This window comes from Melopsittacus undulatus, chromosome Z (genome assembly GCF_012275295.1).
Source record: "Melopsittacus undulatus isolate bMelUnd1 chromosome Z, bMelUnd1.mat.Z, whole genome shotgun sequence".
NCBI lineage: Eukaryota > Metazoa > Chordata > Aves > Psittaciformes > Psittaculidae > Melopsittacus > Melopsittacus undulatus.
In genome coordinates, this window is record NC_047557.1 from 84,505,254 (window position 1) to 84,622,054 (window position 116,801).

Consider the following 116,801-nt stretch of genomic DNA (forward strand, 5'->3'; position numbering starts at 1 on the left):
AGTGGAAATAGAACAGTTTAGAGACAAGTTAGCAAGGTTGGACTAGTAGCAACAGAATAGACTTATGAGAATGCAGCCCACCTTGGTCAGAAGCATGGGGACATTCAAGGGGGCCTTTATTGCTTGTAGACCTTTAAAAACATTCCTCCCTTGTAGTTCACATTTTTACTTACTGCTCAACATGTTGTCCTGCTTTTATTTTGGGAGTGCAGCTTTTAGACTACACCTGATGAATCTGCAGTTGTTCTGGTTTATACCAATTTTATGTAGTGGTCTCCGCCTTCTGGCTTGGCTGCAATAGTGTTGTAATTTTGTAAATTGTTTTGTTGTTGCTCTTTGGTTTTAATCTGTTATCAGCAATTAATTTTCTGCTTGCTGAAGTTGGTGAAAAGTTAATGTGCAACTCCTATGGGCTCCGTGTGCATGTAGGTTCTTTTAAAATCACTTAGAATGCTTTAAAATTCATGGGAATTTACCTTTTAAAAAGTGTATTCATATGTAAAAAGCTTATAAAATCTCACTCTGGCAGCTTTGAGAAGAGAAATCTCTAAAAACATGCAAAGGCATGAGAGGTTAAGTGAGGGAAAGGCAGTCTGAGTCTCATCTTGAGTGTAACATTTGTTGCTACAACTTAATCCCATGAATTCTTATTTAAGCATGCTCTGAAAATGTGGGTCTAGTTCCCGTTGGATTAGGTGTGTCTTTCTTTTGTTTGATGCAATGCAGTCCTTGTGCAATCAGGAATTTTACTGTGAAAATCCACACAAACTACATGGAATATTAATGGCAGTAAGAGGATTAATTTAAAATGCCCTTGAGAAGGTCAGGACAACCTCTTTTGAAAAGCAATGCAGAAACTTAAAAATGTAATCAATTTTGCTTGTTTCTTACTGACACTGAAGTAATCTATGCCTGATTAATAGAAGTTGTGAGACTGCTTACAATGCTGTATGCTTTGTATGTGGTATCTACCTCTTAAGTCCTAAAATGGCTTGTCAGAAGTCAAGTATATGACACTTCTGATGACACAGGTTAGATGATGGTCTGCAGGCCATAAGTAGGTACATCCTAAACAAGAGGTAAGAAATTTGAATTATGTCTGTAATTGCTCATGTGTATAATGGGACCATTTCTCTTGCTTATGAGGAGGAAAAGGCTTATAAGGATGCCAGCTTCCATGTTTCCAGTGAAATGTGACTTCTTGTCTCAAAATTTGATTTTTTCACTCAGAAGATACTGGCGATTGAGGGACAGTTGCATATCAATGGTTTTATTACAGTAACCTGATCTTCCTTTGTAAGAAGTACGGCCCAGAAAATGAAGGTTTCTGAATTTTGAGGTTTTGGAGCTGGTTTGGGAAAGAAACTAAATTATAACACCACGGACCCAGTCACTGATAGTGGCATCACAATCAGTGTGCTACAACAGGGGGAATTGTGAATGCACTGAAGGCAATATTGAGGGTTTGTTAGTTTGAGTTTTTTCCTATTCTGTTCACTGGCACCAGATCATCCAGTTCTTTTGGAAATATAACCACTCTGAGGAAATAGCACAGTGGTGTTGTAGTGTAGTAACTCACAACTGAAGTAGGCCTAATGACCTTCCAACTACAGGGCAAGTTCAATTTGGGGTATTTTGGCTTTCAAAGGGTACTTGATAATTACTAGACTGTTCTGGCTAGTGGCGAAGGGATTAACATTGTTCTTCTAAGGATTTAGTAGGTGGTATGATTTTCTGACTTATTGGAAACGAAAAAGCAGGTTGGAAATATGATAAGGAGGCAGTCTGTGTTATTAGCCAGTACTGTGGATAGGATGGGATGAGCTGGATGAGAAGGACATTTCTGCTGGCAGACTGTTCTTGAGGTAATTCTGGACAAGCCAGAAATAGAGCAGTGAAAGTGAGGAGTAAGATCAGTCAAAGCATGTTGCAGATTTAACTAAACCAGTTTTGAGGTAGGTAGCTTTGGAACTGCCATCACAGCAGCCTCAGCAGCACTGACTAGTTTTGTCAAAAAGCTGGACAAGGAGGGATGGAGAACAGAGGTTGTTCTGTTCCTGTTGCCAGTCTCATGAGCTGCTGTGATCATGAGTCACAGCTGATGATAAAATGATGGACTCTAGATTTATTTTCTTTTGTTTTAAAACATTAAAATGAAACAAAGTTCGGGAAAGGTTGCTGAATACAGTTGTAGTACTTGTATGTCTGTCATTGAGCATAAATGAAGGTTTAGCTTTTAGGTATAGAATAGAAAATTGGATTTGAAATCAGAAGGGACAAAGAGCTGCTCTAATGCCATCACCTCAGTTTTCATCCTTGTAAAACAGGCTTATTTAGCCAGAGGGAACATGGCATTTTTATTCATGCCACTGCAGACAGCATTTAACTTTAATTATGGAGCTGGTGATGAAGTAGCACCCTTGAATTTTAGAACCTTTGAATTTGTAACTCTGTCATTTCGAGGCAGAAATTCTTCAGAAAAGCTATTGCTGAATTAGGCTAACTTTTGAATTCTGTTTAGCAAGCATGACACATCTCTTCAGAAATTCTTCTCATTCCTATGTGTTACTGATTTCAGTAATATTCCTTTTCATATCGGGTATAGATATAGTATTTGTGAGGAATACAGGGGTAATCTGTTTGTGTTTAGCAAACTATGCCACTAAAAATTGAACTCTAGAAACTCTTTGTGCAAGAGAACTTGCATTTTTTCCTGAATGCTCAAAACCACTGCCCTCCCCCCACAACTTGAATGTTTTTCTCTATTGTTCAGTGTACCCAGGAAAACTAAGATTCTGTGGTTTATAATTCATTTTTATTTTTTACCCACACAAACCATAGAGTGGTTTTTGCATCTCCTTATTAAAAACACTCTGTTCTTAGTCCCCCAAATCAACAGTGGAACACTGATATCTAAAAGGTTTTTCAGTACCTTTCTTAATGCAAGTAACACACAGTGCTTTGCAGATCCATATTCTTTAGATAGCATGGCTACTCATGGTACTGTGCAGAATGGTAACTGGTATGACAGTCTGCTTCACTGACAGATATAATGTTGGAGAGAATACCAGTTACTTTCCCTTCTCTCGTAAATAGGTTCTGCTGATGTGCTTTAGGAATTGTATAGGAAAGATTCATGCCCTTCAATCACCCAGTTTTGATAGACTTGCAGTAAGATGTTTTTTGTGAATGACAAATAAATTCTAGGATCTGAAACTCAACCTTGCAACTTTTTCACCAGTTGCAAGGTTTGAAAAATAGGCAACCATGAATATTATGGAGAATAATCCAAATTATTCCCTGTTACCATGGTGACTTTGCCGTGCTAAGGGGAGTAAAGCATAGTTTGCTTAGTATGGAAACGGAAGTGGCAATTTATACCACAAGTGACATAATAAAACTATTGTTCAAGGAAAGCTTTTGTCCAGCCTCTTGATGCTCACATGTAGCTTCTCAAATTGTGCTTACAGAATGCCTTGTGGCACAGCCTAGACTGTTTTGGATCAAAGAATCTTACTTTTCTCTGGCCTGTTCTTTGTATATTCCCCCTTCAGAATATACCTGTCCTGGGTTCAGCAGTAGTGGTCATTTTTTCTCCTTCTTAGTAGCTGGTGCAGTGCTGTGATTTTGACTTTTGGCCTGGGAGCAGCGCTGATAACACGGATGTTTTTAGTTACTGCTCAGATGTTTACTCTGACCAAGGACTTTCTGAGCCTCATGCTCTGCAGGGGAAGCCCAGAGGAACCGGCGACAGGATACCTGACCCAAACTAACCAAAGGAGTATTCCATACCACAGCACGTCATGCCCAGGATGTAAACTGGGGGCAGTTACCCAGAGGTGCTAGTTGACTGCAGGGGTTGGGCTGGGTAGTATCAGTGGGTGGGTGGTATTGCATTCTCTTCCCTTGTTATTTCCTTTATCATTATTATTATTGGTGGTAGCAGTAGTGGTTTGTGTTATACCTTAGTTACTAAACAGGTCTTATCTCAACCAGTGGGAGTTAAGTTCTTTCAATTCTCCTTCCCATCCCTCCAGGAGCCGGGGCAAGAAAGGGCTGGGGGACACGTAGACTGCGTGGTTCTGATTTATGGCCTGGGCTTAAACCAGGACAATACCCCACTTTATAACCCCTGTGCAGCAAGCCTTTTTCATCAAGATATCTGCTGTGTGATTTCTTTGGATCTTTCTCTAAATGGGTTGCAGAAGTAGACTAGGAGAGCCATCTGCCCAAAGCAGCAGCCATCATTGCCCAGGTCTCCTCTGATACGCTGTAAATTGAGACTTTGTGAAATATGCTCATCTACTTTTGGTTACATTTAGGTACATTTTAAGCATGATTTTTAATTAGTTTAAAATTACACCTCTCTTTTCCACAGCAGTGGATAGTATCACAGCAGTGAATAAGATTTATAACTTTTTGAGTAAGATTTTTTTTTAAAGATAACCCTCATTGTTCATACTTTCCTTTAGAAGCTCAAAGAAACATTAAAAAAAAAGTTTTCTAGGTGAATACAGTAACTGCAGTCCATTTCAGACCAATAGCCCAACCACACATAACCTTTTGACTTGAATGTATTCAAATATTGAAGATAATGCCCTCTTGATGATGCTTCATGATGAGAAAGTATTCCTGCCTTTCAACAAGTGCCTTTGCATTTATTTTACTGCAACATCTTCTGGAAGATTGCTATGTGGAGCTTTATAAATAATCCTTTCTGCACTGCTGTAAGAGTAGCTTAATCGACATTTCTGGGAGGACAAGCTGATGGAAAGATATTTATAGGAAGCATCAAGGGGTGCCTGACAAATTGAGGTGTGTGGTTTGGCTTTTAAGTGAGGGGTGGGAACAGAGAGGGGTTGTGGTGCTGGTGAACAGTTTGCCGCTGTGCAGTGCGAGCACACTCTGTGCCTACCGTTCTCAGCCCACCCACCATGTTCTGAGAAGGGCTCAGCTCCTCCACTGTTGTAAACATTGCCCAGCTGTGTGAAACCAGTTGAGTGGCTACAGTAGTTGCTGGAAGGCTAACCAAGGCCAGCCTTAATTATTAGACTTTTCAGAGAAAATAACTTGAAAGTTCTCAACATTCAGTAAACAGCAAAGATTTCCTCTTAACCCTGCTATAGCAGAAAATGCTTTTCCTGAAGGGTTTTTTCTTTTCAGAATGGCTTTTCTTCCTGAAAGCTTTCCCTGAATCATCAGTCCTACCTGGCTGTGCCTCTGAACCTAGCCTTTTTTGCCAAGTATTTTCTGTCTTGCAAAGGAAGATCACTCCATGCAAAATTCTGCACTACCTTTAACGTAAATAAGGCTGTAGAGTTTTGGTTTTGTTTCTCAATTTTTTGAGACATGCACTGTGGTGCATTTGGGAATACCAAGAATCTGTTCTGTAAGATTTAACAGTATCATTCACAAATGCATGTTCATGTGTCCTTTCCTTTAGTCGTGCATTGTTTTGTGGAAACCACCAGATGTGTAACGCTACCTTTCAGGGAGTACCTTTTGTGGCAGGGAAAGACTGAAGACTTTCTGTGCAGTTGTTTAGCATGGCTGGTGTTTGAGGCAATTGTTTCTTGTGGTTTGGATGGTTCTGTACTGTTGTAGGAACAAGAGAGGGACATTGAATTAATTCTATATATATAAATTATTGATTAATTTTATATTAATAAAACTCTGAGAATTACATGTTAAAAATTTCTAGGATTCATCAGCCACCATCTGTTACTCAAGTGAATTTGATGTTGGGCATAAATAAAGCATTAGATGAACCTGGCTTTCTTTGAGCAAAAGCAGAATTTTGGAGCTGAAAAGGACTGTAAATGCAAGATAAGAGCAACCAAATGGAGTGAGGTAACACTCTAATAAAAAAGCTCACAGGAGGCATTATTGCCATTGTGGATGTATGTTGCAGGTAATATAAGCGCTTGAATAGTTGTATCATGCCTCTCTCCCCAGGTGTTTGCTGCTTAGCAGCTTGCTTGCTTCATATGAGAACTGGGGACCTATTGTAAGCCCATCACTTGAACTTCTATAATCCTGGCTTTTGAATTTGAGTTCCTAACTGAGAGGGTCACTGGTGGCCCTCTTCTCCTCCAAAGATGAATCTGATATGGTTTCACACAGTTGCATGGAGGGGGAGAAAGCAACTATACTTCCAGCAGCACTTAAAATTTCTTCTGATTTGGGAATGACTTTAAATGGTGACTCTCACAGAGGGTAGGGAGGGAAATAATTAATAAAGCTATAAATGGTTGAAAGTTTGAGCTACAGGAAGGATTGGTGATGGAACAACTGGTGTGGTATGTTGACAAATACTGGGATTAAAAAATGCACATCGTAACTGGTAAGACTCTAAAATGCTTTATGTATGTGACCTGAAATGTCAACAAAAAATGTATATTGAATTCTGGGAACTGGTGATTGCAGTACTTAACAGAGGTTTTATGTTATCTCTGGAACATGGTGGAAAATAACTTGATGGAATTCAAATGAATATTGCTTAAGAAAACATTTACTCTAGTGACCTGCACAAACTTGGACAATTATGTAATACCTATTTGAAACTCATCTGTATTTCAGCTATCACCTGTGATACTTCTTCTTTCTTGACTTCCTGTAATTAATATTAAATACTTGTTGCATTCCAGCTGAGTGGAGGTTGTCTTCTTGGTGACTTTCAGGATTTTTTTTGCATTTGTTTGAAATATGTCATAAGGAAAAGTGGATTAAGCCCAAAATTATAGCACAAATTCTGTGATACAGTGGTACTGAAAAATTAGTAAATCCTGACATCTTTGTCCATTTATCAAAGCTTAATCAGTGCTGTGATGTTCTACTTCCTGAAAGCCTTGGGGTTCAAGTTCACCCAATTGGTTATTGGTAACCAATTGCCTAGCAGATCCTCCAATATGACAAACAGTTAAATGTTTTTTCCTCTCCGACACATGTACTGTCAGCTTTTCCCTGAGACATGTGTGTTGAATTTGGATGGGGCTTTGAGCAAACTGATCTAGAGGAAGATGTCACTGTCCATGGCAGGAGGGTTGGAACTAGATGAGTTTTAAGGTCCCTTCCAAGCCAAACAAGCCTACAGTCTATGTTGATGTTTGTTGTCTTTATCTTTTTCATTTTTTTTTCTTTCAATAAAAGACATAGAAATAAAAAAACCAACCAACCCCATGCTTAGTCTAGTTGCATTTATACTATGTGAGAGCACTCTCCTTTTGAGCAGTAAACAGCTTTGCTCTTTCCCCTTCTGGTAAGAGCTAATTAAGGGTTTAGCCTTTGTGTCTTCCACCTTTTTAGTGAGGCATTTTTACCTTTTACAGCCATTATTCCCTTTTTCCCTTTTAAGTCTTCTAGATGATTTATACCAGTTTAATCTTTCCTGCTGCCTCCCTTGTTCCCGATATTTTTCTTGACAGTTGGACCACTCTTTTAGAATAAAGGCTATTTCCATTTCATATGTATGTAAATGTTTCCACATATAAAGCATTAGTTCTCTTATTAACCGTTCAGGTTTTGCTCAGTGGGGTTTCTCCCCTCCATTTGGTGGATACTGCCCTTTGCAGCAGAAAACAGTTTCACTGGGGCCCTGTATTTCATATCAGTCTACACTGAAGGCCACATGTTGTAGTTATGAATGGCTTTTGCTAGAGCCCAGACACTGCTCACCACTCTAGGGTAGCACACTTTAACCGTTCCTCTTTGTAGGTTTCCTAGCATGTTCTTGTGCTTTCTTCTTCTCAGCCCTGTAATTAGGTATACAAGACTGCCTCATTAGCAGTGGTACCAGAAACTGGGACTTGAAGTTGGAGACTGGTTAGCTGCCATGCCATTAGTCTTTTCTGGGAAAGGCTATTTTTTATCATTGTTTCTATCACTGTGTATGGTCAGAAAAAGGTGTAGGATAGTCCAGCCCTTAGTTAATTAAAAGTAGAAGCAGCAGTGGCTTCACTGGAGCTTGGTACAAAGGGACCCTATAGAAGTGTGAACCTCCTGATTAACTTCGTTTCAGTGCAGGTGAGCTAATTCAATTTTCTCAGTGACCTTACTGTCTGTGAGATTTCATCTCTTCCTACTTACTTATGTTTATTTTGTGGGATTCATGCTGAGAATAAAGTGGTCCAAAATACACAAATGGGGAGAAATAACTCAAAATACCTGTGGTTGCTCTTAGTTACAAATAGAAAGCCAAAGCTGGAGTGATTTCTCACTTTATGCCCAATGTCTGTGCCTTTGGGAAGCTCATGAAGTATAATCTGAATTCAGGTGTGTGTTTTGTGAGCTCTTGTATCTCATTTACTAGACAGAAGAGACTCCAGAGAGGCGTCCTAAAGAGAAAAGTTTCGCTGTGTCTAATTGTGAACCTTTTTCTTACCACTGACTTTTCTTGGGGAAAACTAGAACATCAGGCATAAACATGGGATTTCTGTGTTGATTAAATGATGTAGCAGTCCTGCCCCCACTCCTAAACTGCAGTTTGCCTTCTAAAAATACCCCAAAAGTAATCCTACAAAAGTCAGCTTGCTGTTGAGAGTAGAAAACTTGATTGCATCTATCTGGTTCAGTAGAGTTCCAGCAATACCAAATGAAGATCTGAAGGTGCTTGCTTGATTTGAATGAATTTGAGAGCTTTAGGAATGCTTCCAGAACAGCTGAACAAGCAAGCTCCCCACATCTCAAAAATGACATGTATTATTTTTAACATCACCACTGAGCATTTTTGATGTTGCCTGATATCCAATTCTAATTCTGCTTGCTTGGGTCCATCCAAAACAGATCTCCACAGTCTGCCAAGGGGCCTTCTTTGATGGATAAGCTGCCCAATGTATCTTGGATGAAAAAAACAAGAGTGTAGTTTAAAAACTATCTTAGAATCTTAGTGGAAATAGAATTTAATTGCTATTTTCTTTTTTGTTACTTTGTTTATGAAGGAATCATAGAATGAAGGAATCATAGAATATGGTTAAATATTCATAGAATGGTTAAAGTTGGAAAGGACCTAAAGATCATCTAGCTCCAACCCCCTGCCATGGGCAGGGACACCTCACACTAGACCATGTCGCCCAAGGCTCTGTCCAACCTGGCCTTGAACACTGCCAAGGATGGAGCATTTACCACTTCTTTGGGCAACTTAAATATTTAAAGTCATTCGGTATTGTACTGTATTTAGGATGTGTCTTTCTAACCAAATGGTATGCTTTTGGGTTACAATTGATAGAATTTTATGGGGCTAGTCTGGATGTTGTTTGAACTGCAAAGAGTTAATGTTCTGTTGGAAAAATTCTTGAGCATAGTGTAATATATGTGCAAGTGATTTACAGCAATGAAGGCACAGTCCCTGTAGGGGAATGAGGAGTGAGGGCAAAAATGGCACAGGAAAATTGAACAACAGACACTAGACCACATCCTGTTTAGTCAGTGATATGTTTAACTACTGCTTACCCAAAGGGTGCTTTATACAGCTTAACTGCTATATAAAAAGAATTGTTAAGAACTTTGTGAGAGGTTTTCTGCTTTCTGCTATGAAATAGGAGTTGAGGTTAACCTTTTGTAGTAATGGAAGACTGCAGTTGGAGACAGACCTGCTCAGCAACCAAAATATTCTTTTTTTCTTTTTTCCTTTTTATTCTGTAGGTTTTGTATTCTTTCTAGCTAAGGAAACCTTATTGGCCTCCAGTGTGGTTTCAGCAGCTGTATTAGTTCCAAAGGGTTTAGGCTCAGACAATCAGAATTTAAGACTCACAGTGAAACTCTGCTGACAGCCGCAAAATATATGTCTGTCCCTGTCTCTCCAAACCACGATGTCAGTCAGCCCAGTATTTAGCCAGTGTTTGATTGCTTGTTTCTTTCATTGTTTGTGCAACTTTTCCATTATAATTTCTGTCAGTGGTGAGGTCAGATGGCAATGATGACATTCTTGGCATAGCTTCTTTTTTCATATCCTTAAAAGAAAATAATCCCATAGTAGCACTTAATTCAGTTTCAGTATTGCCTTATTTGTCCTATTGGCTTGATGACTTGTACTGCTTATCCAGCTACTGTGACTACAGCCAGGCAAATGTCACAGGGTGGTATTTGCTGTTACTTGAATAAAGTTTTCCTTGACCTCTCATATTTGCTTTCTGTTCCAGATTTTATAGGCAAATTTTTATTCCTGGTAAGGGAAGAAGTGATGGGAACATGGAATTGCACAGATGTGTGTGTCAGCAAAACAGTAAGTCTGCCAGCTAGTGCAGTAGAGACAGAAACAACTTCTACAAGAACTTGAAATGATCACAAAGCACAGACCTGAATATGAACTGTTGTAACAACAGCAGCTGCCAAGATTGTCTTATGAGTGACCAGTGGACAGAGAGACACTGCATGAAATGCATGCAGTGCATGTTGAATTAATTGCAGTTAAAATGTCAATCTGCACATCTGCTGTGAAGTGAAACTGTTTCTGACTTATACATGATTGCACCTTTATTTTGATGCATTTCTTACAATGCCAGACCTTTAAACTAAATCACAACTCGTTAAATCATATAAAACCAGTGCTTTGGATAAGGTTGTGCAGCCTTTCAAGGCATTTGTTCAAATGACAGAATACTGAAAAAATCTGTTCTTACATCACACTCACAGAATTTCCTACTTGAGAGTAGTGACATACTGACTTCAGAAAGCTTGTCTTGACCTTTTCCAGCACATTGTAAGAACAACTTGGCTCATGGATACACCAGGGAATTAATGGAATATTTACAAACAGATCATTTTATTGTACTGGAGAAAAATTCATCATATGTGTAAGAGAACCAGTAGAAGACACAGCTATTCTGTGTTGCATCTTGCAGTGCTGTTGCCATCTTGGCAGAGAGAGAATCCATCACACCTTTTGTACCAAGCTACATTAAATTTAGGAAGGCAACTCTGACCTTTCATGCCTTGACCTAAGAAGTCCTGGATACCAGGTTAAATCCCAAAAGCTGATGTTGGTATCAAAGCCAGTGCTGTGCTAGCTTTACTCTTCCTGCTTGCAGAATATTTAGCATGTTAAGAAGTTTGGCTTAGGGACTAACATATTTGATACTAGGTGCTACAGTTGTTAACGTGTAGAGGTGCTTATTGTTTTTTGAAGCTACCCGTTTTCTAGAAACATTGGCCTGCCCAACTGTCTACTTGTGTTCTCTGATTTTCATTAAAAGAAGGACTTCCCGAGTCATCAGTTATTTCTCCTTCCCCAGACACGAGAACTTTTAAAAGTAGTTGCTCCCTTTTCCGTCTTATTCCATGTGACACCACTGATTGTCCAACACGTCCTTCCCAAGCAATATTTTCAGGAATGTCGGAGTCCTTTTTCAGTGCATCACTTTCTTTGAAAATTGACAGGATTAAAAATTACAGAAAAAAAAAGCCAATGGTAGTTTTCCTCATAGTATATGAGGTGGGTAGGAAAGAGTGTTGAGTGCGTGACCGGAAGGAAATGCGTTGATCCTAGGAACAAAATCAGAGTTTTTTTACTACAACTGGTGGGGAAAAAAAACAATATACAAACACCCAACAAGCAGCATCTGGGGTTCAAATGCTTGCTGTCAATTATTTGCAATACAAACTGTGAATCAGAGCTACCTTTTGGTGTTGAACTTCTTGATGCAGTGGTCAGACATATTAAAATACTTGATGCAGTGGTCAGGCATATTAAAATACTTTTTCTATTCTATGTTGTTTTCTATGTTAAGAGTACATTCTTAATGGCCTTTCACATACTTTAATCACTACAGCAGTAGCCAGTTCCTGAATATTCTTCTTGTAAATTAATTAAAGCCAAAGGCCAAATAAATAAAAAAGGTGGGGGGACCATTTGGAAAATATCTCAGTCTTCCCTAATTGCCTACTGTAGAACAAGAGCTGTATTTGGAGCATACTGTGACAGAGTAGGCAGCACAGGTAATGCAGCGGAATATTGTAAAGAAATGCTAGCTGCAGTTAAGAGAAGTAAAAAGCCTTGATTTCTACCTGTACTTCCTTCGGGTTTGTGTCTTAAATGAAGAGAAACTTCTGGCTACTCTTCTAAAGGAACTGATGTTCTTCCTCTCTGGTTACCTGAAATTACAAAACAGTGTTCTGCAAGGTAGAAGTGGTTTTTTTTTTACAATGCCTGGAATAAAGCATTGCATCCATGTGTCAATGTGAATGCACAGGGTTAGCCATGCTCTGCTTTAAATGCGCTGGTGTTACTGCACATACTATCATCTCTTCTGTCCCATCAATCTTGGTGAGTCAGCCTTCAGCCTATTTACATCTGAAAGAAGATTTAAACTGACATAAAGTATACGCTGTCAATCCATGAATTATTACTAGTGTTGATACATGCTAATTATATACTGAGTAATCATACTAGAAAACGTGGAACAGCTTGTGCTATTTTTAGTAAAACAGATAAAATTACTTTGTGTTCATTTACTGGCACTGTAGCCACCCCTTTCTGCTGTATTTATAGATAAAAAACATTGGTGAAGGTAATCAGTTGGGATGTGCACTCTAAGAGGCTAAGCCCAAACTGGCCTGTGCTGTCCCTGGGCAATGTGTGTAGATCACTGTGTGATCACAGCTCCTTTTTGTGCTTGGGCGGGTGTGGGTTACCAACCACAGGCCAGAGCTTCTGCTTCACTGCTGAGTTTAGAATACTTGTGTACATTAACATGTACTTCCGCAGAGAAGTAAAAGACCCTGTAAACAGAGCTGCAAGCACGAGATAGATAGACATCTTTTCAGTAGCACTAGTATCATTGAGATGAGAGAGAGCTTTTAAGGCTTGACTCAGCTGCCCCATTCCCAAAGGCATTTCCCTCAGCTCTGCTGGTTCGGCTGAGATTTGGCATATTATGTAGAGTAACAGGAATTTTACATCTATTTCTGACACAATTCAACTGCATCTTCTCTATGGTAATATCTTTCAGGAATGGCAATTACTGTTTATGATGTGCTCTCTGAATAGTGATTTCTGGAGTAATTTCACAGAATAACCTTCTGATCATCTGATTGAAACAATGAAAAATGTGAACAGGAGATCACTAGTTATTGTGCAAACTGGCACACTGTCAGCACTGGTGGTTGTTCATTACATGTGTATGTGCTCACTGCTGCTGGCTCTCAGTTGAGCCTCAAACTCTTCTCATTGCTTTGGAATCACCACTTCTCTAGGGCAAATATTACATGTCCTATGGCACAACTGCGCACAGCAAATGCAGAATTTCTTCCACCCTATGATTGGGTCTGCATTTTAAATAAATGACAATGTATTTGCATTCTTTTTATTTATTCGAACACTATGACTTAAGAGCCTAAATGCGAGTTTTTCCCTTTATTTCTGCAAGTAGCACTGCAATCATAACTTACAAAAATGTTTAAAATACAAAATGTACATGAAATTACAATACAAGGCTCTGTAAACATCTAGAACTTACTTAATCTTTATTGTCCCACATTTTTAAATATAAAACTTTAATTTGAATGATTTCTGAACCTCAAGGAACGACATCCATTATGAATATCAAAAATAGAGTTTCAAAGCTTTGTTTGTATAAGAACAAAACTGCGATGTTATTTTCATTCTTTGGTTTAAAAAGGATGGCAGTTCCCCTGATAACATGTAAGTAAGTTTTACTACAGAAATTCAGATTCGTGGTGATTTCAGAAATCACCCCTTCACCCGCCTGGATGAATATATTACCCCCTTTTTGTTTTTAACATTAACCTTTTACCCTCCTTATAGAAAAGCTACTTCATCATTAAGGCTTTCCTTCAAGATAATCTAAATTATTAAAAACTTTTGAAAAAGTATTCAGGGAGAAGAAAGGACTTAAGGGTAAGGAAGTGGATGCCAACAAAATATCAGCAGTTGTCGGGTTCTGTGGTTTAATTCAATTTGCATAGTCCAATAGAGATTGTGTGCTTTTTATATCACTAAAATTATACAAGATTAACAGTCTTTACCTATGTTATCACACAAGCTAAAATAAAATTAAGACCCTTATACTGAAGCTTTTACAAGGCAAATACAAAACTGCTTTAGTATCCAAAGCTATATTTTTTTTATTTCATTTTTAAATAGGAAAGCATCTCTATGTCTACAGGCATCAAGGTATTTAAAGGCGTCAGAAAATTTAGTGCATAGTAACTCCGGATTGTTTGGGCTCCCATATTTTAGGTACAGCGTGAATTCCAGCTACTTGGAGAACTTGCAATAAGTCTGTACCAGCAGGATTAAGGAGCATAAATCCCATACAGTATGAAAAGTTGTTCAGTTAGAATTCTCCTACAAACAACGGTTAATGCAAAAGACCCAACACACGAATGTAAATTGGAACATGCCTTGCCACCAGCACACAGTCCAAAAACAATTACATTGATTACAGTGTTGTGTGGTTTGTTTTGAAGGTGTTAAAAACATAAGTAGATGTATTTCTAAGCATGTGAATCCTTCTCTAGGATCTTAAACATAAATGAGTAGAGGACAGAGTAAAGCACCACCGCTGAGGGACAACTAAAATATCACACTTTTCAGATTACAACCCTGCCCATTTTTTCTTGCAAATTTAAAGATTTGCACCATTGATCAATATATTCACGAAACAGATGTTCAAGATTCCCAGCACGCACATAGTGGCCTTGCATTAAGTTGTCTGCAATTGCTGTGAAACATTAAGATAGTAGCCTTAGGCTGCACTCTTAAAAGAAAGTATATAATAAAGAGTTATAATTTCACCCACTTAATACATGGTCTTCTAAAAAGTTCATGATTCTGTTTATTAGAAAGATGCAGTTACAGCTACTTTAATGGTATTGCTTGGGTGCTAACTTAAATGTAGGTGTAATGTTGTGCCTGCAAAAGGCTCAATGAAAGTTTCCATGTGACCATCTGCCAAAACGCAACAGCAGTTGAATCCATGTTTGCTCTCACAGGTATTAGAATGCAGTTCTAGTATTCACTTTAAGACCATTTTACTGACATTTTAAGAATCTCTGTGAAATTTTCAACAGAAAGAGTCATCTGCTCCATGTGTTAAACCACTAAAAGGTCCACAATTGTCTGAACTAGTTTCAATGCAAATACACTTTCTATGTTTGGAAGGTTTTGAGTGTGTTTTGTCTTAATTTTCATTAGAGCATCATGGCTCACCCAAATGGGGAACTAGAACTAACACCCTTGGTATTTGGATGTTCAGTGCATTTCTAATCTTACTTTGCCATGATTGCTGTACCCTGTGTGTTCCATGTCAGGAAGCTTAGTAAATGACAGTGGCTTCTGAAGGACAGAAACATCTGTGGGCTGCATGGGCAGTTTCAGATCCTCTCCTAGGTTTCTAATCATAGAGGCCTGAGATTTTTAATAACTATGTAAAAAGATTGTTTCAGGTGCATCAGATTATGCATGTAAGGGAAATGCACCCTTTGAGCACATGACAAAGTTTACTGCTGCTATGAATTTTGTGTATTTCTTTGGTAGCTTCTGCTTTTCACATTCACAATTAAACAAGAGTGAAATTACACTCCGTAATCCCTAATTCACAGTAAATTACTTTTTAGCAAACTGATGTTTATAAACAGCTTAAATTTAAGGAACTGTAACTCTGTCATCTCCTCGGCACTTCCAAGTGGCAGAGTCAGGCATACAGCATATAAAAGATGGAGATGAGATCAAACCATTTATTGCATGGAAAACTTGAATGCCACTGAATTGGTGATTTCAAAACTGCATTTTGCAGGGGTAACAGGAACACCTAGATCCTCAGCAAATATTGAAATTTCTCCTGTATCATGGCTTTGATGTTGCTGTTCTTTAATCTAAAATCCTACTGCTTAAACTTGATTACAAATGTAACTAAGAAAAAGCTATTTCAAGAAGGAGCCTGTGCTAATAAAGAACAGGAAGATTATCCACAAAGTTATAAAAGTTCAATTTTGGAATGTCGTTTCTATCCCAACACTTCCATGATGGAATGGTCTTTTTGCAGCCTATCAAGTAACATTTTCAGTTTATAAACAGTGCAGATCTACATTTGGCTTTGCTTCCTATGAATCTAAGAAAGAAAACACTACAGTATTTGCATACACAATGGCTTCTGTGGCATTGGCTTTAGATGACAGGTATGATTTGCCACTGGAAGATTGTAGTAAAAAAAAATTAAACAATAGAAGCTTTAAAGGCTTTCAAAAATGACAGAAAGGTGTTACAAATCATCAGTTACAAACTATACTACCTCTAAGGGAAAGCAGCACACTGAAGATGTGTATTAAATCTTTGTCCCCATTCAGTACTGTGAATAATATAAGAGCAAACTAACATCCCCACACATCTGAAGCACTTACAATATAAAAGTATTCTATTTAAATGCAAAAAGCAAAGCGCGTTTATAACTTTAAAAGAGTTAAAATATCTGGTGTAGATTCTGTGTGTCCATTTTAAGAAGTCTCTTATACAGCATTTGAGGAACTGTAATTAAAATGCTCTGTCTCTACATCAAAAATGTAACCCACTAAAAGGGTTTTGCAAGGATCCACTGTTCCAGTTCATAAAGGCCACAGAGTTGGAAGCACAGTAAGTCTAAAAAGGAAAAGGACGAAGAAATATCCAGAGAAACTGTAATGTTTTCATGGACGTTTAGTTGCAAGCTTATCCATTACTGGATTCCATCAGTTATTCTTGCCTCCAGAGATCCAGGACATGTACGTGCAGACTGGCTGGCCACTGCTGTTCCATGTGACACTGAGATCTGTGACATATCTCTTCCTATAATCTCATTCACTAGAAAAAAAAAAGGAAAAAAAAATCAACTGTTTTTCTGTTTTCCAAAAGGCAGTATTCATCAGTGTGTCTCTTTTAAAAAGAAATATTTTAGAGCTAAGCCTTGATGCAGTTAAGTAACAGAGGATTAATCATACAATCATAGAATAGTTAGGGCTGGAAAGGACCTTAAGATCATCTAGTTCCAACCCCCCTGCCATAGGCAGGGACATCTCACACTAAACCATATCACCCAAGGCTTCATCCAACCTGGCCTTGAACACTGCCAGGGATGGAGCATTCGCTACCTCCCTGGGCAACCCATTCCAGCACCTCACCACCCTCACAGTAAAGAATTTCTTCCTTATATCCAATCTAAATCTCCCCTGTTTAAGTTTCAACCCATTACCCCTTGTCCTATCACTACAGTCCCTAATGAATAGTTCCTCACCAGCAACCCTGTAGGCCCCCTTCAGATACTGGAAGGCAGCTATGAGGTCTCCACGCAGCCTTCTCTTCTCCAGGCTGAACAGCCCCAACTTTCTCAGCCTGTCTTCATATGGGAGGTGCTCCAGCCCCTGATCATCCTCGTGGCCCCCTCTGGACTTGTTCTAACAGTTCCATGTCCTTTTTGTGTTGAGGACACCAGAACTGCACACAATACTCCAAGTGAGGTCTCACAAGAGCAGAGGGGCAGGATTAATGAGGAACTTAATTTCAGTAACAGTTGAGCAAGAGAGGGGGAGAAAATCCAGTTTTCTCTTAGTATCACACTTTGCACATACCATAATCCATGTTGGAAAATCCCTAAAACACTTGAAAAACATACATAAGCACATACATATTCATGACAATGAGGTAACTGAAAGGCACAGCACAGGTGTCTCCAGACAACTCCTCCTGTTCAAGGGTGTTACAGACACTACAAATAACTCCAGTAATTCTTGGCTCTTTCAAGCTACTTACAGAACCTCCTCAGAACTTGGATTTGGTTTGATAGAATATTCTTTTAATACTAAATACCTACTTAATTAGCAAGATCTCTGGATACTTCAATTTCTGAAACTGCAGTAATAAAATCTTCGTTATCAGTCAACTTTTCTTTAGTGAAGAATTAAGATTGACTAATAGCAGGTCACATCAGGTTATGTGTCTATGTATGTGCGTCAAATTCAGCAGACATCAGTCAAATGTTACTATTTACAAGTGAGGGACAGCTGGTGAATATGACAAAGCAGCTCTTAAGTTATTAACAAAAGGAAATTTTGAAGTGGTATGCTAAAGCCTGGGTAATTGATTGGCATCCAATTGACTTTAGAAGATGACAAAACCAATTACTTTAATGGATATGCAGAAATGGTTTACATGGGTGACATGGTTTAGTGTGAGGTGTTCCATCCCATGGCAGGGGGGTTGGAACTAGATGATCTTAAGGTCCTTTCCAGCCCTAACTGTTCTATGATTCTAAATACAGGGATATAAATATCCATTTTACGAAATGGGCAATGGTAAGTTTAAGAAAAGAGACTAATATTTTAAGTGAAGATGAAAAAAAATCACATTAAATAGTAATGACAAATTTCAGATAAATATTAGATGATAACCAAAATAGAAATTATTTAATAGAAGAGGCAGTCAATCCTGTTGCTTTCCACGACTGTGTGGCAGTAGGTGTACAGTATCTTTTATACAGCAGGACTATGAATTACAGTAATAAAAGAAACACCCTAATACAGTTTGGACCTTCTATAAACAGGCACTTAATGGATCCTTTTGTTGAGTAAAGACTATTCCTTGTAAAATAAGAACTTCTGTTGTGCTAGTAAGCTGCTTCTGTTTAAAATCTTAGCAGAATTTGAACCTAGGCTTTCACTCTTTTGTTCTCCATTGGGTAGCTTTACAGAACAATACTGATATACTTCACCACCCTTCTTAATGCTTCCTTCATTTCCCATAGCAGGATTTAGTTTCCTACTAACCATTTCGGCTTCGTAGAAGCAAAATTAACAGAAATTAATCTAAATTAATTAAACAAGAAATCTAAAATCTAATTAAAATCTAAATCTAATTAAAGTTAATCTAAAGGTAGTAGTGTCAATTGCTCTTAATGTTTATAGAGTATTCAACAGTCTGCGCTTCACCCATTGTTGCAGCACTAGCATAAGTGGGTTTGAAAGAAAATGTAGTAAATACTGTGAATGCTCTGAAGTATGTATAATGTACATAAAATCCAACTCTGGTACCAAGGTTTCTCTATATTCTTTTAAAGCTTTAAAACCACCTTATGTCATACAACTGCATGTAACCATGGAAGAGGTACTTGTTATCTAAAGGTCAATCAATGGCAATGGTGTTATCTTGCATGAGTGGAAGGACAGCTTGTTAAAAATGCACATTATTGCAGCCCAAAGGCTCAGAGGGTTCAGATGAGCTATGCAGTAACCAAATCCCTTGAGCACCACAAGACTTAAAGTCTATTGGGCTTCAAAAAGTCTTTCATTCAATGAACTTAATTGTTACTATGATACTGAAAATTGTGTGACTGCAGATATGATACTCTTTCAAGTATTTTTATTATGCTAACACAAAGCATACACAAACAGCTGTTAAAAACCAGGACTTTTTATTTTTTTAAACAGAATTTAGATATTCACTTACAAGAACTATGTTCCATTGGTTCCTATTGGGCACTCTTATTTTGCTCTAACCACAGGACTTCTCACAGCTATTATCTACTCTGTGTGACCAAACCGTTGCTTTGTGCAAGTTAAATATTGCAGCTGTTCAGTACTACTAAAACTTTGATGAGTGGTACAATAAAAAACAACATTAAATAAAACCACTTTCTATATTTTGTAATTGTATGGTTACTCCCTTTAGGTTTTGATAGGTGAGCATGTATCTGTACTGGCAATGTCAGGGCAAACTGGTCTACACTGTTGTAATGCTTTGTAGTTTCCATAGGCAAGAATGTTTAACTGATCAGCACATAGCCACGTGGTGGTAAACCCTCCTTACATCAGGTTACACTGGGAATACAATAGCTGCTCATGTGCTGTTTTATTTGCCAAAGCTCTGCGTAATCCATTATGGAGAGTATGACATTAAAGTCAGAAGTTAGTCTGTGTCGTGTTGTTTTGTTTTTAAAATAATTGCCGGTTTGTTTGCAAGAAGCTTAGTGCAATGGCTCTGTCCCATTTTTCCTTTTGGAGCTGGAAGAACCTTTTTCAGGCAACATTTTTAGCATGTGGCCAATACAGATTTATCAGGTTTATTTGGATTTATATTAGAAACATTACCACCTGTAAAGGAAATGCAATACCTGGCCTTCTTCCCAACAGAAATTCTAGTGATTTACTTCCCACAGTGATTTTGTAAGGATTGCTCATTTGTAAACCCAACCAGTATTCCAGTGAGAAATTGTTGATTTTATAATTTGAATGGGTATCTCACTGGGTGTTTGTCAGATCACCATACAGGCCTAAATAAAAGGCCACAGTCCTTTTTCTGCTGTGTCTGGCAGAGTTGTTTTTCCACTTTTCACAGACCATAGCTGCCTGCCTAACACACCTCCTTATGGTATACCTTTCAAGTGTGCCCATTTCAGCTGTCTGGAAGTCTGTAAGTAACAAACGGATGAGGGAAGCCTGCAGACTTGGGAAGGCTATACATTGATTTAGATTATGTACAGATAATGATAAAAGGGCTTCAAGAAAGCCCTGCCTTCAGAAGGCAGCAGCTGAGATTAAAGCACTCCAACCTTTGAGAAGCAGCAGCCTGGCTCCTGGGCAGGGCAGTGCTGGGCACTGCAGTGACAGGCTGGGGGCAAGGGCCGGCTGCCCAACAGGCTGTGCCCAACATGTCTGGGAGGTATGGAAGAGATGAGAGAGAACCTATGGAGTCCTAAGCTAGCATGCAGGCTAGCAGATGGAGAACAGGTGTTTAAACCAGGAGAGCAGCTTTTCCAGGGAAAGCTGGTTTTTGCAGCCTGAGAAGACAATTCTAAAGAAGCCATATTTACCAAAATTAAGCAGCCTGGAAGTCCTTTGGAACAGCTCTCTGAAGGGCTGTACAACTTGGCTTTAAGGCAGCAAATCTTGACATGCCTCTATGTATCTAATTGGGAAACATTTAGCTTTATATGAAGGACATCCCATGTTTACCAGCATTGGCATAATTAATTTGTCTTTCTGACTGTGGAGTAGCGTAAATAAAAGAAGTTTAAAATGTAAATCATGTAGTCAGTAAGAAGCGTTTAAATCCTGCATAGCAATGTACAAGACTGAAGATGAAGCCATACCTATCATGTTTTCCTTTTTGTATTCATTTGTGATGGAGAAAAATCATATTTGTTTAAAGACTTAGATAAAAATCCAAAGGTTAGCAATTGAATGTAGGATACATTACTTTCTTCCACAAAGGATCAGTCACAGAAGATTTAGCGGTCTGAGATTAATGCTGAAAACTTATGAGCATAAACACAAGTTTTTATAATGTTGTCTAATAAAATTCAAGGTTTTAGGTGACAAACTGGGAGAGGAAGTCAACTGCAGCAGTCCTGAGCAAGGACAGAGCTCAGGCTATACCAATAATGTGTTAGAAGCAAAAGAAAATTTCTAATCTATACTTCCAGAAGAACATTTATCTCACCTTTTCTATTTTCAGCTGTGGGGTGCCTGGGCTATGCTGTCCTAGAAATAGTTAGAAAGATTTCATATGTCTTTTTGTTTAACCTTAAAAGCCATTCGGTTAGCAACTAGATACTGGGAAACTAAGATGCATGGTGCTTTCAATACCTGCCCCTATTTTTTTATAGCATTTCCTTTCCCTCTTCAGCACAAGTTTCTAGGGGAAGGCTGCAGAGCTTGTTTGGGATTCAGGAACACATACCTCAAGCATGTTGTTAAAGTTCTGTATGGTCTGCCTCCCAGGTTAATTTGTGTTTATTGTGTAATTTATTCTTCTGTTGCCTCTTCAAAGCGAGCTGATCTCATGGGACTTAAGATGGAGGTTAACAGTTAGTTATGTGGGAAGGACTCTGACTCCTTCAGTCTACTGCCTTTTTCCTGCCCCAGATTAAATTAGTGCCTGTTGGGTATGCTTAGTGCTAGGGGGTCTGAGTGCTAACTACATGCACCCTGGAGCTCTGCTGTCAAGAGATGAGGATCCAGAAATATGTTACACACTAAATTTTATACACCTACAATTGTTTTGGATGGTAAGTGTAAAGTGAGTGGACAACATAAAAAATGTTATCAAATGTTTTACATAGTAACAGAGGCCAGGTTGCTAATCTTGAAATAATGACTGGATCACAGCAAGAAACAGAGGGGTGGCACAAACAATATTGCATAGAGTTGTGGCAGATCCCTCCACAAAACTGGTAACTGCACTTCGAGAACCTGTTTGTCAGAAATGGCATGGATCAAACAGCAAACAGCAATACAGGGGTGTTTTACTATTTTACTCATGGGACTGTGAAATGGAAATTATTTTAACAACTTTCTTCTGTCTCTTTAACTGACTTCTCTGGCAGTTATGCCAAATTTGAGATTGTCAGATGTTACTTTATTTGCAATAGGTTTACCATTTTCTTCCCAGTGTTTACACATTGTGTAAGCTGGCTGGCAAATTTATACCAATAGTTAAAAATAGATTGTGCAGAACAGAAATGAACATGGTGAGAGAAAATCTTCTGCTACAGCCAGATTAGATTTGACCTGTCAATACTACTGACACTGCAGTTTTATATTGCAAACAGATTTTCTGTGGTGCTTCTCTTTTGATTTGTTCTTACTCTTCTGTGCTGTACTGAAAAGCCCTGGAGGTCAGCCAGAGGCTGAAGCCCCTATAACCTCTCAGAAAAATGAAGCAGCACATTAACATCAGTACCAGCAGAAGAACAGAGTAAAGATAATCAGCTCCAACTTTTGGACCTGGTGTCAAGCTTGTAAAATAGGAGCAACCACCAATTCTGCTTGACTGGATTGTTCCCACTGTTTTGATTTCACATAGTGTTCTGTTTGCTTTTTACGTCCTCACTGACTGCAGACACCCAGCTGGCAGAGCTTGATAGAAAGCTGGGTCACAGCTCTTTGGAGGCCTCCCCCTCTCTCCTTGTCCTCAAAGCCAGGGGCTTTGCTTCTTGGTCACTGAAAGCTCTCTTGGGGCAGCTGACAGTTACTGTTCCACCTATTTGCTCCATGAACAGCCAGACTGGTCATGAAGATCGCTTAAAACTTGCAATTTGCAATCTAGAGTTTTAAGATAAACTAAAATTAGGTAGAACAGTTCAGACATTTGTGCAATGAGCAACACACAGAGCTAAGAGTAGTGATCTTATCAGCTGTTCTGAGATGCATCCTGTGGGCAATACTGACCAGTGACACCTACAAAAGTTATTCATGTTAGCTGATTCGGACAAAACAAAGCTCTTGTGTTATGAAGCATCACAGTATCATGAAAGCTGGTTCTTTATATAAGAAGTTGCTGAGTGTTTCAGATACATTTAAAAAAACCCAACAAATCTAGAGTAGCAAGTTCTTAAAAGAGGTACTGGTGCTTTGATATGTTTGTAAAATCTATGCTTTTTTCCCACTGGTCAATTCTACAGTGCCACCTGAATTTATTCCCTCAGTGTGAGACCAATCCACAATCTGTTAGTCAACTTGTACACCTGTTCTGTCTCACTGAATATTTTACAGTAGGATAAAAAAACAACAAGATGCAGCGTGATCTCTAAGATAAGTGTTTGAAGTTCTAACATAAAAAATAAAGGCTTTATCTTTTTAAATCCAGTATTTTTAAATACGAGCATACTTCTAAATTGCTCAGTACTTAACTCCCGCTATCTCTAAGGATGCTAAGAGAAAAGTATTTTATACTTTTTTGTACTTCCACAAAGGAAAATATAAGCAACTCCTGAACCTGCAGGCCCTTCTGGGAATGGCAGAAGTAACCTCTTTTCCCTTGCAGGATCTGGTAATCCATAATCAGTATTTATACTTTCTACTGGACATAGGCAGTTATGACGCATTTTAGTTTTTTGTTGGTCAAAATTACTGCCTGAAAACCACCATGGAGAACTACAATAAAACCAGTTCAGACTACAAATCATTAGGTATGTAACTGGCAAGAGTAGACACCTAATGAAAACACATCATGATGTGTCTGGAACTTCTCCAGGTTGTTCCACTAGCCTCCAAAATGTGCTTGTTCTAGGGAATTCCTGAGCTAGACAACAGTATCTTTGGCACAGAATGGATCCAGTCGGATTTTTCTTCCTGGGGTCTTTCAGGTCTGTGCAAAATTATGTCACCTGCAACGTTCTGAGACAGTAAATTCCAAAGTTTAACTAGGGATTGCTGTAGTGATGCTTTGTATGTGTTGAGCTTGCTGCATGATTATGTGGTAGACACTTCTATTATTTTCTTTCCCAAGAAGAACTTTACATTACCTTTTCCCATGCTACCCATTAGCTTTATTATACTTGGCATATTCTCATTCATTTTTCTGGGTGCAGGGTCCTAGTGTGTTCAACATAACTTCTGTACCAAACCTTTGCCTGTGCTAGGTGTCCTTAACTAAAGCACTCCACAGCACAACATGTGTGCATCTAATGCTTTTGCACATCAGGGGCAAGATGCAGGCATATAACACAGCTATATAGTAGCATTTGTTCATTCTCTGCTTCCTAAATATTCCTAGTATTTATTTACCCTTCTGAAACTGCTTTCAACACTACTCAGCAAGCTTTCATAGAATTGTGTGTTTTAAATTCAAGACAGCTTTAAATGAGAACAGTTCACGGAACTCATCACTGCAGGGGTTTTTCCTTCTCTCACCCTAATTTCCACTCCTTTAACTAACCAATTTTCTTTAATCATCAGGTCTTCCTATAGAGGTTTCCAGATAGTTTTTTTTTTCACTTCTTTCAACATCTGAGCAGCAGTAGTGTCACATTTAACAACTTCCAGTCCCTTGGCTTTAAGCAAGAGGTTATACATTACAGTTAATAGGTTTGACTGTTGCTTACTCAGCTGCTGTCTGGCACATCAGCTAGCTGAGAGGAACTGTCACTGTCTGTTGATGTGTTTGTTCTGAAACTTTTTTACTGACACTTAAAGGGTGGCTACAAAGCAGATGAAGATTCCTTTTTCACAAGGAGTCATATGGAAAAGAGTTGGGTAATGGGCACAAGTTACTCCTGAGGACATTCCAATTAGATACAAGAGTAAAATTTTTCACACTGAGAACAACCAGTCACTGGAATAATCTCCCCGAGGAAATGGTGGATTCCTCAACATTGGACATTGAATGTTTGGCTGGACAGGCTGCTGGGACATACAGTCTAAGTGTCTAGGCCATGCTTTGCCTAGTAAGGCTGGACCAGATGATCCCTTAAGTCCCTTCCAACCTGGGATTCTATGACTTCAACTTGACAGATCCTGCAACACGTCCCTTTTTCAAAGGACTTTGGCATGAGCATCTCTAGTTCCTCAACTCTGAACATCAATACAAAAACCTTTCTAAGTTGATCTATCTAATTTTAAGTGAATTACTGATTTGTCATCTATCGGACAGGTTCACCTAGTAATTTTCATGTTTAACCTAGTTATCTTCATATTCTCTTCTGTTCTCTAAATTTGGAAGTAGTTTGTAGTCTCTCCCTGTGCAGAGTAGTTGTACACTTAATCTGAAACCTCATAAATAGTTCTCATACTGCTCACAACTACTTTACCTTTTTGACCACCTGTTTTTTCTTAGGTAAATTTTATTGTTTTCCTACAGTTCCCTTTCTGAAGGGGAAGCTGAAACTGCTACCAAACAAAGGAAGATTTTTATTTTTTAAATTTTTTATTTTTTAAGCAGTTCCTGTATGCTCCTTTGGATTAAATAAAGAGATGTTTCCCCTTGTGGGTTCTTCTCATGACTTAGTGCTCCATGAAGAAGTCATCACACTTACCAGTTCTATAATGGATGACTCAAATATTCCATTAGTGTATTTCCTGTCTCCAGATTGGCTGATCTCTTCTCACACATGATAGTTACAGTTGCTCTCCAGCTCAGCAGTATAATATAGAAGCTATGCTCATCCTAGTTTAAACCTGTAAGCTGAATCTGTAAGCATTCTGTACTAGTTGATACAGTCAGCTTGTCTGTTTGTTGCTAAGCATTCTTCAAGGTACAGAACCATTCTACTAACATTCCCAAGTGAACACATCTCTTGCGTTAGTACCACACTATCTTATTTTTCTTACATAAATATCTAAAATATTTTAATAGTGCCATGTGTCTCAACTGTGTTTCTCAGATACTAGCAGTTATGTGCAAGCACATTTCCCTTTGGGTCTGATCTTTTGTGTGCTCTTTTGAAAAGGGACCTGTGGGTGTAAATTTTCTAACTCTGAATTTGGCGGTTGCCAACCTGTGTGTCACTCTTTAGCTGAGGATGCTGGTATTTGTGGGTTATTTTATTATTAAATTTTCATTTTTCAAGAACAACTGGTCTTCAACAATTATACTCTATCTACCAGATCCTGAGTTGCACAGGACATAGCCTAGAACACTGCTATCTTACTAATTGATTTGCTGTTTCAACATGTAGAAATGTCAGCTAGTTTTGCCATTCTGAATAGTAGCTACTTGCCTTACCAGTAACATTTTGGTATGTAGGGAAAGCAGAACAATGTCACTTTTTTGAAAGGTGTTAAAAGACCAACATGGTGATTTCAGTTTCATGGGCAAACTCCTTTCACTCCTTTCCAAAGATCAGTCTACACACCCCCTGCATGAGAGTTTTATAAAGACTACACACAGAGCTTGGTTACCTTCCTGGTAACAATCCCAAAGACTGTACACTTGCAGGTATTCCTGTTTAAAAATCTATGGGGAAAGTAAATTGTGTTACATTTTCTTACGTATGGTGGGGAGAAAAAGGGTCAGTATAGTTCTTTGGCATTTTAGGCATGTTTGTAATGAAGTGAAAAACACTTAAGAAGAATGAGTATAAACACAAACACGACCAATATACCATGCATCAATTTCTAATATCATTATTTAAGAGTCACATTGCATAATTATCTCGTTTATATGTGAAATGTGAAGCTGAAAGCATCTTAAAATAAACCCAGACAATCCTTCCCATTTAAGCACACATTCAACTAGGAATCTATTTATGAGTCTGTATCCCAGGTGTTTGGATTGGCAGTGCACAACACTGTATTCCATCTACTTAAATTGACACTGCTTCCTCTTCTTGAAAAAGGGGAAGCATTCTGAATTTCTCACAGTTAACTGATCTGACCACTCTACAGCCTTGCACATATCTGGCTTAAGATTTTCATATCCTCTTCTGCAGTTGTACTAGATCCTACAGCACTCAGGAAGTTTTGCTGCAGCTATGTATACTTTTAGTGGGGATTTTTACCGAGTAAGCGTACACCTGGTTCATAGCTTCTGAATTTCCAACTATTTCAGAATACACAGGTGTGTGATTATGGCAATACTTAAGTATTACATAGCAATGGTCACTTGTAGATTTTAAGACCAATAAAACACTTTCCCCTTTCTTTCGTGCTCCAATTTAAAGCATTGAAGCATTTCAGTAAGTAGACTCACCCTCTAGATTTTCCACATACGAGTTGGACATGAGTGCTGAATGTTGAGTCCATTTCTCTGTTGAACCTGATGGCTGGTATTCCAGGTCAGAGATAAAACTGTCTGTGTCAGAGAAGAAGACAGACATAACTACTGACTGGACTAAACCAAGATGTTACAGTTCACTCAACCAGGAAGTGACTTTCAATTTTCTTTTAATAGGACTAACTTTAAATATCCACTTTCATTCACAACTACTACATATGTTGACATAAGTAACTATTTACAAATTATCAGAGTGCCTATTAAAAACAATATAACTTATCTCATATATATAGTTACTTTTCAGTTAGCAGCCAGAGCCATAAATGTAATGGTTAATATTTTCTGGATGTCTGCCTAGCTGTATCATGATGAATTTTATGCTACATAAATTTCATTTTAGTATGTGTGTTAGTTTAGAACATTCCTTCTGCAATTTTCTCAAGCTGTTTTACTTACTGTGGTCAAATTAAAAGTGCTGATGTCCTTTGACAGCACCTCCACTGAACAAGGCAGGCAAAAGAGTACTAGCAAATAACACTTTTATGTTTCCTATCCTTTCACCAGAGGAAACCTGGTTGCTACAAAATGTTAGCTTCCCCCCTACTTGTCAGGCTGTCTGCACATTTTGCCCCAGGTACTGATCTGCAGTCAGGCCGCACAGGCTGAAGTGTTGGAAACCTAAGCATCATCTTGGTAGAGGTAGCTCTGGCAGACCAAGGCAATGTGAGAAACCAGGGAGGAAGTGGAGAACTGTACTGCCTTCCACTGTTTTTCCTGGAGGAAAAATGAATGTAGACTACTGTATTTATTACTTTAACCAAGAGGCTTGTGTTTGTTCAGTTGTGATCAGTGACTACGCAGAGCATGCAACAGTATCCTGGGCTGGGTTTGGGTTTGAATTTTTTCCTTGCTGAAGAGAGAGCTGCACGTTTAGTACAACAGGTTTTAATACAATTAACAAAATTACTCCGAAAGCTGGCTAATTTGTGCTCTCTGGACAGAGCCATACATTTGCTTTGCTGGCATGATTTCTAAGCCCTGCTTACAGGTGACTCCTGACAGAATGAAAGAGTTTATTCTTATTCTTATTTCCTTATGAAATCCAAGTAGTTCAAATTACTTCTTTGGATGACTTATGCTTAATTGTTTAAAGTTACATGTATTTAAACAGGAAGTGGAAAGCATTATCTGGGTTTCAATGCAAATGTCACAGAATCATAGAATAGTTAGGGTTGGAAAGGACTTTAAGATCATCTAGTTTCAAACCCCCTACCATGGTATCCTGAGTTCAGCAGTAGCAGTCATTTTTTCTCCTGCTTAGTAGCTGGCGCAGTGCTGTGGCTTTCACTTTTGGCCTGGGAACAGCACTGATAACACTGATGTTTTTAGTTGCTGCTCAAATGTTTTACTCTGACCAAGGACTTTCTGAGCCTCATGGTCTGCCAGGGAGGAGGAGAAGCCAGGAGGAAGCAGAGACAGAACACCTAACCCAAACTAGCCAAAGAGATATTCCATACCACAGCACATTATGCCCAGGATGTAACTGAGAGCTACCCGGAAGGGCTGGTTCGCTGCTGGTTGGACTAGGTATTGGTTGGTGCTTGGTGGGACGGGGTGGACAAGTTATCGATCGGCGGGTGGTGAGGTGTTGTATTCTCTTCCCTTGTTATTTCCTTTAACATTATTATTATTGATAGTACCAGTAGTGATTTGTGTTATACCTTAGTTACTAAACTGTTCTTATCTCAACCCGTGGGAGCTGCATTCTTTTCGATTCTCCTCTCTGTCTCTCTGGGAGCAGACAGAGGGCAAGAAGGGAAGGGAGGGGGGTAGAGTGAGAGAGAGACTTCGTGGCTGACTTGTTTTAAACCACAGCACATGGGCAGGGAGACCTCACACTAAACCATATCATGCAAGACTCCATCCAACCTGGCCTTGAACACTGCCAGGGATGGAGCATTCACAGCCTCCCTGGGCAACCCATTCCAGCACCTCACCACCCTAACAGTAAAGAATTTCTTCTTTATATCCAATCTAAACTTCCCCTGTTTAAGTTTTAACCCATTACCCCTTGTCCTGTCACCACAGTCCCTAATGAATAGTCCCTCATCAGCACCCCTATAGCATCCCTTCAGATACTGGAAGGCTGCTATGAGATCTCCATGCAGCCTTCTCTTCTCCAGGCTGAACAGCCCCAACTTTCTCAGCCTGTCTTCATGTGGGAGGTGCTGCAGTCCCCTGATCCTCCTTGTGGCCCTCTTCTGGACTTGTTCTAACAGTACCATGTCTGTTTTTATGTTGAGGACACCAGAACTGCACACAAAACTCCAGGCGAGGTCTCGCAAGAGCAGAGTAGAGGGGCAGGATCACTTCCTTTGACCTGCTGGTCATGCTCCTTTTGAATACAGTTGGCTTTCTGGGCTACAAGTGCACACTGCAGCCAGGTCATGCTCATTTTCTCATCGACCAACACCCCCAAGTCCTTCTCCACAGGGCTGCTCTGAATCTCTTCTCTGCCCAAGCTGTAGCTGTGCCTGGGATTGCTCCGACCCAGGTGTAGGACCTTGCACTTGGCATGGTTAAAAACTTAATAAGGTTGGCATCAGCCCACCTCACAAGCGTGTCAAAGTCCCTCTGAATGGCATTCCTTCCCTCTAGCGTAACAACCGAACCACACAGCTTGGTTTCATTGGCAAACTTGCTGAGGGCACACTCAATCCCCCTGTCCATGACACCGACAAAGATGATGAACAAGACCAGTCCCAACACCGATCCCTGAGGGACACCACTCGTTACTGGTCTCCAGCTGGACACCGAGCCGTTGACCACAACTCTTTGAGTGCGGCCATCCAGCCAGTTCTTTATCCACCGAGTGGCCCACCTATCAAATTGATGTCTCTCCAATTTAGAGACAAGGATGTCATGTGGGACAGTGTTGAACACTTTGCATAAGTCCAGGTACATGGTATCCACTGCTCTAGCCCTGTCCATCAGTTCTTGTAGCCCCGTCATCGAAGGCCACCAAATTGTCCAGCCATTTGGAAACAAAGCAGTAGGTAAAGGACAAATTCTTGTCAAATAATAGGAGATTAAGAAAATAATGTTTTTTCCACCAACTATGATACAACCAGCAAGAAAGTGGTATTTAAATGAAGATCTAATGAATCCAGGGAGATGAGCAGAAAACTATCTTGGGATGAAACAAATCAACTTTTACCAGCAATCCTCCTTAAATCTCAGGCTTTCAAAGGAGCAGACAACCAACACTGACAAAAAGCCTCTAGACAGGGCAGTGGAGCTAATTAGCACTTGTAAGCAACAGCCTCTTCACCATAAAGTCTGTATAGCTTAGATGATAAGGATTATCTATTACTTTAGCAGAGAAATATGCTTTGAAACATTTCTTCTGATTGATTTTGTATATAGAAGGACTCTGAGTTTCTTGTAGATCCTAACGAGGCTGCTGACAGCACTGAGGTTTTGCTCTTACAAATCCCTGACAAAATGTATCATGCGTAACACGTCTCCAGCCAGCACCTTCTGCAGTGAAGCATGCACTGGCCTCAGGCACCCAATATTTGTTGTTTGTGAAACACGGTAAATAAAGCAACAGCCTTCTAAAAGCATGCAACATAGCATAAAGATTTTGTTCAACATGCACTGAAGTTACTAGAACTTGAGACACCAGATAAATACAAATTAAAAATACCTTTCTACCTCATCATTTCAGGAACATTTGAGAGATCTTTTTCACTTCCTTAAGCAATACCATAATGTGTTCTGTACCCAAAGAATATAACATTAAAATTAAAGCTACTACATTGAATTGGAAATTGAAAATTGACGTCCTGTAGATCTATTTAATTGGTCAAAAATACATGCTTTTATGAATCACCTCTTTGTCTTGGATTCTCCCTTAAAGAAAGAAAGGTTAAGAAAAAACTTTTATCACTCCATTATCTGCATTAGCTTTGGGTCAAAGCAGTAAGTCTAGTTAAAATTAAGAGTTCTACTATGGACACAGTCAGACCAAAAGGCTACTGCAGTCACACCTTTGGTTTTCAGGATCGGCTCCTACAGGAAACAATTAACTTCTTTTTAGCACTATTTGGATAAAAGCTTAGCTTTTCTATCCTTTACTACTACTGAACTGAAGCAGGATATGTGGGCAATGGGACTTGGCCTAAAAGATGTACTGGTTTTAGAAGAGTAGACTCCAAAATATTCTAGAATGCACAACTGTTTGCAGTGGCACTAGGGTTTTTAAATATGCTTTGCAAAAATAAGTTGGATGTGACTGTATGGCAGTTGATCATACCAACTGTCTAGGTTTCGTAGTATTGCTGCATCCAGCTTGGAGTTTGTGTGGTTTAGAGAACAGGTGAATGAATTGCTTTATTTGCAGGTAATGAGGATCAGTTATCCTCAAAGAACATCATGGCTAGACTGCAGTGCACACTTCCTTGGGGACAGGCCTTTGGTTTGTCAACTCCAGATGCAACTTTATCAGCCGGATTTGTGTGAAGAATCCCTGCAGCTACGTCACAGGCGTTAGTGCAGCATATTTAGCCTGGTTTTGACTCCACATGACCAGCAACTAGTACAGTGTCAACTTTCCCTAAAACAAAAAACCCAACAGGCGCTGCCAGGGTATAATTAACCCTCAGTGTTCTCTGCTGTGGAGCTGCCAGCTCATTCTTTTGGTCTGTGATCAAAACCAGTCATATGGCAGGCTGTGTTTGCAATGGCAAGGTATTGACGATGTGGTGGGCTACCTTGCCAGTTACCATCCCAAGCCACAGGACAGGGTTTCTTTGAGAATTTTCAGATTCAATTCCAGCTTGACCTAAAAGTACCTTTTTTTTTTTAATTGACTGATAAAATAAGTTTGAAAATGAAAATAAGTATGAAATGTTAGGAGAAGTGTAGTTTTCACAGAATCACAGAATCCCAAGGGTTGGAAGGGACCTCAAAAGATCATCTAGTCCAACCCCTCTGCAAGAGCAGGGTAACCTAGAGTACCTCACACAGGAACTTGTCCAGGCAGGCCTTGAATATCTCCAACGTAGGAGATACTTGCTGATATTTTCCTGTACATATTATACATACAGCTACACATACAGGCTGAATGTGCCTGCAGAGTCACAGCACAAGCTGTGCAGGTGTTTGGCTCAGTAACAAATACTCCTCTTCATGTCATCATTATATTGCCACACCCAATTTATGTATCATAGTGAACCACCTCATTTCAGTCATATATTTACTCTTTCTTTCATGCAAGAAGATAGACTACATAGTAATTATAAAGCGTGAACCTTGGAGCTGGAGGACACGTACTGCGCAGTGGAAAGCAGTGTGCAAGCACCCAAGCATACTTTAGCTGGTGTCACCAACAAATGCCTAATGCCTTCCAGTTCTGCTACAACTGCGAGTGTCTGCAACAACATGTAGACATGCCACCTGTGTTCACAGAGTAAGCGTCTACTCTTGTAAGTCTTCCATGGGAATCTTTTTGCAGTGGTGCAACCAGCTGAGCTTACTTTGAATCAGTTATGAGGTGTTCTATGGCTCTCAGAGCAATAGGAAGTTTCATACATTAGATGGTCATTGATGACTGACGAGTTATCTGAAGTTCTTTACCTATCAGCAGTCTCTAACTGGTCTTCTCACCAGGTCCCTTGCTGGCACACATTTTATGAACACAGTGAATAAATCTACTAGAAGATATGATTGTAGGATCCTTTAACCACTGTGAGAGGATAACACCCTCTTCACCTTTTGTTACTGTTTCAAACTTTTCCTTTTAGTCTACTGATAAGTCCGTATTTTTCTCTGGTTCATTCATAATACTCACCCATTTCTAAAAGTAGATTCCCATTCTCTTCCACTATGTTTCAGATTCTGCCTTGTGTTGAGGTTGAGTGAGGTGACCTCATGCTTACAACCTTAGTAAAGAACATATACTAGTGTAATTTTGGGAATGCCTATTCTAAATAGAAATATTCTGAGAGTTCTGTGTACAATTTAGGCTGGAGTTCTTGTCACACAAATCCTTCCAGGCATGCTGCAAGATGCAACATTTTGTTCCATGCTTAAGAAACAGTAAAAACCAAAAACTGGTGCTGCAGGCAAACATCTTAAGCTGGAGCTGTACTGGCAAGAAGACAGGTTTTTGAGCTGCTTTCCTCCATACTAAGCTAGACTTTTGCATTTGGTATTTTTTTTTTGTTTCTGTAGACCTTCAATGCTCTGTTTGGCAGGATGCTGCCTTAATTAAATATTACCTGTTAATGCATAAGTTTAAAATATAGAGAGAAATACAATATACAGTCCTTCTCTACTGCTTTCTTATTAGTTACTACTGTAAATCTGCACAAGCTGAAGCTACAGTAAAAAGCTACCAGAGAAGACACACAAATTTTCTAGCTAAGAGCAGAATAAACTCTGAGCTTCCCAGCAAGAAAATTCATCAAGTGGAGAGTTATCACAGAACTACTAAAATGAATCAATGCAAATGGCTTAGAATTCTACATGGAGTATGTCTGACAAAGCAGACTTACTGCTTTATGTACACAAAACTGTTAGAGGATTTTCTAGTGATGATTTATAGTACATCCATGTACTTCTAATCTTCAGCTTTATGTAATGGAGATGCAATGAATAATAAAATGGAAGAGGATTAGAAGGTCCTCCCAATTGGCTGAACACAGCCTAATGTAATACCTTAAAAATGGTTAAATAACAGTAGTAAATGTTAGAAATCTCATCACCATAGAAAGCCATGAAATCCAAGGTAAACTCATTCCTAAACTGCAAACCACAAGAGATTAAATTTTAGATCAACGGTTACTAGAATAGATTTAAATCTAAAACTTGACAGCAGGATAGATAAACCACCACACAAGGAGCACTACTGAAAAGCAGTGTGGAGAAATCATATAACTAGACTAACTTTGAGTAGCCTTTTTTTTTTTTCAAGTGGGGAAGAAATGGGATCTGTCACAGAATGGTTTGGGTTGGAAAGGACCTTAAGATCATCTAGTTTCACCCCATCTGTCATGGGCAGGGATGTTTCACAGTAGACCATGTCACCCAAGTCTCTGTCCAACCTGGCCTTGAACACTGCCAGGAATCAAGCATTTACCATGCCTTTGGGCATCCTGTTCCAGTGCCTCACCATCTGCACAGTAAAAAAACTTCCTCCTTATATCCAATCTAAACTTCCCTTGTTTAAGCTTTAACCTGTTACCCCCTGTCCTGTCACTACAGTCCCTAATGAAGAGTCCATCCCCAGCATCTCTAGCCCCCTTCAGATACTGGAAGGCTGCTATGAGGTCTCCATGCAGCCTTCTCTTCTCCAGGCTGAACAGCCCCAACTTTCTCAGCCTGTCTTCATACAGGAGGTGCTCCAGTCCCATGATCATTCTTGTGGCCCTCCTCTGGACTTGTTCCAACAGTTCCATGTCCTTTTTATGTTGAGGACACCAGAACTGCACACAAATACTCCACGTGAGGTCTCATGAGAGCAGAGCAGAGTGGCAGGATCATCTCTTTCAACCTGCTGGTCACGCGCCTTTTGATGCAGCCCAGGATACGGTTGCCTCTCTGGGCTGCGAGCTCACACTGCCAGCTCTTGTTAAGCTTTTCATCAACCAACACCTCCAAGTCTTTTTCCTCAGGCTGCTCTGAATTTCGCCTCTGCCCAACCTGTAGCTGTGCCTGGGATTGCCCCTAGCCAGGTGTATATTAGGGGAACATACAACAGAAAGAGCACAGGATGGCTGATGGATCTGGGAAAGAACAGAGATCACCAACTGCCTGTCTCTAGTCATTCCAGCTGCCTTATTTACACCTGTTTGCAGCCCTAAATATGCCCGGTCCATAAAGGGAGCTGTTAGCTCAGGCAGCTGGGCAGAGGGCAGACTTCCTGAAAGATGGGAAAGGGAAAAAAATAAGTCCAGCATGGGGGGGGGGGGGGGGGGGGGGGGGGCAGGGGGAGGAGGAAAAGCGGAGGCAACAAATAAAGAGCAAGAACCTGCTTTTATGTAGTTCCAGTCCAAAAGTTTATCAGCTTGTGCGGACTGACTACTGAAAGACCTAAGCAGAAAAAAGTACTGTGTTACAGAATACCTTTTAAGTAAACATACAGTAGAAATTACTTAGAAATTGTGTTACATTTCAAACGTTTTCCAAAGTATCACTGAAATTTCATATTCAGGTGTCCTCATGCATTTTGATCCCTTGTTTCCTCAAGTGAATTAGAAAGTGCTTCCTACAGGAAGCATACATGGGAAGAGGCAAAGCCAAATGAAATTCCAGGTGGAGATGAGAAAAGCCTTAAGATATCCACAAGATTCTGGTGAAAAACAAGAGAAGAAAGAGCCACATAAACTTCCGCAAAGGAAAAGAAGGTTAAAAGTGTACTTTCAGCAGCTACCCACGCAGAGGATCTGCCTTTAAGTGATGTAAATCTTTTTCACTCCTAATCTCACCAGAGCTCAGCTTGCTCTGATTGATGAAGGGCAAAGAATACAAAAAGTTAGCCCATGCTGTTGATTGGCAAGCATGCCTGGCTCTGCAGAGAGCTGTAAGTGGTGAATCCACATGTCAGGAGATGCTGGATCAAGACTAATCCAGATGCTGTTGCCTTGAACACTGATGTATGAAGCAGCTCTGTAGTTCTGTATTAAGTAGTGGACATGGGGTTTTTGGTGTGTTTTGAAAAAAAAACCAAAACCCTGAGGAGGCAGCAAGATTCACTTTTAGGAGTTTTGCTTAAAGCGATTTAGGTAACTACTATCCAGAATGTGTTGGTTGATTGTTTTCTAAAAAGAATTTTAAATCATACTCCATCAAGCCATACAGCTTTAATTTCAAGTCTAATTTTAGCATGAGGTAGAATGTCCATATTACACTTAAATTTGGTTAAAGTTTCTTAAAATATTTTATTTTCTTAAAAATACAGTATCTAGTATGCTGATTTGGAAACAGTATGTTACTTAAAAGAAAGAAGACTATTTATGCTGGCAAGGGGGGGGGGCTGAGTTTTTTTGTTTACTTTTTTTTTAAGACTACTGACTTAAATATTTAAGATCAGTAATCCAGACACGATTTACACATTTCACAGTTGGCCTTGCCTTAGTATTTTAAGAGGTTTATTACCCTAATTGCTAATTCTTAAAAACCTACTTTCCAACTAAATACAGCTTCAGGTTTGATATATTAGCTGGAAGAACATACTGTATTAACATTCATTTATGCATGCAATTACATTTGTATTTTTTTCCTTAAGTGTTAAACAATTAATGCAGAGTAACTTATTTGTTGTTTGTGTCTACCTCAATCTGTACAGAAACTAAAATCTGATTACACACATAAAAATAATTTTGAAGTTATTTTTTGAAGTGCAGTAATCATTAGAGAAATTAAAAAACGCTCCTGCCCAAACGTGGTTTTTACTTAAAGCTGATTAAGCAGAAGAAGGAGTTACTTATGTTGAGAGAACTAGGCAGCTTGTTTATTGTCACTCTGCCATGTAAAATTTTTTGAATGGCAGGTTTCAGGCTAGCTAGACATCTGATTGGTATTTGTAGATTGGAAATGAAGAAACAGCACCAAACCCAACCCCCTGAGCAGTTATCAAATGGGTGTAATGTGAAACCCAGCTGAATGTAATCTCTACACTTGCAAACATATTGCTGCTGTCATTTGCTAGTTTAGTGTTTAAAACTTTGTTCAGTTTTCCATACAGAAAGTTGACGAAAGTCTCATAACTGCTGATTAAACTATAAATTTCTATAGCAAGAGTTATTTACAAAAAGAAACCATTGAAACTGTGGCCATCTGGCTCAGGTGTATCGATTATACATCTCTAAGCGTGGACATGCTCTAAGTGTGGCTCTTGCAGATTTTTCCATGGTACCATGTCTTTGACAGCATAGAAACAACTTGGTCATTTCACAGTGTTAAGCAATGGGAACGGTTTCTAAAAGCAACTGGTATTTGTGCTATGGGGAAAAAAAAGACGGCTTTCTTTTTACTGTTCACTGATTTTAATTTTTGAACCACTATAAACAAACTGCCAAGATGCTCATAAATGCCAAGCACCTCTACTTATGTTGTGAAAAGTTTAACTACTGCATTTAGTCATATTTTATTTATTTCTACATCTTTCTCTTTTGTGGATGTGGAGGGAGGAAGGATGAAAAAAAGGTAGGTTCTAACATGACACTTCTTGAAACATCTTGAAACACCTTACTCTCTAGCACAGAAGTATAAAATGCTGTTTCTTTTTCCACTGCATTCTGTTTCACAAAGCCTTGCCCATCTCCCCATAGCAAGTCCATGATGGAATCAGTCTCTTTCTTCCTTTCTACATAAAGCTGACTGATAAACAGTGTTTCTAAAATGAGAGTTTTGCTTAATTAGGGTGGCCATTCAACTGAAAGCCCAACTATATTAATTTCTCCAATTTTCTTCCTAGTAAGCTGTTCCTTTAAAAGCATTTCTTACTTAATGTTTCTTTTACTGACTGGAGACAATAATAGCAAAGGTCCATTTAAGCAAGGACTGGGACTGACATTTAACAGATGGCCTATGCTTATGTTTTTACACTACTGTTGATGCAATTTAGTAATTACTAGGGATGATTAAAATAAAAAATAAAAATTCCCCAAACCTAACAAACCACAACAGTTAAAGCCCTCCTAAAGAAGAGGTACTTGTAAGAATCCCATCATCAATACCAAACAGCTTTTACACACCTTTTAAGGCCAGGCCATCTGTTCTTCCAGTCCTATTAAAATGACACACTCTTTAAATTGCTTTGCATCTATGCCTCAGTCTGACGTTTAGGATCTGGATCTCTCTTTGTTTTTCACTTGGTTAGACATGTTCGTAAGTGAACACTGTCCAAGTATTTGAAGTAGAAGACTTTACAGCCTGGCCTTTAGCCCTAGAATGCCATTGTTCTGTTGGTGCTAAGGAAGTGAATTTCTCAGAAGGGTGGCTAGAGTGGTAAGGAGAAAGCAAACAGCTACTGTGAGCAGAGGTGCTGAATGACAACAGTGGATCTACAGAATGCCTGTGAAGAGACTAAGATAGTGCCCAAATACCAGTGACATATTTTCAAAAAAATTGCCTGTCCTTCACAAGTGGGACCCCTCCAACAAACGAGACTCCAAACTACATTTATTGCAACTTAAGATGTATTATTATGACTCTCACTGAAACCTACCAACAATACAATAAAAAAAAAAAGTTCCAAATTAGTTCCTATATATAAGGTGTCAATGTGTAGGGGTTAATCCTCTATCCCTGTTTTATGACAGTCTACAGGCAAATTAGGCTGAAGTACTTACACTGTGTAACTACAAACTTACACCAGTTTCAAATAAATTGTTGCTTTGGACAGAAAAATATAATCCCATATTAATAATACAAACTTACTGCTATGAAGAGGAGTGTGTTGTAAACAAAACAACCCTCCCACACCCACTCTGTACTTTAATGTGGATTATGTCCCAATATTAAAATATTATATCAACTTACCATCATCTAGTGTGATGTCTTGTAGTCCTATTGTTTGAAAATTCAACTCTCGATCTTCAGGTTCCGGTTTAATGTTAATAGCTGCCCCATCTGGCGAGAACGGAGATGAATCGCATGTGGGGTGGTGCACCAGTGACGACGCTGCATTCAGACCACCCAGCACCGGACTGTGTGCTTGAGGAGAGTGCTGTCCTGAGTGACTTACAGCAGCTGGCGGGGGAGACGAGGCAGGTCCTGAGCTAGGAGACTGGTAAGGCATAGGATGGAGCTGGGGTGAAGAAGGTCCAGACAGTGGTGAGTGGACCAAACGGTGGGAAGCTGTTGGGGATGGGGATGAAGTGGATGCTGGATTTGTAGAATGATATGGGACTTGCTGCAGCTGGGGAGAAGACTGCCCAAGGGAACGACTCATTGCAGATGGGATGGAGCCCTGTCCAGCACTTGAACAGTGGTATCCCATCGAAGGCAGGTGAGAAGATGACTGTCCTGAATGAGCTGGGTGTGCTAGTGGGTGTCCTGCTGTACTTGGTGTTGACATAGAAGAACCTGGGCTTGAAGAATGAAACTGCATTGGTGGTAGGGCTTGGCAGCTAAGATTTATCAAATGAGGTACAGCTGGGTCTTGCTGAAATGAAACAGCATTGAATCCTTGGCTGGAAGCAGAGTTCATAGGAAGACCAGACTGTCCATTGTATACATCGTTAGACTGCATAGGCTGGTAAGAAGGCCTCACAGGAGGTGCTGATGTTACCTGAAAAGACGGAACCACAGCAGGAGCCAAAACATGACACTCTTCACTTGGACTAAGGTTTCTGCCTTGCATATGTGGCAGGTGGGATACTGCTGAGGTTACCATGGCTGTGTATGGTGGTTGAACAGGACACACGAGGCTCCTGGGTGACGTAGACAGTAAATTGTCATGAGGATGCCCTTGCTCTGGTGAAGGCAATTGAGTTTGGATAGAATGCAGACCCTGGACACTGCTTGTGTGAGGCAGGGCCAAAGTTGGAACGGCAGACAAATCCACCTCATCCCTGTGCTCTTGCTTCATTATAACTACAAAAAGAAAAACACTGTATTACAAACCCAAACCATTTGTACCCTGTGCTAAATATACAGAAATTGCTAATAGGCTTCAAACTCTCCCCAGCTGCAGAGCAAAACAACTGCTGAGCTTTCGCAACACTAGCCTGAGCTGTGTGTATTGTTTTAATTACAGCAGCTCTTCCAGCATGTCCCTGATTTCAGTGATGGCAACAATTGTTCTTATAAAACAGGTATGAACTGACACACTTTATTACAATGGTGGTAACACTGTAACAAAGGCTCATGAAAAGATACTGATTTTAAGTACAAAGAGCAGAAAAATGCTAACATTCTAAACTCCTAATTACAACTTTATAAAATACACCGTTGAATGAATTGTTATATTTCATTATAGATAAAATAGATTTTAAAACATTTGTGCAATAATAGCTGCAGTTATAATTAAATTTGTTTTTATTTAAACAATGTCATTACTTAAATCCATCATTTAAATAATTTAAATATGTATTTCTCAAACAAAAATACAGTTTTAAGATTATTTTGTAACTGCTGTAGGAACTGATATTCTTAGAATGGTTGAGAAAGACCCCATAAACCTGAGAACATAATTAACCTATACTTAGTGTACCAGATACCTCTCTAACATGCCTGAATTACACGTAAAAGTAGGTAATTTTAGAGCGCAAGTGAGTGAAATTATTTTAAATCATGTAAACTAATGGAAGCTGGCTTTGCCAGCACACACATTAGCTTCAAGAAGTATGTATTAATAGCTGTATCTGTCTTGAAAGACTCCTTCAGATACCTGACTGCAAATCCTTCAAGCAGTACTACAGGGTCTAGCCCCATTACTGGGACCATGTGAACTCTGACTACTCTAACGAGGTATGAATTTCTGAGAAGAAAGTACATCACAGCAAAGGAGCAGGTTTGGTTTGGGTTTTTTTAAATCTTCTTTGTATCTAAACCTGTTTTGGATTGGGGTTTTTTAGACATTTTGTGGGGGGAGGAATGTGTAAAACATTGTTGTTCTATGATCTCACTATCTTCCATGTCATCACTAGGGCTTCTTAAAGAGCAGCTTCTGAGATTCATCAACATTCTTAAAAAGAAGCAGAATGCAAACCGTTCTGTAAAAATCATTAACAAAAAATTACCAGGCTGTGACCACAGCATACTAGTTTATTGCTCTGAATTCAGCTGTTCAATTAGACAAGCTTAAGTAAGTTGTTCTACAAACCATTCAAAACCAGTCTTGTCTACATGTCAAAGGTACAAAACTACCTGAATCATTTATCAAATGTCTACTTTAAAACACAAATTCAAATGCAACTGTTTAATTTTTTCCTTAATACCTGGTGTGTAAGTAAAACGTTGAGATTGGCTTTTTTTCCTCTTGCCATTGCAGAGATAAAACTGCACCTGAACTGCTGCTGTAATGGCTTTGTTATGGTATGGAGGAACTTCAAGTATGATGTTTGCCTGTATGGAAGTTGAAAGAAAAATTATTTACATATAAAATGCAAATGAAACTGCTATTAATTACAGAAAAACTAGAACAATTATTGCAAAACTAGAGCACACATTCTGAAACTGGTAAACTGCAAGCTCATGTTCACTACACAGTAAAACAGTACTATAAATAAACTTTCATCTGGAGACTTTTTTCTTCTTTTAAACACAAGTGTTCTGAAAGTAATAATTTTAATTAAAACAGACACATCATCTAAAGGATACTTTATCTGCCAGAACATAAAAAACTCTAGCAGTCAAAAAAATGCATTTTGGATAATTTAGCTTTGAGAAAAATTTCAGTGCACTGGAAATTATATGTCATGTTAGCAAAATTAGCATCTGTTTTTCTTTTACAATTTCTTTTTTCACTGCATTCACAACAAGGATGCTATTTTCAGTTCCTTCACAGCATCATCTTAATGGCTACTTTATAGTATTAAGCCAATTTGGAAGTCTCCAGTTGTCTGTCTGAAACAGCCAGTGATCTACTTCACTACATGAACTCTAAATTTCAGAACAACAACGAAGATGTCTAGTTTCTCACTTTAAAACAGGAAGCTTTCTAAAGTAAGAAAAATTGTTTCTCACCCCTTGACACTTTTCCCTCATTATTTTCCCTTCCACCTCCCATTGAGGTCGTCCATCTGTTGAGAGAAATGTACAAGCAATTCAAGCAAAAAGCATTTTCTGAAATACTTTAATACTTAACCTTAAAAATACTTCAATAGTTCACACAAAACTTCATTTATTTTTAGTCATCAGGAGGCCGTTAACTGACAGATACTGTAAACAAAGTGTATAGAGATGCTTTAGCAATTTCTACAATGTCCACAAGTTGATTGCTGCACAGGATTCTGCGTTTGAACAGAAGCTGCTGCTTATGTTAAGTTAGAGTCAATTCCAAAGAAGGCAGTGTGCACTGTAAGTGTACAGAGATACTTTTTTATCCCATTTTTCTAAAAACCTTTCTGAAAGGTAGCTAAATTACAGCTAACTCCTGAGATTATCCAACAAACATGCTGATGACTTCTAAGTGAAGTCATCACGTGAGAGATAACACGGACCTATATGCACATACCCACAGGTTATACATGTAAAATAAACAGTCTCCCTTGACCTGAAAGTCCCTGTGGCTCAAACACCAGGCAATCAGTCTGTGTTGTGAGGTGTGAGGGAAATAAACTGCCCAGTGACCGTCCCTCTGGTGTGACTTTGCATAACCGCTCAGCCTGAAGGTAATGTTCGGCACTCTTGTCACTGGTTTTTGAATGAGTTTCAGGCAACTTAGAGCACTACATATTTAACAGGCATTCATGTTGTTTGCTCAAATACATCATTACCTAAACCTCCCAGTTACCTTGTATTCACTAGTTGAAAAAGATCCAGCTCTTTTACTTAAATATTTAAAGAAACAATGCAGAAGAATTAGACACAGTTGCCAACATTTCTTTCTAGTCTTTCATTTTGCTGCTGTTTTCCCAGAAGTTCACATCAAGTAATCAAGTCGCAGCAATGATAATTCAACTTGCTCAGATTTTATCCTCTCTATATTAAAGGGACAATCAAGGAAGAAAAGGAACTATACAAGTTAGGAAAGCTAAGGCCCAATTGGAGCTAAACTTGGCAAGAGATGTTAAAGATAATAGGAAGGGATTTTATAGGTATGTAGCGGCTAAAAGCAGACTAAGGACAATGTAGGCCCCCTCCAGAAGCTTTTGGGAGAACTGGCTATACAGGACTTGGAGAAGGCTGAGGTTCTGAATGGCTTCTTTGCCACGGTCTTCACTGGCAAAGGCTCTGACCACAGCACACGAGTCTTGGAAGGCGGATGCAGGGACTGTGAAAACCTAGACCTTGAGCCCACTGTACATGAGGATCTCGTTCGAGACCATCTTAAGAACCTGAATGTACACAAGTCCATGGGACCTGATGAAATCCATCTATGGGTCCTGAAGGAGCTGGTGAATGAAGTTGCAAAGCCACTGGCCATCATATTTGAAAAATCATGGCAGACAGGTGAAGTTCCTGATGACTGGAAAAAGGGAAATATAACCCCCATTGTCAAGAAGGGGAAAATGGATGACCCAGGGAATTACAGACCAGTCAGTCTCACCTCTGTGCCTGGCAAAATCTGGGAGCAGATTCTCCTGGAAGGCATGCTAAGGCACATGAAAAACAACAAGGCGCTTGGTGACAACCAGCATGGCTTTACTAGGGGAAAATCCTGCCTGACCAATTTGGTGGCCTTCTACGACGGGGCTACAAAAGTGATGGACAGGGGTGGAGCAGTTGACGTCATCTACCTGGACTTGTGCAAAGCGTTTGACACTGTCCCACATGACATCCTTGTCTCAAAATTGGAGTGTCATCAGTTTGATAGGTGGATCACTCAGTGGATAAAGAACTGGCTGGATGGTCGCACTCAAAGAGTTGTGGTCAACGGTTCAATGTCTGGCTGGAGACCAGTAACGAGTGGTGTTCCTCAGGGATCGGTGTTGGGACTGGTCCTGTTTAATATCTTTGTCGCTGACATGGACAATGGGATTGAGTGTGCCCTCAGCAAGTTTGCTGATGACCCCAAGCTGTGTGGTTCTGTTGATACGCTAGAGGGAAGGAATGCCATTCAGAGGGACCTTGACACACTTGTGAGGTGAGCTGATGCCAACCTCATGAAGTTTAACCATGCCAAATGCAAGGTCCTACACCTGGGTCAGAGCAATCCCAGGCACAGCTACAGGTTGGGCAAAAAAGGAAATTCATGGTAGTCCTGTGGAGAAGGACCTGGGGGTGTTAGTCAATGAGAAAATGAACATGAGCCAGCAGTGTGCACTCACAGCCCAGAAAGCCAACCGTATCCTGGGCTGCATCAAGAGGAGTGTGACCAGCAGGTCGAAGGAGGTGATCCTGCCCCCTACTCTGCTCTTGTGAGACCTCACATGGAGTATTGTGTGCAGTTCTGGTGTCCTCAACATAGAAAGGACATGGCACTGTTAGAACAAGTCCAGAGGGGGCCACGAGGATGATCAGGGGACTGGAGCACCTCCCATATGAAGACAGGCTGAGAAAGTTGGGGCTGTTCAGCCTGGAGAAGAGAAGGCTGCGTGGAGACCTCATAGCTGCCTTCCAGTATCTGAAGGGGGCCTACAGGGATGCTGGGGAGGGGCTGTTCATTAGGGACTGTAGTGATAGGACAAGGGGTAACAGGTTGAAACTTAAACAGCAGGGGTTTAGACTGGATATAAGGAAGAAATTCTTTACTGTTAGGGTGGTGAGGTACTGGAATGGGTTGCCCAGGGAGGTGGTAAGTGCTCCATCCTTGGCAGTGTTCAAGGCCAGGCTGGATGAAGTCTTGGGTGATATGGTTTAGTGTGAGGTGTCCCTGCCCATGGCAGGGGGTTGGAACTAGATGATCTTGAGTCCTTTCCAATCCTAACTATTCTATGATTCTATGTTAAGGCAGTTAGTTCTAAGTGTTTGACAATTTTGCATGCATTTTAGTCTAAGTAAGAGATATTAAGATCAAGCTATAACCCAGAAGAACTATAGAACTAGGAAAGAATGCTGAATAACTGAACACCTTTTGAGTAATACGTATGTATGTAGCCAAGTGCGTGTATAATTCAAAACAAAGCTAAGGAAACTTTCAATACATTCATAGAATCATAGAATAGTTAGGGTTGGAAAAGACCTTAAGATCATCTAGTTCCAACCCCCCTGCCATGGGCAGGGACATCTCACACTAAACCATATCACCCAAGGCTTCATCCAACCTGGCCTTAAACACTGCCAGGGATGGAGCATTCGCTACCTCCCTGGGCAACCCATTCCAGCACCTCACCACCCTCACAGTAAAGAATTTCTTCCTTATATCCAATCTAAATCTCCCCTGTTTAAGTTTCAACCCATTACCCCTTGTCCTATCACTACAGTCCCTAATGAACAGCCCCTCCCCAGCAACCCTGTAGGCCCCCTTCAGATACTGGAAGGCAGCTATGAGGTCTCCACGCAGCCTTCTCTTCTCCAGGCTGAACAGCCCCAACTTTCTCAGCCTGTCTTCATATGGGAGGTGCTCCAGCCCCTGATCATCCTCATGGCCCCCTCTGGACTTGTTCTAACAGTTCCATGTCCTTTTTGTGTTGAGGACACCAGAACTGCACACAATACTCCAAGTGAGTTCTCATGAGAGCAGAGCAGAGCAGAGGGGCAGGATCACCTTCGACCTGCTGGTCACACTCCTTTTGATGCAGTGAGGTGTCCCTTCCCATGGCAGGGGGTTGGAACCAGATTATCTTACGGTCCTTTCCATCCCTAACTATTGTATGATTCTATGATTTCTTGGCAATTAAATAATTGATGGGTGTGAAACTCACACGTTTAACATACATACAAGAAGTCACTACTGTTCATACTACTGCTTACTGCCAGCATTTTACCTATATGCACACTTGTCTGTTTGCAAACTGGACACAGACAGAGCTGAAGGATACACTGCACCCCAGATCTGAGCCAAATCTCGAAACTTGTTAATAAATGGAGTCCTGAAGAGTAATAGAAAATCTTATGCAAATATATGGGGGGGGGGGGAATCAGTAGTACTTTCTAACTAATGTTACATTAGTTTAGGAGTAAGTCAGTTCCTGTGCAATAATTAAATCAGATGTAACATATCAATGCCGAACAGCACATCTTTTTATTTTTTTCTTTCTTCCTCTTTTTTTTTAATGAGAAAATGCACAGTAAGATCTGTTAACAGCATCTTTCAAATACACACAATTCCAAGTTAGGTAATCTGTAACTGTCTTCCTGAATCACAAGTACAACTTCATTAATAATTGCCAACCAGCATACAGATCAATGGCCAACCTGAAGTTTCAGATTACTCCTTGTGACTTTTTTTTTTTTTTTTACTTTTAGAATCATCCTTACTTCCTAAAATCAAGTAAGAGTACTTACCTTGTCCTTTTTCAAAAAATATAATTTTGGATTCTGGAAGAAAATTGGATCCTGTCACCACCATTTCATGACCTCCATTTACTGAGCAACTGTTGATGCTGTACTTCTCAATCTGAGGGAGTTCTTGAGCAGAACGCTGAGCTTTAAAAAAAGACAAGTAAGGGAAGAAGTTATTATTCTGAATTTTAATCATAGTGACATGTCTGTTATGATCCTAATTTGAAGAATCAGGCATGAAATCAATCTGACCATCTATTAACATATATAAATAATGTTTTTGTATTATTTATCTTTGTTTTTAAGATTATGTCGATATTATATAAATATAGAAAAGGAACACAAAGAAGCCATGAATCTCAACAGTTTCTAGTGTTACAGCAAATTAAATATTTAGTTTAGGAATACTGGTTTAAAAATTACTTCAGTATTTTATGAAGAAAATTAATTCTAGGAGAAATTCAGGTTCTTAAAGTCACATTTTGTTTCCTCAGTGTCAGCATTAAACAAATGAACTCTTTAGAAGTTCAGCTGTGCGTTAGTTAATACTGTATAAAGACTAGTAATGTTATAGACTCTTTCAAATCAAAGGGTATTAGCTCTTCTTGAAATGAATATTTATTTTATTTGTTATCACCGAGATGTATCAGATGCCTCTGCCCATATTGATGAACCACTGAAGCTGCTGGCTGCATGACTGCAGTATTAGGTTTAAAGCCTGTAACACTGGTTTTCCTTCAAATCTTCCAGCTGCCACTTAGCAAGTCCCATCTTTATAAAAAGCTATATTAATTTTTGGTAATTTAGCTCTTTACACACAATGCTTTTTACACACACTTGTTACATACAATTCTGATAATATTATCAGAATGACAGTACTACTAACACATGCAGAAAATATGAGTATAAATGATGTATAGTTAAAGCAATCTTACAGCATTCAACAGGTATAGAAGCAGTCTGCAGGGATAAGACTTTCCCGCTAGGTTGTGGGATGTGAACACGAAACACAAGCCGCACTCTGGTATTCTTTCTTCCAATATCCGTCTCTCCTTTACGGAGCTCTATATCTGAATTGCGAAGTTTCAAAATACCAGCACAATCGATACTGGAGGTAGGTGAGGATGGATGGAGCAGAAGAACAACAGAAGAAAATTAAACAAACTATTGTCAAAGTACACCCTGTAAGCCTTTCTTTTGTTAAAGAATGAAAAGCATTCTGTTTTACCCCATATTATGCTATTTTAAAAGTTAGTTTAAATGTCTGAGATTAAAAGATCTGCTAGTGTTAAAAACAGCAGCAAGTACTCTGTTGAAACATTTTGTCTTATAAGTAACTAGCTGCTGTTTTTTCAAACATTTGAAAGATTATGTTGTTATTGCACATTGTTTAACCTTTGTAGTAAATCATTTAACATAATGAACATCATCAACAATAGGAGCATGAGAACTATATTTACTTCTGCCTTAGGAAGGACTAGAGAATGACAAAAGCATAGCTGTCGAATCCCAGCTAATATTCCACATAGCTCTTGGTTATTCAGATGACATACACATAGTTTAATCAAGTAACACATATAGACAAACTGGTGAGGAGTGTTCTCTTGCACATCACCATGGCTTCATAGCCTTCAACAGAACTAGCATGAAGTCTGCATCTAGGAAAATGTAAACTGACTTCAGAAGTCTACTAAGGAATAAATGTGCTATAAAAACAAATAATTGTGCTTTGCTTTGTTCACTGACCCTTCAGATAGAATGGAGCCATTTAACTGTTGCTGTAACTTACCATTAAACTATTATTTGGCACATTTGATCCAGAAAAGTCAAGATTAATGCAACTGCTAAAAATAAAACAATCAAAACAAGGAGAAGGCCTACTATGATACCACAAGTTAAAAATCGCCACATTCAGTCAAGGAACATATAGCTAAGTTGTATGTGACAGTATTTTAGTAGAAAAAAAAAAAGTCTTCTGTCTTTGTAAAATCAAACAACCTCCTCTGCCAGTAACCCACATGCAATCTACAAATGTGGTATCAGATGTATGTATGGATTGTACAGGGAAAAATAATCCCAGAAGTGCTCATCTATCTCCCTATCAAACTTACGAGCTTCCGTCTGTCCCCTCCTTTTCTTCTGAGTACCTGAACACTGGCATGTTAAAGAGATGTGTCTATCTCAGTCGTGAGCCATATTTGTGGAAAATATTATATTCTACAAGATTTTTTTTCACCTTGGCTCAAATGAAAAGGCACATACAACTACACAGCTAAGTTATGCTGTGACGTACCTGGCTGACATATTATTTTCAGGAAGAAGTGGTATTTCCAGAACTTTTGTGCTGGCAATTATTATCTCTTGGCTAGCTGTTGCAACTGTTTTTCCAGTGATTCGATGCACCTGGTAGAACGCGTGAGGTCTTAAGTACCGATCATCTGCTGTGCCGATGAACATCTGCAGGTTTACTGGCTTTTCGCTGTAACCCAGGAGCTGGTGAAAATATAGGTGTAGTATTAAAGTATTAATTGACTCTTACTGCACTTGTATGTGCATAACATAAATACACAACTAGTACAAAGACTTAAGAGTCAAGGAGTAACATTTACTTACAAACTTCAATATCTTCAGAGAACTAAACACAGGCATCTGTCTGTCCTCCAGTACAACAAAAATATCAACATTTACCAAAACAAACTAGTATCTAACTATCTTTTTACTTTTACATCTCTCAATTCTTATGTACAGGATTTCTACATCAAAGCTATGCTATGTTATAGGTGTGTTTCTGATACTGTTTTTAATCAAAGCCAAATTACCAATTGTACTAAGATACACCTAGTTTCTAGAAGTACAAAAAATATTTTCAAGTTTAGCTTTTCTATTACAGAATGAAGTAATGAGTTTTATTAAGAGATTTGGTGTATGCAAATGTATCACGTTAGGACACAGAAAATCTAATTCATAAATAGGAGATTATGTATGGTTTATTTCTGATATGTTCTTAAAACATGAAAATGTTCTTAAAACCAAAAGTTGATCAATGCCTGCATATTTCCTTTTCTTAAGTATAAGGCTAACTACCAACTACAACTTTCAAGAAATATTTTTTTTAAATACAAAATGAACATTTTCATATTTTCCATGAGTCTGAATTATTTAAGGAGTTTAGAGAAAATTTGAAAATATGGATTAGTTTAGCACTCACAGCAACCACCTTGTTCCAACTTCTCAACACCAACTCTACCATCCATTTTCCTCAGAGCTAAAATTAAATCTTAATACACTGGAATACATCCTAAATAACATTCATCAAATGTGTTCACTCTAATACTGGGAATTATATAAATGACAAGCCTATTAAGAAAGTTGAATAGCTTCCAAATAGGGTCACTGTGGCAAAGCTTATTTCACATTAAAGATATCTTCCCCTTCCTTAACAATGGATGTGCGCACAATAGTTCTAAGACATACTAGTGATATGGGAGAGAAAAAGAGAGTGAGTGGTAAGGACACTAACAAAACTAGGCTGGTTGTCTGCAGTCAGTGGGGAAGCTGCCTTCTACATGAACCTACACAGAGCAGGAGTTTAATTTTGTGGAGAAAATCTACCCCGTGCCAGAAGTTAAAATGGTATTGCCTATGACACTGTACAGGCATATGCTACATTCAAACTGTGCAAAGTCGTGTCTAATGCAGGTTTTGCTTCCATTTTTCCTTGGTGCTCACCCACATATGCTATGATGGGAGATGTTTAGGGTTTAGTAAATGCAAAGCACAATGGTGGGGAGGAATGAAGTCTTACAAAAAATGCCCACCCCACCGGCAGATAAGTTATGTATCACAAGTGCATTTCCTGTACAATTCTCTGCAATATAAACTCTTGAGCCTATTGACTGTCTCACATCACTGCAGTACATTAGCATACCAGAGTAAAGATGTGAAACTGTGTTAGTACAGTGTCAGAAGAAATAATAACCCCCCCAACAAGACCCTGCACAGTAACACCACCTTTAGTTACCCTCCTTTGGATTATGTATCAAATTAAATCAAAACAAACAAGAAATCCAGCACCCCAAGAAAAAATATAACAGAATACATTTTTATAATAATTTTGAAGAAACCTATGCATGTGATAGTACAGAAGCATATAAATAAGGCATCTCATAATTAAAATTATCAGTGATAACATCAGGACAAAACCCTGATATACGACATTCATATATACTTAAAAATTATAACAGTATAAAGCAGTCTCCAAACAAAAAGGCCATACACCACAGCTTACACCACAGCTTTGTCACAAATGAACTGCTGTAAAGGCTCTGCAATGAAGTCATATTAAAGGTACCATAATATATGGTGTGTATATATATAGCATATTCCAGTACCTACAGATGTATATATTGTATGGTAGATAGAGTAGTAATACGTTGGCAAGGTAGCAGAGACTTCATAAATTTACACTTTGCATTACAGAGGAGTTACTGCATTTATTCAAAGTTTAAAAATAAAAATTTAAAATGCATTCCATTTAAATACAGTTTTGTTCTAGTTAAAAAACACCCACAACTCGTTGATTGCTCATCACTGACCCTGGGTGACACCTACTTATTATCTCATCTGTTTTATGCACAATTCCCTATGCTGAGAAGCCCAAACATTAAAGTCAGAAAAAAATAATTTCTAACTGTTCTTTAACGAAAATACCTACATAATTAACTTGAAAGAACCTAATGAAATAATGGTATCTGTACCTTTAGTTTACCTTTGTAAAGAACACACAGTGTATATAAATAAGAACATAGTGTCTCTGTATATACCATAGGCAGTTAACAGCACTTACAACCTACTGGTAAGTGCTGCAGTATCACCACGAAGCATATGCATTAAAATAACACTGCTGTAGTATCAGTGTGCCCAAGATTCAGTCACGGGTCACTTACAGGAAGACAACTTGAACTACTGGTTGTGCATTATGTATATTTTCAAGTATACCTTCCAGCACTTATTCTATTAATGTGCAATCCTACAACTGCACATTACGAAAAAAGAAAAAAAAGTAAAAAAAAAAAAAAAAAGCAACTCCCCCCCCTTCCAAAAAAAAAAAAAAATCCTTACTAATTTTACTTTAAAAGATAAAAAACTTTCCCAGGAGTAACAAACAGCCTGCTGCAGACAACTACTAAGTTACTGCACACTGTCACTACTGACCTCTAGAAACCTTCCTCTGTAACAGAACACTGATACACCACCCACCGCTCTGCTGAAGAAACTCAGCCAAGTTGTTTTTGTGTTTCTATATCGTTTCCATAGCAAAGGTCAGTGCATGCGTAAGTTAAACTAAAGCTGGAAGGCTAAAGACTGAAGGTCACCACAGGATAAGACAGAAGGGCTTCGTGCCAAACCAGTTCCAGTCGTGTTACTATATTGCATACAGTAAACTCACGCATGCATGTCAATAACTTAGCTTACAAGTTTTACCAAGGAACTACAAAGACAGTAAGCTGGTGAGAGAATTTTTGGATTACCAATAAACTGTATTTTATATTATAAAAACATTCAAAAATTCTTACTGCACATATGGAAAATATTAAAAAAATGTTTAACACTAGAGACTCTATAGAGTAATTCCATCACTAAGACCACAGCATTTAAACCTGGAACTTTGCAGCAGCTGGGAGAACATTTTCATTGCTGAGGAAAGCAAATAGGTCCTACTTGCTAAATGGGAGGCATCAACCTGGAAAAACAGTTAGCATTTTTCCCAATTAGATGAAGATCATGGCTCAGATCTCACCAGTTCCATACTCTGGTCTAAAGGAAAGCTTGCAACACTCCACAAGCTTGTGAGAAGACTTTTTTAGTCTCTAACACTTAGAAGTTTCACCTCCCCCACAGCCCTTTTTTAAAAATTCAGAAGATTCCGTCTGTATTTTCCATTTATTGTTACAGGCCAAGTATCACCAATCTTCATTCAAATGTAAATGCTCCTTATTTACAACTTACCATTTCTTAGGACATGTAACAAGATTTAGGAAAAATACCCAACAGAAAATATACACTTCACAGTAAAGAGGTCCTTAGCAGACAATACAAATATAACTTGAAACAGTCTGTTTTCAAAACCCATACCTAATACCTAATAGCCCAATACCCAATAAGTGTCACTGAAACGAGAAGCAATGTCACGGTTTCACACGCCTACTGTTTCAGCCTAAAAATTAAAGAAAAAAAAATAGAACTCATCTGTGTGTGTTAGGAAAAAACATTTAATTAATTAGTTAAGTTTTATTTTCAGCAATCAAGCAATACTATGATATTAATGATATTCAGACAGAGTCATCATCATCTGACTATTTTTAAAGCATTTTTCCTGCAAAACTTCCCAACTTTTATTAGGAAATTGCTATGCTCAATCAAACTTTCACCAGGCTTTATAAAATACTCATGTCTTATCTTCCATGTGCCTTTTCTTTGCTTGCTAGTTGAAGATGAATAGTCTATCAATGCTTTAGTGCTTCTTCATCTTTGTGCAATTAACTCACTGCTTATGGCATTACTGGATTGGTACAATAGATTGGACTTTTAGTCAGTTAGCTTTTAGTCAGAAAGCTTTTACATACAAGTAGGCCTTCCTAAATATAGGGCAAAATCTTGAAATACAAGATATGTCAAGGGAAAAGTTTGGGATAACTTCAGTGAACAAAAGACTTTATTAACAACAATATCTTCACCAAATACAACAGTACTCATATACAAATCCTCAGTCTTCCATGAAAAACATGGAAGGAAACAGCTATGTTAAGAACTATAAGCACTTACTAAGCAATTACTAGAGATGGGCATTTCCTAGGCTTTTCAATACCTTGATATGAAAAGCATACTGTAACTAGTTATTTCTTCCTTGACAGTCTCACGGCAGCTGGATGCATTTCAGTGACTTTTGTCACTTAGAACACCCCTAAAGTGACACGGCAAGAAGGGCAGGAGAGAATTATGCAGGCCCCTTTACAGGGGGAAAGGAAAGATGAAGCTTTCTCTTGAATTAGGTATTTCCACTTTTACTTTGGAAGACTATGAGTAAGGATATGGTCTAATTCACCACAAAACCTAAGCAATCATAAAAGAACCTGAACTGCTTAAATTTTAGCCCACATTTAAAGTAATATTTTTTAATTTCATTTAAAGTTAAAAAAGGCAAAGCATGCCTTTGAAATGTTTGCCCTCTGAGACAACAAAGATGTGACGCCCAAGCCTGGGATTTTTGTGGACAGCAATAACAGGGTGCATGATTTTGAAGAACTCAACCTATTTTTCAGACACTTCTGCATGAAAATTTAATTTTCAAGTGGTGTGCAGCAACTTTCCTAAAGATCTGTGAAGGATGCTGGTTTAAACCTGAAGGGCTACTCTGCCAAGCTGAACAACACACCCATTAGCAATAACCTGGGAATAAAAGCAATGGATGACAAAGATCCAAGGCATGAAGATGACGCAGTCTGAACCAAAAGACACACCATGACTAACATCAGTGGTACAATTTATCACTAATTTATCAACAGTTGCATTTGGAAAAGCTTGAAACAAACCATATAATAAACCCAAGAAATTATGAGTTCAGGGAAGTTACTGGAGTCAGAGTGACCATAGCCATCCCCTGTGGCTCACAGCTGTACAGGGAGTGCTGACCTATCATCTTCAGTGCACTGTTTAAAAGAAACTGGAGAAATTCATGAAAGAAAACTCCACTCAGACATACTAGGCAACACCCCAACCTCTGGCTCAGAAAGTCCTAACATGGGAATTTTCTTATTCATTCAGATTCTGCAAAGGTTATAATGTTATATAAAGCTAAGAGTCCAATTTCAAAGTTAAATATGTTAACGAAAACATCTACTCTCCCATCCTGAGGGGAAGTACTCTTTTCTGTCACTTAATAATTTCATGTGCTTTTCTGAGTACTGAGAAGGAAAAGCATGCACATCAAAAAAAGCATCTTCCTTCCCCTTTTACTAAATAAATGAGTAGACTGACTTGAAACATTTAAAATAGTACAGACATTTGCAATTTGAAAAAAGTGTCATAAAAGGAACTAACTTTAATAATAAAGGTCATCACAAACGGGTCCTGCAAGCAAAGTAAACAAGCAAGCAACTGCAAATATTAGTGTATTATTGGTCATGATACCATAGGTTTACACAATGAACAGGACAACCTTTTAAGGTTTAAAAACCTGTGACTTCTGCTTCTGAAATCTCACTTCTACATGCTCACTCCCTGCTTGCAGACAGGATTGAAAGTATTTTAAATACTAATTTCAGGCATATTTTGAAGGGTGTTTTAGCTCAGATTCATGTCTCATTCTACACTACCCAAAAAAGGAGATCAATTCATAGCTAAAATAGTGTTAGACTAATACTGCTACTCCACACAGTGCAGAACTACCAGTCACATCTAACTAGCCATCACAAAACACTTGCCAGCTGCTGTTTGTTCTACAGCCTGGAAAAAAAAAGTGCTATTCATGAAACAGCAACAACTCTCAATGCTAAATTATGCTATAACAGGTTTTTAGACAAGCATTTCTGGGATAGAAATAGGAAATACCTTCTCACTACCCCCACACCTCCCCAAGAAAAAAATCCCAAACAAAAAACTCACCATAAATTACTACATTTTGACATTATAATAAAGATAAGACATAAAAACCCCAGATGACTGTGTCCCATCCAGTGTGCCATTTTTAATGTTTTTGGTTGGGTTTTTTTTCATGTGAATTACTGCATTTTCTAGCTTAAGTATTCAAACATACAATAGATGCATCAATATGGCTTTTACTATCTATTTTGGGGATTCTGGAGCAGAAGCTGCCTAAACAGTTATCAAACTGATCTTGAAAGATATGTACTTTTAGAATCTCAACCAAAGGTCAGCGTTTTTCTCAATACAGCCCCCTACACCGTTCACACTGCCTCAGACTTACCTTCTGCCTTCTAGGTTTATTTGGGGGTTGTTCTCACCAAAAACCAGTAGGCAATTAGAGCTGGGATACAGCCTGCCTTCTGGTGATGTACAAAACAGGGAAGAAGTCAAGAGAAAAGTAAAAATTGAAAGATGAAAGGCAAGAAAAATGCGAAGGGTCATGCAACACAAAAAGTGTGCTGTTTACTGGTTTATAGAACAGGAAGAACTTCGATATTATACCTGTTATTCAAGTAGTTACATGAATCAGCCAGACAGAAGACATGGGAAAAGGTGACAGCCTCAGAATTACAGGCCAGGAAACATACATTCATTTAGACAATCCTTCATTAATTTATTTTCATTAGATCATCTCTGAAATTGCTTGGTTAGATCCTCTCTTGTAGGGTACAGTTTCTTCCACCAGAACTCAGGCAGAGCTTGACAGACTTTTTGAGAACACATTCCTGTTTCAGAATTTTCAAAGTGGTTCAAAATTTTACTTCAAAGTTTACTTTAACTTAATTAGTTTACTTTTTCTCCCAGTGCAGCTCTTCAGTCATGGCTTCCAGGCTCTCTGATGTCACCTTAAATAGAGCTGACATTCAGTCCCTCTTCCACAGGTCTCCATAAGACCTCACAAAGGAGGTTACTGTTTGCTTGTCAGTGAGTAGAAGTTCATAACCATTTAAACAAACTTGGTTTTATTTAACATTTCCTTAATTTTTTATCTTAAGCCTTTGTTCAGCTGTAACAGTGCTGAGTTGTACATATGGATTACATGATGCTTCCCGTCCTCTGTTATTGCAAAATCAACTACAGTAAGAATTTTGCTTATGGCAGAAGAATTAATGAATTATTCTATCCTTATACCCTTTGCAGCAGGGCAAAAAACCACTGCTGGTACAGGCCAATTCTTAATGGCTGCCAGTGCCCCAAATCTGTCTTGCAGGCATGGGGCTCAAGTGGCTTTTACACAGTATCTGTTGCAGATACACAATAGGTTTTAGAATAAATTGCCCTTACGGTACGTCACATCTACAACCCCTGGTAAATGGCCACAGAACAGAGTCCTTCTTGCATACAGAACAGTGCTAACAAGACTGTGGTTAGATCAACAGTCCCTCAGTACATCACATTGTGTGTTTATCAAGAAGAGTATCATGTAGATCACTTTCTTCACTGGTAACAAGACAAAAAATAAAAAGAACATACTTCTTGTGCACAACACAGCTTAAAGAATTTACTCCCAAAAGATCACATTAAATTTAAAATACTTACGAAAACTCAGAAGTCAACATGAATAGCAGGAATGCAGTGTACAAAATGAGATTTTTTCCTTTTTAAAACAAAGTCATTTCAGATCACAAAGCCAAAATACAAAAGTAAAAACAAAACAAAAAACCCCTCCACAATGTATCCCTGAGAAATGCTTAGCATGCACCCATCTGCTCTACGATGCTTATGTGTTTTTGATCATAAGTATTATCCAAGTGAAATCTCATGAAGAGCCCTAACCATTCTAGATAACAGTAAAACCTCATTCTAACAAATTGTAAGCATTATTTTATTACACACAATTTGTCCTATGAGAAGGGTGGCAAATTCAAGCAACAATGATCATCCATTTAGAGTCAGATGAAATGTGGCAGCTATTTCTTTAAAAGCTTCCTCAAAGGGTAAACTACTCCAATCTACTGAATTAGAATGGTAGACAGTGCTCAGAGACTTTATATGTCTCCTGAAATGCAATTCAAAATAACCGTGGATGCCAAAAATTCAACATGCCACCTTTCTCTTTGCTAATCATTCTGTCATTTATTCCTTCCTTGTGAAAATTGTCAACATTCTCTTGCAAATTCTCTACAAAGGTAAAAGAAATTGTTCCAGATGACATGGATTAGCTGGAACATACCACCAACAAAGCAGAGATTAAGATAAGAGTTATCTGCTATTTAGAACATTTTGCATTAAAACAGCTGAAAAGAAGTGAATTTCATTACAGACTTTGTTTCTTGAAGTCAATGGACTTACAAAGCAAAACACAATGCCCCACACATTTAATTTCCTCACATTTGGAAATAAGCTGATTAAATGTACTCAACAGATGATGCCAAATTTGTCAGAGCTTAGTTTCCTAGCAACAGGTATGGTACAGTATTAGTTTATGGACTAATGACAGGCACTAATAGATTAATGGCTTGAAGCTATGTACTATCTTAAAATCTGGTTTAACGGTTCAGAAATCGTTTCTATAAAATACTATTCAAGAGCAAAACAAACTGTGTAGGAGGCAAAAGTACACAAAGACCTTCAGGCACCCGAAGATGTGGCAGTTGGACTTGATGTTCCCTTACAACCAAAATACTCTATTCACTCACATCCCTTCTTGTCTCTGATACTGGTTAACATACAGTTATTTCATACAAGAAAATGCTTAGTATTTTATTGCAATGATCACACACATGGAAGTGATTGGTATAAACACTAAGAGCACCAAAAAGAAAAGTTGGGTCAAAAACAAGTAATAACGTATACTGTAATAGCAACTGGATTTGTGTAATAAGCTTCTGGAAGCACTGGAAAGATTTTACTTTTGTATTTAAATAAGGTAATTTTCACTTCATTGCTCACAGCAATTGAATATTTACTTTTCACCAAACTTGGCCCTTAGCATACTATTTCTTCCAGCAGTGAGTAAAAAGCTATTACAAATGGATGGTTTATTTCCTAACAACTTCCTCTGTCCATCAAGCACAGCAATTAATTTGTAATCCAGCTGGGAGATACAAAATTGCAAAATAGAATATTGATTTGCATTTGTATCCATTTAATAGAGAGACCTAGTATAATCCATGTGTTTAAGTGTGAGACTGTTAGACACATAAAGATCATCCCCATTTTTAAGCAGCATTCTTGTCATAGCAAGGTATTTCACAGTTCTAGTGCAAATAAATAACTTTTAAAATTATTGGTGTAAGCCTCATAGATTGCAGATCTTTTTTTTTCTAGTACTGCAGCTTAGAAGCATCTAATTCTGTAAGCAAAAGAAAGCTTACACGTATTTGTCAAATCTGACAAATATCAGTTTTGTAAGTTCCCTTAATGCAAACACTAGCAGAAGATACCCAGAGGGGAAAAAAAATAAATAAAAAATTGAATGCAGCTCAGAAAAGCTCAGACATTTATTTTGTCAGCCAGAATCTCTCAAGTTTCTGCCCTCATTAATGATGTGTTAAATTGCAGCAGCAGCACCTTGGCATGTGAAAGGTTTGTTGACTTCTCCACTGACTAAAGCAACACAATGCTCCACATGAAGAAATGTGCCCAGCCAACTTTCAGGTTCCAGCCTAGTCCAGGCATCCTCAATTTTCTCTAGTTTGCAGCACAGACTTCCCTGATAAACACTTGACCTTGCCTCTACTGTGCTATAAAACCTAGTAGGGTAGATTTAGATTAGGTATTGGAAAAAGTTTCTTCACTATGATGGTGGTAAGGCCCTGGCACAGGTTGCCCAGGGAAGCTGTGGCTGCCCCATCCCTGGCAGTGTTCAAGGCCAGGTTGGACAGAGCTTGGAGCAGCCTGGTCTAGTGGAAGGTGTCCCTGCCCACGGCAGGGCTTTGGAACTGGATGAGCTTTGAGGTCCCCTCCAATCCAAACCATTCTGGGATTCTGTGATTGAAACTGTTCTAGGAGACAATAAAGCTTGCAGGATTCTGTAAACACAATGGAAATGACATCCACATACCACTGTAATAACTTTTGGTTCATGCTGAAGAAAGAGTCAAGTTTAATTTACTCCAAATATTTGAGTGAAAGTTAACAAAATTTATGGGCACCACTTCACAGAAATAACCTAACAAATACACAAATGAGGCATTCATAGGATTCAGAAGCTGTCTCAGCACCAAAAGACAGATTATTACTGATTCAAATTAAGCTGTATCATGTTTCAGTATAGCTCCAACTAAACTACTATTGTGACTTTCTTACCTGCCTTCATGCATACCACTTCTTCCTTAAAGTTCATGTTGAACATGTTAATACATTATTGCACAGTGAATTCGTTCATAAGCATAAAACTACATACAGTATAAAACTGCAACAGGCACTGTAACTATAGCAAATGGTAATTTTTTAAACATCTAAAACTAACTTTTGTATTGATCAAATTATATTTAAGGAAGAAAATCTTAGGAAGGACTGTAAGCTTCACACAAGGTAACAATTCATAGCATTATAAATACCAATAATTGTAGTTAAAAAATGATCTTCTATCCAGGGAAGCCAGACTTCCTACCTTTACTACAGGGTGTCCTCCAGTAGACGCTTTTACTGCTCCTCTGCTTCCTTCTGTTTCATAGTGAGCTCTGTGATGAGTTTTAGGCTGGACTTCTATTTTCAGTTCACACTGCCCGTAATGACTTGGTAAAGGCCAGTCAAGAGGTGGCAATGAAGATGTGCTGCAATCAAGATGAGCACACTATGATGAAATGAACTATGTTGTCTGGCCACAGTACAAACAAAGTAACTTCACCGTAAAATACAGGCAATGATGGCACTTTCCTAACAAATGATGACCAAATAAGAATACCTATTAGCCTAAAACTGTTACTTGAAAATTCAGAAATTTTGCTGGTGCACTGAAATCTTCAATTAAGTACTTCCTTTGCAGATGACAGGGTGGAATTTCTTCCTATCCAGTTAAAAGAATGGTACCATATGACCCCCTGCTCCATGTTACCAGTGCTATTCTATAATGGCTATAACGGCTTTATACTAATTTTTTTATCCCCATATAATTTTTTATATCAGCAAGCAAGTTCAAACGTTATTTAGAGAGAATAGTCTAAAATCAGTCTGCAAGTCATGGAGTTTTAATTCTCTGCATTATGATCTTCCAGCTTGTTGGGTTTTGTTTGTCTAAGACTGGTAAATGCTGCAATTTGTTAACTATCATTAAAATTAACTCTATATGATGATTGAAAATTTTAAAGCTAGTAGTCCTACCTAAGCATGAAGACTTACTGCAACAAAAAACAAAGCCCCTACAGTACATTGCTTAGCTTATTCATGGATTCTATATACCCTTACACACAGAAGCAGGGTCACTCCAGGGAAGAAGGAGAACAAAACGGAGTAATGGAAGAATCTCAAAGGGAAATAAGCTACACTGTATCACCAGTGTTTTCATACCTACCCTTTTACCTGTATAGATTTATAGACTTTTGATTCTAGTAAGATGAACAGTCAGATTCAAGTCAGCAATTACCCAGTAGAGCAAATGAATTTATGAACATTTAAAAGTGAATGTTTATTTTTTCATTATGTACTGAACAAGAACATCCACAGTAATAATAAGCTTTTATTAAAATAGTTTTCTACTACCTTAGTCTGAGCCATGGGGAAAGCAAATGAGGTTTTAAAGAGATGGACAAATACAGTCATCTGAGAAAGCTCATATCATAGAATAAATCATAGAATAGTTAGGGTTGGAAAGGACCTTAAGATCATCAGTTCCAACCCCCCTGCCATGGGCAGGGACACCCCACACTAAACCACGTCACCCAAGGCTCTGTCCAAACTGGCCTTGAACACTGCCAGGGATGGAGCATTCACAACTTCCCTGAGCAACCCATTCCAGTACCTCACCATTTGCACAGTAAAACAATCCCTCCTTATATCCAATCTAAACTTCCCCTGTTTCAAGTTTTAACCCATTACCCCTTGTCCTGTCACCACAGTCCCTAATGAAGAATCACTCCCCAGCACCCCTGTAGTCCCCCTTCAAATACTGAAAGGCAGCTATGAGGTCTCCACGCAGCCTTCTCTTCTCCAGGCTGAACAGCCCCAACTTTCTCACCTTTCCTTCATACAGGAGGTGTTCCAGTCCCCTGATCATCCTCGTGGCCTCCTCTGGACTTGTTCTAACAGTCCCATGTCCTTTTTATGTTGAGGACACCAGAACTGCACACAACACTCCAGGCGAGGTCTCTCAAGAGCAGAGCAGAGGGGCAGGATCACCTCCTTTGACCTGCTGGTCACGCTCCTTTTGATGGAGCCCAGGATATGGTTGGCTTTCTGGACTGTGAGTGCACACTGAAGCTGGCTCATGTTCATTTTCTCATTGACTAACACCCCCAAGTCCTTCTCCACAGGGCTGCTCTGAATCTCTTCTCTGCCAAGCCTGTAGCTGTGCCTGGGATTGCTCCAAATTTCTTTCCACTTCAAAGTAAGTCAGGAAAAACACCCACCACCAAACCCTGCAGATTTCCACAAACATAAATAACAACAAGTCCAGGAAAGATAAATTATGCCTTCTGGAGAATTTAGCCAAGACCTATAAAACATGTCTACAGTCAAGAAAAAAATGTTTTTTTTTTTCTGAATAAAAAAGAAAAGAAAGCTCTGCCTTTAGCAAGTATCTGGATTGATCTGGGCTCAGCCTGCAGTACCATACATTTACCTTTTATTACAAAAATCAGTCACTGAGCATGCAATTGAGAGAGAATAGTAGCACCACTTGCTGGCCTCCACCTACAGATCAACCTCCAAGCTTGTTGACCTCCTGCTTCACGGTGTACCTATTCTGTGCACTTCAGGAGAGAGCTAACATTGTAATAGAAGCCTTCTCTCCTGAAGCATCTTTCTTAGAGCAACTGGAAAACAGGAGTATTTCCCTTTCTTCTAATGAAAGGAAGAGATGTGAACAGTAAATCATCTCCACAAGTGGACAGCAAGGACTCTTCTTCCCTCAGGTAGGGAAGGACCACTGATGACTGGTCCTTCCACAGCAAGAGTATCACTGTGTAGGAGAGGACTGGTAATGTCAGCAGCAAGAGAGGAAACCAGCAGGAACGCAGTGTAAGCCCAGTCCTTCCAGATACTTACCACAGGGCAAGACATACTGCCTAAATGCTACTATTGGCTATCAACTAGACCTTTCCATTCACTTTTATAGCTACTGAAGGAGAAAGACTCAAAGACTCTTCAGTCTAAAAAAAGGAAAGAAAATGTCAGGATCAGAAGATACTAAAAAGAATTTTAAAAAGAAATGCAGCATACGAGAAATTCTTTTTTAGTATTCCTGGAAAGTACTCCATATAACCAAATATTCTATATCAAAATAGTTTGTATACACAGTGAACACAGAAAGAGAACTTTGTGTACCATGCACACCATAGACTACATACAAATTACTGGGAGGTATTACTGAAAGTTTATTATTAAACTCAATCAAATAAAAAGGTATTTGTTGCTTGTGACCACTCTCCATACAGCCACTCAACGTGGTTTACCTCTTCTGCAATTAGCTAATAAAAACGTGGCACAGACTTTCATTATCTCCTGAAAAAATATTTGGAATACTAGAACAAACACAGAGACAGGAAAATAACTGAGTCTCAAGATTTTGTCGTTTTTTTGAAAACAAATAGAAAATATTATCACCAGAACACAGTGCATACACAGATGCCTAAAACATCACAAAATTGGAAAGATTTCAAAACACAATTCTCCAAATAAATTATACAGCCTTTGGGGCTGTGTTGCATCAAACTCATGTTTTCTAGATGTAGCTGCTTCCCTTTGGAGTTTGATGTTGAATATCCAAACTGTTGTGTCTCTCTGAATATTTCTGCTGCTCTCTTCATCACCCTCAACTTCTCAGCAGCCATGGAATATTAAAAAATTTTAGAGTACACTGACATGAACCCTTCTGCCCTGTGAGGATTCCAGTTTAATCTCTTTCTGCTTCCACATCACCCTTCCACTTCTTTAACAAATGCTGTAGAGATACACATCGAACTGGATCAGTGATCTATCTTATTTTGAAAGGTAAATTTTTGAATTCTATTAATTCATCACAGCCCCAGCTGTCTTCTTCAAATGGAACCAATGGAAGGGGGACAGGGTGGAAACTTCCTAGCCAGCACTGTCACCTTCTGAAAGTCACATGAACCTGCAAGCTTGGACACTACATTTAAAAAAAAAATAAAAAAAATAGCAGAATAAAGTCTACAAACTCTTGTTTTTTTTTTTTAATTCTATGCAGAAATCAATACAAAACATGAAAAATCATGTCAGTGTTTGGGGTGCAAGAGGTAACAAGTATGAATATATTTTCAGCACTTTTCAGTATGAAGCAACATTATTTTTGTACCAGATACTGAATATGGGTAAATAAGTCTGAAGCTGCTAGCTTTACTACATTTATGGGTCTGTTCTCAAGAAAGTACTGTTCAGTCTGCTCTATTAGGTGAGGATCAGCAGTAAAACTGCCATATGTTTGACTCACCACAGCTATTTTATTGGTTGCAAACTGTGCATTGTACTCCAACGAGCTCTAATAGTTTAGAACTTACCTAAGGTCAAAGTTTAGTACTGCATTACTCTTAAAATAACTGGAATATGTTTAAGAATAAGATGCTCAGCTGCTTCAGAAATGAGCAAGAATTTGGTGTTGCAAAAAGGTTAAAGGTTTCTGTCTCCCCCAGCTTACACACAACACAGTAGCATTATTGATAAAAAACATTTAACTTTGCATTCAGAAGCCAGAATCCAGATCAGCTGCTGACTGTGGGGCTTTTTTCGAAAGATTAGAAGAAATAAGAATGCCTGTTATTTAAACCCCCTAATTTTTCAGACTTGATAGTGAAGGAGCACATTTGTAGACACTTCTACATTTCATTGCAAAATTCTACCCAGTTCATCATCAAATTACTGTTACAATAGCTTATGACTTAGTTTTTCACAGAAGTTTCTCTAATTTTTTGTTTTCTTTAAATGAGTAGAAATCTGGTTAACAATGCACTAACCTACTAGTAAAGCATCAAATCATGTCAGGATAAAGAAATAATGAGTGACAGTCATTCCAAAACTTTAATTAAATCAAATCTGCATGCTGTTGAAACAGCACCAATCTATAAATGTACAAGTATTTTACCAGTAATACAAAAGAAGTTTTATAATGTAATTAATGCAAGCCTTCAAAAGCTCATACTCCTATCACAACAACATTGAAGGCTTTAGAGAGCAACAGCTATTAAAGGGCATTTAGAGATGGAACCCTTCAGCAGAAGCCACTGCATTTAAAATTATCACTTCAACGATAATTTTATCAATATTAATTTAACAGGTACTTTCTTCCTCTGCAACCATTAACTCTAAAACAACATAAGGACAGCCAAATGTGTAGGCTTCAGTATTCAGACCTGTAATAGTCAAGGCCCACCTCATGGGCTGAATGACGATGATTTCTCTCATGCTGGAAGAAACAAACCCCAGAAACAAGACTGTTTGTTTGCATTTGACCATGGCTCCACAGCAGTATATATGGGACATAAAGAAAAATCAAAAATCAAAGCCTATGAGAGCCATTAAGAATTACTCAGCTCCAAACTTAAAATGGTTATCTTTCATTTGCAGCACTCTTCCCGAGTAACTCATGGGACAAATAGCTGGGGCTCTGTGCAGACAAACTGCTAACACTGATACCTCAGCTGAAGCACATACGCTATTAGCTCAGTAAGTCTAATGCTCTCCTGGACTCTTTGCTTAAACACAGGTAGAATTAATTTAGACACTCTGTGGCCACAGAACATATTCCTGCCTCTCTGTAGTCACTAACACTAGTTCTTATTTCTTTTTCTGGTTGAGATGCACTTCTACAGTGATTCTTTTATTATTTCTTAACTTCAACAAAAGTAACTTTTTTCACTTACAGCTCCACCCAACACAGAAAGGAAAAGGGGAAAATATCACCAACCGCACAATGGACATGCCACATCTTTTCACAACTTTTTGTAGAGATTAACAGCATATTCTGTGATAAGTCAATGAGGCAACACAGCAAACCCCCAAGATTCTCAAACTGTAAGTATGATTCAATACTATTCAAGAAACATGTAGAGCCAAAACACTGCTGTGGATTCTCTTTGTTATCTAGAACAAAGCAAATTTTTCCCTGGTGGATTAATTTTGGAGTCAAGAATTTTAGGTCATTCCAGTTGCCACAGTGGCTTATTAATAGGATTTTTAAACCGTGTTTACTTTCAAAACATCACTGTTCTGCTGCTAGCAGACCCACAGTTAACTGTACTTTCAGAGTACTGATAGAATACACTGCCAAGTAAAAATCTATATTCTCTCATTTCAGAACAAAGCAGAGGCGAATCACATGTACAGCTCAAAGGTGCCATATTAAACACTGCCTGAATTTCTCTGGATTCATTAATGGAATGTAAACATTACAGCAGTAGCCTAGCTTACTAAAAATCTAAGAGGGTCAAAAGTTCTCTTGTTGTCTCACTTAAGTGGTTCTTTATCTTCAAAGTCAGTGATTTGCAAATATTTTCACTTTAAAGTGAAAATACTTTGCTAAGGTAGCATAGCTGGTGTTACTTCTATTCATCAAAATAAGTACTTAGCAGACTAAGCTTGCCTACAGACCACTCACATTGAAAGATTAAGTCTTCTTAAAATTAAGACCAAAATCCTGTTATATTAAAAATAGAACCTAATTCTGTGCCTATTCCCCAAGTTCCAAGAGAATTCAGACAAGAGAAGCAACTTTTCCAAGTATTTGACCATCAGTCTTATCTAAGCTACTTTTTTTTTTTCTGTCAGAGTAAGCAACATTGTCAGCAATCATAGTTTCTAGTGGTAACTGCCAGATAATTGCAGGTAACATACTCTCAAATTGCATTAAGTACCCATCACTTAAATCCATCCAGAAATTCCTGGGCTGTGGATACATCTATCAAAGCCTGTTTGTTCATCACCAGTGGAACAAAGAAACTACTTAATATTCTATCACTTCTCAGTGCTCTAGATTAAATTTGTGACACAGCAGTCTGAGGACAAACATCAGTTAATACAATAGTTTTTAAATCAATGTGTGTCTAAGAATTCCACGAGGAAAGACACAGTAAAAGAAACTGGGTTTTATTTCAAGATCTTTTGGCATTACTGAATATTCCCTGATTATCTACCAGACACATAAACACCATCTGTTCCCTTCAGGGGTTAAAGAAAGAAAGAAAGAAAAAAATGAACAACAACTTCAATTTACTAGCCTGCGAAGTGCCTATTAGCTTCAAACAGAAATTAGATCCTCACTATCTGTTTTAAAGAACCTGAAACTTATTGTTTCACTAGCCATTCATATTTAAGTTTAAAGCAAAAGAAAACCAACAAGCCTAAAAGCAAAAATAACAGATCCCATAATTTCCAACAGCATCATTATTGCCTGCTCTCCTACCAAAATGCCCCATGTTACCTGTATCAGTGCTGGCCAGGTCTGTGATGGCTGTTAACTACAGAGCACCCCAACCATGGCTGTTAACACAATAAATGTTTCTCATCTCTCATGAATTGTGCTTTTAGTCACAAGTCCTCAACAAAGGAATTATATTATAGTGATCACTGAGTACAGGTTTCTGGGTCATCCCTATATTCTTTTTATTCTCCTTGATGAAGTCTGTAAAACAGATTTTCTTGCAGAAGTTTTATAACTTGTAACTGAGAACATTAACTTCTGTAAAATAAATCTGTACATAACTTCAAAATATTATTTGCTACTCATCTTCCTCATATGGCAGCTTTGTACTTAAGGAGGCTGGCTAGAATCTGTATATGAAAATTTAAATAAAAGATAACAGTCTTGAAGAGCTTCCCAATATTACATGGGACCATAAATATTTATGAAATAGCCTCTAAACAGAAATTTCACAAAATTCCAAAGCCTTAAGGTCACACCTAAGATAATTCACACAAGCATACTAGCCCCATTCAGTTGGTGCCTATGTGTGAGCCAAAAGATCAAATTTAGATATTTGAATATGAACAAACTCTAGGAAGAAGCACTTTCTCTAGTATTATTCTACACTATTTACAACATATACTGACATAGGCTATCTAAATAAGAAAGTGAACTTCAGCATGTTTCCCTTCCAACAGCCGATACAGACTTTGGGAAAAGAGGGAAAGAAAAAGAGAATCCAATTAATAAAAGAATCTGAAATAACCATATATGAAAGCCCAGAAATATGTCTCCAGAGATTTAGTGTGAAACAATGGAAACAATTTTTTTTTCTGTAAAACTCAAGCTTTAATAGTAGATGTGTAAGAAAACATTATAAAATCAGCATCTTTATGAAATCTTGCGGTAATAAGCAAATGAGGAGATCACATCTACTAACACTACATCAAGATACTCCAAAGAAATGGATTTTCCAGGTGGAGGAGAGGCAAACAAGATGCAGAGATAAAGCCATTTCTCATTCATGATCCTGGGGGGAGACTGGGGGTGGAAGAAAGGGGTACCTTAAATAACAGTAACAAGAGTAACTATATAATAAATAAAATTATCAAATAAATTCATTGCTAAATACTCTGTAAAATGACCAATTTAATCTGCCACTGAAGGAGTGCTCATCTGACGAGGTATTTGATTAATCGACAGACACCCTCACTATTCCTAGATACAGGAGACACTATCTAGTTCCTTTTTCCCCATTTGAAAGAAATTGTTGCAGCACTGGTTCTGTCCATCCTCACTTATCTAGACTTACCTTTGACAAGGAAGCAGAAAAGTGACTCAGGGCACATAATACACACACATGTCATACAATTCATGCTGTCATATTATGGGTTTCTGTGACTAATTAACAATGTGTCACCTAACAAAATTGGATGGCTCAGAAGCATGTTCCACCTTTTTAAGTATTGCACACATACTGAAAACAGAAGAAAGCATGAAAACATGGTCAGGACTTGACAGCTAAACTAGATTACAGATTCACAAAATTTCAGATAGCATTAAAGGAAGAAGGTGCTATCTGCACACTTCACACTGTGTCACATGGGAAGCAAGTTACTCCCACTTCTACCGGGGTCAGATTATTGCTGCTAAATGTGCACACTGCTTGATCAATACTCCAGTTTACTCCATGCACTACTTTGTGCTTGGCAATACAATCAAGACATTTAAAAAGTGTATTAACTTGAGTATAATGTTGTAATTTATATATCAATTAATATGCTACTATATAAAATATGTAATAAATATATAAATTACAATTAATATCTATGACAACAGAAGTGCTCACTTTCGGTCACTGCCACAAATTAAGAAACAGTGGATCTCCTTGCATTTCATTTTTCTTCACAAAACATAAGAGTCAACTTAGCTCCTTTACTTTATAAGTATCCAAGTTATAAAATATTATATGGCAGAATTAAATGTTTTAACATACTGAAGATGCATACCCGCACAGCACCTGTGGAACAGGCTCCAACTGCTAAGTAATTCAACATTTAACCGAGGATACAGCTGCCAGTGTAGCCATTTCCACTAATTCAATAGTCAGACTACATTTTTGGCAGCAAATGTATATAGCTTAATAGTTCTATTTAGTTTACTTGCAAATAGGTAAAATCTTCATTGCCTTCTGCCTGTTTGCCCATTTTACATTTAGAGAAGTTCTTCAGTGACAACTTCTAAATAAATCGTGACATTTAAAAAATATTTTTATTTCTTAAAGACAACGGTCAAAATTATTTTTATTCAGTTTGAGCTCAGTTCTCTCCACTACAGGAGGAAGCAGGTTTAACTGAGTATCTATTTTTGTAACTATTTTGGTCATCCCACAGAAGAACCATAGACCCACACCCCATCTTGATACATGCCTATATGCTTGTGTGCTTTTACTCTAAGTGCTGCCCACCTTTAACAAACCATGTCTGCTGACAAAAATGCCAAATTCAAACTGCTGAGTATCTTACATAATTATAATACAATTCAAAGCCACACAATCAAGAAAAAAGTTACTGTTGTTTTAGTTAGAATGAAAAGATTCTAGCAACAGACTGAACACCTTTTATTATTTATTATCTGTATGCTTTAGAAGCTTAGAAAGTATTGGTTTATATCTCACCCATATATGTGCATAACTTCCTTCTCATACTCAACAGTAAAAGTTGCAGCTGAATTTTTTGTGCTATTCTTCTGCCTGAAGCATGGTTGGAAAGGGTCAGCTGTAGCAATCTTTACAAGATAACTGAGTGCTTCTATATTCCACAGGATGGACACTCCTGAGAATATTCATGTACCCAACTGAGAATGGGGACAGGTATTCTAAAACATTTTTTGGAACAGGCCTGTTTATTTGGAAATAATATAGCCAGATGTTAAAATTATGCAAAAATGATATATGAATTTGGGAAAAGCCACTAGAAAGGGAAATTACTAAAACCCAGCATATTGCCACAAAAGCCAGCATCCTCTTTTCAACACGTTGTGCTTTTGAGGGAGGTCTCTTGAAAAGATACCTTTTCACTAAGTTTGCCTTACCAGGCAGTAGTTAATTCCAGTTCTTCTGCTAAGAATTTAAAACTCTGAGAGCAGGGAAAATAAACAAACAAACAAAACAACCCAACCTCCTATAGGACATCTTTGTAGCCTGGTCAGAAACTGCTCCTTATTTTGCTTCATTTACTTTGGGAGAGGAGGTCATAGAGGGGAGGAAAATTTCAAAGACTTTAATATTTTCTAAGCCATGCTTTCTAAAATTAGAAATAGTGTGAAAAAAAGCGCTTTGCAAAGGTGACTTTGCAATGAGAACACTACTATGTCACTGACTTTCAGTGTTTAATCTTTGCCTTTTTCAAATTAAGGCGTGTATGTGAAGAATCCTACCCTATTCCCTGCCCCCCACTTTGAGAAAGAGGAATTGCTTCACCCACTACATCCTTGAAGAGCAAATCTTAAGCCCTGCCTGTGGACAGAATGTTACAACTTTATTCAAAGTTATTTAATAATCAGTACAGAACAGCATGGAAGCACTGACATTTAAACCTATAATACAGCTTTTATACAGATAATTGTGCTTTACTGATATTAACTGAATGTACCTTTCTTACAAAATGTCCACACAAAATACGCCCACAGCTTCCACTACCTCCCTACCTGTTATTTTTAAAGCCCAGTAGAGCAAGGAAAAGGTTCAGGAATCAAATGGATAACCTGAATGAATAATCATAGTATCTGTCCATTCAGCAGCAATGAGTTTAAGGAGTTTTCATGTCTAGTCCACCCACTGCTATATGACTGGAAAGATCACAGACCTGCTCTACCTAAGAGGTAACAGAATGCAAAATAAGGCAATTTTTTTCCCCAAAGTGAACTAGTTCCCTCTTCTGAGCCTCCAGAAATCCTCCTGTAGACAGGACTACAACAGGAAAAGAGCTAGTTAACTCAGCACCACAATGGTGAAAATACCCTTGGAACTACAGCCCAGCAATCAGTTCTTTCTGGATGATATTCTGCATGGCATGCAACTTTTTTTTTCTCTATTCTATTTCTAGAATTCTAACGGCCCAAAGAAGAAAGTAAAAACAAAAGCAAATAAACTTCACAATTTTTCTGTGGTTTCAGTTTTACAAATTCATGTACGTCACATTTCTTTAGCTATATTAAAATGTTAACTGCTCAGACAGAACAGCAAAGTGCACAATATCTGTAGACCTTTGATTCAGCTGGGCTCTATGCACATATGCAAATAAACTAACTTTAAGTAAAACTAATCTGATGTTACAATGCATTTATTGTATTCTTACAAGAAGAAAAAGATCAACCTGTTTTTTCCTGATTATATCATCTACCTGGCTAGAATAAGTTTTCTTTAAGAAGTCTTGATGCATTCCTGAAATACAAGCACATTTAGATGTCTATTTAAGATTCACAGGAGGGGACAAATGGGAGGAAAGGACTTCCTAATCACTTACCGAAATATAGGAGTATGACCAGGCTTTGGTTTGTTCCAAGTAAAGTGCGAAGGAACAGAAAGAAATTGGTCTCCAGGCAAATCTTTTTTCAAGGTGTGCTGAGATCCAGAGCAGTCATCTACTGCAGTTTCAAGGGATGACAATAAGTTACCCTGTTCTTCAGGACAGATATCTATTTTTCCAGATAAAGTAGCAGTCTGATCCTCTGAGGTCTTTCTTGTTTTTAGAGGAATATCAGTCTCTGTACAACACTGAAATGGTGAAAGGCCAGAATTAAGGCCTTGTACATTATGGATGGAAGTGTTTAGCCAAGTGTCTTCTGTTATGCTTCCTCTGGGAGAATGGCCAGGTGATGGAGTTGGAGAATGGTGAGGAGAGAGAGAACCAGCATAGCATATCTCAGCACTGGAGTGTCGTCGCTTCCCACAGGGGGATGTAGGTCTTGATGAGGGCCTTGATGTTGGTCTAGGACTTAGCCAATTTTCATCTGTAATACTAGTTCTAGGAGAATGACAGGGAGACTGTCTAGGTGACAAAGCATGCCCAAATCCATAAGGCTGCTGCCAGGATTCATCACTGGGGCCTCTTGGAGAACCACCAGGGGATGCCAAGGGAGATCCCAGGGTAAATCGAGCAGCTGCTTCATTTAGCTCTGAGTCTACATCATCATAAACGTGGGAAATGGATTCACAAGAGGAAGCATCTGAAAACCAACTTCTGGATGAAATGCTGCTGGCAGGGCTTGGACTAAGGGATGATTCCCTGTATGATGGCTCAAGAGGAAGATAGAGATGGTCCCGTGAAGGCCTTTCCATATATTCATTTTCTGTGCCATTTGTGTGCAATTCATCTTCATTGGCTTCAATCCCTTGATGACAGTTAGGTGAAATAGATGTAATTTGAATACTAGGGCACTCAAATGGTTTGGGTCCACCTAGTGGACTATATTTGGATTCTGGTACCTCACAAGTTCCATCATAGTTCTTATGACTCTGAAGTCTTGTAGGTGGTGAGAGAGGAGTAGAGTGAGACTGCAATCCATGGCGAGGAATACAAATTGGCTGATTTACAGAGGATGATGGTTGGTCTACATTAAAGATGTATATGGATGCACAGTCATCTGACTCAAGATCTAAAAAAAAAAATAAAAAAAAAAGGAAGAGAATCAGAATGTATATAACATTGGAAAAGTGTTATAAACAAAACCCTTTGTTTCCCAGGTATTGCCTGCTTTTAACATCCTGGACATTTCTCACCACACTAGCCACAAAAAAAATTAAGCTAGTTCTTCATTTTAAATTTTCCCCAGATATATTCACAACTAAATATGATTATAACATAGTTTTCTGTCATAAATCTTGTTTTCAACAAGATTCCAAAGCTTATACAAATCTTCAGTGGCTGAAAACATAATACACTCAGAAACTGGGTTTAAAATCTTGAAAATATCTAAGCTGGAACACTTAACTCAAACCTTCTATATCATAACTACGTTTCATTCATAAATAAACATTTTCAATCTTAATCTATTAAAAAATGGTATTTTGGACATGAACAAGAATATGACAGTTTCTGTAAGATCACTAAACAATACTTTAAAGCACTGGAATATAGCATACATAATATTTATCTCCTTTAACACCAGAAAGCATCTTACAGCGATTCAAACTTCAATGAAGACTACAAATATTCAACCAAGAGAGACCTAACAATATTAATAAAGATATTACAAAGAATCTTGCCCCAAAGATCTTTTTTCTATTGCTTAGAAACTCTCAAGTTCCAATCCCACAGAATACCTTCTCTCGAGTGCAGTTTCACAAAGTTTGAGCACAAGTTCAGGAAAGAAAAAAAAAAAAAAATGGCAAACCAAAATATTCACAGATCTCACTAACTTATCCAAATCATAGGAAATATTCCAAAGAAAAACAAGCAATTGAGAGGGAGTGCAAGTCCGGTTAATGTAAGCAGAAGCTTTGTCTCACAGAACCAAAGCAGATTTTCTTGCTCCACTTCTCAATACTGAGTTAACTGCTAGTATGAGACATATATTTGAAATAAGAGTAGAAAACACAGTCTTTATCTTACTTTGTAACCACTATGCTTCCATCCCTGTTTCTTTCCCCTTGTAAAATACAGCCTTCCCTCTGTAATTATAGAAAGTATGCAGAAGATCTCTGGTAGTTCACTAGTCTATCATCTCTTAGAAGATTAAATTAAGTGTTCTTGGCCCATCTCCATTAGACACTGAAACTAGCCTCAAAATCTGGTAACAAGATTGTCTCTACAACCCAAATAATTTGCCAAATTGCTTTGAGAACTTTTGACCTATCACTAGCATTTAACTTCATCATTAAAACTATACAGTTTCTCATGTTTTGCATGTGGGGCTTTTCTTTTTAAAGTGGGCTTTTTTTTTTTTTTAGCAGTAGGGGAATATTATGCAGAAGCATAAATGTTTTTGCAAACTAAAATACTCCTGTGTCAAATATGAAGATGAAAAATCATACAATTATTTTCTATAAATCCAGAATGGATGGCATTAATTGCATCTCCAGTATTACCTCTTTATTTTTCTTTTTAAAATGGTGTTTATCCTGAGTATCTGTAGAATATTTAAAATAAATCTAGTCTCTCTCACAATCAGATAAAATATCCAGACAGGAAGCCATGTATTTCAGGTCCTTCCATGATGAAAAAGTTAGTATGTTGATGAAGTTACTCTATTACCAGTTTCACTTCATAGCAATCAGCTTTAAATTAACTAAAACAGAAAAAAAAAGCAAAACAGCATCTCCTCAGATACAACAAGGGAGCATTTGCAAATGGAAGAAAATATATTGTTACCAAGGAATGACTATGTTCCTCAAATAAAAATCTGATATAGGTTCACGGGCAGTGAACAGCTCTATGAGTAATCTATCTATTAAAGGAGGCACAAAATTGCATTCAAGACTAGTTTTATAAGCATTGTGTAGTTTTATATATGTTGCATATAGTCATATTTAACAATTATCCTTACTATATGATTATATTATTAGGTCCTATGGTATGTTTTAAGAGCACAGAAAATCAATATAGGTTAATTTCTAAATATGCGTACACTAAAAAGATCAGGATACTTAGGAAGGACTCTTTTGTGTATTGTATACTGAACAATCAACACAAGCTCACTACACTGAACACTACCAAAACTGCATTTTCCTATCCTTTCACTAGGATAACAAACAGGTTTTAAAACCTTGCAAGTCTTTCTTTTAGACATTTCCTATCACAAAACATGAAATGCAGATAGTAGTTAGTTACAGGTTTTCCACATTATCAGTATTTGTGTGCAAGATCACAAACGTTTCCTCACTCATTATTAGTATTAGAAGTCGAAGGATGAAAAAGGTAACCCTAGTAACAGCAATTATCCAGATACTCAAAACTTAGAAATAAAATGGTTATGGCTACAAAAAAATTGAAATAATACTAAAAATCTGATAGGAAAACAACAGTTGGATGTCTTCAAGTCCTGTGCATAAAACCATTAACTATTATTAATGGATTTTGGAACAGTAGCAGCACATTGTGCTTAAACATACACCACTGCAAACAGTCCTACCTCTCTTGCAGCAATATTGAAGAGATCTTAAAATATTTAAGACAATTTGTCCATTTTCAATGTCCCCGGGATTTACAAAAAGCAGATGTACATTAAAAATTTAAGTTTCAGAGAGCTGAGGTGGAGAGATCAGACTAGCACAGAATTAACACCAGCTGGAAAGAGCTGGGGAAGAGGTGGAAAAGGCAGGAGAGCGCTCTTCTGACTCAGGCTTCTTTGGTCCTTCTCCATGACAAACAGTGTCAAATGAGTTTGGTACTGTGCTCTCCCATTACCTCTCCCCAGCAGCATACACGCACATACTCAAAAAACAGGAAGCTAGAGACCCAGGGTAAGAACTATGCATTTAACGAACACCAAATCCCGAAAGCATGCTTAAGACTGTGGAAATAATATATTTGGAAGTCTAAATCATGCAAACCATTTTTAGACACAATCAAACAGGTAGACTTATTTCAGTTTACACACACAAATCCTCCCCCTTACAGCCATGTGTTAAAATAACTTGTTAGTTGGTCATACAAAGGACAACACCAACTACTGTGACCTTTACAATTTGTGCCATTAACTCATGACCATTTACCAATCATTATCTTTGCCCTTTTAAAGACTGCAGAGAGAATCCAATCTGGAAGTGCCCTCTAAGTAATTTGAAGGAAGTAGTGAACATACAAAAATGAATATAAGCTAGGTGAAAGAAATGGAGAAAACCAAACCAAACCAAAATCTATACTAGCTGATAAACCCTTAAAAGGGAAAGGAGTGAGAATAGCTTAAAAAAAAATCCATCACAGGTCTTCAAGAAAGCAGAGAGTAAACAAATTCAGGCAAGTCTCACAATAGGCAAGGGCAAGGAGAAAAATAGTTATGGAGAAGCCCAAGGGAAAAGATGGAGTTATGGAACTCTGGTTACTGAGCAGAATGGCCATTACATCCAAACAATCCTATTGGGTGAGTGAAGGCAGTAAAGAAGTCTAGTTGGCCAACTCATGAGGCCTTCATTGACCATAAAACATAAGGGTTCAAGAAAATGAAACTAGGTCAGATTACTAAAGTAGAGCATAAAAACTACCACAAGCGCATGGGAGCAAGATGCTAGATAGAACAGACAAAGCAAAATACGAAGATCAAAGAAGCAGTACCATTCACATCAAAAGCCTGCCATGACCCTGAAAAGGCAGATGTGTTAAATGCTTTTTTTTTGTAGTAAAGGCAACTGAGTAAACTGCTTACAAGGTTAACAGCAATGCAGAGTCAAGAAAACTGGAATACGTAAAAGGTTAAAAAGTACTGAAAAATTTTGGGCCAGTAAGTTTAACTTCAGATTCAGAAGTAATATTAATAGTATACTCGTTCCAGGAAGCACTTGAAAGGAGACAGGGAAACAAAACAAGTCAATGTTTGCTAAGAACAAAACCATGTCAAACAAATTTTGTTTTACTATCAAAGGAAGTCTTCTGTATAGCTAGAAAGAAACCAAGCTTTGTTTTAACTTAGAACTCTTAACACTACCATGCACGGAGAAACCATTGGGTATTTCGAAATTTAGTAAAGCCTTCTTCCCCATCCTGCTGAGATCAGGTTTATTGCTTACGAGTCATGAACTTGACATAATTGTTCACATAATACCTATAAACCACATAAAGCTGCAGACCTCCAACCTTACGTGAGGCATTTGTGTCATCCATAATCCATGAGAACCAGGAAGTCTGTCATTTGAATGTGAATTTATTACAGTCAGGAAAGACTAGTTTACAGAAGCTCCCATTCAACATTAAAATAACACGGGTTCATCCCTTGCTAAGCTGCTAACTACACTTTCAACATAAGTTTTCTAACTGGAGAATATAACTAAATAATATCCAGAACAACTGCTCCTAAAGAACATTTTGCTCACTAGTTGTCATATCAGACTGAACATTTAGGACTTGTAATGTTTGCCCACCAGTTGTTCACTCCTCAACAATGTACTAGCACATGCATATGTGCAGCTGTGTAGTGAGCCGGACTTCTTCACAGAAGGAAGGTCAGTTACTATCAAATGATTGAATAGGAGCCCTGTGCCAAAATTATCCAAACCACTTTATTATTCTAGGTTTGTAGTCCCATAAACAAAAAGGTTCAGACAATAGGAGTTGTTATAAGGTACTAAGAAAGTGAAACACGAACTAGGTCTTACAAAAATACTACTGTGAAAACAGGATCATCAATCAAGTCCTCTAAATAGCATGAGGAAAGACTTGAGCATTGCCACAGACATCATGTGTGCTCTCAGCCGAGTCATATAATCTGTCTCCACTCCTAAACTTTAAAAAGAATGACAACCTGTTTTTCAGTTGTCATGACAGTTACCACGATCTCTTTCTGAACACAATCGCATTATTAAGATTTCCACAGAAATACCTGTAAATAAGAACAGAAAACATATGCAACTCCCTTTTTTTATTTCAGTATCCTACTGATTTGCAGCAGTTCATATACTTCTAAGGATGAAAAGAGGAGTCTAAGTCTTCACAAAGAACCTCAAATACCGCAGAGTCATAGTTTTCCTTTTGTGCATTTAAAAAGACAACCAGAGTTCTTGCTGGTACACCATCACATTAAAGCTCTCTAAATGCATATTTAACTTCAGTTTTCCACTGCAAGCCATAAATTCTCTAGAAACACTTCCTACAAGCTTAAACAGAAATATAAAAAAATACAACTTAAAAACCCCAAAACAGAACAAAACAAAAAAACAAAACAAACAAAAAAAAACCTCCACACCACAGCAATCCATTAGCTTGTAAGAGTATAACTACCTAGTAAACCGCCAAACATGATACTGAAAACATATAAATTGTGGAAAAAAAATCAGGTAGGAAGGTGAAGAGGAAGACATATCCTTACAGACCAAGTTTAGCAACACAGAAAACAGTAGTTCAAGTAGTTTATGCTTTCAGAAAAGGATGAGTGAGAACAACTGCCATTTAATGAAGCGGTTCTCTCACTTCAATGATTTTGTGCTGTTTCATGGGCATATCAGATTACTCAGAAAGGATAAAAATAAATTTTACTTCTGTCAGTCATGTACAGAAGGGGCAGCTCTCTCATGCCTATTAGAACTTCACTCACTTTCTTGTGTTATGGAAGAATACTGAATATGTACAAGAAAAACAATCTTCTCAACAATGTGAGCTCATCAATGAGTCTTTTCCAAATCCTAGTCTGGATTGTCCTTGGTAGAAATGCAGAATAATGAAGCTGTGCTAGTTTAAGCAAGTGAATAATGCAGCATAAGAAACGCTTACAATTGACATGGAATAAAATAAGAACATATTGGGTCTTGGGGTGTAACTATGTGTTACTTTTTTTTCAGCCACAACTACCCTCACACACACACACATACTTGCACACAAAGGGCAAGGGAAAATGAGAACGGAGGTATTTTTAACACATATGATTTTGGCAATCATATCTGCAGTGGACTACCATAAATACCTGTATATATACAACTGACAGAATGGCAAGCTTTGGGACATGAGGAGAAACCAGGAACTGCAGGTGTTTTCACCACCAGATAAAAACCTAACATGCAACTAACCCATAGGCCAGGGCCTGGTATGCATATAAACTAGAATGGCTCTCAGTATATCCACTTTCATGTTGAAGCAATGGAATTGAGCTCCAAATAGGGAAGTAACAGTCATGAAATTTTATTTGATATGTAAGAAAAACAAACTAAATACACGTGAAAAGTCAAGTGCATCTCCTTAAGCTACAAAGCATATTCCAGAAAATTACATATTTTTGTTGCAGCAAATGGTACTCAGTTGAGGTTTATTCCTTTTTTAAAAAAAATAAGTACTCGTAATATTTCATAGCAGAGTGCTTGAGATATGTTGATAAAAAATTATGTACAAAACAGGTAAAAAAATCCAGCTTGTAACTGTATGGTTCAACAAGAATTAGTCATTCTAAGTTCAGTTACAAGAACAGAAATCAGCAAGTGGAAGTGCTAGGTAATGCTTATACCTGTGCCTCCTCCAGCTCTGCTGGTATTCTAGCTTGATTATGAAGCACATCTGTAAATGAAAACTACACAGCTTGTGGTTCAGTATTTAAGGATTAATCCTTAATAATCATAGCAGGTTAAAAAAGGAAAATATTTACTTTCTACATAAAAAAAATCTGTACATTCTACAGACTTGTCTTTGCCTCCTTATTTTCTCTGTGAATATGTCATTCAAGAGGGCACATTATATCATGGAAGATGGTGCCCTCCAGTTTGATAAAGCCTCATTTGCCGTTCAGTGTTAGATAAACACTCAGCTTAACATGACCCTAGTAGCTCAGAGATATTAAGAAATACACTACAGCCTTAGATTCTTAGAATGACACAAGACATCCATGCAGTGGTTACTAACACACAGTATTAACAGCCTATTCGTCACTGCTATTCTGGAGATGAAGTACATTATTTTTTACACGATCAGTTGTTAGAATTTGTGAAAGGACAGCAGCCCTGCAATCCCAGAGCATCTGGTATGTATAGACATGGGAACTGAAAGAAGACTGAGCACTTCAAAAAAACTGGCATGTTGTGCCTGACCCAGAGGAAGAAGGCTGATCATGAAGGTAAGTGAAGACATTAGACAAATACTGACTGATGAAAATAAGCGAATCATGTGCTATAGCTGCCAGCCAAAGGTTTGTCTAGGTTCTTGCTACTTCAGGCCAGTTTATCGTTCACAATCTAGCTTGTCCTTTGTGGGGGCTAAACTAACAGACTCCTTAAAAGGCTCTACAGTTATTTAAAGTTCTGGTTTATGCTTTACCTATAAACCTCAATCCTCACCTACCTACCTACAGGAATGCCTTTGCTACTGATCAACCTCTAGCACCAACGAGCTTGCTAATGCAACCTGTAGTTCTACAGACACACCTCCAGGTTTACAGTCTGCTCCAGTCCTGAACCAAGCACTAAGCAGAACCCAAGTTTCCAAGATTGGAATATGTATGAAGGGCCATAGGAAACAGAACACAGGAGTTCGTAAGAAAGTGGGTATTTTAGTTTATGGGACAGTGTGGTGACATAGGCATAGGTCTTTGTGAAAACTGGTAGACAAAGAATGCAATAAGCCAAGGCAAGAAGTTTGAGTGAGGAGAGGCTTACACAGTAAGAGGAGGGGAGACCAAAATGGAGGCATGCCATTCTCTGTTTACCAAACAGAGCATGAGAGAGACTGAAACTGGTATTGATGGTGTCGGAACAAACTAGTGGGGGAGCTCTTCACACTTCAGCAAAATTACACTGTACTTCTGCCACTGTCTTACAACATGAGAAAGGGTAAATCATTCCACAGCAGGCAATTCTACCATACAGTTAACTCAGTACTTCAAATCATTAACATTACACCTTTCACCAACATATTTCAAAATACAGCTTTAATGCCTACTTAAGGTGCATGAAACTCAAAGGCTCTCTGTACATCAAATGACTGAAATGAGCCAGAATGATAATCTGAACCTTTCTGTTTTCCCAGCTGCTCACGTGAGTGTAGAACCAGAAACAGCTTGAATTCACTTTGCTAAGATTGACACAGAAAGTGTTAACACGGAGAAACAGGAATCAAACAGCCAAATGAGAAAAGGGAAGCTGAGCACTAATACCATGTTTTCAGCAACTTTCAGGATGATCCTTCAAAGTATAAAGGAGACCATATTAGCATGCCTCACAACTGTGCCACATGCAAGTCCTGAAACTTTGCATCTCTTCAGAGTCCTAAATAGCTTCAGTTTATTCCAGCAGGATTGGAGTTATTACCATATACTGTACCTAAGCAGCCTCATCTCTTGCCCCAACCAGAAAAGCTAGGAAGTTTGAAGGACATTAGCATTTGCTCTCAAATGCTTAAATTTGACAAATTATACTGACAAAATACAAACATTGACCTAATTTAAAGAAGCTATGCAACACACAGGATGTTGACAGATTTTCTTAGTGGTTCTTTGGATTAAACCAGGCATTCTCTTGTGGCCTTGTCACTTGAGTACAGTTATCCCAAATGACACTGTTAAAGCCTTTTGTAATCATCAAGTTATTACATCTCATCAACTTTGTGTTTCTGATGCAAGGAATCAGAAAGCATCTAAGATCAACATGAGCAGTTATAAATTATTATGGACTTTATTTCATATCAATAGCAGCGAATCCTTGTCACTAATGGTTAATAAATGCACCATGACTGTGTTATCAGCTTCTCATTCTGCTTTTAGTGTATGCTTTAATTTTGGGTATGAAAGGTTACTCTGCAAAGCAACTTCAGTTAGAAGGTAACAGTCTGTGCCCTATCCCAACCAACTACAGTCACAAGTCCATTCTTTTCCAGTATAGTACAAACACTGTCTATCACTCAATTTAAGTGGTCTTCCCATTTATTATATTACCAAAGCCATTTTAAAAAAGCCTGGGATTAAAAAAATATTTATCCCAGCACTTGTTCCCAAAAAGCAAAGTTATCAGCCACTAAAACATAGACTCTCAATAAGCAGTGAATTGAAAATTATTTGCCTCCTGCAATCTTGAATAACCTCATAAAGAAAATGGAAAGGTAACAGTTTGAAAGGACCTACAAATTAAGTTCAAAGAGGAATATTTGAGATTTCAAAAATAACTCTCTCCACCAACCTGTTAGGAAGAACCCAGAACAATTTAACACCATCCAGCAATTTTGCTATATTAAAAACATTTCTCATTTTTGCGAGTGAGGACTAATCTTCAAAATGCAGTCTGAGAGCTATTTTTTTAGACAAGCAATTCCTATTAAACTAATATTAATAATAATAATATAATTCTAAATTTCTGGGAATAATAAATTAGCTGTAAGTATCTGCTCACATTTCTACCTACAAGCATCATTTATGCAGCTTCAAATGAAGTTTGTTTCTCTTAAAACAAACAAACAAAAAGAAAACAAAACCCTAAACAAAAATCCAAACAGACAAACCAGTAACACAACACAAACCCAAACTAAACCCAGATTCTATTTTCATTAATTTATTGCTGTTAGATCATGGGTTTGTAGTCCGATCCCCAGAAACCTGATTCTTTCTCTTTCCCCCAGGCACACAAAAATGAGGACTGGGCCTCCCTAAGAAAGCCAATACAAGTATCTTCTCTTTTATCCCAGCTATTGTCCTTCATCAGAAAAGTAACCATAAGCATTCAATGCCACCAATACATTTAATCAGAGGAGCCAAGTAAATGATTACATTCAGCTGTTCGGTTAACTCATGAGATGTGCAGCCCAAGTGCTTGCTTACCAACCAGTTCTGCAGTTCTTCACATTTAAACTGGTCTTCTCTGAATGAACAGTTCCACAATTTTCTAAATGTTCTATTTTGCCAGTATTTCACAAGAATATGCACAGATTGGTGTACTAAAGGTGGAAGAGAATGTTGCCTTGTTAATAAGCTTACTCCTGCCTTGCAATTCTACTTAGCCTTACTGATCACTCATCTTAAATTCCACTGTCATTTGAACCCTCATGGCATGCCTGGACAAATGCAAGGACTTGGATGTTGTTTTACAGGCTGGGCTTCCTGCCAAGTCTGCTCCACATACTTCCCTAGCCCACTAGGGCAGCTTTGGGCAACAACTCCCATATTTATCTCACTGCTGTGAACAGCCAAACTCCTGCTTAGCATTGACCCAGGCCCATTCGACTCCCACTTCTCAGTCATTCACTGCAACATGACTTATTTGGCCACTATTCAGGTGGGACATGATAAACTGCTTTCAGTTGTACAACACAAACAATAGGAGATAGACCATCAAGCTTTAAGCAGAGGGCTACTTTGAAGAAAGAAAGAGCTTATTTCTAGTTTTCACAAGTATGTAAGATAAAAGCATTAGCACAAATGCTTTTATGTCCTGCTCATCTCCCACATCACAGCTCAGGATTCATTTGCACTGGGTCCATAATTCACATGGGAGAGAAGGGGACAGAGGGTGAGGTGTGACTATAAATTTAAACATAAATGAAATTTTGTTAAACTAGAGGTAATTTTCAAATTCATGCACTACATAGAGACTCACTACAGTGATTCTCGAGGCACTGTGCAGTGACCCAAGAACCCTATGCCAGACCATAAAAGTTATTAAATTAGGTCAGGTGCAACTGCAACTGCTTCACAAGAGCACACAAGAGAATTTGGTATTTTCCCAAATGGCCTCATACTGGCCAAGCTTAATCCAAACAAGCAAAACTTCATTCAGTGTAAATAAACCACAACATATTCAAACACATCAGCATCCTAGAGTTACACCTTAATCTGCTAGCCCCAATAGCCAGGAAATTCTGACTCCACTGACACCAGATTTTACTTCAACACACATTTTCCTCTGGTTCTCCCTCAGTTACTGTCCAAGCTATCCTGAAGTCACAAGGTTCCTGTCACAGACCCTCTATTTTTGGCCAAATGCAGCTGTTTGGTTTTGCCTCCTCCCCTCTATCAACAGATTATATAACCATATTCCAGTTATGATTTGCATTGTGTCAATCTTTGACGTGCACAGACACCAGCATCCGCTAGCTTTTAAAATAAAATGATAGTAACTAAATTTCCCTCACATAGTGGTTCCTATTTCAATATCTAAACAATAAACAAACATTTCTGTTAAAAAGTATCATTTATGTCTAAGGCAGAAAGAAAAGAAACAAACTCCAGGAACTCATCTGTTTATTCCTTTCTCATAGTTGCACCAGTTGATCCTTGTGAGCACTTTCTGTATAGCAAAGATTTACAGACCAGCACAGGCAGCTGTATTTATCTGGACAGCTCAAACTATACATATTACCACTGAGTTACCATTTTGTGGTAAGACTGTCTCTTACCCATTTATATAGGCAACCAAATCAAAACAATAAAAAGCCTTCAAAAAAAGGAATAATACTCCAGGTGAACCACGTAAGTGTGCAAAGTGGTCTATTAAAAAGACTTCGGAAGAACATATCTCATAAGAGTTTTTTTGCTCAGTTAAGGAAAACAAACTTTGTAGGGGTTCTGGATCAGAAGTATGTGATCACAAAAATGAATTTCACCAAGAAAAACCCTTATTCAGCTCACACCTCAAGTCCACAATTACTGCCAGCATCCAGCCCTTGATTTTCCACTCAGTCCAATTATGAGCCTCCTCTCCTTCCTACCACAACTTGGCTTTCTTAGTATTGCTTACCTTAATCACCATCTTAGGGAAACTAACAAAAAGTACAAGCATACTGCAAGCTTCTGTAAAGAGCGTAGGCTGTTTTATGTTCTCTACCAGCAATTCCTGCCAGCAATACCTGTCATGAACACATATTTAAAAAGTTAAGAATACTTCACATATTAACGATCAAGGCAAATCTGTAAAGACTAGTTTCACTGTGTTATTTCTGTACAAATCATGGAGTTTAAGACTTTTAATACACATCTAAAATAAATTACTTCTATTATAATGCTAGGTTTTGCTACAGAGATCTCTCCCTAGCTACCACTAAAAAAAAAAAAATACTCAGTGCCCATTATCCCTTCAGATCACTTAACACATAGGCAGCAGGCAACTGCTGAACAGCCCAACAGTTTACATGTTCATAGAGAGAGAAGGTCTGGCACAGAAACCTTCAAAAGAAAAGATCAGATATTATTTTGACAGTCAGCAAAATGTGTATTTCAATCCTGATACTCAGTAACAGCCTCAAACCAATAAGCTAACAGCTCTAAGCTAGAAGGAAAAAAAAAAAATGAAGGGGAACATGAGTAATTTTCAAATAAACTAAAGATCCAAAGGCAGGAAGACTGTCCTTAACCAGAGTGAGGCTCCAGCTCACAAAGATGTTTTGAACTGTCATTAAATTCATTACAGAATGAGGATATTCTTAATACTTTTCATAACATACTGTTCAGGAGAAAAGTAAGAGAGATTGTAAGGCTCATCTGTAACAAGATTACTACATAGTATTACTTAACCATATATTAAGTCACAGGAAATATGCAGAACCCTTTTTTCAGCCTCTTCCACAGTTTCCAAGAAAATAAACCAGACTCGATGAACCAGAAGTCCAAGGAGGGTACTTTTATCAGTATTTTTAAAGCACTCACATAACGGAAAAACAAATAAACAAAATAAACCATGGATAATTACTTATATTAAAAGATAATATTAATTTCTCCTCCTTCACTCCACAAGAACAAATGGGTGTAATTTCACACAGTACTCTTGTTTTCCTGTTTTTCGCTCTTAGAAGACCTCATCAGAAATAATAAGGCACATTTTAGACGGAATTCTAAACAGCGGTACCAATAATGCAGTCAGAACTTCCCAAGTAATTAGATAATTAATTTTCTGAATATTGAACAGTTTGTAGCCTCTCACTTTAAGTAAGTCCCCATTTTACACACCAACAAAAATTGTATTTTGGATGTTACAGAACCTTACAAGATCCTGAATTGCCAGTTTAGCACTATATACTCCAAGTTCTTTAAAGGCCCTTATCCTGTAAAAACTCCTTTGCGGAATTTGAAGATGAACCCTTAAAAAAAAAGTCAGTTAAAGAAACAATCACAGAAACTTGTATTTGCTCCTCTTTTGCACAGCTTGGTATTAAATAGTGTACTGCTTCTTCGACAAGTTTTAACAGTATGTGTGAAGACCTTAATGCAGTTTGCTTAATGCTTAAATCCTAGACAAAATTCCCCAAATACTGTACAGTATTGCAAAACTGAGTGTAAAGGGGATGGGGGCATCATTCAAGTTAAATTATTCCAGTGTCACACATCACATCTTCAAAATTCCTTCATTAAAAAGGCCAAACTTGGTGGCATCTCAAATAAATTCTACTTTTCGGCACTGGGGGCCTGAATTATTTTGTCAGAAAAGGATTGTGCAAAGACTGCAGTATTGAAGTACAGACTTTCAACATCCTTAAACCACCTTTCATGCATTCCTCTCTGCAGCACAAGCTACAACTTTCAGATCAAGCACACAAGCACTACTGCTGAACATGAGCCTCCATTTCTGCCATTCAGCACAAAACTGTTAGTTCTGCTATCCTACAACCATCTGAAATTGTCCTGCATAACTCAGAATTCCAGTTGATTTAATTACTCTAATTGTTCTTTTAATGTTATAAAAAGGGTAATCTATTGCCTACAACTACCATTTTCTTAGTTCAGAAATCAAAAGTATAGTAAAGGAAATGGAAGAACAGCTCACTTTTTCTTGCTTTTGATTAAAAATCAGTTAAAGATAAAATACATAAGTACATATTATATATGCTCATATAAAAAAGAATAAAATTCTCAGAACACTGCAGTAGTCTAAGCATAAATGAAAGCATTAATGTAGATCTGTGTATTATTTACCCAAGAACTTTCTACTAGACACTTCTTCAACAAGGACGCCAATTCCAAACTTTTAGAGATACAGCCCGAACCATGAGAAAGTGTCAAGTGTTCTCCATGATCATGGAAGATTCAGTAATTTTAGTATCATTTGTTTCAAATTCAACAACTTCCTCTGTGACCTGCATGTTTTATTATTAGCATACATTAGAAAAAAAAATGCACTTGTGCTTACTTTGCTGCACAACAGACATCATCACTGAAACAAGTGAGAGGCGATTATTCAATATATGCTTTAGGGACACGCAGGAACTTTTGTTCATCTAATATACTTGGAAGAGGGAGAAGTCCTTTCTTGTATGCAGTCTAGCTCTTTGTATGTAAAATACATGGGCAGAACCAACAGCTAAACACTGGCAACCCCTTTAATAGGATACTTGAAGGCAGAGATCTATTCCAACCCTTGCCTCTGAAGGCCACATCTGTGCACAGCAGGCAAGACCATCTCCAGTATTCTGCAAAGCAGTGGAATTACTGAGTTAGAGACACAGATGATGGATTTATTACTGAAAGCTCCAGCAAACAGACCTGAATACCACAGTTTCAAATCTGCCTTAAAAAATGGTTTGAATTTATCACGCATGGAAAATTCCCTACATTCAGAGTAGTATCTGAACTGCTTGTTAAGGAATGCTACCAAAATACAAGTATTAAAGAAGTGAATTGAGTATCACTAGTATTTCCAGTTTCCTCAGCAACTTTTTTATCACTCTCATCTATTATTGCTAGAGAACCATAGCTCAGACGACTAATGTTATATGAAAAGAATAGTAATAGGGGTGTCAGAATTACTTTTGTTGTAATTTGTTAACATTCATCATTGTTTTCCTGCAGTCCTGTAATGCATTTATTTAGCCGGCAGAACTCAAATCCCTCTTCCCAACAGCACCATCTACTAAGTTGGAAAACAGGCAAAAGATCTCTCCTTATCTGATGGAATCTGTAAACTAAATCACAGCATCAAGTCACTTAGGGATTTTGTAAGAAATCCATCCTGCATGTTCACGTTGGATTACACACAGACTGTATCAAACTAATTTGTTTTCCAACCAATTTATGCAGACAAGCAAGTCAGAGAACAAAACAACATGGCTGCAACACTTGGCCTGTGTAGTCGTGATTCAGAGCTACCTTATTATCTATCCAGCTAGATTTAAGATAGTGCATTACCGATTAATACTTATTTCAAGTAGGTCAGAAAAAACCAGCAGCCATAGAGGTCTGGTATAGCTACAGACGACACAGCTGGCTCTTACTGATTCTCCACATCATGATTTGCAAGGAATACTTTATTTTCTGCGGTTTAAAGAAATACGAGCTGTTTTAAAAGGAAGTTTCAAGTTTCAGTCTTCAATATTACAAAACAGAATAAAAATGAAACCCTCTGAAATATGTGTATATACCTGTCCATAGGGACGCAAATAGCCATCACATCCCACGCGCCGTGTTTTGCCCATCCACACGCATGTACACAAAGTTTGTAAGCGCACACTGGAGTAACTACGATGCTTTTCGTACAGTGAACAGCTTGGTCGAAACTTTCCATCTCAGAGCCCCGACAAGTCTCTAGTGCAGCCCCTTTAGTCTTGTCGTTCCGTGCCCTGTGCCAAGTTTAACGACACGCTCCTCAAACTCTGCGGGGCCACGGGAGCCGGCACCGAGGGAGATCGCCGGCGGGTCGCCGCCGCAACCTGCCCCGGGAACAGAGACCGCCGGTGTGGTGGGAGGGGGCCAGGCCCACCCGATCCAAAACGCCCCCCCGGCCTGGGCCGGCTCCTCCGGCGCAACGACCCCTCTAGGTCTCTTTCCCCACATGAAGTTGTACCGGCTGCGGGCGGCCCGGGCAGCCCCGGCCCCTCCGCTGCTCCAAATCCGGCGCCGTGAGGCGGTAGCAGCCTGAGTGAGGAATGACGGCGCTATCCCCCCAACCCCGCTCCGGTCTCCCGCCTCCCGCGTCAGTGGGACAGGCGGCAGCCCAACCCTCCCCGGTCTCGCCCTGAGGAAAACAGCGAACCGAAAGCCGACCCCGCTCCCCTGCCCAGCGGGAGGGCAGTGGCGGCGACCAAGCTGCAGATGAGGAGCGCACCTGCAGGCCCCAGCGGCGGACCGGGGCCCGGCTGCCCGTCCTCCCCGAAGATCAGCCTGAAGTCGAACTCATCGGCGGCGCCGCAGTTTGCCGTAGTCATGGGTTTGGCCGGCGAGGCGAACCGAGACGCCGTCACCCTGCGGGCCGCGCCGGGCTGCACTGGCCGCCGCCGCCGCCCCTCAGGGCCGCCTCATAACACAGGATGGCGCCGCGGCCTGAGGGGACACAGAGACAGGAGCTGGGACGCGAGCGAAGCTCCAGCCCCAACGCAAGCTCCCATACCCGGGCACCTTCTGTCACTCAGCGGCGAGGGCGCCTGCTACGGGCCGCTGCTAGCCCCGCCCCCGCCGGCCCCGCCCCCGCGCCGTGGCGTGCTCCGGCCAACTCCCCCTCTCTCCACGCCGCCGTGCCCCGCCCAGAGCCGGCGTTTCCCACAGTTGGTCTCTCCCCCCGCCGCCCTCACGCGGTGACGTCGGCGACACCGGCGGCGCCTCGTGACTCGCGACGACGCCGAAGAGGGGGTGGGGGAGACGCCTCGCGGCAGATCACGTGGCTCGGAGAGGGGCGAGCCGCGAGGGCCGCCGGGGGCTGTAGTTGGCTAGTTGTAGTTGGTTCTGGTTGGCTGTAGTTGGTTGCAGTTGTTTCTGGTTGGCTGTAGTTGGTTGTAGCTGGTTGGCAGGGCTGGAACAGTCTCCCAATCCGCGGGAGCCAGCTGACACAAAAGGGCGGGGCAGCGGGGTGCGGGTGCCACGTGTCACTCCGCTGCCGCTGAGCTGCGCCGCTGTGCTTCAGTCTGCGCTGCCTTGGGAGCTCGTGTCTGAGCTGCCACAAGGCGCAAACTGCCTCTTGAGAGCGAAGGAACGCGGGTTTCGTGTTAGTCTGTGAAAGGATCGCGTGTGAATAGGTGGTGCGCTTGGCACCAATTAGCGACTCGGGTAATTAGATAGGTTGGCTTGAGCTGAGGAATGCGGCTTGGATAACAGATGCTGGCTGAAGGACCCTAAACTGTTAGCTGCTTACTTTCTAGGCTCCTTGGAAACAGCAGCGATGCAGCAACTGCGAGGAGACGATAATACTCCTTAGCAACTTGTGGCATCAGTAAAGGGAGCCACGGTGGCATTAGGAAGGGCACACGTGTTTCCGAATATTCTGCCTGTGCAATAACATACCATCACCTACCCTTTTGCTTTGCATTAAGGCTGAAAAACAAAAAGGGGAAGAGTGGGGAGGGACAAAAAGTAGACTTTAAGTTGCTTTTTTAGCAGGAGTGCCTGTTCCCAGAGGTGATGATGGTGCAGAAACCATGACTGGCCTGATGTGCCTGGAATTTGCAGTCTTAAGAAATCCCAGAACAACTTTGTGAAGCCATCAGTGAGTGCTGTGGAATTAAGTAAAAGATTAATCCTCAGTTATGTAGTTTTGGTTGATCCTAGGTTTCTGCTGAAAGGTGGGATTGATAGGAATTAAGCTACTCGCAGTCAGTAGCATTTGCTTATATAGTTACATAGTGTTCACAGCTTTATTTATGTTACAGAATGAAAGGTGTACTAACCAAAGATTCATTGCTGTATCCTTTACACATCGAAGGACACGATTTAATTACTTGGTTAAATAATTAACTGGAGTATGGGTGTGTGGAAATTGTAGATTTACCTGTTAATATTGTTTGAGTCATAAATAACTAATGCAAATTGTTTCTGTGCACAGGGTCTTTTTGCATTTGTTGTTGTTCAGGCATATCATAATCCCATGCATGGATGCTCTTTTTACAGACTGAACAAAAGTGAGAAAAGAAGGCTCACATGAAGAGAAATTGGCTAGTGCAGGCTTTTACAAGAGCTCAGCTGATTCTGTGAACTCCTCAAGGAAGATGGGTAATCTATGCTGAAGAAAGCAAGCCTAAATAAAAAGCTACTTTGTGACCCTGCAATTCTGGTGGAAATGGAAAGCATCATATTAAAAAATACTGTGTAGAACTTGGACAGGAAGAGCTTGCTCAAGTGAAAATGGCAAGCTGCTTCTAGTGCCCAGAATACAAAGCAGCCATTCATTTGTTTATTTTCTAACACACAGTCCTTTCAACTGTCATTTCCCCCACACCACTAGCTATTTCTTTACCTAAAACACATGAACAACTAGAGCTCCTTTTCCTACAATATGTAAAGGCTGATGGTCTTGTTAGAGTAGCCAGCTCTCTCTCCTGAAGGAAACCTGTTGGCCTGAAGCCTCTTTTTACCTCTAAATCCAAGGTCGTGTAGAAAGAGAAGCTGGAAAAGAATGTGTAATTGGATTAACTGTGGTTAAGAAAAACCCTTGTGCATTCTTAAATGAAAATAGGTCTACGATGAGCAATTCAGACAAATACACTTTCTATAAAATGCTGCTTATTTTTTGTCTAAAAACTTTTGATTAATCTTTCATATTTTCAAGGCAGATATGTTAGATTTTGTCTATTGTTAAATAATTGTTGTGTCAGATTACATCAGGTTGAGTAACCATAGTGGTTTCCTGTTCTGCTATACCAGTAGGTTGGTCGTTATGCCTGAGAAAAATACAACCAAACTTATTTTCTCCATAAGGGGAAATGTGAACACAAATCTTCTTTGGTAAAATGCTCCGAGTATATTTCCAAACAGTGGGCTACATGAAAAATATGTATATTATTGTCTTGTGCCTTTCCCTTAATTGTAAAACAAATGTTCTCTCCCCTGTTTGAGATGCTATTAATTCATTCAGAAACTATGATACATGCAGGTTATGAGGCAGTGTTTTTGTGCTGCCCACTGTTGTTAATTAAAAAGAAAAAGGACTACACATCCTAAAATAGAGTAATTGATCGTCATGACCATCTATCTAACAAGAATTTACAGAATATGTGGAAGTTAAGGTAGCATTGTGAGCAATTAAGTTATTCAGTCGTCTTCATTCAGCTTTTTAGATTAAAATCATATATATCTGTCTGTGCTCAGAACTTCCATTTCTTGCCAGCAATATCCTTTCTTTTTGTCATCTTCACCCTATTTTTCATTTTGCTGTCTCTGTCCCACTGCACCAAAACGCGGACACTTCCTGTTTGAATTTATAAAAAAAGCCCCCACCTTCAATCCCTTTCTATACGCTAAAGAGCAACTGGGGCATGACTGAGAGTGAGTTGGCAGAAGCCCTGAAACGACTGACGTGAGCTTACATCAATTTCCAGAGACGTATTTCAAGCTCTGTACTTGAGGTCTATGCCTCAAGGATGGCTGATTTGGCTTTTGCTTGCTATTGAGAGGTGAAACAGTAGCAGTAACGAGGGCAACTTTATTTCACTTGTGGTTTTGTAAGCAGTGGTGCTTTTATTGATTCATTTATTTAATATGCATAGGTGGTTTCTGTCCTAGCTGCTTTTAGGCTGCGTTATTGCATCCAGATGGGGATACACCTTGATCGGGTCAGAATCTGGAGTTACTGCATGTGCCTCAAGAAGGAAGGAATGCGCTTCCTGTGGTATTTGAATCCTTTCCAAACTGGGTCTATTTTTTAGGCGTGTTGTTACTTTCTGCTCCAAAAACCTGAGGGCTCCATTGTGCAGTGTTTTATTTTCCACATATCATCCTATGCTGGATAGCTAGGAATTCTGGATCTGCAGCCACATCCCAGATCTGTATTTGTCTTGGAGTAATAGGGATTCCTCCCCCCTTCCTATGGGCAGCAAATCAAACCCAGCTGTGCAATTGTAGCCAGAGTAGGCTTTGGAAGAAGCATGGTCAGGCATTTGTTCCGCATGATTCAATAAGCCAAACAGCCTCAAATTAAGAATATAACACATAAGGTTGTGTTTCATGTGCTTGATCTCATTCCCATTTGTGATTGAATCTGGACCAGTTTAGAAGCCACACACACCAGTGTGGCATAGAAAGGGCAGATGAGAAAGCACAGAGAAAGACTCCCAGAATCAGCAGATACTACTGTTCCTTGGCTTGTGTCTATGGTCATGCCTTTTACCGCTGCTATTGAAGAAAGTACAAGTACAACAAGGGAATTTTTTTGACCAGTATGAATACTTACACACTTAAACTCATTTGCAAATGACATACAAATAAAATATCACTCCTTTATGTCTCTTGCAGCTAACAAGGCACATCCATTTTTTATGCTTGCTGGATGGTATTACATGGGAGAAAGACACTACCTCCATATAGCGCCTACATTCAAAAAAGTTACATTGAGCAATCATATAGGAAAGGGGCCTGATTTTTGCACACAGGGTCATAGGTTATTTATATTTAATATGTGACATCTGGCATTTTAAATAATTTCTTTGGCTAATTACCAGTGCCTGGGTGAAATATGAAACTTCTGCCATTGGGAAATTAAAACAAAAACAAAACAGAAGTAGATTGCATAGCATTGGAAAAATCTGTTGGAAAATTAGGCGTTGTACTAACTGACGCATTAGAATATATGGTAACAGAAGATAGAGTAAAAGGGAGGCATGTGATAGATCATGGATGAATTTTATGTTTCCAGTGAAAATCTGTAGTCATCCTTTTCAGACTTCCTGAGCCATGACTGTTATTTACAGCACTCCTATCTACATCTTGTGCTCAGCGTTTGATCAATGAGGCATTTGTAATAGCAAGATTACAAAGTCTAAAAGAGAAAAAGGTTGCCTACAGGGTGTGTGTTGACAAAACCATACCTACATAAAAATTTAATGAGGTCACGCTCAGTCTCATTTAACCATTTTACAGTTTTCCCAAGAAGTTTCATCGCTCTCCTGAACTTAACTGCAGTCATATTTGTGGACTTTAATATCTTTTTCTTCAATATATTTGTACATTAAACAATCCTTTCTTTGCTTTATTGTTTGTTTAATTCTGCCATGTAAAGCAGACATTACTTCATAAAGTTTGCTGCTGCTTTATGTTCCTATAGTTTTACAGAGCAGGTTGGAATCCCCCCCATCACACATGTTAAAAAGACTAGAGGGTCTAGAAATCTGGCATTTATCTGCAGGGCTCTCTTCAAAAACTTTCATTCATAGTATTTTGCTGTCAGATCATCAAGTAAAAGCAAAGTAAAGTTATCAGCTCATTATTACTCTTATTAATATATAAGGACTTTCCAGGCATGCGTATTTGCTTCTGAAATGATTGCTTTTACAGATACCTTAGAGTCTTATTACAAAGCCTAAAGTGGTTTATGAATGAAATCAGATGACAATCGAGGTTGCTACCAGCATGAGAACAAACTCCTCTAATGCACAGTGATGTTTGCATAAGATAAATATTTGTGGAAACTCAAATGAGGTTTCATAAAAGCTCTTAGGCTTGATACAAAGACTAAGGCGGCATTTTACTTACTTTTCCAGATTTTAACTTTTTTTGACTGTTCATTAGCCAGCAGACAGTCCTCTGGTACAGGACTGGGATGTAGAAAATATAGATTCTATTCCAAGCTTTTAATTTCTTGTAGCCTAATTTTCAGACTTTCTCAAAGCAGCACAAATAACTTGCTATTTATACAGACTGGAAACACTGCTTTTGTTTCACTTTAAGGTGAGAGTAATAAAATTTCTATTGTTTCTCTTTTCACTTACATTGGAAATGCCTCCAAGTAAGGACTCTCAAGTCTGGAATACTTCTTATACACTGTGTTTGAAGAGTCAAGCAGCCTGGCTAGATGATATATGCTAATATTTCTCTTTATACTGGAAAAGGAGAAGCATCACACAGCTGTTTGTTAGAGCAAGATGGAACTCTGAGCCTTTAGCTATTCTACTGCAGGATCTATCCAGACTGTGATACTGCTGTGATATGGTTTTGTTTTGTTCAAGTGTAATGTCTGTGCAGTTTAAGGTGCACCAATTTTTCTGTATTCCAGATATATTTGATGTTCTTTGATTAGCTTAGAGATAACCACAATCTCATGTGCTTAAGTCATTCTGCCTTTTAAATTGTAATTTAATAAATGATACATAGCCCTTGCTTATGAGTAAATTAAGATTTCTTTATCGGTATATTAGTTGTCTTCAGGGGTAGCAAAAGAACATTTTCCCTCATTAAAGCTTTTCACCATAATTCACAATAAGCAACCAAAATAAATTTATTACTAATCTTTTCTTGATAGGCATATTTCCAGGTTTCTGTACAAAGCCTGATGGCCTGACTGTTCAGTGGGGAGGTCTATCAGCCTTGATCAAGTCACTCTTTCATCCTTGACTCAGATCAGCCTAAGCTAACATAAACCAATAGCTTTTAATGCTATGGAAAACTTCAAAGGCTCACTGGTAGTCTGGATGTTCAACATCTACCTTTCCTTCATGGAACTGGATCTGTTTTGTAGTTAGATCACATATGCTTGCACCACTTGCCTGATGAGCTTTCTGACACAAATTCTCAATTTGGATACGAGAGGTTTCAGCTGAGAGGCAAGAGGAGTTAGGCAGGATTGCCATATCCCAGCTGTGGCAGGTGCTTTTCTGCCTTTTTTTGCTGTGATCCATTCCAGTATTAAGTCAAACAGACCAGCCAGGTGGTTTGCATTTATTTTCCCTTTGCATTGGAATAGGGGCAGTAATTTTCATTACCAGCTCCTGCCTCTCAGTTGTTTAGTTGATTGAGTTTCCGCCTGGCTTGCTGTCCAGATTGCGTGTAAGGGCGTTGATTCTTCTTTGGCAGAGCAAAGGCTGGGAGGTTTAATTCAGTCACAGAATCAATCCTTATACAGTGTGTCATCTGATATTATGCTGCTAGTATGGGCCTATATCCTTCTGCTCTAACCCCTTCCCAGGAATGGGCTTAGCTGCAACCTCTGCCTCTTTATGTGTCAGACTGGATTGGGATAAAGGTACTGCTAAGTATTAAAAATTTATGCAAAGTAGCAAAGACAGAACACAGAAAGGAACAACTAAGTATTCTTCCAAGCTGGATAATGAGATATTCCATTAATGAAGTGATCACAGCAAGTTGTGGAAGAATATCCCTCAGTAATGTCTCATCCATTTAAAATTAATTTATTTTTGCTGTATTTGCAGATCCTACATATCAATTCACCAGAGATGTATAAACAATGGTTAAGCTGTTAATTTATATTGAACAAAACAGCAGAGTTTCAGTGAATACTCATGTAAGACTTCTATTTTGAACATGTTAAGAATCCATTTTATCTCAAGGATTCATATCATACAGTCAGTCCTTTTGCTTTCATTATAAAAAAGGCCACAGATGTGTTAATATGAACAAATTATCTGCCTGCAAATGCAAAATTAAATGCTTGACCTGCTGCTTCCTCCTTTAGAGACCAAGGCTTGCTGCTCCCATACGTTAAAAAGAAGTAATACTGATGAGCCACAAGGTGGTAATTAATGATAAGCTTCAGAACAAATGTTTTCAGGTTAAATAAAACAGTAAGAAAAGACTAAATTTGTTAAATTCAACACCATAACTTTATTTGATCAGTAAGTAATTCTGTGAGGACCTTACCAAACTTAAATAGATTATCTTCCTTTTATAAAATGAAATTTGTCTGAAACAATTGTATAAGCCATGACGTTAACAGTGATTCATGTTAAAATAAAGAATACATCCATTCTAAAGCCTGACAGTCTTTTGAGGGTTGAAATTATTTTTTTTTTCTCATGTACTTCAGTGTATAATGTCCTTTTGAGGCATCAAAATTGCTTGAGATTGACAGACTGAAGATATGGTTAAGTGTACAATATGTTGTGTGCCTTTATTTACTTAAACTGTTGTCCAGTTTACATTTAAATTGTTTGAGACTGCACTGGTTACTGGCAAAAAATAATTGTTAATTTTATTCTTACTCAGTTTGGGTTTTTTATAAAGTATTTGCTGATATCAAGGCTCACAATCTGTTGATTGATCAAAAACCAGATGTGTAATCAGAAAATTGCTCAGCATGCAGGCTACTTTCTAATCCTGTCAATTACATCTAGTTTCTGGCCTTGTTAGGCAAAAATGGCATAGCAGTTGCATCCAGAATGGTAGTAACAACTTGGAGGGAAAGAATATAAGGTGATAGAAACTGGTCATCTCCATGATAAAGGTGACTGGTAACAAGTAGTTTCATATCCCTAGATGAAAGGCACTATATTAAAGTTCAAAGCTATTTAGGGAGAACATAGAATGGAAGATTAAAATCTCTATATACTATATATGTTATATCCATGAAGGTATAGAACCAGAGCAAAATGATGTTTTCTTCTTGAAAAATTAAGTCCCTTAAACAAAAAAACCCAAGAAGGAGACAAGGTTTGTGAAAGATGCTGAGTTGGCAACTCCAAAGAAAAGTAACTAGCAAAAAACCTGGTTTAGGCAGCAAATCATAAACAAACTCGTGCCCTACATTGTGAACTCCAGCAACTTTTGGTCCATAGTAGGTAGACTGACATTTGCAATAAGATATCAGAGATGTAGAGATGGAGGTGTCTGTGGTATATTGCCATCTGCAGACTATAATGAACACTGCTAAACTATTTGTTGGAAATAGATTCATATCAGAATCGGTTTGGTATGGCTTCAGCTGATATCCTGAAAATTAAAAGATGCCACAGATTTCTGCAAACCATCTTCAAGGCCTTTTCCACAGATGTAAGACTAAAACAAACCAGAGTTTTAGCAATGACTGCTATGAGACAAGTATCTGGATGAAAAAGAATGCAAAACCCCTGAAGATAAGGGGTTCTGAAATCAGAACTATTGCATTACACAGAGTAAAATACTCTTTCATGGGGACATAATGAGGTTTTAAACATAAGATTTTTATAAAGATAATACAATGGAGAAAAATGCACAAAAAGAGACAATTTCATGACCATTTGAGAAAGAAAAAAAATAAATCAAGGAAGAGCAAGAAAGATCCTCCAATTGGAATTCATGCAATGACAAGGGGGAAAAAGCTTGAAGACTATTGTTTTGCCTATTTTGTCTCTCTTTATTCTTTCTATTTTTATAGACTAAAAGCCAAACAAAACATTCTCCAGGTAATAATTTTTCCAGGTATAATATCTACTACTGCTATGACATCTAACTTTTATTGTATTATAAAATACAATTCTATGATTATAAACAAAGAAAATAAGGAGATTGTAGATTGAGGGGGTTTAATGTAAACATCTAGAAGAGGAAAATGTTATGAGAGTAATGTAAAAAGATGAGTGAATACACTTGCATGTAATCATCACTGACAGTGCTCTCCACAGAACCACAACAAATAAACTAAAGGAAATAGGTGCCTTATATAGAGCCTCTTACCTGATCAGCCACTGAGACAGCAGGAATTGAAGGTCCTGGGCTGAGATCCAGAAATAAAAGACATGTTTTCAAAAGGTTTCAGTAGTATGTCTGCAACACTGTCACTGTAAATAGATGCTCGTGGCACACTAGGTCGTAATAATAGATATCAGGATGATACCAGCCTACTCGCTGTTTAAATAAAGATGTGTGCCTTTTCTCCAAGTCTTGTTCAGTCTGCAACTGAACAGTCTAAAATGTTTTCTGAAACATGTAAAGAGAAAAACTTTAACCAAGGAGAGCATCCTGAGGAATAACATGTGTTTTAGCAATAGTGTGTATGGTAGTAATATGCATTTGGTTAAGTTCCTCTTAAAGCAGGACGTTATGGGTAGAAGTAGTTAAAGTGAAAATATCTAATACAGTAGGAAAAAAGGAATTAATCAACCCATGAAATCACCAAAATTACAGGTTTCTAAACAAAATGGAACTATTTTTTTCTGAAATATTTTAATATTTATAAACAAACATAAAATTATAAAATGCAGAGAGGTGTTCTTACTTTCATGAAAGTATCTTCATTAACTTAATAAGCCCCTTTGCTGAACTAAATGTACTCACAAACAAGAAAAGGTGAGGTCTCTGGAATCTGCTATTTAGTTTTCCATTTGAAATAAAACATACATATATCTTCTTCAATTTTGCTCAATTACAAAAGAAGCCATGAAGTGATCTCTGCTGGGCAGGGATTCAGCAGGAAGTAGTCAGCAGGACTGTATGTACCCACAATCACTATAATGCATGACTTTTTTAGCATGTAGTAGCATTAAGCTGTCCTGATGGCTTTGACATGCTTTTGCTCAGCAGAAAAATGCTGAAGAGAACAACAGCTGCCCTTCTTGGTGCTCTCCTGCAGGCAGATTAATCCTCTGGGTTTACACAGTTGTTCAAGAAACATTAAGAGGAAAAGCCTGCTAAAGCATCAGAGGCACCAAATGGGAAACTGCTTTCTCAAAGTTTTACTGATATTAAGGCAAAGTGTGGCTTATGCTTTCAAAATCTTTACAGTAGCACCTTCCAAAACCAGTCCATATATTAAAGATCCATATCAGAGAATACTGCTTCATATTTATTATCACAAAGGGACGGGTGTGTCTGCTACATTATGACCATAAACTGGAAGGGAATCTTTCCCAGTCAAGACAGTACATGAAAGTTATTTGTCTAACAGCTTCCAAAGTTGTAAACCCAGTTCAACTGGCTACCAGGCTCTGACTGTGCTTGGTACAAAACAATTGGTATGTACCAGTGAATCAGACAAAAACTCAAACTAAAAATAATTTCAACATTGGGATTTATATAACTTTGCAGTATTAAAAACAGTCTTACTGGATTTCGTGGACTTTTCCTCATTGGGAATGCCCTAACAAATTATGCTGAGGCTGTTATAAAATTGATTGCAAGAGTTTAAAATTAAGTTTTAAAATTAAAGTAGAAACAATTGTAAGCCAAGAAATGTTCAAGTAAAACTTGAAAGAAATCCAAACTTGTTAAAGCACATAACTTTATAAAGTATTTTCAAGCATTGTTAACTCTTTCCTGTAGCAGTCCTTTAGTTGGCAAATTGGTCCATTTTTAATATTATTTTAATCAGGGATTACAATCTCTTATTCCAGTAAATTATGTCAAACATTTGGTATTAATGTAGCCTTCCTACTGTCAATAACTTTGTGAAATATTTAAACCTCTTCTGTTAATTAAATGTAACATCAATTCACCATGTGAGGCTTCATTTTAGGAAATCATAGAGAGCAATATGAACCACATATAGCTACTAAGAGAATCACAAATAAGAAATATCCTAAAAGGAACAGAATGGTTGCCAGTACAAGACCAAAGGTTAAGTAACTCTCAAAACATGAGGTTATGGGTGGAAGTAGTTAATGGGAAAATATCCCAGAAATACACTTCAGAAAATGAACTAATTAACCCATAGAATCATCAGAATGACAGGTATTTAAACAGAAGGGTGGAAATAACTCCTTTTTGGGAAATCTTTTTCAATATTTGTAACATAACTGGCCCAAATATGACTCAAAAATTAAATTTGAATTGTGTAGAATTCCTTAATATCTCTGCGTTTCTCAGTAGTGGTTCAATCACCCAAGAAAAATAGTGTTCTTAAAAGCAAGTTTTTGTATTTTGCCTGCTTCATTTTAGGGTGTATTTCTGTAACACCTTAAGCCAACCTAATTTACAATTGTCATAGTCTGGCCCTCCACCCTGCCCTTAGGTACTCAGTGATGTGTGCTGGTGTGAGCACTGTGCAGTAAGCAAGCTCAGCGAACTGAGCCAATTAAGAACTAGCTCTCCAAAGAAAGCAACGTCCTGTCTCAGTTCTCTGAACTGGCTCATTATATGGTAGCATGAGTGGCACCAGGAAGGGACCTCAGCAAGCTCAGTTTCATGCACATTTGATATAAGGTCCTAAAGAACCCCTGGGACCGTCAGCTGTCCAACAGTCAGTGGTTAACCATCTTTATATGAGCCCCATGGCTCACAGTCTAAATAGTGACTTGAACTATAATTAGCTCCAGGTTCCAATAATACAGCAGCTAGTAAATTAAACAGATGAAACTTCACTAAACCTGGTACTTCTGACAAGGGAACAGTAACATCTTTCAGCAGAAAGCCACAAATCAGCCAGCATGATTTGTTAAAATTGTCAGCTAGAACCAATGGAGGAAATGTGCCATGAGATAGCTGAACCAGGTCTCACACTTCCCTGTTACAGAAAGGAGGTTTTCTGCATGTTTCCTCTCATATGACCCTTAGAGAACTCACTTAACTCACTAAACCACATGGAAACATCTCATTTTTGCTGTGTTAATTCTCTGCCTGGGGCAGTTTATAGTGGGAATGGAATCACCTTCTTTCAGAAGCAGGAGTTATTTTCAGCTCAGCTCAGCTCATCCTGCCACCTTTGCATCTAAGGCTATGGATGCCAATCGTGGTCTGACTGCTGCTGGGATCAGTGAACAGGTTACCTCTGCCAGCCACCTACACAGCAATGTACTGAACACTCCCTTTTCAGTGGCAGTTAAAATAAGCCCCATTAGCCTACACAGTTTAAACAGCAGATCTCCCTTAACTGCCTTTGAAAATCAGGATGCAACCTGTATTTTGGTCCTAATTTTATCACCTTAGTTTTCTTCACCAACAACCCACCTATGTCCCAGAGCCAGTTCTCTAAGTCATTTTATGAGTGTGTACCAGAGCTCTCTCATTATGCACCTATTTTGTAATGAGGCCATGAGACACTGAAAGACAGAGCTTTGCATATAGCCCTTTTCTGTTCCTCTGCTGTCATGCCTGCTACACACCTACCCCGTAAAACACAGAATAATTTGTACCAACTGAACAACACTCATTAAAAAAAAAAAAAAAAGAAAGAAAGTACTGGTAAGCATGACTTTGCTGCCTCAATGTAAATTGTCAATTGCCAGCCTTGTGCTAAAGTGTAGAGAGGAGAAAAAATAAAAGCTTTTAAAACATGGGACATCTGCAGGTTGGGTCAAAGAGCAATCTATGGAGAATGAATGCAGGGCAGCAAATGCACAATCCCCAGGTTTCTGACGTGCAAGACTTGCAGGAAAAGCCAGCTCAAGCCAGGGCCAGGTATAGTACAGAAGTACTGGAATTGGCTCAACTTGTCTGAATGCCAGAGCACACACTTAATCTAGGGAACAGAGCCAGACCTGACCCCACTTGCAGGACCCTTGCTGCTGTTTTAAACATGTCTCTTTACTGTGCCAGATAACAGATCAAAGATGATACTATTTTAGCAATTAAAGAATTATTAGCAAAAGAAGCAATGTTTTGATCTGCATCAGTTAGTCAGGCTGCCATTAATACCAACTGGATATATTAAGTATAAATATTTCTCTGACAACACTTTAATCAATTTGAAAAATAATTAATTTAGACTACATGATAAATTATAACAGCTAAGTCTCAAAAAATCCTCCTTTACACTTAAACCTAGTGTAACCTAGCCTTTAAGGTAAATTGCAGGTACAGCAACAAGTTGTAGGAAATAAATGAAATATTTACATCTGTTTGTACTTTGAGATTAATAAGAATACAGTGTTAGGCAATACCAGCTTAATGGTTTCTTCCTTCCCTCTGCACCACAAAAGCATGCCATCTGCTCAGCTGTTTTGGCATGACCACTAGTAAGACCACACTGTGAGCAAGACCCAGGGAACTGAATCAGCCCCATGCTTGATATGGGAAAGAGGGAGAAGATTGTTCATTTCAGAGAAGTTTCTGGGTCTGATCCACTGTGTGGCCCCACAAGAAGCTGTGTCAGCACAACTGTTCACTGAGGGTGTAGTGGCTGCAATAAGCAACGCAGACCAAGGATATCTTAAGTTAGTACTGCTTCCAAATGCTTTGTGTCATAAGTGCAAGAGCAGTACCAGCCACCATGCATGCCCACAAGAGCAATAGCTCCAGAGAAACACTTTGATACACTGCCTTTTGATACATGTTCTTTACAAATGTCAGTAAAAACCCTGTGAACAAGTACGTATCTCAAGGATAAATATTGCAAATACATTGTTGTAGAGTGACTTTAGAAGAAAACCTGTAATGAGGCTATTCAATACCAAAACTTGAATAAAGTGACTCTGCAAAACAATGAGGTTTATTTCAAGTCATAAAGACAGGACTGTTGAATTATTTGCTATAGAATTTTTCCCTATTAACCTTAGTTTTAGAGATGTATTTTATAAAGAGAAGAATAATAATTTCAAAGTATCATTGTCAGATATAAGTGATCTGCAACAGCAAATCATCAGGAAAAAATGGACTGAAACTTACTTCAAGTAAGAAAGAATCTTTAAAGCACTTAGACAGCAATTCATCAATTTATCCCCCTCCCACGATTCAGTAACTCTGAAAACAATCTATCCATTAGGGATGGTTGTTGTTCTAAGCCATGGCCCTGACAAATATAGTTTTTAGTCTCAAATATAAGTAAAATCTACAAAAGGCTAAAAAATGTGGGTATAGCTCAGATGAACACCTAAGAGTGTGGAAATTCATCTGAATGCTTTCTTTCAGAAAAAAAAATGCTATAAGTCTGATGAGAAAAAGGATTATTTCTATTGTTGCCTGTACTTTTATTTCTGTTCTCAGCTGGAATAAGTTCAGAGTAGTCAACTTTTCACATGGTGTTTTGTCTTCAAGAGTTGCAGGGGAAAAGTTCAGTTCTAAAAATAGAAGATTACGGTGAGACTCTTATCCTATGTAAACTGTCTTTGCCTCCTGTTACTAAAAGAGCCAACAGGATAGTAAAGTAAAATTTTGGTGAAAACTGAAAAGTTACATGCAGTTGAAGAAATAATTGTTCTCACATTACAAGTTAAAAAAATCCCCACATATTCAACTTGAAAGACAACTTCTTAATTTCAGTTACATAGTAGTAAATCAAAATTTCCTCTTTTAAGAAACTTGAGTAATAACTGACAACCACCAAGTTCTTATGGCAGTGTCCTGAAATGAAGTTTGACTATACAGAGCACTAGGACTAGGGTCTTAGAATCACAAAATAGTTAGGGTTGGAAAGGACCTTAAGACCATCTGGTCCCAATCCCCCTGCCATGGACAGGGACACCTCACACTAGACCATGTTGCCCAAGGCTCTGTAGAACCTGGTCTTGAATACTGCCAGGGATGGGGCATTTACCACTTCTTTGGGCAACCTGTTCCAGTGCCTTAGCTATGGACAAACTAAATCGTCCACTGTAAATAAGTTCCAAAACCTAAATTTAATTTCCAAAATGCCTTAGAAAATGACCAGTCTTTTATTAAGTCAGTGGGCTGTAGTCTCCATTATTAATTCTTGGTATTTTACATTACTTAGACTTGTTGAAATTATTTTACCCACAGCTTTATGTGAGAAATACACATATTTATAGGACAGGTTATGGTGTAACTGTGCACATAAATTTTAATTTTGGAGCTCTACCTCAGTGAGGACAGCTAGAGAAACAGCACATCACTTCCATAACTGCAATGCTCCATTCTGACAGATCAGGTGAGGTTTTTTTCCTCAGACATATGGGTATGGTTTATACTTCCTTGGAACAGCTCTGCTGCAAAGTTTGACCTAGACCACCCTTGCCCCCAGGCTCATTGTTCCCTTCCTTTTCTTTCTTTTTCTTGCTGCCCCCAAACAACTGTTTGGAGGTTTGGTGGAAGGATGTGAAGAAGACGGTGCTTTTAACCTGTATCACTTCCCTAATCTGTTTTAGCACAAAATCCCATACTACAGCTGAGATAGTGGGGATAGCTGAGTTGTGAGGACTGAACAGTTGGGGATCAAGGAGTACTGATATATGGTGTTTGTTGAACTACGGCAGCCATCCTGTTTGAGCGTAGCATGTTTCTGATACTTATCTAAGCAGTCAATTATAGGAGAATTCTCAGAAAGCAAAACAGTGTCAGTTAAAACTGGCAATAAAATATGCCCTTTAAACAATAAAACTATCTTTTCAATGGAAACCATAGGCATGCCATTTAAATAGTCTGGGTAGAATCCAGTGATTTCCTTGCAAGCATCCATTTTTGTCTGTTTCTTTGTAAATGAATAATAAAGCAAACTTACTAAATGTGCAAAACTGGTCTTAGTTACACAGGGCTTGTGTGGCAGAGACACTTATTAAAATTTCATATTTTTGAAGGGTCATATCTCTCAGTGTTATGTATTCAGAACTCACAGTTCAGCTGGCATTTTGCCTGTGCACAAACTACATGACATCACCCTTTTCTTCCAAAAAAGAACATCCACCTATAATTTGGACTTGCTTTATGAGGACCAAGGAGATATCCACGTAAAAAGGGTCACACACAGTTAAGATCACATAACAAACTTACTCTGCTTAGTCTTCAAGGGGGTCTCTTCTCCTCCCTCCCACCCTAGATACTGTTGCAATTGCACACTGGTTTTGTATGAACAAGCTGGTTGTTACTGACTCCTGCAGTTTACTGGAAAATTAAAATTAAAATATGCAGACTGTTTTATAACCACACATAAATTTACAGTCTTCCAAGATCCAGTATGTTCGCCTGCCCCCAAACCAGATTACACAATACAGGCATTTGCAGGGAAAAATTCATAGACAGATTTTTAAAGGCTATGTAACACAGAAAAGAACTGTTAAGCAGCTGCTCTTTCCCCACTTTTACAAATACAGGGCTGAGTTATTACTCCATATAATAAAGTACTTGTTTTGGCATACATAAAGCAGGAGGTAGAGATACTCCCTAATGCTTAGTCCGTTCACAGGTCATATCTGCCTCCCTAGTGATACTCCCAGAGCCTGGTACATTTTCTGACACTACTAGACTGAGTACCTTTCACACACTGACCAGCCTGTATACTCCCTATATAGAATCTTTATAAAGAGATTCCAAAGAATATGCTTTTGTTTTAAGGAACAGAGGGACATTTTTCTTTTGCTCTTCCCCTCCCAAATCTTTCACTTTAGAAACCACTCTTGGTAATCCTGCACGTTTGGGTGTTTTAACCTAAGGACAAAAATATGGAGCCAGGAATCAGATGAAAACTAAATTGCATAAATCCTCTCTAAAGGAACTTCTGTCTTATATAGGCTTATATAGATGTGGTAGGAATATGGAGAAAAAAGTCAACTGTATTATTTATGGCAATCTGCCTTAAAGTTCAAGAGTGAATACAGTCAAAAAGTTTACATGCTTTCCCAGATACATGTTACATGGTTCACAGATAACCACATCTAGTTTGTCTGTCACTTATCTCAGCACCTCTAATAAGTACCTGGATTCATCAGGAGGATATAATCTGAAAGATTTCATCACCTCATTCATTTAGAAAATAGCAGATTCTCAGGAGTAGCATCAAAGAGTATTGAGAAAAGGTTAATGTGGATCCCAGAACAAGTTTTCTTTCAAGTCCTTCCCCTGAACCTTTGCCTTCTCCTGACACTTTTCCATCCCTTGTATTCTTTAGGACCAGTCCTGTATGGAGGATATCTCTGCTAACTTTGGCTTCACTCATAGCCAAATAAAGCAAAGGATCAAGCTCATTTGCCTGTCTAGAGCAATCAGAACCAGTATCACAAGGGCACTTTGAAAAATGGAGTTTCCATCTTCCCTGCCTTGATCTGAGACAGAACATTACTGAACTTGAGGACAGAATCAGGCATGTGCCTCTGGTCTAAATTAAGAGGTGAACTCCTCCACCTTGCCTGTAGTTGCCAGTCCTCTCAGATCTGCCAGTCTGACATATGGAGCTACTCCCTAACCTGGCTCTATCCAAATAGTCTGCCTGTTGTGGCAAATGATCAGAGAACCATAGGAAAGGAATGAAAGAAAAACGCTCCTTTTTGTTGGCTCCTGTTACTCTAGGGACTGGACAAGGTTCTCACTGACAGTTGGTTACCATGACTATTAATACCCTGAAACAAAGTGAATGAATACCATGATTCAGAAGAAAGGAGTGAAATATCATTAAGAAGCCCTAAGAATATCATTGGAGTAGGCAACTGTATAGCAGTTTCTTTAAAGAGAGAAACTGATGACCATTTGGAAAAAAGCCTTTATATTTTAATGATGTGTAAAGTTCAGCCTCTGGCAGTTCTAGTTTAAAAATAATCTTTCACAATTAAAACCAGTTAACTCAAACTGCTGCAAGATGAAATATATTTGATTTCTTGTCCACATTTTGAATTGGAAAAACTTGTTTGCTGAAGACTAATCCTCTTCAAATATTAAATGCCGATATGTTATGTACATGGTATCTTATGTACAGAAGAGGTACAGCATCTCTTACACAGTCAAAAAACAACTCTGACTGCCTTACTGCCAGGAAAGACAACTCACTTTTTACAAGAATGCTATTTGTCTGTTAGCCATTCAGGAATCCACTGAGCTTCCATTTCAGCTCATTTGTACTTGCCAATATCTACCCTTAAATACTTACAGCTGCCACTTCTGTGTTGAAAAAGTATCTATTTTCATCTTTCATTATGAGCAAGACACTGTTCAAAGCATCTGGTAATGGGAACTATGGAGCCCTGGATAGCCAGGAACTACAGAGCCTGCTTCAAAGTCATCCTAGATGTGTGTAGGAGTGTTTCATGAGCGTTTCACTTCTGGCAGCAGTGGCTCCTGGTTGGCAAAATGTCCTGTGCAACAAAACCACTCTATTTTGCTGGTTTGTTTTTACCCTGCATCAGTTCTCCAGACTAATTAGCCAAAGAGCTGTACACATAGAACTGAGAGGGTGATGCAGGGGCAGGAATTGATGCCCAGGGTTACTTCTCTCGAACTGACACCACAAGACACAGTTATAAAAGGGACTTGACCATGATGTATTCAAGTAATAGGCAGAGGACTTCAGCCTATGCAGACACTAATTCGAGCCTTTTCCAAAGCACTAATTACCTAGATAAACATATAGAAGAGTGCTGTGGATTCAGTAATTATTTTTAAATATTCTCAATTTTCACAAAACAATAGTGGGAGGACAAAAGAACTACAAAGTATTTACTTTTCTACAGATTCTTTCTAAAAAGATTCTACAGAATCTGTCTGAAGATTCTACATTTGACTCAATTATTTATCAGCTGCCATGATTCCTGCTGTGGACTAGCAAGAAGCAATGAAATGTCTAGAGTTTAAATGATACAGTCACAGTCTATGCTTAGAAATGGAAGATTTCCACCACAAACTCACATTGCTGTCATTTGCACCAAAATCCATGGGTAGTCCCTCAGAATTAGAACTGGTTTACCATTAAAGTAGATGCTAGATAGCCAGGCTATCCACCAACTTCTCCCACTCCAAGAGTATATGTACACCATAGGTGTTTTTAGAGCTACAGCTCACGCAGGCACAGCCAGGCTGGCTACAAAGCAGCTGTATTAGCTGTTGCTAACAGAACCCTTGCAGCACTGAGTTCATTGCAGGAATACATTATGTTCTACAAAACTGAATAAATACCTGAGAAGTTTAGCCAGCTCCAAGATCTGTTTTGATGTGCTTGTTCTGCCACTAGTCAGTAATTTTAACTGGTATTTTAACAATACAACTTCCAATTACACACAAATAACATTTGCCTTAGCTGCTCTCAGAAATCACAGAACTTGCAAAGCAAATTGTATCCCAAAGTACAGTGTTGTTACTCAAAAGGGGTCTATTGCCATGATTCTCACCATCTGCAGGGATAATTTGATGCAAAAAAAATGACAACTCTGATTTGACTAATACAAACCCTGCCCATAAACAAGATCTCCAAAAGCAAAGGTTAAGCTGCCAGGAAGTCATTTTCTGGGCCTGAAGCTATGAGGCTGTGGCTGCGCTGATCTTTTGTAGCTGATGATACTGACTTCAATAGTCCCTCTTTCCTCTCTCTTTCATCAAGGCACTCTCCATTCCCAGATACCCTATCTTGCCTAGATGCCATGTTGCTGTTGCGCTACACTAAGACTTGTGTGATCCCAGGGTGAATCAGATCACAGAATTGACTCATTTGAAAAATAAAAGCAGCTGTAAGTAAGTGTCTGCACTGGCACAACAGACAAGGTAATGAACAATGGAGAGGTTGCAACAAAAAGTAGGAGTCAAGGACTTGGTGACTTGATTTGAACCACAGACTATTATGTGAGCCTTGGTAACACGCAATGTCTCTATGATAACAGAGGAACTGTAACTGTAAAGGGATTAAATTATTGGTGAGCATGAACAGCTCAATGAAATAGCTCAGAATAAACATCAAATCAGCTTTCATAGTCCCTTGCCTTAGCTACCTCTCCACACTTTTCAAGAAAGAGTCTAACATGTTTGAATTGAATCCTACAGTACTTAGTAGCATTGAGTGTTTCTGAGAATTGTGTGTTAACTTGTTTCAGGAATAATTAGTCCCAAGAATATCCTGGTAACACACTTCAAATACACTGTCATTTTAATACACATATGAGCCTCAAGCCTCAGGCATAAGTAGCAACTTCCTCAACCGATGGTCATTTCATAGCACTTTCAGTTCACCTCCCATCTCAGGAGACATTTCACAAAAAATCTCCTGCAGTCCCTATTAAGTACTGGATACCAGTTCCTTCTTTTTAAGCACATAATTTAAAAAATCAAACAGAAAATGGCTTGAGACAAAATTCCTTGCCTAAATAGCTTTTAAATTTGTGAGAACTTAGGTCCAAGATACATAATTTTAATCTAATTTACCCAGCATGTCATCATTTATAAGTAATTCAGTCTAAAGCTTTATAGTCAACTAGCAAAAGCTTGAAACAACGCTGATCTCCATTTTAAATAATATCCTCTCAAGATCACATGCAAGAAAGTATGTTGCTGCTTTCCATATCTGTAGTGGATAGATCTGAATTTAGGACATTATCCAGCACTTAGGACTACATCTAAATCACAAATGCAAACACTCAGGGAGATGGTAAATCATTTGATTCTCACACTGGTATCTCTTCCTATAACCCCAGTTCCAGATCCATCACTATTTTAACTTTCTTGACACTGGTTCATCCAATAATATTCTTAGGCTGCTTTATATGAAGTTTTTCTTTCTCCCATGTCTTGTGATACAAGTCCACTCCAAGTCCCCTAGCTTCCTCCTCCTTTCTACATCCATCTTTGTCACAGAGCACAGAAAGCACAAAAATATGTACTTCATCTTCTTCCCTACTCCTGCAAAAAATGGGTCAGCTTTGAGCTCCTCTTCACCTTTTCCACTCTTGGTGTACACCGTATATCACATCTGCCTGCCTTTCATGTTTGTTCTCTTCACGGTGAATTCTTCATAGTGGATACTCCATGTAGTCTTAACACTTGCCTATTTTGGCTTTGCTACACTATAGATAATGAAACTATATTCCACACAGACCTGAACTTTGTCTCATAACAAGAAGAAGAGCCAAACCCTGTGTATAATTTCTAGTGGTTTTAAATCATAAAAGTAATGCTGGAGTCTATTTTTAGACATTGTGTTAAGTTTCACTCACTTCTGATTATCTGCATTTTCTTCCTTTTGTGCAGTTATGTTTTGTTTATAGTTTAGAAATAGTGTGTTAGATCTCGCATGATGACCTTTAAAATAAACCGAGCTTAACATCTTGATATCCACAATGGCGTGGGAGTCTAAAGATGTGGTTGAAGATACTTGTTTCTCGTTAGGAGGAAACTAATGACAGATCATGCCACTTCCTCACTTATCAAGGAAGATCCTCCTTATGCTAGCTTTATGTTTAACTACAGAAATTCATGGTGCACTGTGGGTATATTTACAATACGGATACACAAATCGCTGACAGAGTTCAGTAACTCTATATTATTCACTAATTGACTAATTATATAAATTAGTGGAATAAATTTGCTTTTATCTGCCACACAAAAGTTATGAATGGGTTATGTAAAGGTTGGAATGGGTTGCCCAGGGAAGCTGTGAATGCTCCATCCCTGGCAGTGTTCAAGGCTGGGTTGGACAGAGCATTGGGTGACATGGTTTAGTGTGAGGTGTTCCTGCCCACGGCAAGGGGGTTTGAACTAGATCTTAAGATCCTTTCCAACCTTAACTGTTCTATGATTCTATGAATTTCTCCACAAAATACTGAGCAGTCAATAGATGGGAAGCATACTGGATAGAATATGCCAGACCTTTCCCAGTTCCACTTCTTGAATCACAAAGAAGCATATGAGACAACTGCGCATCCAGTCAGTCTGTATCTTCTCATTGCATTAATTTCCATGCTAATTTGCACAGAAGTGTCAAAGAATCAATATTATTTCATTCTTTTAGGAGATCAGCTATGTAATAGACAGGAACAGTACAAACTCCAAGAAGCCTGTGTCTCTGAGCCCAAGTCTTGATCTGGAGATACTGTACTTGAAAGGGCAAAAAAAATATTTTAACTGCCCTTTTCTTTTCCTGCCCTGATGTTTGCACTGAGGTTGTCAAAAAAGATGTTTCATGCTCAAGACTGGACTGTAACCAGCAGCTCATTCCACTTCAGTTAACTTCCTTACTACCTGCACAAGTATTACAATGTGTGCAGACAGTAGAGCAGACAGTTCCCTATCCAGTTGTGTTTTCCACCATCACGATTCAGATGAGGTATTCTTGCTATATTGCTGTTCCAGCCAGTCTTTACATGTCAAGCAAGGCACTTCAGGTATTGACAGACATTTGGTGACACATCTGGTTGCAGCCAGCAAAGGTAGTGGCCTTTGCTGTCTGCTGTCTGCTCTGCCCCTGTGCTGGACACCTCTGCTGAAGGGATATGTGGGTGATCTTAAGGACAACTGTAGAGTGTGAGGAAGTAACACAACAAAACCCAACACTGACACCAGTTTAACTGTGCACTGCAGAAGTCAATGAAATTTGTGCTGCTTAATGATCTCTACCTACAGAAGCAATGTTGACAAGCAATGATAGGAAGAAAACAGATACACTTTTTTGTCATCTCAGCTAAATGCCTTCTAGAATGGAAGTCAACACCTGCACAATACTGTTCTAGTAAACTCGGGTGTGATAGCTGAATCTCAAATTCATTTTACTTCACCCAGGGATGGAAGAAAGACTTGCAACAGAAATTCAGGGAATAACAAGGTGGCTATTTATGTTCAGATAAAAAGACTTATCAGCTTGACATGCCTACTCTAAATACTGAGGTGGAAGAGAAGAATGGTATTCACAAAAGCTACCTTTTACTTAGTAAGGCTAAGAAAGCAACTGAGCAGAAACTGACCGTTTGAAAACCCTCTCTTCCCCCTCCACACAGACCTAAGCGAGAGAAGCCTCAGTAAGCTAAGATTAGCATTACAGATAACCACTCTAAATGCCAAGCTGTATTTAGTGAAAATCAGTTTAAGTCACAGTTACAGAAAAGCTAACCAAACTTACTCATGCAAGAAGGAATACAATTAACTGCTTTCTGTGAGTACAGGATCCCAAAACTCTAATAATAAAAAAAAACCAAAAACCAAACCATCAAAGCCACTAAGCTCCCTGACCCCCAAGAAACCAATAAATGGAGTGTCACAGCATACTAAACTGAGGAATATCCCTCCTATCTGCTGATAACTTTCATATTTGCAAGCAAGACCTAGGTGAGAATTCTGGCCTTGGAACAGAAACATCTTCCAATGGCCTCAGGTACTCAGTTTGTAATATAATTAGAGGACTAGAATGTCCTAAAACAAGACAGCTACTATGTTACCTCTCTTCTTCCCAGAGGGGAAGTTTTCATAGCTTGAGTATAAGGTTTGGTTTCCATAAACTCTGTAACATTTGTGAAGAATAGAGTTCAATTTTTGTACATGTGTTCACACAGAAACATCGCTGCTGTCTTGCTTTGTTGAGCTGTTAGGGCATCAGTGTGCACACAGGGCTCTTAAAGCACAGGGGAAGTGAGAGGAAGTGTGGGTGAAATGTTCTCTCCGACCAGGTGATCTGGTGAATTCACAGGCTGGGTTGAAGAGAAAATAACATGCACAATGGCAGCCAGGCAGTGATGGGTGAAGATGCAAGATGTTTTTTAACAGGATGAGGTTAGATCTTCCTTTCATGGAAATACATCAACCGTTTCTGGAAAATCTCCTTTTCATCTAAACTACTTTTATTTAAAATTAAGATGTATGAAAAGAAAAACTACAAAAAAAAAACCCAAAGTGGGGGTGGAACAAACCTCTGTCTTCAGAATGTTTATCTACAAGAAGAAATGAAATGGCAACTCTGTCCTCCATCATACTTTGAGCTGTGTTTGCTTCCACAACTAAAGAGCATCATAGACCATTGTTTTAAATAAACGGTGTATTACAAATTTTGTCTCCAAAAAAGAATGGAGAATCATTCTATCATATGCAAGCTTAAATACTGAATAGAAGCATGAAAAAAAGGGTAAATGCTGAACTAATACTATATATAGAAAGATTTCAGTGACTAGTTCTCATTTTTTGGCTCCATTTATCCCTTCACCCCAGCATCACTGCCATTACAGTATAAGCACACATCTCAGGTCACTACTAGTAAGCAAATTACTACTGATTTTACAATCTACACTGGAACATTTGGCATGCTGATAAAACTTAATAAAACAGAAGATAATTTATTAAATATCTATTAATTCAGTATTAATAATGCTGTATTTATATAGCCTAAGGGGTATAAATATTGTTAAGTACTATTCCATGAACAGACAGAGCAAAATATGAAAAGTTTGTATCAGCTGCAATAAGAGAATGTCACAGGGCAGCACAACAGTAAACTGTAATTTCCGTATCACCAGTTCAGCAGGCAGGCATCATGGTCTAACTGTGCAGTGATGTACTGGATTAATCCTGCAGTCTCAGTATTCCAGCTTTCTGAAACCATATTATTCTGATGCTCCTACAAAATATCCACAAAGGATCTGGACATTGAATGTTTAACTTCCGGAAAAAAACCAACAAACAACAACCAACCAAACAAAAAATCAAGCAAAACAACAAAACAGTTGTATGTCAAACAGGGGAAATGTACTCTTCTACTGATGTGAAACTGCCCCATATCAGTTTTAAAACTCTTAAGATCTCATGGGTTTTGTGGTTCATAGAGGTACCACTACCCAGACGTGTTTACTTGTCTTCTGTTTGGTGTCCAGGATTTGTCTGTATTTCAGTACAGTGAGAAGAAAACAGTGTCAATGGTTTCACCTTTTAAATTGTTTTTTGTCTAGGACTTATGTATGTAACTATAGCAAATACACAGATGGGCAGGAAATTCAATTTGAATTTTATAATGATTCAGAGAGCTAGTGAAACAGTGACATTCATGTCTTTGCTGCCTGAAAAACCTGAAGAAAAATCAGTAATTAATTTCTTAAGTAAATAACCATGTACCAAATCAAATCACATATCACTGGGAAGTTTCTCAATGAAGTTTGAGTAAGAAAAAAAAATCAGGTTACAATCAAAGGGAGAATGTTTTGCAATACTTGAAATTAAAAAAAAAAAACAACAAAAAAAACCCCATCAGATTAACCAACAAATAAAACATTTTAGAATTCTAGCTTTTAGTTTTAACATCTTTGTACCACTTGCTTTTATCAGACCACCATGAGGGAAATCATTTTGTCAGTTTGTTCAAGAAATTTAACATAAAGACTTATGACCAAATACTAACAATCCTTTCGGATAGACAGTGGTAAGTACAAAGGTGTATGTGGCACATACAGCATCCTAACAGTGCATCAGTAATCTTACAAACCAACAAAAAACCTTATGAGGAAAGGTAAAACGTATGTAGAGTTTTAAAATAGCTAAAAAGTACAGATTGAAGATCTGTACTCAAATCCAATTCTGTCAGCCTTCCACAACAGAATACTAATCAAAAATCCATGTTCACAACGATAGATTATAGCCATTGCAGTTACAATCACCAAGCAATAATTTTTAAAGGCATTTATACAGGAAGCTCATTTTTCATATCAAACAGTGACATACTGAAGCATCAACAAATGTATGGAGACTGTAAAGGGAAAATGAATTAAAATGAGTGAAGCATCAGATTTGTACTACAGTCTTTTGTAAACTCTCACAGGAGGATCTCTCTTAGACAATGACTTCTAAGAATGGAAAACAGAGACTCTCCCATCATGCCAGGGCAAGAGAAAAATATTTATTTATCTAGTGGATATTTAACAGACAGATTCACATTAACTCCCAGAACACAGTTTCATTTGGGAGCTAAGTGAACACCACAAAGGTTGAAGATTTTTTTAAGCCTCCTCTCATAAAAACCACTGAGGTCAATGCTCCTTTGAGTAAAGATGAGTGGACTAGACTCCCTCTGGAGCTCATCAATTCTTCTCCTTAACTGACCTAAGCAATTGCTTTTTGACAATACAAGAGGCACTCCCTCCTCACCAAAGGCTTTGCATCTTGCTTTTAACGTTTTTCATCAGCTTTGCCATTAGAAACTCTAAATAAAAGCTTCAAACATTAGCTTCCTGTACTGTGCTACAGATAGAAATCTACAGACCATCTCATCAACATAGCTTCTGGACTTGGAGTCCAAATATAAGCAGACTCCTGTTTAGTAAGACAACAGCTCTGAAGTATGTTAAGCTTGTAGGTTTCCTTAAAGAAGTTGTGATAAAACACTTCTGTGAATAAAGGCTTCTTTCTAGCTAACACCTGTTTTGGACTTCTTGCCAGTTAACATCTTTGAAAAGCATACTCTTAGCAGGTCATAACGGGTAAGTAAAAACCAAACCAAACCAAAACCATTCCTCCTCCCCCAGCAACCCAAGGCATGCTTACTCTTTGAATCAGAGAGCAGCTGAGCTGACATGTGGTTCACTTGCCAGCTTTCTGAAATTGCAGTACTGGGGAACTCTTTTGAGATTTTGATATTCAAACTCTGTATTTGTACCGCCAACATTTAACCTCACATTCCAGGGCGGGGTTGGGCTCAGAGCCTGGGACATTCCAAAAAGCATTCCAAAAAGCAAGGCCCCAGAGGTAGCCCCACAGTGAGGACATCCATGCTAGAGGGCTAGTAAAAAATATCTTTGCATTCCCATTCACATTTCTAATATGTAGAGCACATGTAGACTGCAGGGAGGACAAGTTACCATTCTCTCTATACCCATGGATTACACTTGGGCAGGTATTGTTTCTGCAGCATCAGTATGAAGAAACAAAATATAACTGATTTTCTGTTTGCTTGCTGTAATCTTGTGACAGAAAAAACCCCACAGTTGCTTCACTAAGTTACATAGGATTAATAGCGAAACACTTTCACTAAGCAAATACTTAAAATAGAACATAGCTTTGGTTAGCATTGACCAAGTACCACACATATTCATTACATTAAAATAAAATAAAATAAAAATTATCAATATTTCTGAAGAGTGAGGCTAGTTATCCTCCAAGCCAGCTGTGGACTCAATTGTCACCCTATGCAAGAATGCAGAAATGCAATGGCTGATCGTTAAATACACCAGAAGTCAGATTTTTTTATTTTCTTTTTTTCTGGGGCTGAGGAGAGATATCTGCCACCTTCTGTTTATGAAAGGTACAGCAAAAAGAGAAGCACAAGAGAAACACAGAAGAGTGTGGTTTGTTCTTTAAAACTAACTTGAATAGAATAATTTCTAGAAGGAAAACACTGCTCACTGAAGTAGTTACTTCAGAAGGAGTACTGAGAAGGGAACATACACTGTAAATGCAATTATCCTGTACAATTGATTAGGATGAATTGAATGATTGAAGTAGGGTATGATTGAAGTAGGGTAATAAGTAACATGTTAGCTGTAATAGGGGGAAGAGGAATGAAAGCATGTAACAAAAATTCATTAAACCAAAACATTCTGACATGCTCACATACCTATATACAGTTGCAACTTGTCTTTAGTCCTTTCTGAACCTGATCAAGCATGTCCAACATATTTCTAGCCATTTGCCGTAATCTACAGCCTTGCTATATTTAGCCCTGAATGCCCATTCCAACAGAGTGACGACTCATTCTCATTTTCACATGCTGTTTGGCCTAGCTATGGTCATCCATAATTACAGCACAGACAAACTGAGAATGACTTATTCTATGAGGGCTCCAAATAGTCCTGACAGAAACAAAATAACCAGATAGCACTTGCAATAGGAAAATGGCCACTTCTGAAATTTCTGATTAATCCTGCAAATTCCTTTGCTGCTTCAGAGGAAAATTTATAGCATTAAAGTTACATCAAATGTAAGTATCTTTAACTGCATTTACTACAACATACAAAATCAACAAAAACCCCAAACTTCCTTCTTCTTAGCCTATACAGACTCACAATAAATTACTCTTATCTAAACAGAAGACACTTTAAAGATGAATACACATCTGTTTAATTTCATAAGTCAGAATATTATCTGGTGAGATGTTGTTCTTCCATTGAAAAAGAATGTTTTAACACTGGCACTATCGCTTGAGGAAGAAGATTCAAATTTGGAACAGGAAGACTATGAACTACCTCCAGATGAACTGTATTTTGTATGTTCTTTACACAAAATACTTTAGAGATCATGGTATGATAACCCTGACATTTTATTTCCAGACCAGGATTTATAATCTGAGGATCCCTTACCCTCCTGAGGGAAGCTACACCACCATCCCCATAA

The 116,801-nt window shown here is 38.5% G+C and overlaps 1 protein-coding gene across 3 annotated transcripts; it reads right to left on the reverse strand.

Moving 5' to 3' along the window:
* Window positions 1–13,333: 13,333 nt before the first annotated feature.
* Window positions 13,334–88,626, reverse strand: NFATC3 (nuclear factor of activated T cells 3). Of its 3 annotated transcripts, XM_034072754.1 has the most exons (12): window positions 88,348–88,626; window positions 71,228–72,359; window positions 59,742–59,904; window positions 48,771–48,970; window positions 47,413–47,585; window positions 46,481–46,621; window positions 42,116–42,171; window positions 41,368–41,494; window positions 39,819–40,021; window positions 38,966–39,716; window positions 27,392–27,493; window positions 13,334–16,792 (listed from the first exon to the last, which is right to left on the reverse strand). In XM_034072754.1, exons 1-12 carry the CDS (start codon window positions 88,445–88,447, stop codon window positions 16,668–16,670), a joined length of 3,273 nt encoding a protein of 1,090 aa, XP_033928645.1. In that variant the 5' UTR covers window positions 88,448–88,626; the 3' UTR covers window positions 13,334–16,667. The 3 variants fall into 3 exon arrangements, with proteins under 3 accessions (XP_033928645.1, XP_005152292.1, XP_033928644.1); XM_005152235.3 differs by having other exon boundaries at window positions 38,966–40,021; XM_034072753.1 differs by lacking the exon at window positions 27,392–27,493 and having other exon boundaries at window positions 38,966–40,021.
* Window positions 88,627–116,801: the final 28,175 nt, after the last annotated feature.

Bases quoted from the DNA above. Each gene is read 5' to 3' on its own strand.
- NFATC3 (XM_005152235.3), bottom strand. From the start codon at position 88,447: ATGACTACGGCAAACTGCGGCGCCGCCGATGAGTTCGACTTCAGGCTG. The intron at 59,905-71,227 runs GTAAGTGATTAG...TCTTGATTGCAG, and splicing joins GGTCATACTCCTATATTTCG to CACATCTTCATTGCCACCTC. The intron at 48,971-59,741 runs GTAGGAAGTCTG...TATTTTCACCAG, and splicing joins GAGGACACCCTGTAGTAAAG to CTCCTGGGTTACAGCGAAAA.